Source organism: Drosophila yakuba, chromosome 2R (genome assembly GCF_016746365.2).
Source record: "Drosophila yakuba strain Tai18E2 chromosome 2R, Prin_Dyak_Tai18E2_2.1, whole genome shotgun sequence".
NCBI classification, from domain to species: domain Eukaryota; kingdom Metazoa; phylum Arthropoda; class Insecta; order Diptera; family Drosophilidae; genus Drosophila; species Drosophila yakuba.
This window is the reverse complement of record NC_052528.2, coordinates 17,160,290-17,263,110: the sequence shown is the minus strand read 5'-3', so window position 1 is coordinate 17,263,110 and position 102,821 is coordinate 17,160,290. Positions and strand designations below refer to the sequence as shown.

At 44.3% G+C, this 102,821-nt stretch overlaps 13 protein-coding genes, 1 long non-coding RNA gene and 1 other non-coding gene across 28 annotated transcripts; 7 read left to right on the top strand and 8 right to left on the bottom strand.

Annotated features, from left to right (window-relative positions):
- Positions 1 to 518: 518 nt before the first annotated feature.
- LOC6531033 lies at positions 519 to 39,264 on the top strand. Of its 2 annotated transcripts, none has more exons than XM_002091833.4 (9): positions 519 to 981; positions 1,184 to 1,464; positions 15,552 to 15,581; positions 29,048 to 30,024; positions 32,219 to 32,648; positions 32,956 to 33,171; positions 35,218 to 35,669; positions 36,043 to 36,236; positions 36,380 to 39,264. In XM_002091833.4, the coding sequence occupies exons 4-9, from the start codon at positions 29,720 to 29,722 to the stop codon at positions 36,601 to 36,603; spliced, it is 1,821 nt and encodes a 606-aa protein (XP_002091869.1). In that variant the 5' UTR covers positions 519 to 981; positions 1,184 to 1,464; positions 15,552 to 15,581; positions 29,048 to 29,719; the 3' UTR covers positions 36,604 to 39,264. The 2 variants fall into 2 exon arrangements, with proteins under 2 accessions (XP_002091869.1, XP_015051750.1); XM_015196264.3 differs by having other exon boundaries at positions 29,045 to 30,024.
- On the bottom strand, positions 10,752 to 13,291 carry LOC6531038 (sodium-dependent nutrient amino acid transporter 1). 2 transcript variants are annotated; one of them, XM_002091838.3, is made up of 7 exons: positions 12,709 to 13,277; positions 12,146 to 12,520; positions 11,798 to 11,987; positions 11,459 to 11,741; positions 11,209 to 11,385; positions 11,020 to 11,123; positions 10,752 to 10,968 (listed from the first exon to the last, which is right to left on the bottom strand). In XM_002091838.3, exons 1-7 carry the CDS (start codon positions 13,215 to 13,217, stop codon positions 10,891 to 10,893), a joined length of 1,716 nt encoding a protein of 571 aa, XP_002091874.2. In that variant the 5' UTR covers positions 13,218 to 13,277; the 3' UTR covers positions 10,752 to 10,890. The 2 variants fall into 2 exon arrangements, with proteins under 2 accessions (XP_002091874.2, XP_015052799.1); XM_015197313.2 differs by lacking the exons at positions 10,752 to 10,968; positions 11,020 to 11,123; positions 11,209 to 11,385 and having other exon boundaries at positions 11,528 to 11,701; positions 12,709 to 13,291.
- LOC6531037 (probable salivary secreted peptide) lies at positions 15,799 to 25,485 on the top strand. Its single transcript, XM_002091837.3, has 2 exons — positions 15,799 to 21,696; positions 21,753 to 25,485. The coding sequence occupies exons 1-2, from the start codon at positions 21,508 to 21,510 to the stop codon at positions 21,921 to 21,923; spliced, it is 360 nt and encodes a 119-aa protein (XP_002091873.2). The 5' UTR covers positions 15,799 to 21,507; the 3' UTR covers positions 21,924 to 25,485.
- LOC6531035 (elongation of very long chain fatty acids protein F) lies at positions 25,595 to 26,795 on the bottom strand. The gene is made up of 3 exons (XM_002091835.4): positions 26,639 to 26,795; positions 26,389 to 26,573; positions 25,595 to 26,326 (listed from the first exon to the last, which is right to left on the bottom strand). The coding sequence occupies exons 1-3, from the start codon at positions 26,667 to 26,669 to the stop codon at positions 25,751 to 25,753; spliced, it is 792 nt and encodes a 263-aa protein (XP_002091871.1). The 5' UTR covers positions 26,670 to 26,795; the 3' UTR covers positions 25,595 to 25,750.
- LOC6531034 (elongation of very long chain fatty acids protein F) lies at positions 26,884 to 28,166 on the bottom strand. 2 transcript variants are annotated; one of them, XM_002091834.3, is made up of 3 exons: positions 27,792 to 28,166; positions 27,533 to 27,717; positions 26,884 to 27,479 (listed from the first exon to the last, which is right to left on the bottom strand). In XM_002091834.3, the coding sequence occupies exons 1-3, from the start codon at positions 27,832 to 27,834 to the stop codon at positions 26,919 to 26,921; spliced, it is 789 nt and encodes a 262-aa protein (XP_002091870.1). In that variant the 5' UTR covers positions 27,835 to 28,166; the 3' UTR covers positions 26,884 to 26,918. The 2 variants fall into 2 exon arrangements, with proteins under 2 accessions (XP_002091870.1, XP_039228979.1); XM_039373045.2 differs by having other exon boundaries at positions 27,768 to 27,832.
- Positions 39,265 to 39,584: 320 nt separating the features above from the next.
- On the top strand, positions 39,585 to 41,662 carry LOC6531032 (probable cytochrome P450 12b2, mitochondrial). Of its 4 annotated transcripts, none has more exons than XM_039373042.1 (6): positions 39,585 to 39,808; positions 39,885 to 40,002; positions 40,060 to 40,306; positions 40,361 to 40,477; positions 40,530 to 40,956; positions 41,009 to 41,662. In XM_039373042.1, the coding sequence occupies exons 1-6, from the start codon at positions 39,710 to 39,712 to the stop codon at positions 41,603 to 41,605; spliced, it is 1,605 nt and encodes a 534-aa protein (XP_039228976.1). In that variant the 5' UTR covers positions 39,585 to 39,709; the 3' UTR covers positions 41,606 to 41,662. The 4 variants fall into 4 exon arrangements, with proteins under 4 accessions (XP_039228976.1, XP_002091868.2, XP_039228978.1 ...); XM_002091832.3 differs by having other exon boundaries at positions 39,586 to 39,808; positions 39,879 to 40,002; XM_039373044.2 differs by having other exon boundaries at positions 39,688 to 39,808; positions 40,049 to 40,306.
- On the bottom strand, positions 41,650 to 45,802 carry LOC6531030 (flocculation protein FLO11). 6 transcript variants are annotated; one of them, XM_015197310.2, is made up of 9 exons: positions 45,576 to 45,802; positions 44,057 to 44,292; positions 43,584 to 43,933; positions 43,273 to 43,518; positions 43,081 to 43,213; positions 42,625 to 42,726; positions 42,206 to 42,523; positions 42,026 to 42,100; positions 41,650 to 41,966 (listed from the first exon to the last, which is right to left on the bottom strand). In XM_015197310.2, the coding sequence occupies exons 2-9, from the start codon at positions 44,280 to 44,282 to the stop codon at positions 41,770 to 41,772; spliced, it is 1,647 nt and encodes a 548-aa protein (XP_015052796.1). In that variant the 5' UTR covers positions 44,283 to 44,292; positions 45,576 to 45,802; the 3' UTR covers positions 41,650 to 41,769. The 6 variants fall into 6 exon arrangements, with proteins under 6 accessions (XP_015052796.1, XP_015052794.1, XP_015052798.1 ...); XM_015197312.3 differs by having other exon boundaries at positions 41,764 to 41,966; positions 42,022 to 42,100; positions 45,576 to 45,801; XM_015197308.2 differs by lacking the exon at positions 42,206 to 42,523 and having other exon boundaries at positions 45,576 to 45,801.
- Positions 45,803 to 51,830: 6,028 nt separating this feature from the next.
- On the top strand, positions 51,831 to 60,101 carry LOC6531028 (multiple C2 and transmembrane domain-containing protein). 2 transcript variants are annotated; one of them, XM_039373040.2, is made up of 12 exons: positions 51,831 to 52,182; positions 53,046 to 53,713; positions 54,008 to 54,059; positions 54,220 to 54,362; positions 55,062 to 55,256; positions 56,295 to 56,446; positions 56,505 to 57,020; positions 57,087 to 57,446; positions 57,503 to 57,622; positions 57,673 to 57,873; positions 57,938 to 58,145; positions 58,205 to 60,101. In XM_039373040.2, the coding sequence occupies exons 1-12, from the start codon at positions 52,077 to 52,079 to the stop codon at positions 58,283 to 58,285; spliced, it is 2,802 nt and encodes a 933-aa protein (XP_039228974.1). In that variant the 5' UTR covers positions 51,831 to 52,076; the 3' UTR covers positions 58,286 to 60,101. The 2 variants fall into 2 exon arrangements, with proteins under 2 accessions (XP_039228974.1, XP_039228973.1); XM_039373039.2 differs by having other exon boundaries at positions 51,832 to 52,182; positions 53,951 to 54,059.
- Trnal-aag lies at positions 54,830 to 54,911 on the top strand. Its single transcript has one exon. It is a non-coding gene; the product is annotated as a tRNA-Leu (tRNA).
- Positions 60,102 to 60,609: 508 nt separating the features above from the next.
- Positions 60,610 to 61,932, bottom strand: LOC6531026 (probable 3-hydroxyisobutyrate dehydrogenase, mitochondrial). Its single transcript, XM_002091827.3, has 2 exons — positions 61,833 to 61,932; positions 60,610 to 61,773 (listed from the first exon to the last, which is right to left on the bottom strand). Exon 2 carries the CDS (start codon positions 61,769 to 61,771, stop codon positions 60,797 to 60,799), a length of 975 nt encoding a protein of 324 aa, XP_002091863.1. The 5' UTR covers positions 61,772 to 61,773; positions 61,833 to 61,932; the 3' UTR covers positions 60,610 to 60,796.
- Positions 61,933 to 68,529: 6,597 nt separating this feature from the next.
- On the top strand, positions 68,530 to 79,770 carry LOC6531025 (mucin-5AC). The gene is made up of 6 exons (XM_015196265.3): positions 68,530 to 68,904; positions 72,435 to 72,492; positions 74,597 to 77,982; positions 78,047 to 78,232; positions 78,290 to 78,576; positions 78,629 to 79,770. Exons 3-6 carry the CDS (start codon positions 74,608 to 74,610, stop codon positions 79,446 to 79,448), a joined length of 4,668 nt encoding a protein of 1,555 aa, XP_015051751.1. The 5' UTR covers positions 68,530 to 68,904; positions 72,435 to 72,492; positions 74,597 to 74,607; the 3' UTR covers positions 79,449 to 79,770.
- A 145-nt stretch (positions 79,771 to 79,915) lies between these two features.
- LOC6531024 (putative inorganic phosphate cotransporter) lies at positions 79,916 to 81,965 on the bottom strand. The gene is made up of 4 exons (XM_002091825.3): positions 81,780 to 81,965; positions 81,567 to 81,703; positions 80,371 to 81,468; positions 79,916 to 80,308 (listed from the first exon to the last, which is right to left on the bottom strand). The coding sequence occupies exons 1-4, from the start codon at positions 81,838 to 81,840 to the stop codon at positions 80,111 to 80,113; spliced, it is 1,494 nt and encodes a 497-aa protein (XP_002091861.1). The 5' UTR covers positions 81,841 to 81,965; the 3' UTR covers positions 79,916 to 80,110.
- A 354-nt stretch (positions 81,966 to 82,319) lies between these two features.
- Positions 82,320 to 87,967, bottom strand: LOC6531023 (putative inorganic phosphate cotransporter). The gene is made up of 4 exons (XM_002091824.3): positions 87,513 to 87,967; positions 84,444 to 84,634; positions 83,064 to 84,140; positions 82,320 to 83,003 (listed from the first exon to the last, which is right to left on the bottom strand). The coding sequence occupies exons 1-4, from the start codon at positions 87,559 to 87,561 to the stop codon at positions 82,827 to 82,829; spliced, it is 1,494 nt and encodes a 497-aa protein (XP_002091860.1). The 5' UTR covers positions 87,562 to 87,967; the 3' UTR covers positions 82,320 to 82,826.
- A 6,241-nt stretch (positions 87,968 to 94,208) lies between these two features.
- On the bottom strand, positions 94,209 to 100,886 carry LOC6531022 (putative inorganic phosphate cotransporter). Of its 2 annotated transcripts, none has more exons than XM_002091823.4 (4): positions 100,500 to 100,886; positions 95,925 to 96,061; positions 94,769 to 95,854; positions 94,209 to 94,679 (listed from the first exon to the last, which is right to left on the bottom strand). In XM_002091823.4, the coding sequence occupies exons 1-4, from the start codon at positions 100,585 to 100,587 to the stop codon at positions 94,515 to 94,517; spliced, it is 1,476 nt and encodes a 491-aa protein (XP_002091859.1). In that variant the 5' UTR covers positions 100,588 to 100,886; the 3' UTR covers positions 94,209 to 94,514. The 2 variants fall into 2 exon arrangements, with proteins under 2 accessions (XP_002091859.1, XP_015052792.1); XM_015197306.2 differs by lacking the exon at positions 100,500 to 100,886 and adding an exon at positions 97,262 to 97,411.
- Positions 100,887 to 101,004: 118 nt separating this feature from the next.
- Positions 101,005 to 101,482, top strand: LOC120321033. Its single transcript, XR_005560590.1, has 2 exons — positions 101,005 to 101,165; positions 101,222 to 101,482. It is a non-coding gene; the product is annotated as an uncharacterized LOC120321033 (long non-coding RNA).
- The last annotated feature ends 1,339 nt before the right edge of the window (positions 101,483 to 102,821 follow it).

Sequence of the window (102,821 nt, the reverse complement as noted above, 5' to 3'; positions counted from 1 at the left end):
TGTAAGAATGACAAAATGAAATTGCCAATAATATTGGTCTTCCAAATAAAACAGAGTTGTAAAGGTTTATATATTAAAAAATGTATTATATTATATTAAAATAGAGAGGTTCATAACATTATTAAAACATCATATAAAATGTTACTTATCCTATGTGATTTCACAACTGTTTTTATATTCCATATTATATTATTTGATGATGACAAAGCAAGTCATGTTATTTCTGCTCAGAAGGATATCTGCAAGTGCTGATAACTTAACGTTTCCTTCTCCCACCACCCACTTTTGACACCTGCCTGCTGGAGATTACTTTGCATGGAAATGAGAGTTGAACCTCCTCTCTCCCTCTTGCACTTACACGCTTAACGTGCAACGTGCGTATTATTTATGCGTAGACATTGTGGCGCCCAAAGAAAGGCAGAAAAAGAGGCAGAGAGAGAGAGAGAGAGCGGATGCTAATGAATGAGAGCTTCTTGGTGGGGGAGAGTGCTTTGAATAAAAACGCAAGAGTGGCGCTCGGATCCTTTAGAAGTGTGTGAAGCGTCGTGGAGAGCAGACGTGCGCTGCTGCCTCTGCGAAATCCTCGCTCTCGGGCAGCTGTATACAACCAACACATGGCCAACACACGGACACTCACACAAACACGAAATCAGACACGCACACCTGTACACCCAGCGCGCGCGCAAATCGCCGAAATTAAAGCAAAGCGAAACGGAAAATGCTTAAATGTCCACGTGAAACGTGAAACGGTGCACAAAATAATCGAATAACGAAAACAAATCGAATCTGTGAAATTAAAGTGGAGTTCTGGCCTTTTTTTGGAAAAAATCAATGCCGTTAATCGACGCACACGGATACACACATAAACGCACACGTGTGCTTCAAAAGCCAAAACACACCGATACACCAAAACACACACACACACACACGTGCATACACAAGGCCTAACAAAGTGAAAGTAACGAAATTAGCAGCACAATTGTGAGTGAAAGTAGAGGCCCCAAAAAAAAGAAGCAAAGCAGAGAAGGAACGGAAAGGAAAGGAGCAGATTAGAAGAAGTTGCCTTAAGAAGTGCATTTTGCAGCGTTAGTCGTTAAGTTCTGAAATCTCCTTCATTTCCATTCCTTGTCTTGCCCTTCTTCTTAATTAAACGAATGTGTGTGTGCTTTTAACTCGGTCATAGTTGCAACAACAGCAAAAACAAGAAGAAGTTTAGGGCTAAAATAAAAGTAGACAAAAACAAGCGGCAACAGCAGCCGCCAACGCAAAAACAACCTGAGCAAGATAAACACGCAAAACAAAGCGAACTGGGTCAGTGAGCGAAAAGGAGGCGAAGACGAGAGGAGGAGGAGACGGAGGACGAAGAGGAGGAGGAGAAGAAGGAGCGGCAAGGAGGTGCACGAAAAGCTCCAACAATGTTGCATCTGCTGCAGCCAAAGTGTAGCATACTTAATGGGGCAAAGGGTAAGTCACTCAACACACGAAAATTCCTGAATTCCGATATGCCACGCATATTTAACCTTGAAAACAGCTTTAACCCATAACGGGTTAGCATCACAAAAAGTACGGGGGGTTTCCAAACGTTCAAGGATATGCGCTGTGAGTCGAAAAGTAAATGTCGAAATGCCGAAAGGAGCAATAACAAAAGAACAGCGACTGTAGAAGCAACAGCAACAAGAAGTGGGAAATGGAATAACAGTAAAATAAAATATCCTTGTGAATCCAGCGCTTGCAGGCGTCATTCCCTACCCTTCTAAAACTCCCTAATGTTCATCCACACCAACGCAAAAGCATTTTCGTTTAGCAAAACAGAGAAAAATACCTCAATACCTTTTTGTATCCTTTTATAGTTTTCCATTACATCATTTGCAATGGTCCAAAAGGATTGAAAGATACACATACAAATCTGGTAAAAATTGTCATATTGAAATTTAAAACTTAGAAGAAACGAAATGCATTTTAAAAGGGTTTTGTGGTATAATAGATATGCAAAGTAAGGGAAAATTTTAGGTTCTTATATTTTAAAACAATATATATTTTAAATCTAAGAGTTTTTTTAACGTTAATTAATAATAATAGCAATTGGTAAATATCAAAATTAGTTGTATGACTAATTTTTCGCAGTGCACGCCCTGCGTCCAGAGTCCTTCTGCGTATATGTGTGTGTGTGCGCCTGATGTGGGTCATAAATGTTACTCCATTTTTATGGCCAACTTGCACACGACGATGGCGCTGAAGCAGAGCAGAGCAGAGCAAAGAGCAAAAAGCAAAATGAAAGAGCTGCCAGCATAAGCAAATGGCAAGGATATAGCAAGGATATGGCGGGAATAAACCAGAATAGAACAAAGTGAGCGAAAACGCAGGGAAGAGGGACATTTAATGGCCAGCAGCGGCGAGGGCAGCTTCAAATATTAAGCCAAACAAATACATATAAATATTCATTAGGGTTCCCATTCAGATTTCGCTCTTTTCGGTTCCGCAGTCTTTAGCAAATTTACCAAAAATTGGAATTAATGTTATTAGCCGGAATTACGCTTTCGGTGAGCAAAAATCTTCGGTTTGGCGACGTCTTTCGTTTTGGTTTTTCGGGTCGAAAGGACCAACTTTTGTTGGCATTCGCTGGCCAATAATGCAATTGCGTGTCCTTGTTGCTGTTGCAATGTTGCAACTTGCAACTGGAATTGCAATTGCATTTCTAGTTGCTTCTCCTCTTTTTCCTGCTGCTCCTACTCCTCGAGTGGCAATTAGCTGGGTGTCTCGGCGACATTTGCGTCGGTCGCCGGGGCTTATATAATGGCCGTCATGTCAGCCCGTCCTTACGACCCGCAACTGTTCCATTTGCGGTAGGCATCGCGTGACCTTGAGTGGGTGGCAGTGGGGGGTGGGGGCATAGTGGGCGGCATGCAAATCCATTGAAAGCGCACGGCTGCAGTTCAAGGCTATTTTTACGTTACGCAAGCAAACTGCAAGCACAGATACACACACGACTCTACAGATACACACCAACATCCAGGGCTGTCGGTGTGTGTGTGGGTTTTGCGTATCCTTGAGCGTCAGTTGGGCGCCGGGCATGTTGCATGCGTTGACATTTTCCCCTATTTTCCACACAACTACTAATGTCCTGTTTCCTTTCCATACCTACCAGTCATGCAATATATATGACCGCCTATAAAAGTGTTTCAAACGCTTCAACTGACTTTTGCATTCACTTGCAATCCTTTCGCTGCCTTTTCTTCTTTGCTTACTACTCTTTGTTTTGCCTAATTAGCCGAGCGAAAGTTATGCAATCACTGCTGAAACTGAACTTCGTGCAAAAATTAAGCACTTTTGCATATTAAAAAGGATTTTAAGAGTATTCAACCTTGGGGGGTTAAGCATGCATTATATTTGAAATGGTTAAAAGGGAAATGCTATTAAGCAAATGCCAATTTATTTTGATATATTATCAACTGTTACATATATATAGATAATCTTTATCACATCTAAATTAACATTAACAAAAATCAGGGATAGAAAGTTTCATTAATGAAAGTGTTGTATGTGAAATGTACCCCTTAATCCGCAAAGCTTAAGTTGAATTAAGTTAGTCACAGAAATGTGTTTGGTGCTTTTTTTGTAACAGTTTCGATTTCCGGCGATTGAAATATGTGTTAGGGGATCATAACCTACGAAACAGCCCTGATTTCACTCCACCAGATTTTCCCATGCCTTCGCCTCAATGTCATTGCATATTCGACAAGGTTTGTTTAATCGAAACGCAAACGACTCCAAGTCTATCTGTATAATAATATGTGGAATGGCTAATATGTGGCAGGAAAGTCGCTGGGGGCGTGGCATGTGGCATGTGGTATGTGGCATGTGTGCGTGCTAACCTCCGACTGTCACTGGCACTGAAATATGTATGACATGAGTGCAGGAACCAAGCTGTTACGCCGTATTACTTATAATCGCAATAGATCGCCATTGAAGTCGCGCCCACACAAACTAATCAGCTTAGCAAAATGGCAGAATGGCAGTGCCGGCCGCCTAGATATCACATCATTCCGACAGGCAGACAGACAGACAGACAGAGAGATCTGTCCAGTCATGGTTATCAACCTATATTTGTTGTATACTAGTACATAGTATACCCGCTCATTAGGAGCAGTCTGGAGTTGAAGCAGCACTTAACTATTGCACTTAACTCCACGAAGGCTAAAAGGGAACGGGTCCCGCGGGTGTGTTAATTTCATTAAAAAGTTGTGCATCGTAAAACTTGCTAATTGACGCCAACAGCAAACTAAACATAGACCGAAAAAAAGACCTTGTAACAAAAAATGTATTTAACGGGTGCAAGCAAACAAACTGGCTTGTTATTACTTGTTTGCCCTGCAGATATTTACCAAAATGATCGACTGTACGATGTAATATTACAAATACAGTCGCTTGGAATACTCGTAGAAGAATAAATAATGCACATAGTCGACCAAAATTACTTAACAAATAGAAGCATTTATCAGTACTTAATGGCAATGGCACGCAACTTTCATTTGCTGGGGGCGTTGTCAACAATATTGAGGACGGAGTTAAGGTCAGCAATTGGAGTTGAATATAATTTGCGACTTGTGACCTGTGGCCTGTGATTACCGCGGGTATAAATGCAAATCAACGGAACTGGGCAAACTGCACAAATGCCGCAATATAAACTTGGCCACAAAACAGAACGACGGAGGCAACTAAAAACAATTTGCCGTAATCAAAACGAAATCAGCAAAGCGCAAGCCGCAGCGTCGCAGCGGAAAGTGGAGCAGCTTTGGCCGGAAAAGCCTGGGAAAATTCCACGGGAAAATCGAGCCTTTGATGCCCTGCAAAGAAGGGATTTCGCTGAAACTAAGATGGCAATGCTAAATTGTCTTATAAGAAGGAAAACCGCAAGAATAGTAAACATTTCCCAAAAATATAAAAGTTTCTTATTTACATAGATGAATATATTTAGACGGTAAAACTTCTTATAGACATTTGGAATTTTAAAGAAAATATTGAAATCAAAAGAGTTTTCTATATTAATATTCAAGAAGCATCTGCAGATTTCTTCTCTTTTATGATAACTCTTGAAAGTCAAGATTTTGTGTATATTTGCAATAGGTTTCAAGGCCTCAGTCCACGCCACCAACACAACCTACTATCGTAATATTAAATTTGGAATATCTCCCAACCAGTTAGAGTAACCGTCCTGCAGAAATCATGAGAGCCTGGGTGGCGCCTTTTTTTCCGAGCCAAAAAACAACAGAGTCAACAGAAAGGCACGGTACTCGACTTCCGGCAGCGTCCATTCAGGTGCTCTGGTATTCCGGTTCTGGCCAAGAGGCAAAGTCCGGGGAATCGCCATTATATATTTGTTGTCACTTGAAAAATATTTGTGCTTTGCGCTTGATTTATGCTTTAGTCACGGTGCGGAGATGGCTGCAAAGTGGGCGGAATATGGGCGGAAAATGGAGAATGGATGGCGAATGGGTGGCAATGGGTGGCAAGGGACGGAGTGTACACGAGGTATTCAGTTGCAAATGGCAAACAATGTGGGAGCTGTGAGCGTGGAAATGGCGGATTGTCGGGAGTCAAACTGAAAACTGTGAAAACTGGACTCTTGCGGTCGGGATATGCAAATGTTGGACGGGCAAAAAGTTAATAGAATCGGCTGCCAGGACCACCACACAGAGCCATCCAATGCAGGTGTAGCTATCTGGCCATCTAGTCATCTAACTACCCAACTATATGTATTCCCCATTGACTCCAGCTCAGTTATAACCAGTTGGGATGTTTTAGGTTGGGGGAAAGAGGTGGGGAAAGTTGGGATGCTTTTCCTGTCCTGTTGTCACTGGCAGTTGAATGTTTGCATAACGCAACAAAGGCCAAAACAAAAGCTGCCACAAAAAGGGTTCAACATAAATATTTTCAACCGAAACGAGTCAAACACAAAACAAAAAAAAAACAAAAAATGTATATAAAGAAAATCGCATTGATGCCAAACACGCACGCACACACAAAAGGCAAGAAAAGGGAAAAGGTTTCGGTGCCGAATTAACAATTCAATTTAAACGGACGGGGGGGAAAACCGCTTGACATCTATTTTCCAGCTGCGGCGTGGAATGCGGCTATGGAGGTGGAAAGTGGAAAGTCAAAAAAGTGGGGACGTACTTTGACACAAAACTGATGCCCTGGGACGGGTTCAAAGGTTGACGCACACACTTGGCAATGACAATCGTTTGTTTTGCCGTCAATTGTTGCTGTCATTCTGTTTCGCCCTCCTTTCCCTTGGCTTTCCCTGCTGACTTTGGACTGCCACTTTAATAAAGGCTTAAAGTTGCTGCAAGGGCAAAGTAAAACATAAATAAATATATATGTAGAGATATAGAAATATATAGGTATATAGGTATACGAATGGATAGGGCTCAAAACTTTTGCCATTTGCCAGGCAAGAAACTTTACCGTCAATCGTTCTTGTTGTTGTTCTTATTGCTGTCGCAGGTGCTCCTTTCCCGCCCACAAGTAGCCCCCCGCCCATAGCCCGTAGCCTGCCACGCCCACATTGCGTGCAGCGAAACTCTTTGACATTGTCATAGTCTGTCCTTTTCAACGGCGGAGTTTCATGTCCTTGCCAAGCGTGTCCCGCCCCAAAGTCCCCACCCATCCTCTAGTTTCTTGGATGGGGAAAAGCTTTATTAAATTTTCGCTAGCTTATAATTCAAACTGTAAGCAGACAGTACAAATAAAAGGGAAATGCGGGGCGTGGCCAAAAAGAACTGTGCGCCTCTACGGGGGAGAGGGGGTTGTCTGTTGGCTAGCAGTCACCTTTGTCCTGGTTAATGCTCATTCCTTGGCGTCTTTGCCGTGCACACAGCGAGAATATCCTGCGAGAATAACTAACAATCCAAGTTAGAGTCTTTGGATTTTTTGTGATATATATATTACCATACATATATAAGAAGCATGCAAAAATAACATTTTTATGAGTTTTAATAAATTCCACAAATTTTTTTCGCTGATCTTAGACTTTAAACAGACATATCTAAATGCTTACAATTTTCTGCTCACGTTTCGCGGAAAATTCTTAAAAATATACATATGAGAAGAGAGGCTGCAAGATAAACAAATGAAATCCAAGAAATTTCCATAACTCAACAATTTGTGCTGCCTGCAAAATGTTCATCTTTAGTATTTCTTGGTAAACGGCAAACATTACCCAAAAATAGCCTGCATAAACTCAAATAATCTGTAATTTCTATTTTAATTATTGCTTTTTTATTTCTGTTCTATTTTTCTCACGGTGCCGAGTGCTTCTTGCGTTTTTAGCTGTCTGGCTTCCCTGTGGCGTAGACGTCACCATCATTTTGTTTGCGTATTTAGATTTTAATTTGCGATAGAAACTTCTTAATAGGATTTCACTGTCTCGCTGCTTTCACTTTTTGCCTGGCTTTTTCCCGGACTTGGCGTGGATTTCCTCCCAAATTTTCCGTGCTTTCGCCACACACACACACATGCTGACACATTAGTAGACATGGAAAATATTGTTTCGACATTCGCATTAGGTTGTCAGCTGAAAGCGTGAAGCGAACTCCTTTCCGACTGCTAATGAAACTCGAATTGGGCAACAAACATTTTTGCGCCCACTCGAGTGGACGGAGGAAAATGGGAAAACGAACTGTTAGGGAGTGGCATCGCTGCTCTCAGGGCTTTTAGTCGCCCTTCCTTGGGCTTTTCTTAATTGTTTGACTTGACTTTTCCCAACCCGCCTTTCCCTCTGTCTCATATTCTTCAGCTTTGCACCTTTCTTTCTTTTCGGTCCTCTTGTGGCCATCGCGGTTTTTCCTGCTGACATCGCTGCTGTTGCTGCCGTTTATTCGCCCAGGTTATCTTTCTCCCCCATCGACCGACCATCTCCCTCCCATCTCCCACTTCCCTTGGCTTTTCCACATTTTCCTCATCTGTTGGATGCGTGGGCAGCTGCTGAATTATGTAATAAGCGTAATTGGCTTTGGCTGACAGCAGCGAGAGGGGATGCGTTGCGGGGCCCAGATCATTTCGGTTTTAATTTATTGTGGCTTTGATAAGCGGCAAATGCTCGTGAATGACATAAATTGCCCAAGACAATGCCTCAAGATGAATCAGTAATTTCCAACGCGCCAGCAACGTTAAAATCAATTTATGCTATCATGACGACGGGGGGGAGCAAGTGAAAGTATCGATTCAATTCATTAGGTAATTGCCTTGACCCACGTGCTTACTCACATACAAGTGAGTATACATGTATTTGATGAGAGACCCTCGAAAAAATCGACTCGAAACGAAATCAATGAAAAAACCTAACCAACCGTTGCCAGTTGAGTTCCCTTTTTTACTCGAACCTGAATCCTTGTTGAGCACAATTAAATATCACTTTAGTGACAATGTCAAGGAGTGGGTTATGCCAGGGATATTCGGTTATCGAGAGGATTGGCCTGGGAAAGTGCACAAGTTGTGGCATACGGGCATACGGTACGTATACGTAACGTATACGACATGTTGGACGTAGCATAATGCCACAACAGATACTTGGGCCAAACACAGTAAACGTTTTAAATCATCGAACTAAACTGCTGTCGGGCTAAAATAAAGCATATACAAGTAGTCCAATAAATACGGTTAGTTGCCGCTGACAGCCAGACATGGTAGTTGGAGCGGATTTTCCGCCTCCATTCAACTCTCGGTTCATATTTATAATCCTGCTGCTCTCAGCTCCTGTGCAGGATGCAGACATCCTGACAGCAGACCAGCTGGCAGCTGCTTCCGAAACTCAAGTCTGCTCCGGATTCGGAGCATGAAAGTAGCTGAAAGGTACGACTCCATCTGTGGTGCATGATGATCATTATCCCAAAGATGCTGCTCCTGCTGATGAGCACTTTGCACTGGGCCACCACCACTCAAAGGTACTTTTGCATGTGCGGCTCGAGTCAGTCAAGCAGGAAAGAACTCTTGTCAGCTTTGTGTGCGTGCTTCACTCAGTGTTGTGCAGAACTTCTTATTCCTAGATCCTGAAATTCTTGAACCTAGTCTCTAGTTTTTGGTATATGTATAGGTTTGCCTAATAATAGATTGGGCAAAGCTGCTTTTGAATATACAGTCTGCTGACTAAGTGCTTCTTCTATGCATTTTCCGAGGTTTCCTTTCTTATATTATGCATTTGTACACAAGTTCTCGATTTGCTTTTGGCTATTTTTATCTAGATAGACATTTAGACGGCCCTGTTGCATGTTGTGCGCTGTTGTGCCAAAAGCGTAGTCTACTTTTCGGCCAACTGCGCTGACAGGGGCCAAGTCGGCTCTTCTGGCCATTACTAATAATGGGCGTGTGTGTGTGTGTGTGTGTGTGTGTGTGTGTGTGAGTGGGTCTCTTCCGCTTTCTTTGGCCCGCTTCGTCGCGGCGGCGTTGAAAGTATGTCAAGATTTACGCGCATCGTTAAAGCAATGAACAACGACAACAGCAACAGCGATGGCAGTCCTAAAAAGGAGGCACGAAAGAAATGAAGGAAAGTTGTTTGCCGCGTGGCACAGACGTGTGGAAAGTGTGTGTGTGGGTGGCGGTGTGGGTGGTTGTGCCACACGCAAGCACGCCTCTAACTGGAATCTCCCTGCTCTTCAGCGCTAACGACACGTCAGTCAAAGTCAACACACACTTTAATTTCATCTGCCGCTGCGGGGGGATGAGCCAAAAATTTAACACTGTCACTTTTTTTGCCGACAACCAAAAACGGGCACAGAGTACAACAAAAATGTTGTAGTAAATAAATGCGCCGTCATATGTGTGGAGCATTGCAGCGGACTGCCAAAAGTGAGGAGCTTGTATCCACTTCCTGAAATCCAAGCACCTTCCACTCCCACCCCCTCCGGCCAACCATGTTTTTGCCCTCTTGCATATTTACTTTTCAACTTTGTCACATGCCACAGACATTCTGATTTGCGACCTCGCATCTCGCTCCGCCCGCCAAATGAATGCGAATGTGTCGAACAGCAGCTAACCAAATGTTTTATTTACAGTGCCCTGCTGTGCTCTAGTCCACATTTTTTCATCTTTTTTCATCCTTTGCCAAGTCATCCCGCTTGTCTGCGCTGCAGCACTTTGTATCCTTTCAAAAGGATATTGCAAATTGTGGCCAATTTTATGGAAATCGCTGCGCGAGTGTTATTGTAAGCTATGGTGTCTGCAAGAAGAAGTTCAGCAAAAGCAGCTATTTATTCACATTTGATGGGGGATTGGCTATTTATGGGCAATTTTAATAATAATATTCTTATAGCAATCTTATTTGGATTCAAATAATACATACTTGCATAGGAAGTTGTTTTAAAACCAGTGCTATATTACCAGTAATATGTTATTTAGCATTTCTAATATGTATGCTAATTCTAATTGACAGATTGGTAATATTATTTTTTAGATTTTTCGAAGAGATCATTTTCATGTGCAAGAGTATTTTAAGAGTCGGCGTACAGAAAATCAGCATTGCTGCTTGTTTTCATTTAGTATTTGCGCATTTCCGCATTGCTGACATGACTGACATGCCAAGCGGACTAACACAAACACAAACACACAACTAAGAAACAGTGCAGCTGCCACGCCCAGTTGGAGCTCTGCCCTGGGGTAATTAAAAGTGCTTGCAGCAGCTCCTCCTCGACTTCCTCGACTTTCTCCTTTGGCCAACTCCTTCGGGCAGTTAAATTGTTCCGCCAGAATAAACCCGCTTTTGTTTTTCGACTCCACGAGCCTCATATATTTCACTTTACTCTACCCATTTTCATCTAGACCATATCAAATAATAATGCCCCCGACTACTGGACCCATTACGTATACGCAGTGTTCCGAGTGTACCGAGCTAATTTTCTATATGGTGGCATCCACATCCAGCTGCACGTTGGCCGGTCCCCAAGTGTCCGACGGCTTGCAAGCGGCACGTACTCTCTGAAAGACGGAAAATGGGTGGAAAGCCCGAGAAAAGTGGGAAAAACTTACCTGCCAGAAGCTCTGGCCGTTCTGGCCACGCTTTTTATAGATGGCATAGATGGCCCAGCCGGGTAGTTGAATCAGCCCCAAGGTGGCCAAAAAACAGCCAAAAACTGTTATTTGGGGGGCGAAAGAAGAAAACAACGGCCGTATATAACCCCTTCAATAAAGTTGAAGTACAGGATGGTGTGGACCTACCGTGAGCCAAGGTGGGATAGCCCACGCCTTTGTACTCCAGAGCGGACATGTCGAGGAGCATGTAGATGAGCACGGCGGTCATCAAGCCAGGAGTAATGAAACGCCAGCAGAGGCGCCAATACCAACCAGTTTCAATGCCCATCATAAACTTGATGTCCTCGCAAAAGCGATTAACTCCTAAAAACAGTAAGAAAAAAAAAGAAAAGGAATTTGAACAATGGCTTAACCCAAGATGGATATATAAGCTTACCGTAAATCCAAGCAACAGCCACCAATTCGCCAATGGCCAGGATCAAGGCGGTGAAGGACACACCATAGAAATCCACCAGATTCAGGATAAACTGACCGCCCGGCGTCATGTAAACGATGCTCACAGCAAAGCCCAAAACCGCCAGTCCGCTGGCCAGTTTCCAAATGGGAGCGGCCCGTAAGCCGAATTGATCCCGGATGACGCGCAGAATGCAGGATCCCATGCCCACGGTGCTGCCGATGCCTAGGACGAATAGCATGAGGAAGAAAAGGACCGCGAACATCTTTAGGTAGTTGTGCTTTAGGGCGCCCATGGCGCTGGCTCCTCTCGATACCTTACCTGTGGCACATACTCGAACTTGGCAATCGCCTCCGGATACGAGATGAATGCTAGTCCGGCGCCGCCCTTCACCACACTGCCAATATCCGTGTTGCCAGTCTCGCGCGCCAGATTACCCAGTATTCCAAAGGTGATGCAGCCAGCAATTATGGAGGAGCAGGAGTCCATGGTGGTGATTATCACAATGTCACTGCGGGTTGGAGGAGTGCTAATCTTATTGCTCGAATAAATCTCTTGGCTTAGCTTTAGATTTCGTAATGAAAGTGCTAAGGGAATATGCATTCCACGCATTCATTCTGTATCTCAGCTTATCTTCTATTATCTTAAGTTATTAATAAATATACTCACTTGTAAACATTGCGATTAAAGTTGTTGTAGCTGGCATAGGTGATCAGAGTGCCAAAACAGATGGCCAGGGAAAAGAAGACTTGTGTCACGGCCGCATACCAAACCAGTGGGTTCAGCAGCTCCCGCCACTGTGGCTTGAAGAAGTATATGATGCCATCGATGGCTCCTGGCAGGGTGACGGCTCTCAGGAGCAGGATGAGCAGCACCACATACGGAAATACGCCGAGGAAGTAGGCCGCCTTGCCACTGCTCTTAATGCCACGAATAAGGACGCCACCGATGACCAGCCAAGCCACCGCCAAACAGGCCACCAGTTGCCAGTTGGGCAGACCCAGTCCGTTGTCTATGTTGGGCAGCTCATGGAGGATTTCGCGTCTGAAAATGAAAGGAAAATATTTCAAAATATTTAGAATGCACATAATAACAACTAACTTAAGCTAGCTTTGAGTTAACTAATGATTTTACCAAGCAAATATGCAGCAAATAAGCAGGAGCTTAGCTTAATTAATCTAATAAAATGCTGTCAACAAGTACTTGAATTAATTAAAAGTGGAGGTACTTGCTCAAAGTACAGCTGTGCCGGTGACATTTTTCCACTGCTATTTTGAGCATTGCCATCGTGGCAATCGGTGCCCCAGCTCTCCCAGCAGCTACTCCATGGCAGATGGGAGCCAAAGGAGGCCAGCAGGAAACGCAGAGTCAAGGCCATGATGCTGGAGTAGTATGTGATGGAGGCGGCTGTGGCCAGAACCTGACCCACCGCCACGCCCTTGAGCAGGGGTGCCATATCGAAGGCCTTGACCACGCCGCGACCCGTAAACTGGCCGAGGGAAATCTCCAGATAGTAGACGGGCCGTCCAATTACCAGCAGGGCAATCAGGTACGGAATCACAAAGGTACCGCCGCCATTCTGGAAAGCAATGTAGGGAAAGCGCCAGATATTCCCCAATCCCACGGATAACGAAATGCAGGAGAAGAGAAACTCGAGTCCGTTTCCCCATTGCTCCGCGGGTTTTTCCACTGGTTTTTCCGCTGGTTTTTCCGACTTGGTGGAAATCTGTAGCTGCGCCATGCCGAGAACTGTGCACTTGGAGATACCACGTTTAACTAACCGCAATCGAGATACCTGACAAGTTGGATGCTCGGATTCAGTGTCAGAGCCGCGCAGAGCCACAAATTCTATGCGGTTGATTATCTAGTTTGGGGCAGTCTGGGGCTGTAATCTCGTCGGCGAAACACTCGCAAACGGAACGCATCGTGAAATGAGTCTTAATTGGCACTAATAAAAGGTGCTAAGTGGCATGCAGATGCCAGAGTCGGAATCCGAATCAAATTCAGAAACAGAGGCAATTTGTATACAGATCCATTAGAGAGATGTTCTTTGCTCTTCCAACTGGACGATGAGCAAGTTTGTAAGGGGGTAAGGCGTTGTCAACATGCTATAATACAATTCAAACGACGTAAATTGAGCCAAGTTGTGAAATTTGCAATACGGCAGCTGGCTTAGTTTATCTGGAAAGGCTGCCGAGATCTTTGATTATATTTAATTAAATAAAAGTCCGGATTTATGGCAGTTCACAAACAATATTAAACTCTTCCGCCTTTCCTTTCAAAAGTAATTTCTCGAGTAAAATATTATACTTGGTGCAGCCATCAAAAAGGAGCTATGAAATTTCTTCAAAAACATTTTCCACCGAGTTGGCAACTATTTGAAGTTCTATTTTACCAGTGGTATCTCTTCAGCACTCGTCTGTCTGACAGCTTTGGAAAGTTTTTAATAATTTTCAAGAGTTTTCTAATTAACATCCCTGCCAGCCAGCAACTGAACTTGGCAAAAAAGAAGGAGCCACCGAGCCAAGAAACTAAAGCGCACTACTTTGGCTGGCAAGGAAATGAAAGGGATGAGATGTGGGATGTGGCAGATAGTTGGCTAAATGCCACTGAGCCGCTTGAGTGTGCCATTACGGTGACAATTTTAAATGGGTTTTTAACAACTTTCGCAGATTTATGACAATTAAAAGCCTTTGATAATGCCGATTGCCGCTGGCTTTCGCTTCACTGCGTGGGCATTGCAATTTGCAATCTCCTCGTAATTGACTCTAATGCACACGAATGCCTTTCAAGCACAATTTGTTTGCATTCAATGGCGGAAAGTATTAAACTACTTGGATATACATTATTAACTACTTCAATAAAATACAACTATTTAAAACATTTTCTTAGCCTCTAGCTAAGTACATTCAATACATACGTGAAGTTGCATATAAAAAGCTAGCAAAATGGTAGTTTTGTGATATTTTAAGTGAACAGCTTACGCGTGAATGTGGTCAGCAATTAAATTTAGTACAATAAAATTAAATGCATTAAAAATATATTTTTTCGCATTAGAGTGCTTCGTTATTTAGTTGATTGTTATTCGAGTCGTCGCAGTTGTTTTTATGGTTTTCATACCGCAATTTATCGCACATAAATTGCCATTAGTTGGGTGGCAAGCGAATGGGATGTGTAATTTCTGGGTTGCTCTCCTGGTGTTGGGTTAATTAAAGTGCAGTGCATTAGCTTGTTGGGCGGAAAAGCGGGCAAAAGCGGAAAAACGAGCTGAAGGCAGTGTGCTAACTAACTTTAATTGCGGCTGTAAAATGTTGTTACTTGCGCACGCAGATTTTCAACGAGCAGCAACAATGGCAGCGAAATGAGGCAAATAAAATTGGGAGGAAAAACTTTTTCGATGGCACAAGCCAAAACACATGTGTGGAAACAGGGATGTAAGCATGTGTGTGTGTGTAAGTGTGTGGAAGGATCGATAGAAGGAGGGAAACTTGAAGCTCGTTTGCAGGCCCATTAACAAGAAAAAAAAAATGAAATGAGCGCTGCAATTAGTTTTCCCTTTCTTGTCTGGATGGAAACCCCGGCCATTCGGTTTCCGTTGGCGTTCTCTTGTTTCGGCTCTGCTGCTAACAAGTTTTCTTTTTAAATTGATTTCAACGGACTTTGTAACAAGTTCCGTTTCCGCCTCACCTGCCTATGTATTGGTAATTCAAGCCACACACATATGTGTTGTGTCCCGTTTAAGTTCGCAATTTTCCAACCAATCAACTTTTTGCTAAGCTTGTCAAATGTCACGTTTTTTGCTTGCTTCCCATTCGAACTCGACTATTTTCAGTTACAACTCGATTTGAGTTCATATTTAATTTTAAATGAATTGTTAATCAACTTGAATTGAATTAAAATGCTCGCAAAAAAAAAGAAAATTCTACCTTGAATCCCCTTAATTGGCCTGCCAATCGTAGGAATTGGAGCCCTGCGGTGATTGGACTGTAAATAAATTAGCCTCATTTATTATTGAATTGAAAATGCGTTAATATTAATTATAAATTACGTTTCATTTATTCCATTTTCGTTGCAGGTGCGTTGCCCAAGCGGAAATTAACTTTCGGTGAGTGGAGAAACTACACACATAAGTTGTTCCAGCGATGTGTTATGCTGGCTTATGAATCGAGTACGTGTTTCAGGGAAACTAACTGGCTTTTCTACAGTGTGTACGCAACCTCGTTTTATCAGCCCCATTACAGTGAGAAAAAAGGACATTTTTATATATTAATCCTACCTGGTGGAAACTACCTTTAAATTTATGTAGAAGTGTATGTAGCTTTTATTCATTTTTATTGGGTCCCTGATCTAGATATATATCACAACTATGGCATAACATATATTTTACTAAAAAATAAAATTTTAGAAAATATTCTTTAGAAAATCCTTTCAACATTTGCTCTAAATTTTTTGTAATATATAATAACAACCAGATATAGGAAACGAAACCATTTGAATCGTGATACATTGTATTCAAACTCCTTTTTACTTAGGGTTCCTGATGCCGAGCACCTCTTTTCCTAAGTGCCTAACTTGAATTTAAAGGGTTTTCGGGGCAGCAATCAGTGCTTGAGCTGCTTGTGCGGCTCCCCTTGTTATTTGTTTCGCTTAGCGCGTGCCTCAATTATGAGCAAGGTAACATCCACTTGAATGCATCGCGCTGTGGCAGTGGCAGTGGCTGTGGTGGTGCCACCAACGAAGCAGCAACAGTAACGGCATTGGCAACTTAGTTAGTTGCCCCGGCCAAATGTCAAGGGATAGGAGGTGGAAACTCTGCGCAGCACACGGATATCCAGGGATCGGTTGGGTGACTGGGTGAGCGGGTGAGCAGATGGCGGAGCAGGTGGTGGAAACTCCGGCCAAGTGTTTAACCCAGTTCGCAGTTCGCAGTTTGGCGCACAGCTCCTGCTGATCCAGGTTTTGTGGCCGCCTTTGTTGCCATTGTTGTCGATTGCCACTGCTTTTGCTTCGCTTCGGTTCGCTGCAACTCAGTTTAGTTTTGTTTCGTTGTTTGCCGCTTGTTTGCTGCTCTTGCACTTGCGGCACGTAATTGTTGCAGTGCTTGTTATTTTGCCATGGCTGCTGCAAAAGTTATTAAAATGAAAAAGCCAAAAGCGAATCGATTATGCCGGATGCAGCAGCACGGCAACCTTTCACAATTGCTCCAACTTTGCGCCACGCAAAAACTTTTATTTCGGCACAAAAAAAAAGCTAAAATCCAAAACGGAAAAAAACAAAAAAAAAAGAAAAATACCAATAGAAAAGAACGAGATGAAAAGGGAAGTAGAGGAGAAACTTTAAATTGACATCGAATGGCAAAACCGAAAGCTGCTGCGGCAATACCTAACAAAAGTGAAAAGTTGTCGAAAGTTTGGTTTACCGAAAATGATAAGCCGCCCTTTACCACACTCCATTTTCCTTTAGACGGAGTCACGCACGCTTTTCGATTAAGCGCAGAGCTGCTTGCAAAAGACACAAGTCCAAAGAAAATGGACCATGGGGCGTATGAGTAACGAGTGCTAGGAACAACACCGACCACGGGGCGTATGAGTAACAACTTCCGTTCCATCACTTTTTTTTCTTTTTTTTGGTATGCACGGCCAGCAATGTCTATGGCTTTGTGGGTAATGCGAGTTTAACAACTGAATTGTTGACTGACATTTAAATTTGCCAACACAATTTGCATTTCTTGCTCTCTTTCAACTCACCGCCTCTCTTTAGCCTGTCACTTTGGTCCTTTGCTCCTTTGGCTTTGTGTATGTGTGTGGAATTTATGCAAATAATAAGCATTTCCTTTCTGGTGTCTCCATTACTTGCTTGCCACGTCTAATTTCCACCAACTTTTTTTTTGTTTTGGGGCTCTGCTGCTCCATGTTCGTGTTTGAGTTGGCAAACAAATTTCAATTGCAAGTTTGGTGGGGAACATTTCTTTACGTTTTCTTTGACTTTGATGTAATTTAATGTGGCATTTGGCTTGCACTTTGGCTTTGGTATTTGGCCACATGTACCACTAGTATCACAGCACATAGCGAGAGCGCAATTAAATATGAAAAGTAATTTTCATTGTTAGCCAAGGAAAAACTGGCACAGCTCCGGGGCCACTGGAAATGCATTCGTTTTCGACTTATCTGCATTTCGCTGTTGACAGCCAAAGAAAATGGCATGGTAAAAGCACAAGAAAATGCAATTTGCATGCCAAAAAAATAATTTTATAGCAATCTCACAATCTGCTCTTGCTCTTTGGGGTTCAAAATGAAAATGGTGCATTCAAGAAAAACGTCTTTGGCAGCTAGTGAAACGTACTTAAATTCAACTTGACAGCCACCCAACTTTGCCCGCCCTCAACAAGTGTCGCTTTTTAGCCAAGCTCTCTTGGCCTGGCCAACACAGCGTAATTTTGCAGCGTAATTGGCAGTGAAAATCTCTTTTGGCTTGCCCACCCGGCGTATGCGCAATCTCATTGTCAATCGCTTGGATTGCGGCTGCCTGGCAGACTGGCAGCACATAGTGGCATTGCCTTATTAACAATTATTTGCCAGCATTATGCTGGCATTTGGCCAGAATGCGGAGGAGGAATGCCTGTTGTGGCGCTGACAGCCGACAACTGACACTTGAGGCGTCCGTTTTGCCATTTACCATATTTACGCTATAAACGTTATTTATTCGCCGCCCTCGCTGCCAAACGGAGCCAATTTGCTGGCGCTGTCAGTTAAGCCACTCAACTTTGATATTGTCAAAATGTAGCACGTTCAAAGTGTTAACCAGTTGAGGGGGGAGTTGGTTTCAACACCCCGACATCCCAATCCCCTGCAGCCTCGTCATCCGAACGGGTTATGGGAAGCGCCTTTTTGGCCAGATTTTGTCGGCTTTAGTTAAGAGCGCATTGCCACACAAAGTGGCTTTTTATCAAATGTCCTTAGTGCCCTTGCACACACACACAACGCACACTTGTTTGGCTTTAGTGGCATCTACGTGCGGAAGGGGCGTGGCCAGTACTGCTGATGGCGCTGGTGGTGGCACTTAGCCATCGGAGGGCCTAAAATAACAATGATTAAATGTAATTTCAGGAAGACCACCCTACTTTTTGGCCCCATCCCTCGGGCAGTCAGCTCTCAAGCCTAATTACAATTGGGTTTGTTTTATTCCTAAAGCTTTTGTGCGGCCACCGGGCGTTGGAGGACACAGTTTTAGGTGGCGAATGCCTGGGAGTTGGCCAATTTGGGAGGCTACTGTGTGCCATCCTGGAGCGTGAAAAGTGCCGCGAGAAGTTGGCCAACATGTTCGGCAACAGCTCGCAAAATGAAGTTGTTGTGGGAGTTTGTCCACTCGGCGCGTAGTTCGCCATGTTTGCCCTCTGTCTCAACTTGTCACGAACAACAGCGGCGCCAGGACCTCCTCCTGCAAAAAAGGATGCATTGAGAAAAATTGCACAGTAATTGCTTTTTCTATTTACTGTTAAGAGTCGCCTGCTGGTGTGCAAATACTAATTGTTTATCTTTTAAGTGAAACTTTGAGCAAAAGCTGTAATGTGAAAACTGTTATTTGTTACTAATGCTACTTATCATTTGTATTTTATACAGAAACCTTTAAGCAAATTATCTAAATTTAATAATCTAAACCTTAAAATGCTGTTTACTGCTGCTTAACTCATTTATAATTGGATTTGAAGATCATCTGCTGTACATTTCTTAAAAGTCATGCTGCCTCTGACATAAACATTATCGCAAATATCATGAATAAATTGTGATTAAGTTATTTATTTCTGTGTGCCGCTTCGTTCGTGTTGCATTTTGAACAGCAAGAGCAGCGACGCCACTTGATTCAATGCACAAACAAGGTTCGTCCTGCTGCTCCTGCTCCTGTTTCTGCCACTGATCCTGACCCCCCCTCGCACACCCCTCTCATGTCCGTCAAGCGTAATTACACGGCATGTCTGTTCCATTCAGGCAACATCCACCTCCCCCACCACCACACCCCGTGGGTCCACCCACTCCTGTTTGATGTGCGTGTTTTATTTCGAGTGCCATTTGTTTTAATTAAAATTATTTAAAGCGTTTTCAGCTTGAAGTGCGCCGGCATGGCGGCAAAATTTAAGTTTTTTGCCCTTGCCACAATTTGGTTAGCAAGGAACACACTGTATCACTGTACACCGAACCGAACTCTGTTGGTCGTTTGAGAAATGGCTGCTTTGAGAGTAATACGAGATAGGGTTATCCAATTTATCCAATTAGTTCGTGACCCTTGGGAAACATGCAATAATTGCCACGCCACAAAATGAATTTCACCGGCTGTATTGGGGTTACATCGCTATAAAGCAGAACATTCAAGTTCTTTTTAATGAAGGTGAACGAACTACTAGTCTTCTAATGAAAAGGTTGTGTATTTGAACGTAAAATATCAACTGAAACAAACTGCAATTATAGTAAGTATATTTAAAGTTAATGTAACATATTCTGCCATCAATATATTGCCTATAAGTAAAGTTATAACAAATATTACCAGGTAGCTACAGTGCGATATGTGCGTATGCAAAACATATTGTGTACTTTTTATCCGATTTCATGCTCAAATAGAAGACAGCATAATATTTATTGCCTTTCGTGTGTTTGTGAATGTTTTTGCATGTGAGAGGCCCTGCAGCTGAATTTTATTGTCCACCTAAATTTTGCTTTGCTGATTTGTTTGCCAACGAACGAATCGCTTTTTGTTTGTTTGCTTGTTTGCTTGCTTCTCTTTTTGCGGTAAACACATGCAGACTTACACCTTTTAGCCCACACCCACATAAAGATCCATACACACACAAACACACTCACAGACAATCTATGCACCAACACAGAGGCAGCATGAAACGCAGCTATAAGAGACACTTAACAACGGTTTCTCGGCCATTTTGTTTGTGTTACTGCCATTTTTTGTGCGTCTGTCTGTGTTTGTGTGAGCAAATGAGAAAAACCAACGTGGCAACCATAAAACACAAATACAAGCGCACACATAGAGACATTCTCATGTTTGCACAATAAAATTTCAACAATATACGCGACCGGGGCGCCTCTGTACTTGAGTAAATTGGATCTGTGCAGTGGCTCGTGTGCGCCGGGGGGCGCGGGGGGGAATGTTAAAATTAAATAAATATTTGCCTTAAAGAACGCCGCGGCGGCTTTACAAACCGAAACAAGACACCCACACAGAGCGGTATTTAAAGCAGCCGACCACAGAAACAGCAACAGCAAGAGAAAACCGGGTCGAAAACAAAAGTCTCGAGTCGCGGAAATCTTGGCAAAAGTATTTCCACTTGGTAAAGTACGAGACTGCGGACGGGAAGTGGAAAGTGGAGCATTTTCCCAGACCCAAAGGGTTCCGAGTCTAAAGTTTTAAATTTTAAGGCTTATAAGCCCTAAATTTATGCTGATTATTTAATTACCAAGTTACTGTAATAACAAAAAACCATATTTTTGTGGTCATAATTAAAGCAAATATTGGTCGAGTTCCGAATAGCTTTGGCCTAATGACTGGGATTATATGGCTTATATTAGTGAAATGAATATTTAATGACTATTCGCCACTCCACGCAACATTTTTCAGTGAATTATTACTTTTTTATTTGCTTTGTAATCCTGTAATCTCATATAAATATAACTTTTATGGTAAAATGTTTCTTAAAGTGTAACTGTTTCATTATTAAAGTGAGTAAGACCATATTTATTTGCAAATAAGTCTGTTTATGTTGATGGCTATTTTGTTTTCCGACTGCCAGTCTGTCTGTATATTTTATTCACCATTTTATTTTGTATACATAAAAGTAAATCAAAATGCTGAATAAAAGCAGCAAGTTTTTGTGTCACAATTAATCAACTTTATGTAGTTTATTGTTTGCCACAACTTTATTCAATATCCATTGTTTATTGTTTCTAGCAAGCAGCTGGGTGGAAATAATGCAGCTGTTTGCAGCTATAAAAGCGTCGTGCTAAGAAAAAGTTAAATTATTTTCAATAATGAAAATTTCGGCAATATTACTAGTAATCTCGCTAGCCGCCCTTTCTGAGGCAGCGGGGCGTGGCCGTAGTCACAGTATTACGTGGGGCGCCAGAAGCTACAGGGATATGCATTTGCGCAGGGAGATCATTACGGAGAAGTCCAAGTTCCTGCGCGTGGTCACCAGAGACTATGTGTTTGAACAAAAGGTGGGTTACTCACACTCGAAATGGGTTTTTCCCCCTCATAAGCTTGCTTCTCATAGAAACTGGCACGCACCATCACACAAATCGTGATCACGGATCAGGTTCGGGATGGAAATGGAGGCCATGCCTATCTCACCGAGGGTGGACCACAGACCACGTATGCCAAGATCCATCTGAAGAGTCAACGGAATCAGGGCTTCAGTTTCATCATCGACATCTACGGCATTTAATTATACATATGCCCCTTAATTTATGTCTCTCAGATACACATATGCAAATGCAGATAGTTTGTTGTTTATTTACATACTGAATATATATCCGCAAGCACACTCATTGCGTATTTATGTAAATGATCAAACAATTGACACACGACAAATGAACTGCAGCTAATTTGCAGTTGGCGGGTGAAAAGTATAGAGTTACTGACAGATTGGTTTAAGTACCTTAAAAATAGTTACCACTAGTGACTTTTATATGCCACATTATTGATCGTTAAATCCAGATACTAAGTGCAAGTTGTTGTTATTATTATCTATTTAAAGGATAGCCAAAGTCATTACCGGTTTCTCGTTGTTAGCTGCAACTTTGAAGGTTATAGGCCAAGTAGGCGATGAGTTGTTTGAAGGGCAATTCCGACCACTCGTAATTACCCAGCCATTTCGACTAACGAGGCAAGTGCAATTTTCGGTTGAGCAAATGGGGAAAGTATAACCAGCAAAAGCCTGTGAAGCCAGCCGCTTTTGCCATTTAGCAAATGTCAGGCACTTAGCCACCCAGCACCAGTACCAGCACCACCGCCTAAAAACCACCAGAAAGCCCTAAAAACCACCTTTCACCACCCGAAAACCAAAAACCCAAAACCCATAACCCAAAACATCGCCCGTCTTCGATGCGATGCCATCAGGCAGTGTGAAAGTCAAACAAATCCAATCAATGTTACGCAGATACATATACTCTTATTTCTATGGTCGTCCGTATGCCTGCATATATGCAAATTAGCTGGGGTTATAAAATGTAATGTATTGCCTGGGATCCCTTGGCGCTGCGAAATCAACCATCGATATACACATACATATATGTATGGGGGGGTGGTTACGTATGAGGGCATACCATCAATCGCAACGAATTAAAATTTTATTATGCCATATTCCCCAAACGAGTGGCGAGAAGGTCGGCGTTTGTATCGTTTATGGTTTTCGAATGTAAATGCTTTTTGTCTCCCAAGTCGCCAAATCGACTGGCAAATGTGGGGTTAACAGGTCCTGCACACTTGCCTCCAAAAGGTTGCAACGCGTTGCAGTTGTGGCATATTTGATTGACGCCACATTTTGCCTACGGGTAAACGTTTAGATGGTGAGAAGGCGAGAAGGATCTTACGCAGGTTACCTTCGGTAACCTCAAGCGCCAGTCAATGCCAGAAGCAAGGAGAAGTGGGCCAGGTGAGCTGCCATTCCTTGCCATTTCAGGCCAAAACAAAGAGCCATACATTATGCAGGTTGTTTGTTATCGTTCGATAAAGTGTAAATTATGGGAAAGCTGCCAGGCAGCCAGGTCAGTTCCCCTCGGTTTTGCCATACCTGGGATATATCCTGCAAATACCTATAGTATATACTCGTTGTTACGTATGTGTGCTACCCTTTGCTATATAATTTCAGATAACTTTAATGTGTGTCTTTTGTGCGTAGTGTGCTCAGTGGTCTTGACGCTTGCATTGTTAATCGCACAAATGCCATTTGCATACTCGTACTCGCATTTGAGTAATTTATGCTGAGCTCCGGAATGCCATTTAATTGCCCAGCCAGCTGTTTCGATGTTTTTGGTGCTCGGTGCTCGGTCACAGGCCATAGACTTCTAGACATAGGGAAACTGAAACTGAAACTGAGTGGAAACATCTCAAGGACTGTCAATCGCAACTGGAGGGTCTTATGTAGATTTCCGTTTGACTTTGGCCTGCCTTTTGCGCACACAAAGCCAAGTGTTGACCTCAGTTGCGCTGCTGTCATAGACATTTCCCCTACATTTCCTCGATGGCAACAATGGACGACATGCCACGTCTCCTCATCTCGTTCATTTCACAGCCAATTTTGTGCATTTTTTCACACTCCCCTCATTTTTTTGCTTATGTGTGCGTGTGTGTGTGTGTGCAGCTGCATCCTTGGCATTTTTTTTTTCGCACTCACGTCCCTGCTGCCGTTTTTTGGCCTTTTGTCCTGCGTGGCTGGAAAGTGTGAAAGGAGCTGGCGAACGGATTTCTGGTCTCGTTTCGCCAGGGACTTTTGTTTTTCAATTGCCATTTGCCATATTTGCGGCAATTGTTTTCGTTTTCTCTAGCAGTAAATACTATTGCCGGCGAGCGAATGTTCTATGTTTCTGTGCATGGCATGCACTGAGCAAAAAACTTTTCAATTTAACAGAATTAATTCAAAATAAAGGCTTTTGTAGATAAAGCAGTTGAAAGTATGTTTGATCTAAGATTATATAATATTCAATAAGGAATAAAAAATACCTTTGTTCCAAGATAAGGGAGTTTGATACTGATTCTGAAGGTACAGCTTTCTGCAGATAGAAAAATTCATTATTAATTTTAAGTGATACGACCGAAGTGCAACATTTTTCTCTCTCTGCACTCACAGTGAATTTCCGGCTTAGGTTTGACTAGTGCAACAGACTTTAGCTACGGTTATAGCGCCTCCGGTTTGTACTATCAGCTGGCAAGGAGCAGCACAAATGGGATAGAATGGAAGCTTGTTATGTGCAGTCGCTTGTTGGACTCACACACACACACTCAAACACACATACAATCACACACACTCACATACCTCACACACTCAAGCCAACGCACTTGTTAGTTTCCTACCATTTCTTATGCTTATCAAGCGAAGCTTTTCCAACGTGCTAACAAACGAGCAAAAACAGCAGGAAAAGCTGGAAAAGCAAAGACTATAGTAAGGGGCACCATTTGATTGCCCGGAGCTGTTTTTCCGGCGTACAGTTTTCACTACGTCGATGTTTAAGTGGCACGGCTTTGTCACAGTCACAGTCAAAGTCAAGACATTCTCAGTTTGATCAATTCTTTCAGCTCCACTGTCAGATATTCTTACTTACTTAAAGGATCGACCATTTAGTACTGTATTATATCACTGGACTTTTGGTGCTTTCTCGTCAGCTGTCCTAGAGACAATGCCATATGAGTAATTCGTTGTAAAATTACAATAATTATTCGATTACAACTACTCGTTCTCATTCATATGGATGGAGCTTAAAGCTGCGACTTGTTGAGCTCTTGATTGGAATTCTAGCATTACTTGTTTCGCAATTTCTCTTTCGTATATTGGTGTTCTCTTATTTTACAAAAAATTTTCCTTTCAATAGGAGCTTTTAAAATGGTTTTATAAGCCATTGACAATAAACAAACCTTGGGAAAATAACATAAATTAAGAATGCGATTACCAGCACAATATAATTTGTTATTTTGTCCATATAATCGTCTACACCGCTATCGAATATTATGAAACTTTGGTACATGCGGTTTTAATATTATGAAACTTTAGTACACGCGGTTTTTTTCCTATATTTATTCAGTACTTTTCCCCTTAAAATGTGAGTTCAATGCGAATTCACACACTAAGTCGGTTCTAAGTCCAAATAAACACACATGATATGACAGTGTTGTTTGTTATTTAAACTGATAACAGATCAAAGGTTTCTTTCTCCATCTCAAGTATTCATCATTACACTCGCGATCCAACGTGTAAAAATATTATTTAGTTCTCTCTACAGTTGAGATTTTCATAAGCATCCATTATAGCTCTGATTATTTTAAGTTCAATAGCCCAAAGTTTCTATCTACAATGTTACTATTTCCCCATAAACATAGCCCCATATTGAAATGCATAAATAGTTTGGATCAATACCATTTTATTGTTTCGTTTAGCTTAGATATACATATGTAGCTGCGGTCCGAAGTCACATTTGAGAAAGTAGAAGTCAGAGCGAGTGCTGAGTTAGATACGTGGACTAATTAATGTGCATTTACGTATATTCAAATGGCTTAGGCCTACGATTGCTTTGCGTCGATCTGGGCCTTCGGAGGTATCAGGTAGTTGTGTATATAGAATTTACCAAACATATAAATGAAGGCAACGCCTTGCACCATATTCACATAGAGAATGCCGCGGGGAACCCCACAATTCGGCGAGAAGAATCGCACATAGATGGCGTAGCTGAGCAGCAGGAAGAACTGGCAGAGCTGTGTCAGTGTGATGTACTTCTTCCACCAGATATTGGCCCTTACTCCGGGATATTCCGAGGACAGATAGTAGTAGATATACATGACCGTGTGCACCAAGGAGTTCAGCAATCCAACGGCATTGAAGTGGCCACCAGTTCCATAGTATCGCGTGAGTGCGTAACTCCCAAAGGACATGAACACGTGGTGATAGATGTGCAGAAAGGTGATCTGCTTATAGCTCTTTCGCAGCACAAAGAACACGGTATCCATTAGGTCGAGCACCTTGTTCAGCAAGTAGGCGGTATGCATCACGCGTTCAAGTTGCTTGCGTTCATGGCCAGCGGGAAAGCTCTCCATGCAGTGCAGATTGCAAATGCGCTCGATAAAGAGATAGTAGAATACCTGTAACAAAAAAAGGCGAATTCTTATTAATTGCAGAAAGAATGTGTTGACTTAAAACTTACCAATCCGAAGTGGAGGCCATTGTAGAGCACCTGGAATAGATTGTACACCCTCAAGACCGTTTTCAAGTCGTATGGCTTCCGGTTCCTCATGAAGATCTTGCCCAATTTGAGGACAAACAGTAGATAAGCCATCAAAATCAGTGTGATAGGCCATGGTGAACCAGCCAGCGGAATCGGATTGGGATCTGATGAGTTTTCAAAAGAGAATTATATATACTTTGTAGCAAAACCAGCAGATGGGCAAACTTACCCGCTTGAGGTAAGCGCAAGTATCGGAGCATTATTAAATGGGTTGATTGTTGTTTGAGGAACCGCTGGCGACTGTTTCAGCAGTCTGGAAACAATCCAGTTTGTTTTATCGAAATGAAGCCAAATCAAATGAGATAATGTATTATTCAGCTATTTGAACTGCGCTGTCTGTCCTACATTTCGGAATGAGAGACCCAGAATAAAACGCTCAATCCACTTAGTTACACTCAACCGAGACCGACTCAATTGCGTAAAGAAGAGTGCTACAATGTATTTGGTAATCACTGCTGTTTGCTCTTGGCTTTGACATAGGTTTGATAGTAAAAGTTCCCAAACATGACCATCATGGAAACGGAACCCCCCAGCTGAACGTACTGCAGGACCTTGGGCACACCGCAACCAGGACTCAGCCACAATGTCAGCAGAGATTGGGCGAAGAGGATCACAAACTGTAGGAACTGCAGCTTAGTGATATACTCTTTGCACCACATGGTGCTCTTCACGTTCGGATACCAAGCCGATGCAAAATAGTAGGAGTACATCACCACGTGGACGAATGAGTTTAGGTAACCCATCAGGTTATATTGTCCGCCGGGTCCGTAGAAATAGTAGGTGAGTGGCACACCCATAACCATGAATACATGATGGTACACATGGAGTACGGTGATTTGCTTGGCGCTCTTGCGCAGCACAAAGAATATGGTGTCGATCAGGTCAATTAGCTTGTTGATGAAGTAAACGTAGGTGAACATGCGATCGACACTTTTATCTGGATGATCCCAGGGCAGCATGTCCATGCAGCTGAAGTGGTAAAGCTTTTTTATGAAAAGATAGTAAGTGCCCTGCAATAACATAAATATATAAAATGGATTCTTTGTGGAAATGCAAGCGATACCATTATAAAAATTCCGAGGTTCATTAAAACCTGACAAAAGTTATAAATCAACATGGCATTCCGTATATTGTAGGGCTTGCGGGTTCTCATGAAATTGGGGCCCACTTTGAAAATCAGCAGCAGGTAAGCCACAACTATGCCAATCGCTGGCAGAGGTGTGCCCAACATGGGCAGACGCACGGGATCTGTGGGGATTATTATAGAGTATATTATAAAGTATATAGTAAAAGGGTACTTCAGATGCAATGAACAGGCTGACCTGCCGGCAGCTTCCGCAAATAATCCAATAGTGTGGAGTTCATGGTGACTCCGTGGAATGCAACTGAGGAGCGCGTTTGCCATTCGCCACTTTATATACCAATGCACTTGCAGTGCAGTCGCAATGTATTCCGACCCAAAACACAATGACACCAGATTATGTATGCTCCTGCACACACACAACTATATGCTCTAAGCTATTCCCGTAGTGCAATGCCCTGACCAAGAGTCGTCCAGATTTGAATTTCTAACAAAGTTGCCAATTCTCCCGCACGCATTGCACGCATCCACTTTGAGGTCAGGTGGTTAGCTTTCCGGGCATTTAGACATGCAAAATAAATTTATATATTCAAAATTAATGTGATTTTCACAGACTACTTACTAAAACTGTTTTCAATACATTGCATTTTTGGGTTTCATCTTCGAAAGAAACTAAGAAAATATATTAAAACAAGAGAGAACGCTATAGTCTCCGACTATCTGATACCCGTTACTCAGCTAGTGGAAGTGCGAAGGAGGGTCTTCAATACTGACAGTTTTTGGCGGTTTTGTGGGCGTTAGAGTGGGCGTGGCAAAAAGTTTTCTTGCAAGTCGATAGAAATTTACAAGACTGATACAAAAATGAAAAAATATCAAAACATTTTTCAAAAGTGTGGGCGTGGCAGCTTGGGCGGTTTGTGGGCGTTAGAGTGGGCGTGGCAAAAAGTTTTTTAACAAATCGATAGAAATTTACAAGACCAATAGAGAAATGAAAAAATATTTAAACATTTTTCAAAAGTGTGGGCTTGGCAGTTTTGTGCGGTTTGTGGGCGTTAGAGTGGGCGTGGCAGCATGATTCGATAAACTTGCGCTGCGTCTATGTCCCTGGAGTCTGTACGCTTAATCTCAACTTTCTAGCTTTTGTAGTTCCTGAGATCTCGACGTTCATACGGACAGACAGACGGACAAATCGACTCGGCTATTGATCCTGATCAAGAATATATATACTTTATATGGTCGGAAACGCTTCCTTCTGCCTGTTACATACTTTTCAACGAATCTAGTATACCCTTTTACTCTACGAGTAACGGGTATCAAAATATATTATAAATATTGCTAGAGCATTTGTAGTTTATGGCCAGCATATACATACATACATCATCATAAATATTATAGAAATAAAACTGTTGAAAACTTAATACATACGTTCAATATAACAATAATTTATAGCCTTGACTTGCCTAACCGATTCCTTTGTTTTGCCCCTCTTTTCAGTAGTTTAAAGCCATTTGCCAGACAATAGACGATGGCTTCGGGCAACATCAACAGCAGCAGCAGCCAAATCGGACGAGGCCATTATGGCTTTAATCCCAGGAAAGGAGCAACAACAGCCACATCAGCAGCAGCAGCAAATATAATTACAGAACAACAATAAGGTTAGGACCTGGTGCCACCAATGCTGATGATGTTCATGATGATGATGTTAGGAAACTTCCGTTTTGCTTGCCCGGTCGGAAATGAGGCTCAATATGTCGCTCAGTCACAGGTTAGCTTTCCAGCGCTGTGAGCAGTGACCTCGAACGCATAGAGCCGAAGGAATCCCAGCCCCTCGATTGCCTGGAATTTAATTAAAGTGCAAAAAAACACGAAACGAAACTCCTGCGATAAGGGTCGAAACAAAAGAGCAGTTTTCCCTGCCCCCCAAGGAGGTGGAGAAGGTGGAGGCGGCGTGGGTGTGTCGGTGGGTTGGCCCATAAATCTAACCGCCCACCAGCAACCCGGCAATCCAGCTATCCGGCAATCCGACCATCCGGCAGCAACCCATGTTGCACGTTGCTGCAATCGAGCTGGCCCACGTCCACTGGCCAATTAGCTGCTGCAACAGCCGAGAGCGGCTATCGTTTGGGCTCCATTGAACGCGTTCTCCAGCCGAGCGCAGCTGCCTCTCTGATGACTGCCGCCAAAAGACGTGCGAGCAGCAACAGCAGCAGCAGCGGCAGCAGTAATGGCAACGAGCAGCACTCCCAGCAGCAACATCTGCAGCTGCAGCAGCAGCAACAGCAGCAGACGCAGCCAAACGAGTACCAACAGTTGCTGCAGCATCCCCACCATAACTACCAGCAACACTACAGCGGCAACAGCAACAGCAGCAGCAACAGCAACAGTGGCAGCAACACGCAGCAATACCACCAGAGACAACAGCAACATCAGGCGACACTGCGCGATTGCTCCGTCAAATTGCCGCTGGATATCCTGTGAGTACGGCCAACAAATCATTTGGGGCTGGGGAGTTTTCGCTTTTGCACGTAGCCAGCCGATAAGAAGGCCAACAGTTGGAGCCGTAAAAAGGTCAAGCCCAATCTCCCCAAGCGACCCAACTGGGACCCAGTGGGAATTTGGTGCGGAGATAGCCGCACGTCTGGATGGTTTAATAAAATTTACATTTTAACAACGCGATTGAAAATTGCATTAACTTTAACGGCCCAACATTTGCTCGATTCGAATTTACCGCGCTGCTGCACAGCCAACCAAACCAGTCTCCACTTCAGTTCAAAATGAATCTGGGAATTATAAATATTTACCCGTGGAGCGGGGGGGTCAAAAGACAGAAGGACATCAGGCGGAGGACTAGAGACAGGGACAAATGAAGCGTTTCAAATGCTTAGCACTGCGAAATGGAAGCTATACCAGTTTTGTCAGGCTTAGAGTGCCTGAGCCCGTCTTTAAAGCTTTGCGTTCGCCGGGGATTTGGGCTTAAAGGCTGCGCCAGCCAACCTAGAAAGTGTGTGTGTGACAGCGACAGGACGAAAAGGAGCAGTAGCAGTAGTAGTCAGAGGGGGAGGGGGTAGGGGCACTCCTTGCTGGGTGGCGCTGCGTTTATGCAGATCGCAGTCAAGTGGCGGGCCGCCTTGTGGAGCGCGAAACGAGGCCAGTCGCAGCCGGGCTGCTACACTGGGAGAAATAAGTGGGAAGAAGTGGGTATGGGCTTCAATTCTTCAAATGCCTGCATTGCGCACAGCGCATATTGCCATGATCTCTGGTAAAGCTACTTGTTTATCCGTAGAAACATTATTTATTAGATATTTATATTTCTGAGCATTTTTATTATTTATATTTCTAAACATTATTTGTTATTTACATTTCTAAACATTATTTATTATTTCTATTTCTAAACCTTATTTATTATTTATATTTCTAAACATTATTTATTATTTACATTCCTAAACATTATTTATTATTTCTATTTCTAAACCTTATTTATTATTTATATTTCTAAACCTCATTTATTATTTCCATTTATAAACCTCATTTATTATTTACATTTCTAAACCTTATTTATTATTTATATTTCTAAACCTCATTTATTATTTCCATTTCTAAACCTCATTTATTATTTCTATTTCTAAACCTAATTTATTATTTATATTTCCAAAAAGTACTTTGCTATTCTCTGAGTGTTGTTACTGCAGCTGCGGGCTTAAAACGGGTTAAGAAAATGTAAAAAAAAACAACAGCTGGGAATATAAAAAGAACTTAAAGCGTGTCGACAACTGGCAGAAAAAGAAAGTGGTTAGGGGCATTGAGGGAATCGGGGATCCAGGGCGAAAATGTAGAAATAGGAAGGGCGGGGATGTAGAAATAGGAGGGGGGAGGGAATGTAGAGTGGCAGGAAGTCGGTCGGTGGGTCGGTCTTGCTCTGAGGTTGCTCCGTGCGCCACAAACGGCGCCGTCGAGTGAAGTGCCTCGACTCCTTGCGGGCCTGCAGCCCAGTGTGTCGTTACTTTTAACGAGGTGTCGCATGCGAAGTGGATGAGGCACTGCCAGCCTTTAGCGGGCAGCAGGGGTAGCTCCATAGGCAAAGCCACCAGTTGCCACACTTTTCCAGCCACGCCTCATGCCCCATGCCCTGCCACCACTACCACCATCACTTTGCTATGCCTTTTCCCCCCACACTCCGTATATGAAATTGCACTTAGCCGCAGACTGGCAGCAGCTCCTTCTGTCACCTGACCACCTGCTCACCCGTACACCGTGCACCATACACCATACACCATACACCGTGCAGCTGCGGCATGCTGCAAATGAAGTCATCCATTAGGCCACGTTACGTATACGCCTAGTGCGCTGCAATGTGGTGCTCATAATAATGCTGCCAGTGTTTCCCGTGTTTGTTGCGGTCTAAGCGGAAACGTTTATAATGGAATTCGCTTAAGCGCCGCCGGACGTGAGCGTTCAGGTGGCGGCTGCAAATGGAGTACTGCGTCCAGAGTGTCGTCTTGCTAATTTAGCTAAAGGCAGCCGGAAAACGGGAGTTAGCAGTGGGTTGCACAGAAAGTGCTGCGAAACCGCCAGCCCTAATTAGTCAGCAGAGTCCGGAAGGGGCAATCTAATTAGCTGAAACCAAAACCAAATCCTAATCGATGTCTTCTCCATCTCTTCCTTTAATAGATGGCTACCGAAATCGGCAATGCGGCCGGCGGGTCCTGATACTTCGCCCACGGACTGCATCCTGGTGGTGGGCGTGTCCCGTCCCAAATTGGCCGTCGTCTTCCTTACGGTTATGTTGATCTCACTGTTCCTCACCTTCCACGTGCTCTACGACAGTGCCGTGTACAACATCCAAGCGGCACAGGCTGTCCACGAACGGCATCGACTATCCATGGCCGCCTCCGCATCATCACTGGCATCCTCCTCCTCCTCATCATCGTTCAGTTCCGGCGGCACCTTGTTCTCCTCCTCCTCCGCCGGCGGTGGTGGCGCCTCCAATCATCTGCCCGTGTTCGTGAAGCCCGTGCCCAGCTCCAATCAGCTCAGCCATCCGATGGTCTTTCCCTCCAGCCGTGTGCACTTTCCCAAAACCAGTCGACGTTTGCCACAGGTAAGTGCTGAGTACATTTGATAAATTCTTAAATAGTTTGCCTACGATATAGCCAGGAATTGTTAATTAATGTACCCACTTCTATTGAGACTGAAAATAGAGTAATGAGGCCACAGTAATATGTTTTAAACTAGCACAAACCAGATCCACATACATACAAAGTTGACTTACATGCCTTTCGTGGTAACTATGTAGTTACCCCTGTATGTACATATGTGGCTAGTATGTGGTGGCAGTCAGTTTGGGACCCCGACTAATTGCTGCAATTTGCATGTTCGTGTTCTTTTGGCTTGACTTCCGCACCCAGGCACTCATCATCGGTGTGCGAAAGTGTGGAACACGGGCGCTTCTGGAGATGCTCTACCTGCATCCGCGTATCCAGAAGGCCGGCGGCGAGGTGCACTTCTTCGACCGGGACGAGAACTACCTGAAGGGTCTGGAGTGGTATCGCAAGAAGATGCCGCACTCATTCCGTGGCCAGATCACCATCGAGAAGAGTCCCAGCTACTTTGTGTCGCCAGAGGTGAGTAGTGTTTCTAGTTCAATTTGTATTTCGTTACGCTTTGATCTCTAATTGGCAATTAGGATTGCCTTTCTCTCGGCCAGGCCATAATTATTAATTAACTGTCTGCCAGTTTAGCACTACTACTACTTCTGCAGCTGGCTGGCCATCTATCAAATTAAACTGAAACGCTGGCCATGTCCCAGCCAATTTCCGTGTTCATGTCGGGAGCCGGAGCGGAAATGTTTGCAAATTCATTTGGCAAACGGCTACAGGTCTAACACCCCAACACTGAATCGCCTGGTTTGGGCCTGGTTTTATTATTGTTTCTTTTCCGGTCGCCTTGTATTTGTTGCCCAGCCCGCAGAGTGTCACAAAATTGGGTTTTTGGCCTGATGCAATTTCGCTGCGAGCCGGAAGTTGCATGTGCCGCACACGGGCCAAGGTGAATCAAGTGGGCCAAGTGGGTGAAGTGGGTGGTTCAAGTTGCCTAGCATCCACTATCCACCTGACACGGCAATATTTTATCCAGTTTCATTTCAATTTTAACTGCCTTGTCGCCGTCGCTCAACTGCAGCAGTTGATGCAGCATTTCAATTTGTCTGGCATTTTGATGCGGGCCTTGGATGTCGCAGCTCCTACCACTCCAGTGATTCACATAAATCTTCATTAATGTTGTTATTAATATTTATTGAGATGGAAGCGAGGAGTGGGGGGGAGCGGGGCCAACTAATGCCACCGAAAACGGAGCTCCCTGGGCGCAAAATGTCAAATTATCCTGTGGAGCAGCATAAATAATGCATTCAATTCTCGGGGGTGCACTTTGGCCTCAAAACTGAAACCCACGAAACTGCTCCCTGATATCCCTTCTGATATGTCAAATGCAGTTTGGCTGCATTAAAGATGCAGCGAAATGCATATACCCATGGGGCCAAATGCGAACTGCAAATGGTTCATCAACGTGAATAATTCTGAAACGCTTGAGTGCCCAGGCGACCAAGGCAAAAAAATAAAAGAAAATACAATATTGAGAAACAGAAAAAAGTTATGAACTTGTTGCACGGCCTGGTGGCTCTTATTGAAATTGATTAATTTTATTTACTCGGCTCGTTCCGCCCATTTGCGAAGCTATTTATACAACGTGGCAAATTCAAGGACCCCGCCGGAGTCGGCGACTATGGACTATGGACTCGTTCTGCCAACAATGTACGGCAATATTTTCCGGCTTAATTAAATTGTTCACAGCACACTTGCTGCGGAAGTGCAGCAGCAGGGGGCGAATGACGGGACTGGCAGGGGGCGTGGCTGCCACAAAAGGCTGCAAATTAAAGCCAACAAAAGGGGGGTAGGCGAGCAAGTTTCTCTGAAAATGTAGCAGCCCAGAGTTTGCAATTATTATCGATTGTGTTGGCAGGTACACGGCATAAATTCATTAATTGGAAGGAAGGCAGGCAGAAAGGCACAGCATCAGATGCATCAGCTTTACACACCTGTCCACCTTGAGAAAATATCGAATATAACTGCAGAAAAGCCTCATTATTATTCCCAGCATTTCATTTCTTTAAATATTAAAGCACATGCTGTTTATTTGGATTAAATATCGTTTTTCCGTTCAAGCTCGCAACTTAATTAAAGTCTTTTTCATGCGCTTTTTAGCGCATGGCATTTTCATTATTTTTGTGTTATTCCGCCAAATATGACGGGTTGTTTTTATATTTGCATAAAATAATACGGCAAAAACTATACGTTTTGGGTAAATAAGTTTTCTGCTTTTCATTAGTGCATTTTGAATTTTATAATATTTCATTTTGGCAAAATGCCTTAAACCAACGTTATTAACTCAAATTCGTTTGTATATTTAGCTCTACTGAAAATGCGTATATAAGCGTATATTTTATGCCAGCTTATCTTCTTTCATTTCATCGATCGCTATATGAAAGCTAACTTTCAGTTTCAGTGTGTTCCTCTGTTCTTCTGCATAGTGAACTTACAACATATTTTTTATTTTTAATAAGCCCTATTAAAAATGTTGCTTAAATATGCTTCCCGACTCTTCATATATTCCAGGTGCCGGAACGCGTCCGGGCCATGAATGCGAGCATCAAGCTGCTGCTGATTGTCCGGGAGCCGGTGACCAGGGCCATTTCGGACTACACGCAGCTGCGTAGCCATGCGGCCACTGCCATTCTGCCGTTGGCCGACAAGGATCCACCTACTCCAAGGGAGAGTTCGGGAGGTGGGGCAGGTGGTGCTGGAGGAGGTGGAGGAAGTGGGACCGCAGCTGCCAAGATGCCAACGCAATCACTGCTGTATGCCAAACTGCAGTCGGCCCGTGGCTATGACAATGCCCTGGTGGGTGGCAGTGGGGCGGGCGCCAAGGAGACCAAAGGCAGAACGGTATCTTCCTCGCTGGTCAGGAGACAGGCAGTGTCGGGCAGTGTTGGCGGCGGTGTCGTTGGAGCTGCGATGACCACGACTACAATGTCGCCAATGGCGAGCGCCGCTCAAATGGCAGCCAAGTAAGTGAACCGAACTGAGCCATTTCCTCGTGCTCCCCCTTCTCCCCCTTCCGCTGCTGCTGCTTGACATGCAAATGAAATGCAAACTGCAAATGAAAGTTGCCCAAAATGCGACTCTTGTCCTTGGCTCTGGCTCTGGCTGGTGAAACTTTCTTCTTGCGGCCTCACTTGTTGACAGAGGGTGTGTGGCAGGATGGGGAGGGAGGGTAGGGTAGCCAAAGGAGCCAAGGACTCTGTTTAACATGGTCGTCCAGCTGGAGTGGGAGTGAGGGGAGTGGGGAGCTGCTCATTTGCAGCTGCTGGCAATTCAATTTGCCATCGTTGTCGAAAGGAAGACTTAAATCCCCTCGCCTGCCTTTCAACCCGTTCGCAGGTCCTTTGAGGAGCTGGCCATATTTCCCAATGGCACCGTTAACGAGGCTTATCGACCGCTCAGCATCTCCATGTACCATGTCCACCTCCATCGCTGGCTGGAGGTCTTTCCGCGGGAGCAGCTACTGGTGGTCAATGGGGATCGCCTCATCGAGGATCCGGTTTCTCAGCTGAAACGCATCGAGGCCTTCTTGGGTGAGTAACTTTCGAAGTCCGCTCTGTGATTGCAGCTATGTTTGTTGCACAACTGTAACTGATAATTTTAAATGCTTTTAAAACTTGCTTGTTATATTCTATTATTATTATTTATTTACACAACATTTATTTATTAATTTCAGGCATTGAGCATCGGGTGAATAGCGAGCACTTCTACTTCAACGAGACCAAGGGCTTCTACTGTCTGCGCTACGACAACGGGGATCGCTGTCTCCGGGAGACGAAGGGCAGGAAGCATCCGCACGTGGATCCCGTGGTGGTCTCCAGATTGCGCAAGTTTTTCGCCGAGTACAATCAGCGATTCTACGAGCTGGTGGGCGAGGATCTCGGCTGGCCGGAGGAGTAAGCTGTGTGTGTGGCAAATTGGCTGGCCAAAGGATAGCTCTTCGCTGGCCTGGCCGCCAATAAATCTGCAGTTGGTCAAACGTTTGGGTCACAGTGCAGCCAATTTAATTACAAGGAAAAGCGGTCGATGGAAAAAAAAGCGAGCAAAGTTATCCAGGACTTTCATTTGCCCTTTTCCGTTGCATACTTTTGCGGGAGGCGGAGCGCAGTATTTCTGCCTGGCCGAGTCGAGCTACTCTGACAGTTCAATTATGTGCGCGTATTGAAAAATTGCATTCCTATTTTCCCGGGCCAGCCCAGCCACCCACTTGCCAACCCCATCCCCTTCCCCGTCCCGATCCCAATCACAATCACCATCACCACATGCAAATTTGCCTTTGCAGCAGCAAAGAACCAGCGAAGGAACAAGGATCCGCATAAAAAAATATATACTAAAATAAACTGCACGCATTTTGCTGTGCAGCAGGCCATGAAAATGTGTGTGCATGAATGGGGCATACATGTCGTATATACATATATACAATATACATATAGTACGAGTATATGTGTAGCGAAATGAAAAGCAATATCTACATGATGTTCGAACTTCGAAGGTTACACGTTTTCTACGTCTGTTTGTGTTCTACATATTCATTCTCTCTCTTCGTGCGTGCATATGTGTGCGTGTGTGTGTGTGAGTGAATAAGAGTGAATAGGAGTGAACAGTTCGAGAGGATAAAAATTAATTAAGCAACTAAATGTGATTTTATAGCATGTAAGCATAGGACAAATTGAAAATGATTGCAATGGGTGCTTGTGGATATACATATATGCAGTTGAAGGATGCAGGAGAGGGGGAGAGAGGGATATGGATATGGAAATAAGGAGTGAAGTGGCAATTCAAAATGTATTTAGACTAACAGTCGGCTGAATTAAATGTGTGCGTACAGAAACATGAGCAAAACTAAACATATCACATTTATCATAGCATAGCAGAGTAAATAGTATATAGTATAATATAGTTTACTTTATACACAACATACATATCAGGGGTACTCGAGGTCCTCAAGCAACTTGAATACTGAATATGATTGAACTAATGCAATTGGTGCGTATGTTACATATCAAAAGCTAAACCAACCATGAAATCGAAACATATCAGCTGCAAACGTCGGCAAATATACAAAAGAAATAAATATACAAGCCTATATATATATATGAATAAATATATACATATATATTATATACAAAAACGTACCGTAGGCAGTAAGTCGAGCATCAAATTTGTTGTAAATGACTTTGATTTTGACCTAGTTTGTAGTGAGCGATGTGTCACGGAATCGTCATAGACAAACTTCTAGTTGAATATAGCCGTATTCTAGGTTAATATCGCACTGCCTAAACCAAAGAATAGTTATGTCTGTTTAGATAATTATACTGCACCCACTTAGTGTTAGGTTTATCAAAGATAGTTTTTTAATGCATTTTTAAGCCAGATTATTTTGTATTCCTAACGAGAGAAATCCATATCAATTACGGCAACTCTACCTATAGATACACATAATAAATATATATATACATATATATACACACACTTATCAGCTGTTTGGCTAACGTTTAAACATTTCATATGCATATCAAACTCAATGTGAAAAACTTAACCTAGGCTAATACTTTCCGTGACGATCCATTTCCATCCAATTTCGGTTTACAACAACTTTAACACACATAATGGAGATATGTATGTGTACGTATTAATACCTATTAGGTTTGAGTACCAGTTCATAGGGATCTTCAGCACAGAGCTCGACTAGCGCTTAATCAATACTAAACAGAAAATAGACTATGGAATGTATAAACTTTGTTTTTACAGTGCATCTCCTCATATACATCCAATGCTGATCTCCTAGCGACAATGGAACCACGAAACAAATGAAACAAACCAAGCAATATAAATTCAAAGCAAGACTGAAGGTCCTCCGCAGAATATTTTATTCTCCTACTTATTTTTTTTTCTTGTGTCAGTCACTGAGTTGTATTGAATTGTGTAAACCAAGCGAAAGCAAATATAGTAGCAAAGACAACGAACATTTCTAATTTGTTTATATTTTTATACAGATGCGTAAAGTACATTAACCGAAATCCAGGAAAGAAAACCCAAAATGGAACCAATTTCCGTTTTAAAATATATATTATAGTAATGCGAAATTATATATTAATATACTCAAACTCAAAGAGCAATTTGTAGTCACATTTTGTCCTCTAACTTGAACTAAGCCAATTGCATACGAAATACATATCAAAAGTTTAACTCAACTCTAGATCCTCCATTGATATTGATATAATTGATATTATTGATGTATTGTCTACTTAAATTGAACGTGCAAAACTCAACAACTATAATGTACCTTAAAAATCAACTCTCTATTTCTTTAACTTTAACTTAAACTCTAACGATAACTAAACTCTTACAACTTATTCAAACTTTCAATGTACATACATATAAAAAAATATTCCAAAATTGAAAAAAAAACAAACACACACACAAAAATAAACCAACTAATAACGAAACTAAATCGTATAGAAATTCAACAAATTGTAAGAAAACCAACAAGAATCAACATTTTATGCTATGGAAAATTTTACGCATGCAATAAATAAATGTAATTCGAAAAACGGAAAATCTGCTGATAGATTTTGCTTTTATTTCAGGGGAACTCGATTTATACATTTTACACACATGTATTTTGCTTTGCGTAGAAAGCTTCTACAGGTTTTGGATACAAACGTGTGTAAGCTTAAAGTAAAATACATAGATTTTACATAAATGCTTGGGCATAGATTATGAAGTCAACTTTGATATATTCTATTTAATTTATTTTTCTGTAAACTTAAACCTTTTCTTTGCAGTGTTGGGAAAAGCTTAAATTCTGTTTTCTAATTTCTAGAGAAAAAGCTTAAACGGCGCAATAGATTTTCTCTAGTTTTAGTTTCAGTTGGCAAATTCTCGCCACCGGTTGCAGGTCAAGTACATTTTTATTCCGGCTGTTTTATAATTACAAGCTTTTATATAGTATATAAATAATATATATCCGTTTAAAACCAGTCACAGCTTAAAAACACTAAGAATGTGGAAACATTCTAACAAATTGTTCAACCCAAACGTTCCTTGCAGTCAGCTGTGGATTGATAGGAAACTATCTGTTGGTGGAACTCTCGGTCAGCAGGTAATAACTTGAGCAAGAGCTTTTGATGAGCACAAATTTGTTTACAAACAATGACTATAACTTTCGGCAGACCCAGTTGGAACTTGCGGACACTTCGACGCCACGCATAGATGCGAAATGGCAACAGGCCAGGCCGTATGGAGAAATACCTGGTCCAAGCGCCTTGAGAATGTTATCCTTTTTTATGCCAGGCGGTAAGCTATTCGGTTAAACATTATACATCCAGTAAATGTTACACAGTAATCCCATAGGAGCGCTTCGCAATACAAACTTGATTCAGATGAACCGGCGCATGAGGGAGATGTACGGGGATATATACTGCATTCCCGGAATGATGGGAAAACCAAACGTAGTCTTCACTTACAATCCCGAGGACTTCGAGATGACCTACCGCAACGAGGGCGTTTGGCCCATTCGCATCGGTCTGGAGAGCTTGAACTACTATCGCAAGACTCACAGACCTGATGTCTTTAAAGGTGTTGGTGGTTTGGTATCTGAGTAAGCTAGTATCTGCTTTATAAGAGAGTGTATTTTAAAAAGATTTATTTCTAGTCAGGGTCAGGACTGGGCTGATATTCGCAACAAGGTTAATCCCGTTCTTATGAAAGTTCAGAACGTGCGGCAAAATCTACCGCAACTTGACCAGATATCTAAGGAGTTTATAGACAAGTAGGAGTTACCCATATCAAAAGCATTTAAAACCAGTTGACTCTTTTTTTAGATTGGAAACTCAGAGGAATCCAGAGACCCACACTCTGAGTACTGACTTTCACAATCAGCTGAAGATGTGGGCCTTCGAGTCCATTAGCTTTGTGGCACTGAACACCCGCATGGGTTTACTTAGTGATAATCCAGATCCCAATGCCGATCTTCTGGCTAAACATATGGGTGACTTTTTTAACTATAGCTTCCAGTATGATGTGCAGCCCTCCATTTGGCCTTTTTATAAAACCGCTGGCTTTCAAAAGTTTCTTAAAACTTACGACGATATTACCGAGATTACCTCGAATTACATAGAGACGGCAATGAAGCGCTTTGGTAACGATGAGGACCGTAAGACAAAATGCGTTTTGGAGCAGTTGCTGGCACTCAACAAGAAGGTGGCTGTGACAATGGTTATGGACATGCTAATGGCCGGAATTGATACGGTATGAGATATGACATAGACGGCAGGATTTACAACTAAATGCTTTCTTTTAGACATCATCAGCATGCCTGACGATCCTCTATCACTTGGCTCGCAATCCATCCAAGCAGGAGAAACTTCGTCGGGAGCTTCTCCGCATAATGCCCTCGCCCAAGGACTCCTTGACAGATCTGAATACCAAGAACATGCCTTATCTGAGAGCCTGCATCAAGGAGGGTCTGCGTATCACCTCCATTACGCCGGGAAACTTTCGCATAACACCTAAGGATCTAGTGCTTTCGGGCTATCAGGTGCCACGTGGCACTGGTGTCCTGATGGGTGTCCTGGAGCTGTCCAACAGCGATGACTACTTTGCCCAGAGCTCCGAGTTCCTACCGGAACGTTGGCTCAAGTCCGACTTGGCACCGGATATCCAGGCTTGTCCAGCAGCCCGAACCCGTAACCCCTTCGTATACCTGCCATTTGGCTTTGGACCTCGCACCTGTATTGGCAAAAGGATTGCGGAGCTGGAGATCGAAACGCTGCTGGCGCGACTTTTGCGCCGCTACAAGGTCAGCTGGATGCCTGAAACTGCGATGGAATATGAGAGCACCATTATCCTGTCACCCTGTGGTGATATTCGCTTCAAATTCGAGCCAGTCGGTCGGTGATTCAATGTGATATGTTTATCCTAAGCTCAAGTACAGACTACCGGTTAAGTTCAGAGATTTACTCGCAGTATTCACTAACAATATGGGAATGTAAAAAAAATAGAAGAACGGCTAACTGGCTAGGAGGAAAATCGAACGATATGACAAGGATATCCCTCCAAGGACTAGCGCCGATTGCGTCCACGATAGCGTTGGTGGGGATGATTGCGTTGACGCTGCTGTTGATTTTGCTGCTGATTCTGATTATGGACTTCCTTGGGAATTTGCGGTTGAGTTTTCTCGGTCTCAGGTGTTTGGGACACCGAGGAGTTTGCCTCTTCAGTGGGTTGATCTCTCACCTCCGTCGTGGGCGTGGAGTGGGCTAAGGAACACAGTGCTATTAGACAGCTAACAAATGGGTAATGCTCTTTAATTACTTGCCCAGGACGGATTGAATGCTGGCCCGCTTGTGGAGCGCCTGGTTTCCTAGGCTAGTATTGAAGCAAGTGGGTGAACCTAAATGGGGAAAGAGACTTTTCTTTATAACATAATACAAATACTTAAAAACATTAAGTGCACCAGTTAGCACATAAGGAACTTGGATAGTTGATGAACACACACCGATAGGGCTATAGAATATATCTTCGGAGGAGGTGGCAGGAGTTAGGGTGTCAACAGTGGGATAGTTGGATAGATGTGAATCAATTATCGTGGCGGCAACCTCGAGTATCTGTGCAGTCTGGGTATCTGGCTGGGCTTCATCGGCCCGGTAGACAGTGATCCCGGTTTGACTACTGCCACTGGTGCTGCAACTATCCTCGGCATCGTCATCGGTTGAGGGTTGTTGGGTGTGGGATGGAGGTTCGGATGGGATTTCGGATTCGTATTCAGGTTCGGGCTGAGAATTAGGCTCTGGTTGGGGATCAGGATCAGTGGTGGCTGTTGTGTTTGAACACATGCACGGAGTAACAGAAACAGAGACAAAATACTAACGTTAAAATGTTAATTGGGCGACGTGGTGCGATTCACGCGTGAGTTACCTGCAGCGGCGGTATTGTTGTACAGTCGGGTGCTCATCACGGCGGCGCTCATGTGTCCTGGCGAAGATTTCCACTCCTCATCCGGCTGGGGGGCAGCAGTGGCTATCGTTATCATTCGGATGGGAACGGGGGAGAAACAGAGAGAGATTCGAGGTCAGGGCAACGGGAAGGAAATGAAACGAGAGGGGAGGGCCAAACTCACAAGAGGCTTGGTGGCTAATTTCGAATTTGTTCGTTTTGGGGCCTGCAAATGAATGGATGATCTACGGAAATGACTGAGTCGAGTTCTCGAGGAGACGAGTTTTGGTGTATTGTTGCAACGGTATTGTATTGTATTTCATGACAACGTTTCAAGTTCAGTTTTCATCAACGCTTAATTCGATAATCGATACTTGGAGTTAACCTAGACTTAGGGGGCTACGCACAAGAGTCTTAATAATGTTCAATGTCCATTACCAACTTCCGCCTGCTCCTTGTCGTTGTTGCCATTGCTGGTTGTCGTTACGTTCAGTTTTCCCTTATCATTTTCCTTCTCCTCGGCCTTGTGCACTCCGTTTTCCACCACCGCTCCAGCTGATTTCTGCTTTGCCTACGGGGTAAATCAGGGGGTAAATGAGGTACTAAGTTATGTGCTTAAGTGTCTCGCACCTGGCTGACAACCTCCTCCACATCGCCGCTGCTTATTCCTTCGCTGGAGCCGGATTCGGAATCGCTACCCCCGCTGCTGCTACTGCTGCTGCTCTCTTCCTCCTCCTCGTTGGGCACAAAGTCGGAGTCATCCTCGGAGTTCTCGTTGGCATACTTGGCCAGCATCTGGTCGATGGTCAGGTTGGCATCGGCATCGGCATTGCAGTCCTCCTCCCGAGGACGCTTGGCCACCGAATTGCTTAGTCCCTGCATCAGCAATTTAGAGATATATTTCTTAATTATACGAAATCTAATCCAATGCTAATCCTCACCTGCTCCGAATGGCGGACAAACACCCGGCGACTGCTGCTATCCTGCTGAACTCCTGGACGGCACATGGCTCGGGAGAACCACTGATTGAGCTTCTGAGTCAGACCCTTGCCACTGCCATAGGACACCTCCTGCTGGCGCCGCCTCATCACCTTAAGGCCATGAACTCGAATGGCCCGCAGCTTGCGGCGTCTGGTCTGTATGAAGTAGACCATGTCCGTGGGTGATATCGGACCATTGCCGATCATCAGGGCTCCAACCGACAACCAAATGCGTGTGAGCCGCAGCAGGACGATGAGCATCAGGAATGCAGCCCAGGGCAAGGGGCGTTCCAAGGGAACGGCAGACTTTTCTATATTCAAGAGGAATGCAAATAAAGATTCATACTTAATATATTTATAGGAATAATGATCTCATATTATTCGAGTTAGTTTTTTATATTTATTTTAGGACATAGTATTTGATATGTGCTCACCTTGCGGAAGACTCCACTTGGCAGTATCCTCGATCATGGCCAGGGCTTTATCGGCCCTTTCGATCACGAATTGGCCAATTTGCGTGCTGGCAAATCTCTCGGCCTGCTCGCGAACCCGGTCGTAGAAGCTGCGTGACTTGTGGAGTTCGATGACTTCTTCCTCGTCGATATGGTCTCGTTGGTTTTGATCTTTGGCTGCCGCCACCGTCTTCGTTTCTTGTGGCATCTTGCTGATTCTAAATATTATTGGGTTTTAGTTTAAATAGAGTTACTTATATACAACTGAAGCTAGCTGCTAGGACCCTTTGATATGCAATATTTCTGTTGCTATATCTGCCTAATCTGTGATACAAATCATAATACAACAGGTTCAAGTATTAATGTTGCACTGTATATGCACATTTTAGTACACATTGTGGTTCTATTGAGCCATCTTGTTTATAATTCGACTTAATAGCGATTTAATTCTCGGCAATTACTAGAGCTGCCATAAATTTGGGATTGCCGCGTGATTAGGAGCTGAACAAGCGGATAGTACGGTAATACCTTATTAATAAACCTGACGATGCGAGGTCGTCTGCCGGAGGAGGAACCGAAAGTGGATCGCTTATCGGAGCGGATCGGAACTTCGCACTTGTTTGAGTTTCGGATGGAGGATTGCTTTTGTTTTTTGTTGCTGCCGTCTGGCAAAACTTATAGTCGCTATATGTATGTTAATACTATGTATAGCTAATGCCTTCCGCCGACAATGACTAACGGCAAAAATTAAGAAGACCTAGCTGCAGAATCAGCAACAACAATCAAAACAAATTAAGTATTTTATAATTAGACGATCCGAACTTTGTACGATTGTGACCGGCGGAATAGTTTCAATCGTTGATTACGGGAGATCTCCGTCTCGGTGATCGGAGATCACAATAATCGTTGTGTGGGTGAGGTTACTAGTTAGGTTATTGGTAATTTCAAATAATACCTATCGCACTTGTGAGCACATAAATTACTTTTCAAATTGATAGCATCGCATTCCCATTCTTGGCGCGATGAAAGAAATCTGGCGTACTATATAATATAAAGTTACACAAGCATAACACACAATTATTTGATATTTATAGCGCTTATTGCATCGCCCAGAAAATACGCGAACGCTCAATAAAATAACAAAAATAATAAAATTATCACAAAAATTTGTTCTCGGGATCAAAGTGTATCTACTTCCCTCTCCCATAAAATGCAAAATTAAAAACATTCGGCCACACATGCCGCACTGGAATGAATCGAAGCGAAATCCTGTTGGCCAGTGTAACGAGATGATGGAAGTGCAGAAGTCCGCTCTTCGGCGAGTGAGGAAGGCGGTGTGAAAGGGAAGAGTAGGAGGGGGAGCAGAGCAGGGGAAGCGAAAGTATAAAGTGCAAGGCACTGGAAATCGAGCCGATAACGGTAGTTTCGTTTTCCTGCCATAATGGCGATCGCGAATCAGCGGAGAGGCCGCACCAGCCGACTATGCAGCATTCCCACTTACCGGTCTCTTGGATTTCCTCTCTTTCTCACCGCTACCTTGTGCAATTCTATGAGCACAAACCTAATCGAAACTCTCGTACCTGCCGATAGTTTGCTAAAAAAAAAATGCCGTTACCAAACGGTTTTTGGATATATTAAAACACTTTGGCAGAACTTTCTACCAAATCCGCCTAAAAATCCTGGAGCAACGATCTACCGGCTGCACAACTCCCGACTGACTGATCAGTGGCTTTCGATTCGCGACTTCTCGAACCGCAATCGTCTTAAGCCGGGCATTCGGCTTTCATTCGGTTTTTATTCGGCTCAAAGACGAGCACTCAAGTCAACTGTCAAAAGCGTTATCTCTCTCTTTTCGCCTCTCTTATTCTTACCATCTCGCAGGGTATTGTTTATAGGAAGTCCGAGTGACGATGGTTATCTGCTATTGCAGATCTACACTGCATATCTACCAATCATCACTATGATCACTGTATTCATCACTATCACTACGATTACATCTTTAATACTAGCTGTTATTTTGCTGACTTCAGGATTTTCCAATCTTTAAAATTATTGGTTTTAAAAGTCGCATTTTTATTTCCGCTTAGTTCATAGAATATTAATTTTACAAGCTTTAAAAGTGCTGAAAAGTAATTTCTGCCCATTTTACTTTTGTAGTTTGATTTGTAAATTTGTTACAGTTTGCCCACTCGCATCTATATATTAATCATCATGTTAATCATTCTTATTTAATTGCTTGTAAAATCTGCAGCATATGCTTATTGCGAGTTTAAATCAAATGAATTTGCCATGAATAAGGGATCAGCAAATTAAAGCTTCCCCTTTAAAGTCGTCAGTCGCCAATGACAATCGTGTTTACCTGGCTTGTTTATCCCGTTTGAAGGACCCTTCGTCCTTTCGGCACTTTTGAGCAGCCACTCGACCGAATTGCACTCAATTTCGCTTTTCGCTCGACGGCAAAAGCTCTCGCGCCGCCCAGCAAGCGCGGAAAAGCTCTCAACGAGCGTTCAGTTGCGCGAAAATTCTCCACGGCAGCGGACGGCACTGCGGAGCGCTTCTCCGTCCCGCTCACTCGTAACGCGCGTTTCTGTGTAAAATCAAAGGGACTTCCCGCTCCCTCCCCTCTCTGTTCGCCAAGTGAATTTCTGGAAGGACTCCGTTCATGCTCCTCTTTATGCGCCCGCTGAAAAAAACCCATTCATCTCGCGTGTGTGCCCCGCAAATAGCAAAGGGATATAGAAGCAGGAAAATGTTAACCGTGTGCAGTGTGTTGTGAAAAATTATTTAGCCAACTGCAAATGCAAAACGCTAAGGCACAGCGCTAGTGAATGGGAAAATAGGAAAATCACGAGGAGTACCAACCAGCAGCCAGCAAGGAAACTCGGAAAAGCGCGCAGGCAGGAGGATGTAGTCGCGGAATTCGCATGCACTTGTCTTGGTGACCTCACTCACACACACACACACAGCAACATAGTGAACTGTGGTGGTGTGTCAGGATGTGTAAGTGTTTTTGGCGAAATAAAAATGTTTTGGCTGCCACGATTGCCATTGATAAGCCACCAAATACAACTGCCTGGCTGACTAGAACCTTTCTTTTCCACCTGTGACAGCTTGCGTCGTTTGTGTGTGTGTGTTTTATATTTTGTTTGGTATTTTTAAGCAGCTCGCCCACCTCACGTAATCCGTTATCCCTTATCCTTTGGGCCTCCGCCCAACTCCCTTTGATGCTCTTGATGCTGGCGTGTGGTATATGGCCACGAGTAAATGGCCAAGCTCAACTGAGCTGCTGCCACTTGAGCAAAAGCCAACGCCGCACAATTTGGACAGCTATTTTTATGCGGGTTGAGTGCGGCTTTGGCTAAATTAGTTTGCGCATAAATTTTGCCACAGCAATGGGGTGCTTGAGTTGTTTGTGATGACAAACACACAAATGGAGCATTTAGATTCGTTTACAAACTCACACATAACTCATGGTCTACTAACCTATATAAGCAATATCTTCATTGTGACCGCGTATGTGGCATAACACTTGTGCAAATGTAAGAATGTCTTAATAGCTTAAGCTCTTTTATTTAATTATGACACATGGAAATAAAATATTAACAAAATGTAAGCTTAAAAACTTGATAAGTTTGTTACATATTAGTTTAGATTTTTCTGAGACCCCTTTGCAGTGTAGAACTTTTGGAACCGCCCTCGCTCCGATTTTGGCGCCATGTCAGCAAGGGGTTAGGACCGATAACCTCTGAAACGCACAGGTTCCGCGGCCATTTTCCTCACCCCTCCTCACTTTCAGCTGCTGTTTCGTCATGGCAGTTATGGCGTCTTTGCATGCCGCTGCGCTTCCGGTCCAAACACACACTAACACACACTGACACTAACACACTCACACGCCACTGAACGCTCACACACACTGAGACACACAGAGACACGCAAGTACATCGATGGCAGTTGGCATGGCTAAATGAAAATAAGTGGCCAACACACTGGGCGCTTCTGTTCGGTTCTGTTCAGTTCAGTTTCTATATATGTGCTATATAGTCTGTCTAGATGTCGCGTGCTATTTGCCCGATACAGTTTTTAATTATCGCATGGCGCTCATTTCTCAGCTCTTCTCTTCTTCACTTTGCAATTAATTTGTTCCTGTTTATGTGACCATCTGACAAATCAACAGCCAAGAGCGGCAAAACGAAGAAAACTGTCGCCACTGGTGGCCTCGAGGTGTCTGCCCTTTTCAGCCCTAAGATTTCCCCATTTCATCCCCCCATTTTCATCACCCGCTGTTTAGCAGCCAATGTATTTGTTGATTGAAATTGCAGCCACCATCTGCAAATTGGCAAATGTAAAATTGGACATAGCCATTCGAGCAGAAACGCGTAAATTGATTGTCGCAATTGGCTCAAACGCAGCTGGGAATGAAGTCAGGATGGAGTTTCAAAAGTGGCGCCCTTGGCAAGATTTTGTCACATATCTGGGGGGAAAGTGAGGCAGTGGAAAATAAGTTTTCCCGCAGTGACAAGTTCTTTGGCTGCATTTCGCATTTTCTCATACAGAGAAACAAATAAATTATATACTTATGCTGTCACATTATTACTCATATATAAATAGAAGAGTATATGTGCACTTTGCAACTGTAAAGCAGCACTCTTTTGGGAAATTTCGCTTAGTTAAATTTAGAAAGTTAGTTTATTACTGTTTCTCTCTGGATTTTTTCCTTCTGGCTGTTTAGTTTGCCGACGAGTTGTAATTACGTGGCTCCGAAATGGCTGGCCCACAAAGGTAACCCAGTTAATTAAAACGAAAGCTTCGGGCCAGAGCATATTGTGGCTCCCTAACTGCCGCACATATCCTGGCAGTATCCTCCCTAAGGGCAGGCTTTGGAGACTCTTATGGGGCATCAGTGTAAGCCAGGCCATCATCGCAAAGGCTAGCATAATCCCGCTTAATATCGTCATTATCCTGGCAGTTAATTAAGCAACGGTCCATCGGAGATGTTCTGCATTTATGAGCTGCCAAACGAGCTGTCCATCAGCTGGGCTCACGCTGCGTATACGCAATTTACATATAGAATTGAACCACGGATGTTAGTCCCCGTCCGCCTCTGTGGTTCGCCACTTGCTTTACATTTTTAAGGAGTTCCCGATTCAAATAAGGACACAATTCGCATAAATAATCCATGCATAATTCAGTTCTTGGGCTGAAACGCAAAAAAAAAGAAAAAAAACAAATAACTAAACTGCCGGTTGTGGTGGTGACCAAGAAAATATTGTATGCATGGTAAAAAGAAATTCCATGAATAATTCAGAGTCGCAAACAAATTGAGGAAAATCATTTATCCCAGAGCAATGCAGCGTCGGAAAATGCAAAAAGTTGAAGAATTTCCCATCGAAACTCGAGTAACTCGAGGCAGATGTTTGATTTGTTTTGTTTGGCTTTCTGACAGCCCAGAATGTGCTAATTATGAATATCGGATCCATCTGGCACGGATGAAAGACTCTCGTTTGTCTGGCGCGAAATATATTTATATATATGTATATATATAAAATACATATATAACTATAAGATGCCCATAAAGCTATTCATTCATTTTTATCTGGACGCCCACCTGGGTGCCCAAAAGTAACGCCCTGGCAAACGATATGCGATTAAACCAGTAGGCCTGTGATAAGTCTAGTTTCGGTTCGTTGCGTGCTGAGTAAACATGATAATCAGAACCACAACAAAGCCGCACAGTGGGGTACAGTGTTGCAAAGCTAACGGCGACGGCAAGCGGCAAAGTTGCAAACAGCGGGACACCCAGACAGCTACATGTCTCCCAGTTTCGCATGTGTGGCATGGCAGTGACGTCATTTCTAACTAAACAGGGCCAATAAGCCAAAGGGCAGAAAAAGACTTGAGAACAACAATGCAGAAAGGAACTGTGAAAAAACTTTGCCTACACACGCAAAAAATTCTTATAATTGGTGAAATTAAATTGGGTCTAAGTGTAAAAAACTTTAATAAAGAGAAAAGTGTAAGGAAAAATTGGTAACAATTGATGGCATTTAAAATGCTATCTTAAGTTATAAATATTATATAAATATAGCACGTAAATTTACTTTTAACAGTGCAGTCGAACGGAAATAGAATCGCTAAAATGTCAGCAAAAGTCAACAGGTGAGCAAGTCGAAAGAATGGCACAGTGAAAGCGCCAAGGGGGCCAGTGCTATTAGTGCCATATGACACTTGCTGACCCATGTCTAAATAATTGATGACCGACCTTGAACGAGCTCGATTTATTGACTAAAGTTGTGATAGAAAAAGTCCGTGCACGATGTCGAAATCCATAATTGATGTCTGATGTTTCCTTTATACTGCGCGATTACGCTGGCAAATTTCCGATACGCTAACCTGCATGATATGGCCGAAAAAAACAAACAAAAACATTAATGACGCTGCGTTTACGAACCTGCTGCGATGAAAAGGATATACCTATATATATATGAACGCACAATTTCATTATTTTGGGGCCGTAAAAAGGGCGGTAAAACATTCGGTTTTTATGCTTATCGAAAGCACGTGCTTTCAAGCTAACGAAACGGCACTCAGCATTGTTAATGGTATTAAATGAGGCCCGGCCACATGGCGTATGTGCGATAATTTGAATGAAGTTTCGCTTTGGCTCAAGGTTTATGGCCACAAAAGTTTGGCTGACTTGCGACCAAAAAGTTAGCTAATTGCAGAACGCAGTCAAGATTCAAATGAATTTATTTTTTTTTTGGTAGCAAGCGACGAGAATATTTCAGAGCCCAAAAGTGTGCAACACTTTTGGGGGCCAAACACTGCTGTCCAAACTAAAGGGCCCACCACTCGTAAACCTTATATTTATGTGCCAAGCAGTACCAAAGCAAAAAAAGTATGTTGAACGTATGTGTTGTGTGAGGAAAACTAATGACAGGCACATAAGCCGGAAAGTGCTCCTCCGGGAAAAGTTGCCCACAAATATTTGGAATTAAAGGGCCGAGCAGGAAACCACACCTGTATGTGGGCGTTGGGAAATCTGCCTTGCACTTGCATTAAATTAATTGAAAGTACATGGGAACATTCCAATTTCGGTTGCACAAGACTTAGACAAATTGCTACTGCAGCCAGCAGCAATGTCCTTGCCACGGTTTTGGCCCCCAAAGAATTGTTGCCCTCTCACTCGCACTTGGCTTCCATTTCATTCATTAAAATAAAATAAGCAGTGTAAAATGTCCGAGAAAATACCGAAAATTTAAAGCTTTTCTTTACACGGGGTGCGTAAAGCTTTGTCGTTTATCCCACACCAATGGGCTTACACACACATTTGCATTCGGTGACGCCATCGTTGGATGCTTTTCCAATTTTCGCGGCACCGAAGAGAAAAAGAGAAAAATATAGCCAGCTGCAGCATCGCAAGGCATTAATAATGCAAAAGGGAAAGCCGGGCGGCCACCCGCAAAATCGCCCAAGAGCACCCACAACCACCAAGCCAGCAAACCACCCACTACTCAACCACCCTCTAACCACCCACTCAACCACCCACCCATCCACTCACTTACATTCAACCCAATGCCACACACCCACACACACACATAAGCTGGCATAAACTGTAACTGTATGTGCGCCTTCGTTAACAATAACAAATGCCAAAGGAGAGCAAAAGTTACTGTTGGGGATGGAGAATGGGGTGGTGGGTGAATGGGTGATGGAACCATAGCGCCAGACAGCGAATCCGAATCCGAAGCAGTCTTCTAGGGGCACTGCCAGCGTGCAGTTCGCCCAGCTGCGCGTTGGAAAATCGCGAGAAAATCATACAGTCGCCACACAGTTCTGCAAAATCTGATACAATCACTAAGCGTTTGTGTCGTGCTGATATATCTGACACTGATAAATAAATGAAATAACACGTAGCTTGAAAGTGCAGCTAAAAGCAACCAAAAAGTGCCGTAATCAATTATTAATTTCAATTTAGCTCGTGCTCGCGAGTATTGGTCATGTCATGCAACCGCTGCATCTCGGCAACTCCTTCAAGTCCTCGAAGAACGCGGCGAGGCCACAAGCCTCTGTGTTGTGCCACAGAATTAATAAAATATTCCCAGTCCCAGGTAGATTGTGGGACACTGGGTAGTGTATACTCGTATAGCATATGTAGCAAGATGAACATATAACGAGCTTCGTACATAATGCATATAGCTTGATTGAATCCAGCTGTCACTTTTCTGCGGCGAACCACTGATAAATGCGTGTGGAAACTGCGAAACGGCAGCAAAATATGCAATGATTTATCATGAAGTCAAGCGACTTGGCACTTTGGACTAAAGTCTCCTTTTTTAAATGCAGTGTTCATTATTTTCCATGTTCATTTGTCGTCCTAGTTGACAGTCACGTAAATCAATGTGTCAGCAGTTAACACTCGGTAAATTAAGTTTTTATTTTAGTAGGTTCTTAATTAAATAATATTCAAAATATACTCAAATTGCATTTTTCTAGAGACCCATCAAAGTGTTTACGGTGCGGTGCAGTTTATGGGAAAAGTATTCATAGTATAAAAGTTTAAATTCCAAATGACTGCAATTTATGTAAACACAAATGTCATACTTTTCGTGCTGTAAAACTGTTATAGTACGTATATGAAATTTAAGTTCTTTAAGTGGTGCCTTATTTTAAACTTTATGATGACCACATCAACGAATGGAAAGAATCATTCCATTTTCCTATTGCTCTGTGTAATTTTTATAATTAAGACAATCGCAAAAGAGCAGTGATGTCAGAGCCAATTGAATCGCCTGAAAACACTCAATTTTCCGCGAATAATATGTATGAGAGGGTATATACGTATGAGTGTTGATTTTAGTAGTAAATACATGATTTATCAATCGGTCGCTGGAATTTTGTTAAATCGATTGTGGGAGTTGCGTGCCAGGTGAAATAACACTTACCCGTTCTGCCTTCTCCCGCTCGCTTTCAGCACGCATCCACTACGTTGACCAGGTGGAGCAGGAGGAGTTGGATCACCAGCAGCACCAGCAGCTCCAGCAGCAGCCTGGGAGCAGCTCCACCATCAGCGGATCCACACCGCCGCTCCGGCTTTCGCCACATGGTTCGCCCAAGTTGCAGCAATCGCAGCGCCTGGGCAAGCATCTCAGCAAATCCGCCTCGGAGTTGAATGGTCACGATTGCCATCTCAGTGAATCACCGCACATATCACCGAAGAGGGCCAAGAGCGCTGTGGCCCAGCAGTTGGCCGGTGTTGGTTCAGGGGGCGTGGCCAGCGGCGTGGGCGTGCTGCAGAAGACGCACGGATTCTTCAACAATCTTCGCCATCGCTGGAGTCGCGCAAAGAGCAAAGATCGTCTGGGTCGCAAGTCACCCAGTGATTTTCTCGAAGAAAGCACCGACTATGCGGCGGATTATAGTTCCGAGAGTAGCTCCGTGACGCAGAGTCCTCGGCATCGCAGCACCACCATTGGTGGCTCGCCATTGGCCCGGGAATTCCGTGCCACGGCCAAGATGGCGCAGGTTATCCAGCGTTTTGGGGGCTCCATGGAGGGCAGGATCGATGAGCATCCGGAGAACGGTTCGGCCGGCTGCAGTCCACCGGAATTGACCACCCAACAGCAACTGGAGGCCCTGCAGGTTGGTGGTATCATCCGGCATCTCTTTCTTTGCTTCACTCCTTTTAACAATTGGTTTTCACTTTACTTTATCGCCTTTTTGTTTAAGCAATGGCACTAACTGAAATTTCCTTGAATTTGTTTAAAATTTTCAATTTTCGATTATCGCTTTTGCCAACAACGACTTGCTGTGCTGCACAACTCTAACTAACTGATTAATGCAAAATGAAAAACCGCCACTGAAAACGCAATCGATCAGGCCAACGAACTGCGTCGCAAGCGCGAAGCCCAATTACGTCAATTCGTCTTCTTTCAGCTGCGCGTGCATCTTAAATCCGGCAGCGACCTGGTGGCCATGGACAAGAATGGTGAGCACATCCCAGCACCCAAATCCTTGCCCCCGTCCCCCGTCCACATCCGATTAGTATTATCCTGGCCTGCCCACTCCTTTGTGCTTAATTAAGCGCTGGTCACAAAGCACTGGCACTGCAGCGAGAAATTTTCTTTTGTCTTTCGTCCCTGCCGCAGGACTGAGTGATCCTTATGTCAAGTTCAAGGTCGGCGGCCGCCTCCTCCACAAGTCGCGCACCATTCACCGGGACCTAAATCCCGTGTGGGACGAGGTCTTCATCGTGCCCATCGAGGACCCCTTCCAGCCGATTATCGTCAAGGTGAGTCGGGTCCCTGGGAAAGTTCGGGGTGACCTGTCAGGCACTTCAGCAAAGTTGTGCATTGTTGTGCTACACAAAGAGAAATTCTGGCACAGAAGTGTAAGCAGTTGTTGTGGATAAACAACTGTACAAGAAAGTAGAGTAACTAGTAATGATTTAAAAATATACTGTTCATACTTCTAGCCATAGTTTCATTATATCGGTAGAAAATTAAAGTTAAGAAACAAAATGGTTTAAGTTGAATGACTCATTTCCTTGTAGAATTCATTCTTCAAATGTATAATGCTTAGTTGAACTTTGGCCTCTACTAACAGTGTTCAAAACATAATTAAAAGTCACTGTCTAACTTTTGAGAAGATATGAAATGAAATGGTTGTTCTCATAGTTCTTGGTGCACTGGCACAAATAGTTTGGCCCAGATAAGAATAGCAAAATGAGATAAGAATTCGGTCGCGGGCCGCCAGAACGGTAGCGTGGCCGAGCGGTCTAAGGCGCTGGTTTAAGGCACCAGTCTCCTCGGAGGCGTGGGTTCGAATCCCACCGCTGCCAGTTGGAAACTTTTTTTATTACACAAATCCATTTTTGTAGTTTTTAAAGTGTCTGAACCACAATCTGCTATCGAATTCCCAACAGCACACATCATCTCATCTAATCAAAATGAATTTCCGTTTTGTCCCAATCGATACGCTTGCCAATCAGGTTTTCGACTACGATTGGGGACTGCAGGACGACTTTATGGGCTCGGCCAAGCTGGACTTAACCCAATTGGAATTGGGCAAGGCCGAGGACATCCACCTGCAGCTGTGCGATTCCAGCGGAAATGGCGGAAGTGGCCTGGGCGAGATACTCATCAATTTGACGCTCTGGCCGCGCAGTCAGGAGGACAAGGAAATGGTGAGTGGCAACTCATAAATCCAACTACAACATATTGTTCGGCAGCGCTAATGGTTGGGGTTCTCTGGGAAAGACGGAAGCAGCTCGTCTGGGGCCATCAATCAGCCCTTCACCCGGCGCTTTTCCACAGTGAGCTAAGCGATTGTCTCGCTACCTTTTGTCTGGCACCCTTAATTGCCTCTCAACTATGTAGTCTCGACCCACAACCCACATTTTATTTATAAGCGGCAGCTTACCTAGTAACTTTATTTATGGCTCAGCGGAATCCGTTTGACATGGCTTCTGGTTTTATTTTCGGATAGACACACACGAAGCTTTAACTTTGATCCAGTGGCCGCAACTAAACCGAACTAAAGCCGCGCAATTGAGCGGTTTTCCCACTATGGCAACTCATCATGACTAGCTTTCATGAGGCGAGAGCCACGATCGCAGTGGCTCAACAAATAAAAGCTTGAGCTGCCATTGGTATTGCATGTTATCTTTCAACGAGGGCGCTCCAAAACAAATAAATGACAAAGGGGGCTCTGTATGTTGCCGTTTTAAAAAGAGGAAATATGAGAAAGTCGATGTTTGAATACCCTATGGTCAAGAAATTGAAAAATCTACATGAAATATGGATCCAAAAAAAGATAATGCTTACTGCAGCGATAAGTTAGAAGCAGTTCATTGCATTAAATGTTATAACTATAAGTACTCGTAGATATAATATGATATAAGAGAAGCTAACACGAAGAATAAGTATGTTTCCAATAGCCTAGATCAACCTAACTAAGTAATTGATTTAATCATATATAATATTTAAACTTATATTTTCGCTACTCTAATTACTCCAAAAATCATCCAAATGAGTAATGCTGATTCGTATCATTCATTAAATGCTATTTGTGATGTGATACCTATTATCTATTAAACATGTGTAAAGCTGACTCATAAACCTGCATATCTAAGAGCACTCTGTCTAGTCCGGCATACCTCATTAAATTGCACTTAGTGTATGTACGAGAGGTAGCCGAGTCTTATTTTCCGGATGTCTTGCAGCACTTTCAGCGCAACTCGAAACTGGCCGAGTCATCGAAGCGATTGAAGTCACAGATCTGGAGCTCAGTGGTCACCATACTGCTGGTTAAGGCCAAGGATTTGCCCTTAGCTGAAGATGGCAGCAAGCTGAATGATACTCACTTCAAATTCAGGTACTACTCACTTCAATACCAGTTAAATCAAAAGATAATCTTTTACTTTTGAATTCAGATTGGGCAATGAGAAGTACAAGAGCAAGTCTTCCTGGACGGAGCGCTGGCTGGAGCAGTTCGATCTGCACCTGTTCGATGAAGATCAAAACCTGGAGATCGCACTTTGGAACCGGAATACCCTCTATGGCAAGGCCATTATTGACCTCAGCGTTTTTCAACGCGAAAACACGCATGGCATTTGGAAACCGCTTGAAGATTGCCCCGGTGAAGTCCACCTCATGCTCACCATTAGTGGAACCACTGCCTTGGAGACGATCAGCGATCTGAAGGCCTTCAAGGAGGATCCTCGGGAGGCGCAATTGCTAAGGGATAGATACAAGTTTCTCAGATGCCTACAAAATCTCCGCGATGTGGGTCACCTGACTGTAAAGGTGTTTGGAGCCACTGGATTGGCTGCGGCGGATATTGGTGGAAAATCCGATCCCTTTTGTGTACTGGAACTGGGCAACGCTCGACTGCAGACACAAACTGAGTACAAAACACTCACTCCTAATTGGAATAAGATATTTACTTTGTAAGTAATGCTAAGCTTCTGTCAATCTTATATCTTGCTAACCAAATGATTAAATCCGCATTGCAGCAACGTGAAAGACATCACACAGGTCTTGGAGATCACCGTCTTCGATGAGGATCGCGACCATCGCGTAGAGTTCCTGGGCAAACTAGTCATTCCCCTCCTCCGAATCAAGAGTGGCGTCAAGCGATGGTATACGCTGAAGGACAAGAACCTCTGTGTGCGGGCCAAAGGAAACTCACCGCAAATCCAGCTGGAACTGACTGTAGTCTGGAGCGAGATCCGCGCTGTTTGTCGAGCTCTGCAGCCCAAGGAGGAAAAACTCATCCAGCAGGAAGCCAAGTTCAAGAGACAGCTCTTCCTGCGCAACGTCAACAGACTCAAGGAGATAATCATGGATATCCTAGATGCAGCGCGCTATGTGCAGTGAGTATAGTGCTCAAATCACAATTTCTTTTAAATTCAAAGTCTGTTTCCTAAAGGAGCTGCTTCGAGTGGGAATCGCCAGTGCGATCCAGCATAGCTTTTGTCTTATGGATAGTAGCCTGTGTATACGGCGATCTGGATACAGTACCCCTCGTCCTACTGCTCATCATACTAAAGTACGTAGTTAAGTTAGAGATTATCCTAATACTAATCAATTTCCGTTTAGAAACTGGCTGTTTCGCCTCATAACGGGCACCACAGATGCAGCTGCTCACTACGACTATGAGTACGATGAAGATGATGATGACGACAAGGAGAAGGAGGAAAAGAAGTCCATCAAGGAGCGATTGCAGGCCATTCAAGAAGTCTCCCAAACCGTGCAAAATACCATCGGCTACTTGGCTTCTTTAGGCGAGAGCACCATTAAGTGAGATTGATTATTTCTGAGATGTCTTACAGTCTCTATATGTATACTCTATATGAATTCCTAGTACATTCAACTTTTCCGTCCCCGAACTGACTTGGCTGGCTGTGGTTTTACTATGGGGCGCCATTCTGGTCCTGCATTTTGTGCCACTCCGCTGGCTGCTGCTCTTCTGGGGACTGATGAAGTTCTCCAGACGTCTGCTAAGACCCAACACCATTCCCAACAACGAGCTATTGGACTTCCTTTCACGAGTGCCAGATAACGAGGAGATTGTAAGTGGTCATTGCGATAAACTAGCTACTAGTACTATAAATAATATTGTTTATTACAGAACCAATATCGCGAGCTGCCACCATCGGCACCCACCGATCAGACGCGCAACAATCCAAAGAAGAAGCTGAAAGGTTCATAGTCCATAACCAGCGCTGATGCGGCAATGGCGTCCGTTTCGCCGCTGCAGTCCAGCGCACTGGGAGGAGCAGCAGGAGGAAGCGGAAGCGGATATGGATCCGTATCCGGCGGAAGGCAGCAGCAGCTGATGCAGCGCTTCCGGGCCAACACCAGCCAGTTGAAGCACAAGTTTGGCCAGGCCAAGAGCCTCAGTCTGAGCCATAGCGAATTCAATTAGACACCAAAGTTAGTTAGCTAGTTAAGAATCGAAGTCAACCTGTTCCACCCATAGATGGCAACAACACGCAATTCACCTAAAACTCAATTATGCAGCACCAAAATGCTTTACTTATTTTAATATAATTATATACATATACACATACACAAAAAAAGAATATTAATGTAAATGTGCGCAAAACTCAAACTATTTACAAAGCGATTATGTACATACACAAGGATAGCGAATCTATTACTAGGAATCTATTGAAACATTGCATGTACCTAAGGTAACCTCTCTCAAAGATCTATTCGAATATTTACCAAAACTCAAATTGCTAACTACCAGATTCCTTTCGCGCGGATCCAAATGCGATTAATTATTTATTGTGTATTTCAATTTGTGATATTTTCAAAGAATTTTGCAACTAGGCTTACTACTTAATGTGACTTAACCCACGGAAGCTCAGTACCGCACCGAAGTTTCCCCCCAAAACTCCATTTACAATTTCGATTGCACTCGACTCGTTTAAGGACGCTTTTTCATTATATACCATTTACTGTATATGTATACCTAATCCTAAGCCTTATCCTTACCAAATTTATTGTAATTATTTCACTCGGAAAGATTGTTCAAAACATTTTCTAAAACTTATATTTATTAACTTTGTCTAGGATAATCAGCTCTTAAAAGGCCCCGGCCCAGCCATACAAAAAAAATATATATAAATTAATTGCTATGTAACCCACTCCGATTGATCGATTTGATACATTTTAGATAGTTGAACTATTTTATACCCCACAAAAAAGAGCAGCAACAAAGTTTTTATATACATACATACCAACTCAATTAATTAATTAGCACCTAAGTTAAGTTTGTTATTTTTAAATACATCTATATATATGATTGTAAAAATAATAAAACAAAAAGTATTTTTCGGATTTCGCTCAAATTATGTTGCTTTGCAAAATCTGCATTGACCACTGTTCGGAGTGATACTAAAACTGTAACTGTCCGGATCAGTTTGTACGGGTTTTCCGGGTTGTCCGTTTGGTCCCCGATTATAAAGCTAAAAGGTTGGAATTAAGCATGCAGATTCTAGAGAAGTATAAGAAGCACAAGCGTATTTCAAAACGTTGCCACGCCCACTCATAACGCCCAAAAACCGCCCAGATACTGCCACTAAATCGCTTTCGTATCTGTTTGTTTTGCTCGGTTATCTGTTTACTTGACACTTGGGCTTTGCTGTGCTGAAAATTAGTTATGTGCAGATAAAAGCTGGCATGTGTGTGTCGAACTAGCCACTTAAATGAACACTTCTCTACGATATGGCTTATCAGCAGTTCCGCTACTTATCTCTATGAATTATACAAAAAATCCGCATTTTTTTGGTAAACAATTATTCATATAAACACATATAAAAAACTGTGAATATTTAAAATTAGCCCAAAATTGGCTCTAATGCAATAATTTAATTTCTCTGTTCTCATTAGAGAAATTACGCTGTTCATGCCCTGAGAAATGAAGAAAGTTAAGATCTTGTGGGCCAACAAACCTATAGTAAATAATTTACACCTACTAAAGTCACAAATATAAGCAAAAAAAAAAGTAATTAGCAAAACCTAATTAATATTTTATTTTCAACGAAAGAGTTGGTATATGTACATAGATCGATGTCTACCGAAAAAGTGGTTTCAAGAAAATCTGTGAGTGAGTGAGCTGTTTATGGCAACGGAGAGCTTCTCAAACTGTAAGCTTTAATGCTAGGCACGTAAAATTACTTGCGAAATATTCCGCCAGTGCTTCTCAATCGGTGAGCTTTTGATAACCACGCCATAATTTCCATTCGTTTACTTCAATGTTGTTTGTTTTGCTCGGCTCGATTCTCTGTTTACCTGGCAAGCTTTATGAATTAAAAACGATCTCCATGTGGAATCTAATGCCACGAGTGCTGGGTTGCTGGAGATAAGCCCTAATCGGGAATTGGATTTGCAGGGGACTCAAAAGTGGCCATAAAACAAAGCAGCCCAGATGAATTTTGTAGGTGCTTATCAGCACTCGGAGTTCCATTCGTCAGACGATTCCCAGACCGAATCAGACCAGCCCACGATTACGCAACAGCATGGAACTTTTTCACTCAATACGATACGTCTTTAATTTACGTATAATTTGCATAGAACAGACATAGTCAACAGGCACAATAGAAATGGAAAATTAGGATACTTAGTGCTATATTTTTAAATGCAGGACTGGTTTGGATGTGGAGGTGACGTGGTTCTTGGCCACCACTCACTACCTGTAGTCTGTGTGGTTAACCTAAAGGCCGAACTTCTCCTTCTTCATCAGGTCGTACACCACGGAGAAGTCCTTGTTGCCCAGTCCCTTCTCGCACAGCGACTGGTAGACCTTGTGGGCCAGCGAACCCAGCGGGATGGGTGAGTTAGAGGTGTTGGCCACACCGGAGGCCAGACCCAAATCCTTGGTGATCAGGGCCGTGGAAAAGCCGCCGGCGTACTCTCGGTTGGCTGGGGCAGTGGGGCAGACGCCGGGCACCGGGTTGTAGATCTCCGAGGCCCAGCAGCGACCGGTGGAGGAGTTGATGATCTCGGCAAAGACATTGGCATCGAGACCCTGACGCACCGCCAGATTCATGGCCTCCGAAACGCCGATCATCGAGATGGCCAGCATCATGTTGTTGCACAGCTTGGCGGCCTGGCCCATGCCATAGACGCCGCAGTGGGTGATCTTCTTGCCCATGCACTCCAGCACGGCCTTGACGGCATTGTACTCCGCCTCGGTGCCGCCCACCATGAAGGTGAGGGTGGCCTGCTCGGCGCCGGGCACACCGCCGGAAACGGGGGCATCAATGAAACGGGCACCCTTGGCGCTGATCTTCTTCTGCAGGGACTTGACCAAATCCGGCGAGATCGTGGACGAGTCAATGAAGATGGTGTCCTTGTTGACGCCATCGGCCGTCATCTCATCGTAGGAGGCATCCACAATGGCGTTGTTCGGCAGCATGGTGATCACAAAGTCGGAGTTCTTGGCCAGCTCCGATGTCTTGGCGTAGACGGTGGCTCCCTTGGCGGCCAGACCCTCGCAGGCGGGCTTGGAGATATCGAACACATGCAGCTTGTGGCCGGCCTTGATCAGGTTGCTGGCCATGTTGGCGCCCATGTTGCCCAGACCCACGAAGCCGATGTTCTTGGCTCCGCCCTGGGTGGACATGGCCCTCACGAGGGTCTGACTCCAGGCATTCAGCATAGCGGGGGACATCACACGGAGCGACATGGCTGCAAAAAGTTCCATGGTGTCACAGTGTTATGTAATCAAGCCACTAGATCTCACCCACCTGTTGTTGGTCTAAGAAATCTAAGGGGGAACAAGTTCTACGTGATCGGACCGCTGCCAGAAGCACACTGCTCCCCGCCGTTGGATGGCCGCCTATTTTCAGCTCATTCCAGCGATTTCTCGAGGGTTGTCGGCTACACTAAATAAGCTAATTGTTTGCTTAAATATAGTAAAACAAACTTTAAGCAAATTTTTGTATTTATTTATTAATATTTATTTAGAAAAGTTACATTTTTAAACAATTAGTAGCTGTAACAGAGTAAAACTACAATTGATCTTAAATAAAAATTCTTAAAAATCAGTTAAATTTTTCATATAACTTAAAAGTATTTTTAAATATAAATTTATATCATATAGTTCAAATATATTTCATTAAAAAATTAGCAGTTTTATGTCTTCTTTTAGAGTAGCGACAACTCTGCTGGATCAAAACAAGTTCTATATAAGTACATATGTAGCTTCTAGCTCTCTACCATATGGTTAGCACATTATATATTGTATTGTATATAGAGTTCCAGTGACGCCGGCCAAAGCTTTTAGCTCTGCTCTTTCCAATGCTTTTATTTGATTTATTTTTTAAGTGAGCGACACGTGCCGCTGTTTTGCTTATCAGTGTGAGCAAAACTTTCGATTTTATTTACTTTCATTGACCTTCGGCGCTTCTGGGGGCTTGTGTGCATGATGGATGATGGAGGGGGGTATAGAAATTTTTGTGGGTGTGTCGGCTCGACGTTGAGTGCCCAGACCAGTGGCTTCAAAACTGTAAGCTTTTACGCAGTTGTCGCAGTGTCAATTAAATGGATTCAAAATACTTCTATAACCACTGATCTTCATTTAACTTTAATAAGTAAATAATATTTGTTCCCTTCGCAGCTTGAACTCTGTTCATTCAACGCCTCTTTCTTCAATTGAATGAATGAATGAATGGCAACTTGCGAGTCGCTTCAATTGCGTGAAATATCGTGCATAACTAAATTCACACGAGCAATTTCCAAACTGATGTTTTAGTTTACACTCACTTCAAGGTACTGTGGTACCTTGATCCACCATCACTTTATAGCCTAATAACTGAAAAGACCTTAGACCTTGAAAGGCCTAACTACATGGTTAGGGCCCTTAAACTGCATTGTTACATTTATGGCCGTTGTAAAATTAGTTAAAACATATTAAATTTATTAGTGTTTGTTCATAAATTTGCTTGTCCACATTGTTAGGGTATCTGAGCATCGTTATAGTACTGCCAACTTTTTATTTAGTTTTTCTTTTTGCACCTTTCTTGCGCTAGAGCTTTGCCAATACTCGTACTTGATCCCACAATAAACAATTTGATGTTTCGCGATTTTGTTTTCCTGTGCTATTTATATCACTGCTTTTCGAATCTCAATTGGCGCAGATACTTTTTTTTTCGCCCAAATTGTACAATGGTCATAAGGTTTCGATGCTGTTGCTAAAGTTGTTCTTTTTTTTTTTTTTTTGTTAATGTTGCTGCTCGCATAAAAATCGGCATGCATGAAATTGCAACTGCTCGAGCTGCGTTTCGCAAAATCTCGTCCAATTTACGGCCCGCCTGTCGTGGCTTCGATCTTACGCAATCCCACGGACCTCGATGTCGGCGAATGAGTTATGCTTATCAAAAGAAAACAGCTGAAGTACACAAGAAAAACTAAAATATATTGGGTTTGTTTCTGACATATCCATTTCAAAATTAAAGGGATATTTAAAATATAAACTGATGTACTCATAAACATTGCATTGAATAGATCCCTTAAGTCCAAACTTAATACCTAAATGCATTCATATGTACTACTTTTTATATTTTTATATTTCCCCATTCTACATGTACATCTACAATGTACATCCAACATTAAATATTTGACAAATTTACAACAATTGAAGCATTATTTCTTATAAATTTCAATCTTGTAAAGAAAAAACTTTATTTGAATAAGAGAGCTAATAAATAGCCATATCGCCATATATTATATGTATGTATAAGTGTATATTTGATACAATCGATCTCTATGCGCACCGCTGCTGATGATTTGTTGGTGATTTATCTGTGTCAGCGGGTCTGCAGCATCCGCCAACGTGCGACGATCGCCTAAGTGCATTTCAATTTGGGGAGTGGAGCGGATCGAGTTCGAGATCGCGACAATGGCGCAAAAATCACATCGAATGGGGGACATCGGTTGCCCAGCAGCGCTCGCTTACATAATCGCTTGTCAATTGTCAAAATACCGGGCAAGACCCTTATCTAACGCCATAAAGTGCAATTCAGCGAATGATTAACACAACAACAGGCGAGAGCGCGTCTCTTTGAAACAATTTACAATTTACAACCCAAAAGTAAAGTGTAAAAAAAATGTTAAATTAAAAAGCCAAAGGCGCCAAAGAAGCCACACAAGCGAAGTGAAGCATTAAAGCGCAAAACTACGAGTTTTCAAGTGGACCATTTGGGGCTTGGCTTTGGAAAATGTACATGTTCATGGCATTTGTACACACTCTTATGCGTACATCGTACATCAAGTATACGCAGCGGTGTGCCGAGCTCATTAGGCAGACATTATAACATTTCTCCGCTGCGGTCGCACTTACTGTTTGCCGCTACTAATTTCCATGTCAAACACAGACAGCGAAATTTCACTCATCGTCAACCGCGCACCCACAAATCACTAATCACTGAAACTCAAAACACAGAAAACATAAAACAGCGTGCACTTGAAGGCGGCTGAAATAATTCACATTGCGATTGAATTTTGTGCGCTTGCAAACAATGCATTATAAGCAATCAGTACAGTGCGTTTCAAGAGCTTAGGATTATTATTATAGGAAATAATAGATTTAACTATCCAATATGAATGATTTCTAGGGGTATTAATATCCCATGAACTTCAGTTTTTTTAGTTATTTATTTCAGTAGTATGTTTTCTTACTTACGCATTTCCTTTATATTTGCGAATTGGACTGAATCTGGTTTCTTGACCCGCCCTGAACTCGCTGCACGCAATTTGATGAATGCGACAGGTCGCCACAATCTGCATGCCACCGCGTAGATCCGTGACTCACAGAGGAGCACATTACCATGTAATTTGCCAGCCAGCGGTTGTGACATCGTGAGCGACTACTGACATTTTATTTTCAGGCGGTTTCGGGGCAGCCTGTCTTCGATTTCATTTCCGGCCAGCAGCACGTAATTGAAATTACATTAAGCCAGAAATTTTTGGCAGTGAAATTGCGTTCGATAATCACTTTCATGGGATTTAATTGTTTCCCTGTGCTAGACTCTGCTTTGCTGCCTGCTGGACTTTCGCTCTGCTCTCGAATCGAATGTATGTACGTTCGGACCTACATTAACATGCCAACTGAAGAGACCACTCCAAAACGATATGAAAATGAAAAACTAACTCACACACACACGCCCAATGCGGAAAATTGAAATGCAGTTGGAGTCACTGCAGCGAGTTTGGGAAAAGGAAAGTGAAATTATCATCCCCCCGCCACAGCCACAGTCACCATCCAAATCAACTCAACTCAATTCGATTCAATTCATTTTCGATTTCATTCGGACTGAGTTTTGAATCGTTTCTAAGGTTCGCGCTTTTTAATACGCCGCATGCATAATTATTATGTGTTCGCATACGTATGTATGTATCTGCTCACTTAGTCCCCAAATTGCCGACACCCTGGCCCACCAGCCTATAGTTTAGTGAAATTGAAAATCATTTTTGAAAGTGGTCAAATTATTCGCTGCCCGACAAAACAACACAAAACAACACACATTCCATGCGACCGTTTAGAGCGAATGTCTTTTTCTGTCTGTCGTAATTTTTCATCGCGATGCTGTTTGTGCTTGGGTTATATTTTCCATCTTTTTCTGTTTTCAGTGCTGTTTTTTTTCTGTTTTTGGTCACCGTATTACAAAATTTTAATTGCAGCTGGCAGAGTGAACCAAAAAAAAAAAAACTCAGTTGATGAAAGTGAAATGCGGAGAATGAATGCTCTTCGAATTGCCTGGCAGTTTATGAACGCTGCAATGTATAAAATAAATTTATTATACTCAATAAAAAAAGGTAATTAATTTTTCATAGACAAGTGCAATACTTGTAAATGTACATTACCAATTAAAAGAGGTTTTGAATAGACACTCTAAAAACTAGGAAATCTAATTTACAACTCGTACATAATTAGCTGATTAAAACCCCATTGTTTGGAGCAATCGCCCGCTGTTTTCACCCACTGATACACTTCCCCCACCTGATTTTTATCCCCGAATCTCGACCAGCGGCGACATCAACATAAAAACCAACATCAACCAACAGCTCGAGCGGCAGATAAATGTTTGGCTAACCCAAATCCACACACAAGGAAGGAAACTAGCGAAGCCTCTCGCCACGAGAGGCTCTCCGCTGGCAATCCAGTTTACCAGATTTCGACCACATTTTGACCAGCGCTTTGCAGCGGGAGCAGGAAGCGTTTTATGGCCAAAAGCACCAAATAGCCAGCATTTTGGGCATCACCCGAGGGGCAGAGCAGCGGCAAAAAGTTGTCTCACTTTCGTGAGCCTAAATGCATTCGGCACTCGATGCGTCGACGCATCGACAACGCAGCTCTCTCCTTTCGATTGCATAACTGATATTTATGTCTTCTTGTCAGCGTTGCATCAGCAACAGCATCAGCATCAGTTGCGAATCACAATCTGCTGGTTATCTGCACCTGCAGCTGGCCCAAAAGATTCTACGGCTAATTGGGCTGAATTATGCCAGCAAAAACTTGGCCAATTAAGCTGATCTATTTTATGTCGGACTGTGGGAACTATTCGTGTCGAATTTTATGCAAATCTCGTTACTCTTTTCCGCATACGTCGCGGAAAATGCGCAAAGAGCTTGGGAAAAGCCATTCATAAGCAGGGCCCTGAAGGTCGCGATCTGTTACCTTTGCCATTTGGCAGCGCCTCACCTTGGGCGTGTGAGCCATTTCAATGAGACACCTGTGAAAAGGTCAACGCTAATTGCACCCCCTACCCCACCAATGGTAACCAATTGAATGCGATTGAATTTGATTCTCTATCGATGAGGCAGGTGAAAGTGCTTTGTTCTAGAAACAGAGTTGCAAAGGCAACTAAATAACATTCAGCGGAAGTTCAAGACGCGAGTCGCGGTTGAATGATCTCCGATCTTCGAACGCCAAAAGATCCCGTCACATAACTCAGGCCGCGAGGTGGAAACCTTCCTCGTACGTCATCAGTCCGCACATAACTCACGCCCACCTGGGACCTGGCAGGTGAGACAGACGTACAGACGGACAGACAGGTGGGCAGGCGTTATGACAAGTTGACTGATTGGATTTGCGGCGACGAAGTTGCTGCTCCTGTCAATGCACTCATCGCCCGTCGCCCGATTGCTGCTGGAAAATTGAAATGGAAATTGAAATTGAAAAAAATGCGATTGAAAAGCGTCCGAACATCGCGTTTGGGTTACCCAATGCATAATGGATAATGGCGGACGCTGAACGATATGCTAATTAGCTCGATTTCCACGATCCATAAACGTCTCACTTAGACAATTGTTTGCTTGGCGGAAATTGTGCGGCTGCCGGCATGAGAATATTTTAATTGCCCCAAAAGAAGTTGAAAAAAATACCCCGTTTTTAAGGCCAATTCTAGCAGACCAAAGAAATATTTGGCAACATGCTTCGCACAAAAACGTGTAATGGTAGCACATTAAAGACAAATATTGGCAAAAATAACACAACATTGCTTGACTTATATTTATTTGATATGGTGCTTAAATCACTTAATAAAACATTTCGACCACAGTTTCGCATTTTTGTTATTAAAGGTTTTATGAAGTTTGTAACCAATTTGTAACAAAAGAAATGCGGCAAAGGTCGGCGAAGAAAAAATCGGTTTCTACGCCTTTTAATTGGTAAATGTCAATCGGTTTATGGGTTTCCTAACAAACCAACCGAAAATACGAGGAAACGCGTACGAGAGTGAAAAAAAAAACCAAAACAAACAATTCAATTAAACTCATAATGGAATTTGTGTAACTACAAAACGACCTTGGCTGCAGAGCAAAGCCTAAAAAGCCAATTAAAAGCTAGATGCACGGCTCGCATGAATACCACATGGCACTGAGTCAGAATTATGGAATTGTTGTTGTTATGTCTGGCCATAAAGCTGCAGATATATACGAGTATATATCAGCGAGGGGTGTAGCACGATTCATGAGACCCCCACACAGTCGGATCGATTTTCCCAGCAAAATGTGGCAAAAACTTGTCGCCAGCAAGAGATTGCAAAACTGGAACAGCATCGCCGCAACTAACGCTAAAACACGTTAGCGTTAGCATTTATGGCCAACTCGATTTGCATTTAGTGCATTCTTGTGGACACACCCCCGCCCCCCCTAGCCAATCTCTATCCCCATCCCCGTTTTGTTAATTTCAATTAACCACAACAAATCATTGGAGGATCTTTTCAGCTAGGAGCCATACCTCTCTGTCGGTTTGACCAAGTCTTTTGTTGGCCCAAAAGCTGTAAAAGCCGCTTTAGTTGCGCCGTTAACTGCGTTGACTGCGACTGCGCTGCCCACTGAACTGCTAACTCCGCTGCCAGCGTCGACTGCGACGGAGGCGGTTGGCTGAAAAACCACGAGCGAACCACTCTTACTTACTTTGGCCCGCGACGCTTTTCATTTCTTCAGTCTGTTAACGGCACGCCAACGATGCAGACGCGGCTAAAAACCAGCTCCGGCTAACTGTTAACGCAAGATAGTGATAACTTGATTTGTAAGTGTAACACTCATACGCATCGCGTATACGCACAGTGGTACCAGCAACATTTGATTTTGTATCTCATGCTGAAAGTGCGTGAGCGTCCTGCCGTTTCAAGTGGATAACGTCTAAGTGAAGCTTAAGAAAAAACCTAAAAAATAAATAATATAAAAAATAAAAGTAAAACGCTTGAATTGCTGCTAATTTGTTAAGTTAGGATCTTAATTAAATTAAGCCGAGTGAAAGAGAAACATCAGCCGTCGTTTAGGAAGAAGAAGAAGAGGCAACTGAGGAGAGTGGTAAGTGGGGTTTTTATTTGTTATTTATTTATTTATTTCTTTTTTCTGCCAAAAAAGGCGAATAGAAATTTCAGCTCTTCACTCAACTAACCACACACACTCAAACGCATTTGGCTGTCTTGGCAATTTTGCTGTTTATTTTTTCATGCTCTAATTATTTGGAAATTTCATTTTGTTTTTGCCCACCGACACTCGTTAACTGGCATGCAATTTGTTTGCCCAAAGACTTATGGTCCATCCATCTAACCAAACAGCCGTCCATCCACTAGAGAGTCAAGTTGAGTCAAGCTTTATGGGCAGACTTCCTCGTTAAAAGATAAGGTGGCCACTGGCCAGACCCCTGACCAAAAGAAAAGAAACTGGTCCATCAGTATTCTGTGGGTTCGTTTGGGTTTTCCATCTACATCTTTAAGTCGATCTTCAACTCCAACTCCATTGCCATGGCCACTTCATTAACCCAATTTTCACCTGGAGAAATTTCATGTTTCGTACAAGAAAAATCTTGTTTATCGAGCCAATTTACATACAGAGCTCTCTTCCGAGGGCCAGTCATTTCTTTTCCCTAATCTCCGATGTGCCATCTGATCTTTAACGGAACTAATGTGTGCACTTATTCGTTTGTTTGTCATTTTAACATGAGGGCAAACAGCGGAGGGAAAAACATAAATTACGCCGTAGCGTCTTTTTCGTTTTATATATCTTTATTTATATTTATGCCAACATTGTTGTTTTAGTTTTTTATGTGCGAGCAGACAGCGTTTTCGAAATTAAATACTTTCTAATTACAATAAACGCAGGCGATGGCCGCCGGCCGGCCATTGCCAATTGCCTGTCCCACGTCCAGCAAAGTCCACATCGTAGCCTTTGGCAGCGGACTGAAATCACGTAGCCGCCGCATCGGCCAATGCCAGCCGATATAAAAGAGGGATATAAAAGAGGCAGCGGCGGGGAGAGCGGGGAGTTGCTAAACAAAACCCGCGAAAGTGTCAAGAAAATATAATACTACTCAGATTCACTTTTTCTTTATTGTCATGTCTTAATGTGGCGCCTGATGTGTGTTTATTTGCCACTGGCCTCCTCCACCGCCAATTCACATTCCTACCCCTCACCCCCTTTCGCCAACCGATGAAAGTGAAACGTGCGAATGACTTCGCGTAGCTGCAGAAGCTTCCATCACTCAGCCACACAGCACGTGCCCAGCGATCCTAGCCGTGTGGTCTACGTCTTTCACGGCTTTCAATTACTCAACCGCATAATGTTCAATTTGTCAAGCGTTGAGCCCGGATTACGACTTTCGCAGCGGGCCAAACAAAAGACTTAAGACACAAACTTGCTTCATTAGTTCGCTTTGTTCGACGGAATGCGTTGCAGAACCTAATGCGCGCCCGTTTTGGTGTTGATTACTCATGAATTAAGAAATCTATTTGCTTTTATTACTACTTGTTCAAAATTAAAATTAAATTATGCCAATGACTTAAGCCATTCAATACAGAAAATTTCAATTTCAAAGATTAATATCGATTATGCCCAGCGGTCTTTCAAAACCACAATTATCTCGCACTAGTGACACGCACTGAATTCTAAATGTGAGTAATTGCCATGCATTCAGCAATATCAGATTCAAAGTGCATTTACGGCGAGCAAGAAACAAAATCAATTCAAATGCCTTCCAGGCCGGGCATTTATAGCTGCTAGTTCGCTGAATCCAAATCGTGATTTGCAGTTGCATGTACGGCCTCCGAAAGACCCTCGTAATCCTCCTTCGGCACCCCTGGAATACCCACACAGTTGATTAGTCAGCACCCGGCTGGCTGGTAAGGCAAGCCAACAACCAACCATTTGGGGCTTTTTGCTCCGTTTTGTCTCTGTGTTTTCCTTCTAGACCGACAAGTTGAAGTGTCTTGGCCTACTGAATTTTTTCTCACACTCCGTGTCTTGGTCACGGATGTGGATTGATTGCTAATGTTCATCTGGGTATATATCTATCTGCGGCAGGCAGGCGGTTTATGTGGATACCCTCGCCAAGTTGCCGTGTTGCACAAGTCTGGTTTTGGTCTGGGCCAGAATGAGCCCCACACTCGAGACGTGGCCAACAAGTACGAGTACTTGTGGCTATACGTTTTCCGAGCCACTCTTGCTTTCTTCAGCTGCTCCAGTTGGCCGCTGCTTTGTTTTGTCAGCTCTTGCTTTATGGTTTTTCATATATATAGAGTAGTAGTAGCTACCTTAAGTACTGCTCTGTTGCAATTGTCACATTGTTTTGGGACACACTTATCTGCGGCTCAGTGGCGACAGCGACTGTGGCAATAGTTTTGTAATTAGCTTGGCCCAATTGCGCAATTCGATTTGATGCGATGTGCCAGGTGATAAGTGATATTTAAGGGCCTAATTTCGCTTGTATCCGGCTATCCGGTTTTTATTACGTGTTGCGCAAGCACGACACCCCCGCATACCAAATAAATGTCGAGGAGAAATGGAGAAATACTTTCGCTTTCAAATGCTCGAGCATAAATTCTTGGGATTACGCAAGCTAAATGCTTGCGGCATGTTTTGGTTTGCTGAGCAGGTGCCGCCAATAGCAAACCAAAACCAAATCCAAAAAGCCACCTCCACCAGCTAAACAGCCACTTACCTCATTTGGAAAGCAGCAGCGAAATGAAAGTTTTTGTTTTTTCATTTTTCTGCGTTGCGTGAAATTTACATTTCGTTTAATAATTTCAAACATTTCTTCGGGGTCGCTGTGGCATAAAATTTGAGGAATTAGTCGAACAAGAAATCGCTGTTTTTCCGTCTGTTTTCCTTCTGGTATCGAGCTGCTCTTTCCGGCAGGCCTGGCTAGCAACGCCCCCTGCTGAATGGCAGCCATCAGACAGAAAAGTGCATTTCATTGTCGCTTTCGTTTTGGATTTGTATTTCGCTGCATTTTCTGTTTTCTGTTTGGCGACGAGTTCATTGGCTCTGCATAATTTATGCGTTCGCAAGCCCAGCAGCAAAAACAATATATGCATAGAGTATACATAGTGGCCATCAATCCCGGAGTTATCGTTAGCCAGTCACGCTAATTGGCCATAACTGTAACTGAAAGATCGGGGATTTCGGCACTCGAGCGATACAATCAGTCAATATTTAATGTGCGACTTGTGCAAGTTTCTGGCGGACAGTTGGCACAGTTTCAAGTGGATTGCCAATAGTGAGTCACTTGGGTCACGCACATTCTTGCTTTTCCGCGCTCTAGTAAACCAGCTGCAGATCCGCAGGCGTTTCCAAAAACCAAAAAAAAATAGAAGAAAAATACCCCTAAAGTAGGTGTGTTTTTTTGCGTTTTATGTTTGGCCAACTAAGCGTGGCCCGCACTGCAGCCTCCAGATGCAATTAAAGCCAGATAGCTCTAGAAACCGAGATACAAACGTATCTGCAGGTGGCATTGCCACACCGAAAATAACACATCTTGTAATCCGCAGTGTTTGCATCCCTTTTAATTACACGCCCGCCTGCCAACTAATGATATATTGTTTCGTTTTGCTTTGCAGTCACCTCGCCGATCTTTGGGCCAAGTTAGTTAGCTGTCGACTGCTGCCGCTGTTTATGGTAAGTTTACAATGGAGTCGCAGTGACCTTGTCGCCTCCTCCCCCGCGGATTAGATAGGTGTCGTGTAGTGTGGTGTGGTGTGGTGTGGTGTGTCAGGGTGTGGACACTGGTAATCCAATTAAATCACACCCAAATGATCAGCAAAGCGATGAAACAATGTCAATGCCAGGAGGCATACCATAATCCCTTCATGTACTACGAATCAGATTTAAGCGGCTTAACTCTTTGCTTGTTTACATCCGGCTCAGTGGTTTTTAGACAGTTACCAACAACCACAGCCACGCCCCCGTCAGCGAGGAAAGTCCGCTTCGATTCGTACATGGATGTGTGTGCTCCGAAATGAAAGGGAAATTTTAAATTTCATGTTACTTGGGGCCCAGACATTTCGCCTTTTCCGAGGGCATTGTCACATTTCACTTTCGATGATCGCCGTAGATTTCAAGTGCAGTCCGCCTCTTTGGAGAAAAAAAAAGAAGGAAAGAAAAAAAACTAAAAAACCCACTGAGGTGTGACGTTGTTTGCTTTGTTGAACCTTTTGATAACTGGTTTTCTTTGGTCGGCGGCGGTACGAAATATTGACCGCAAGTGAGTCTAATTTTTATTATTTTCCTGCCATCCCACTCCCGCTGGCTAGATGGCTAGCTGGCTGTACCCATTTAATAGCTGGCCGCCGAATGAACTTTCTTCTTTCACTGTGCCACCTGTAGACAGTGCTCTCCCGTTTTGCTGCACCGCTGCAAGTTCCGTTTTTTTCGTAGCTGTTACGATATATTTCGCGTTATTTTTACTGGTTTTTTTTCTCGCTCGATTTTTGCGGACTTTTGCTTTCGTTTAACCCATTTAATGCGGCATCCGTTCGTTGGGGGGCATACGAGTATGTGCGATTAATTCAGTGGAAAAGTGAAAACGAAAGTGCTGGACGCTCGCAGATCTGCAGTTGTGCGCTCACTTGGCCACTGGTCAGTGGTCAGTGGTCAGTTATCAGGTTTGGTCAGTTGCCAGACTCACTTTCGTTTTCATATTCATATGGCGAATCTTCTGGCCGTCTTGGACTCAAATAAAAAAATCAAAGAAACTACTTAATGATTACGCCGACTGATGACGCAATTAGCATCCCAGCCGTATGCAAAACCGTTTTGCAATGAGGAAATCTGTCGCCGATCATTGATCGCGATTCATGGATCATGGCTACTCAATGGCGCATTACCAAAGCCAAGCGAAAAGCCAAAAGCCACAGCGAACTGCCATTTCGCCTTAAGTATTGCAATTTCTCGCATTGGCCAAATGAAAACAAGCGCACAATTATGGCCACTTGGCTGCCGGAGCAGTTATGGCCACAGTCCGCTCCTCGACCAGTTGCACCAACAGTTACACTTGCCACACCACCAGCAAACCAATCCACTACAATCCACTGCAATCCAAATGCCGTACCAAGACCAAGACCCCAGCAATTATCTCTTGATTTACAACCCGGCCAGCCAGCGAAACTGGGAGAAGCCTTTCACTCGATCCCCTCCAGTCACCTGCGATCGTGAAAAATGCAAATCGCCCAGAATCGAGCTTGCAATTCAACTGCATCCAACGGCCAGCGACCTTGGGCTTGTGGGTGTGGCAATCGAACGAATAATGGGAAAAGATCTCATTAGGCATTCAAAGAACTTGGCAAATTTGCATTTGGATTCGTATAATTACAAGGGACAATTAGTTACCGGTTCTGAGTGTTCCGGTTTCGAGCTCTTGGCATTATAGTTTTTTTTTGGCATTTTCGGTTTTAAAACCACAATTTGTGACCTTTTAATAGGCCTAAAAAAAAGCAATCTGCAATTCATTAATCTCTTCAGTTTGCATTGCGAAACTCACATAATTGTCGGTTGAGTTGACCAAAGTTTTTATCGGAATTTTCATCGAAACTAACTTTGATTCAGGTAAACAGCAGGTTATCTCTGGTCTGTTTCTGGAATTGGAATAGTTCATTTATCTTAAGTTTGTGATAGGTAATCTGTGTAAACTAAACAATATTTTAACTAGGTTGCATTAAATTCAGTTCATAATAAAACCAGAATTTTGTATCATCAACTCCATATTCTTTTTGATTATTTTCAGGCACTTAAGCTATGAAGCGAGGCATGCAACTCACCGCCGCCTGGCTGTGCTTATTGGCCACGGCTAGTCTGGCTCAAAACCAAGAGTCCTCCTCCAAATGGTCGCGTCAACTGGAGAATGTGGCCACATCCGATACGGACTCCCTGGACTGGGTGCCCTTGGCCCAGCCGCTGGATGGCAGCAAGGATCGCACGGGCAATGGACGTGTGCTGACCTACTCGCAGACCTTTCCGCCCAGCGCACGATTCGGTGATCTGACCAAGCCGGGCTCCCAGTTCGACTATCCCTTCCAGTTCCAGCGCTATCCCAATGGAGCGGGCCAGGCTCTGCCGCTACGACAGGCGCCACCACCACCGCCCGCTACGCTAAAGGCCTCTGGAGTTGGTGGTCAGGAGCCGACCTCGCAGTCCTTCTTCAAGTTCGAGATGCCCTTCCACAGCAACAGTGAGGGACAGGCTCAGGCACCACCCACTCTTCAGACGGGCTACCAGATTCAGCACACCTTCGGAGCAGGAGCGCCAGGATTCCCAAGTCCCTCGCAGCTCTTCAGTCCTCCCTCGCTCTTCGGACAACAGCAGAGCCAACCTTTTGGCTCCGAATTCCACTCGCTGGGCTCGCAAAAGCCCTTGGCCCAGGCTCTAAACAAGCCACTCCATCAGCAAAACTACATCCAGGACATTCTTCCTCCGAAAACCCTGGGAAAACCCTTACCCACTCAAGCTTCACTGCAGAGTGTGACCCCACAAGTGTTTCCCGTGGATCCCGAACCGGATACGCTCTTCGGATCGAACAAGGCTGCTCCGTCGTCGGCGCCAACTTCCTCCCGAGATCAGGATGTCCAGTTGCTCTATGTGCCCTACGATACCCTGTACAACCAGCAGCGTCAGCAAGCGGGTTCCGGATCGAACTCCAACTTCGAGGTGAACAAGTTCAATGTGAATCCTGGTCTGCCCGCCGTGAATCCCTATCAGATCAACCAGTTCTACACCCAGGATCCCAGTGTGGGCAGTGATTTCTTTAGCTCCGGGACGACCACAAGACCCAGCACCACCACCAGCCTGCCGCAAAGCATCTTCCAAAACTATAGACAGCCACAGCCTCAGCTGCAATCGCAGACGCAGACGCAATTCACCACAGCGAAGCCCAAGCCGAAGGCCCATCAGCCTCCATTGGCCATGTTTCTGTTGCGATCCAGCTCTCGTCCCTCCCAATCGGATGTGGTTGCTGCACTGCGAAGTGCGCACAGCATCTCCGTAATCGATTCCCCCACCAAGCAGACACCGGAAATCTTTGTGGGCCCAGCTGGCATGCCCATTCCCGATGGCTATGTGAAGTTCGATCTGCCCTATCTGTCGCAGCTCACCTCCAGTCGCGATTTGAGTGATGTCTCCTTCTTTGTGGCGCCCTTGAGTTACCGCACACCCAACGGTTTCAATAAGATCCTGCTTCCTGAACCCCATGTGGGTTCTATTGTGATTAACCGGGCGAAGGATATCGCTGCCAGCCAGCAAATATCACCTGCTCCGCGTCCTCAACGTCCGTATGCCAGCGTTAGCAGTACCCGCAATCCATTCGAGACTACCACTCAATCGCAGAGCCAGGCTCAAGGCCAAGTTCCGGAGCGGGGCAACAAGTTCAGCTACTATTATGTGCAAGATGGCATCCAGGAGGTAAGCTCGCCCAAGGCTCCCGTCAAGCAGGAGAGGCACAAGAAGAAGCGACCCCAGAATGTCCAGGTGCAGCAGCAGCAGTCCCTCTACCGTCCCTCGCCAACCAAAGCCCAAAGTCAGGATCCCTTCGATTCGCTCAACCAAATTGGAGGCGATGACTTCTTCAAGACGCTGGGCAGCAAGCCAACCACCAGTTCCACTTCCAGCACTTCCACGACCACCACCACATCCACCACTTCGACGACGGCTGCTCCGCAATCTCTGTTCACCTACAGTACGCGACCACAGATCGAGTTCCCCGGCTCCAGTGGCCAATTGTATCCACAGTATGTTCAGCAACCGGTCCAAGAGCCGCTCCCACGTCTAACCACCCGTCCTCCAACTTCGTCCACGGCTGAGGAGGAGCACCGCATGAAACAGTACTTCCGGCAACAGGATGCCTTCCGCCAACGTCCTCACACCACAAATCCTCCCTTCGAATACACTCCCAGCACTGCAGACTATGAGGCTCCCTTGCCCACGACCACCACAACCCAGAGGATCAAGACTAAGCACAGGGTGAACCAATACACACCCGCTGCCGTTCCTGTGACCACATCCGATGTGGGCTATAACAGCGTGATCCAGCAGGGGCCACTTAACCATCGCCCTAGCTATAGTCAAGCTCAGAACGAGATTCTGGAGAACAGCAATGTTGAGTACGAACCCAATCCCTACCATGTGCCCTCGGAGCTGCCGCCTTTGACTCCGGATATTCCCGGACTGGTTAACAACCTGCAGGAGAAGGACAAGCTGCAGCCACCAATTCCGACCACTCCTTTGGCCGAACCGGAACCGGAAACGCGACCCACCAGGAGACCTGTGCTGCGCACTCGTAAGCCAGCGGTGACCAAGGTTACCTCCTCTGTTTCCTATTCGGAATCCGAGTCCAGTGGCAAACAGCCCACTCACCGCATCAGGAGGCCATACAGCAGCCGTGGAACCACCGCCCCAGATGGCTCCACCGGCAGCGGAGATGCTGGCGAGGAATCAGCAGTGACCCCCACTCGTCGTCCTACCAGTGCCCGGAACCCACTCATCCGCAATCCCAACCGCATCCGCTACAGGCCCACAACGGAGGAGCGGCAAACTCTGAAGACCAAGAGCAGGAAAGGTTCAAAGAACGGCAAGCCACAGGAAGATCAGGACATTGACTACCAGCGGGATGTGCTCAAGCAGAACTATCCGGTATTCAAGGCCTCATCCAGAAGACCCACCAGTCCCACTGCCATTCCCAGCTCCTACGATGTACAGGCCACCACCGAAGGACCCGCATCGGAATCCCAGCAAGTGTACACGGTGACCCCGAGCAACAGCATCGATGGTGGCAACGAGCAGAGCGTCTTCCCCGCCAATCTCTTGGAACCCATGCAGATTGCTCAGCACTACCAAGAGTTCTCCAAGGACAACTACGGACCGGGCTATTTCCCCAACCAGGAGGATCTTAATCCAACAGAGGCCATCGTGCGCAACGAGGTGAGCCCGATCTACACCACTCTGGCCACCACAACTCCATCAACCACAACGACGACCACGACCACTACAACCACTGAGGCTCCATTGACCACCACAACACGCCGATCGCCGTTCGTCAGGAGAAACTATCCCCGTCTGCGTACAACCACAACCACAGAGACACCAGTCACCTCCACCACGCCCTCTGAGGAGAGGCCATCGGTAAGATCTTATATTTCCACATTCTACTTATACATACATCTAATAAGTGTAATACTTTCTTCAGATCCGTTCCCGTCTGCCACCACGTCGAGTGGTTAAGGTGCGTCAGCGACAGCGTCGCCCTGCTCATCCTGCATCCTCGTCGACAGTGGCGCCCGAAGAGGAATCTGAACCCGTCACCCAGAAGAGCCATCTCCGCAAGCTGAGTCGCTACAACAACCAGGAGACGAGGGAAAAGGAGGCCACAGTGGTATGCGAATTTATTTTTAAATATTAAAACTCCTTTTAACATAAGTTGCCCAATAAGGCACCCATTACCCATCGTCGTCGTTACAAGCAACCCTTCCAACTGGAAGGCCAGGAATCCCAGTGGTCGCCATCCTCGGAAACAGCCAACAGCAACAGCAACTCAAACTCGAACAGCTTCAAGCCACTGAGTCCCAAATACAAAACGGAAACCCATAACTTCGAGAGTGAGCCGGAGATTGTGACCGCAGGACCCACCAATCAGCCAGAGACCTTCGATGTCAACGTGGCTGCTGATCTTGGTGGATCAGCGATACAGCGCACCACCATCATGGCACCCAATCTTAAGTAAGAAATGTGGTTTCATAAAACGAACAATATACTAAATACATTTGTTTAGGCCAGAGAAATCCTTTGCCGAGCTCCTGGAGGAAGTGATGGGCAAGGCACCCGAGGAATCGACCACTGAAACCACCAGCACCACTTTTAGTCGCCTAAACAGACGTGGCAAGTGGCAGAAGAAGAACCGCTTAACTGGCTCGGATAACTCCGAGAACTTCGAGACGGCCGAGTCCCAGAATCTGGGACCTCAGCTCTACAATGCTCTCCAAGCAGCCAGCGAAAAGGTGGAACTACCCAAGACCACCACTCCATTAACGCCCATCACCGAGCTCCAGACAGAGTCTTCGGTTGCGACTACCACAGTGGCATCCCCCACAACGCCCGAGGAGTACGAGGTGACCACTGCCCAGGACATTGAGGAGGCCACCATTACCTCCACTCTTCCTTTGAGCGAGGAGAGTGCCACGCGTCGCATGGACACGGCAGCGGATGTGGACGACCTAGAGGTGCAGCCAAGCATCTTCTCCGAGGTGAAGAAGCAGCTGCACGATCTGTTTGCCATAGAGGAAAGTGAAGGAGAAGCAGTTACCGCCGCCCTAGCGGCCGTGGGCAAGCGCCGCCAGGAGTACACAAGCATCCGGCGAACCAGTCCAGCCACTCCGCCGGAAACAACGACTCTAGCGCCAACGGATGAAGCCACCACCACCACGGAAGCCACCGTGGCGGAGAGCAAAAAGGACAGCTTCCACAAGGATCTAATGGAGCATGTGGTGTACGCCACGTCTACGTCGACCAAAGTCACTTCCGAAACGGAGATCTGCTACCGCGGACGTTGCATCCGTTCCGAGGATCTGCCCGCCAACCACAAGCTGCAGTGAGCCCACTCCTCCGGCAGCGGAAAGTGAAAAGATTCATCATGTACATAGGGGCAGAGGGGATACGGATGGGGTTCGGGGGTCCAGGACGATGGAGGAGCGCTCCTCCAGCTGCACTGGCCCGAAATACAAAACCGTATCCGCTGTAATTACCTAGCTTTAACTAAAAATATGTTAGGAATAAGCAGTTTAAAAGAATAATGAAATATCGAAGAGTAATACATTTTTTTAAAACAGAATTTTGAATAAGTTAACAATAACCACGAATGAAATTTTCTTTTAAGAAACTTTCTCTGCATTAAAAATCCCTTTTGAAAATCCAAAATATTTCCATTTAGAACAGTTAGTTTGTAGACTTTAGAGTTAGCATTATGTCAGGATACCACATAGCCAGCATATAAGTCTACCATATGTACATCATTGTGTACCAACAATGCAAATACAAATACCAATAAAAACGAAACGAAAAATCAAAATTAATGATTTAATGCTTTATACGTAAAGTGTATATATATTCCGTATATATGTAGACATAAATATGTATTGTGTGTATAACTAGTAATACGATACTAATTGCGATCTATCAATTGCAAGGAATGCTTTGCCTTCAAGGTACAAATGTTTTACATTACAACCAATCTTTAGGCCACGTTTTGTGTTACATTTTAAGCGTCCAGGAGCGGACCTCGAGTCTCAGTACCTTCATCGCGTTCTCCTCCTCCTCCAGGCGTTGGAGTTCTCGTTGTAGGGCGACTGTTCCACGGTTGAACCCTTGTGCGTCCAAATAGCATAAACAGCAGATTCCCAACAAAGTAAACAAAAGCGGTGAAAAAGAATACTATTCGCCACTGCGCCGGATTTGTCTGCAAAGGATAACGACAACCATTTAAAAAACTATTTAAGATTAAAAGTAACATTTCACTACCTCATCCCAGACAATTAGCCCTACAATCAGCGGTGCCAGTATGCTCATAAAATTGGCCGCACAATTTGTAATGCCCATCAGTGTACCCGCATAGTTCGGTGACAAATCGATGTGGTTTACATGGAAGCCCAGATAAGTGGCCGAGTTGGTACCCACCGCAACGGTGAGTAAACCAATGGCCAGCCGGACATTGGCCTCACCCTCTGTGATGTATCCCAGTCCTATTAGTGCCAGCATGGGAAGCCACATTCCCAGCGTATTGAAGAACTTCCTGGAGAATCCCAAGGGTATTACCGTGCCCCTTTGTTTCAGTGCATCTGACAGCCAGATGAAGACACAGGTAAGCAGGATCATGGCGAAGTAGGGTAGCGCTGAAAGCGGTCCATTATGCTTGATGTCCATGCCAAGTACGTTCTTCATAAAGGATGGAATCTCCGTTAGCAAAGTCCAGAAGCCCCAGTTGCTGGCACAATGCGCCAGAACGAGCACTAGGAATGGTACGGAGGTGAAGATGCTCCACCATGGAGTCGGCGGACGTGGCTGTTCCTCGCGGCCTGCATCCGAGGGTCTCCTCGTCTGTCCAGAGGATTCAATGAACCTTCGCTCATTTGGCGTTATCGTTGGATGTTGCGCCGGCGTACTGGAACATAACGAAAGCCACACGAATGACCAAACGATACCAACGCATCCGGGTATGTAAAAGGTGCTGGGCCAGCCCAGTGAGGATGAGGCGATGTACCCGCTGACTGACAGCATTACGACGGTTCCAAACTGGGAGCCCGAGTAGGTGTAGCCCACCAGACGTCCACGCTCTTCTGCCGGCGCCCACTTCGATAAGAACGTATGTGTCGAGGGGAAAATGACGCCTTGGCAGAGTCCTTGGACCGCACGGAGCACCACTACCAGTTTCCAGCCACCGCTTACGGCGCAAAAGGGTGTTAGCAGTGCCAAACAGGAACAGATGAGCACGCCGTAGAAGAGCATGTACTTGGCGCCATAAATGGCGGACAAGTAGCCTCCAGGAATTTGGGTGACCACGTAGCCCCAGAAGAAGCTGCTAAGTAGGTACGATTTTGTACTCTCGTTCCAGTCGAATTCCTGCGCAATTACAAGTTGATTTAAATAATAAAATGGTCCTCATTAAATAATGCACGCAAGAATAATTGTTGACTCATTCAGCTTATCTGCATACATACAGGAAAATCCGGATTGCTGGCATTGCGATCGGTCATGGCCACAATGGCCACAGAGAGATTCACACGAAGGGAATAGGCCACGGCCAGTCCGAAGAACACCAGGACGCACTGCAGATGACGCACTCCGAACCGAGGACCTGCAAAAAGTGCGCGAAAGTAAGGAAATTTATGTGGATGCGGAAACAAAGGCCAGAAGGTCATGTCATCACTCACCAGTGTTCCCGATCTGCTGGTAGCCATTGTGATTACAGCATGGCAGGCATCCCAGCACCATGTTGCAGGTGCCGTGTCTTCCACGTAGCCAACTCAGGTGATGTGTTGGATTCTTGCGAGGGGCGGCTTGGAATGGATGGAACTAGCGTCTAAACATAACACAGCTGATAACATAGACAAGCGCCAGCTGCTGCCCACAATGGTAGTGGTGTAACTATCGACACTATCGCTCCAACAAGTGCAACGAAAGTTCAGGGTGGACGTCAAACAATATTATTAATTCATATTACTATATAATTTGTAAATCTCAATGCTTTGTTTCTTTTTCATAAAAATAACAACAAAGAAATTAGATCTAAATACAAATTCTTGCTTTTCACCAAAACTTTAGCTTAGCGGAAAATCCGCGACTAGTGAAAACATCTTATAATTCAACGCCACTATTCGATAGTTCATTAGAGTTGATAGTGCGCTTCAATCGATAGCAAACAGGTGGCTGTCTATCAAATTCAAAACCCAGTTCAAATAAAACACAAATGATTTCGTTACATTTTGACTGTTTCACAGCTGCGAATTGAGCTGTTTTATTCATGGCTAGTGTTGTCTTCATCATTCTTTTTTGCCTTTTTTAGTTTACTTTTTCATCACAAGTTTGGTTTTCGTTAATGCCTAACTTAACACTAAAACATAACAATTACTAGAGTTGATGCTGCAGCTCGTCGCGGGCTTTGTCCCTATTTACACTGAACGTTTTCTTAAGTTGCACGTTTAATTGGTTTGTTTGATAGTTTGTTTATCTTTCTTCTTATTTTGTTTTTTTTTTTGTTTTTTGGGATTATGTACATTATGGAAATACTGCAAACAATAATAATTTACGCTGCCTTAGGACTAAGCAATTACCGTATAATATCGCTAATGGAAGCACGCGATCGTCACTAAAGTTAACTTTCAGCTTGTCTGGTGTCTAACTAACTAACTACGCCTACGAATCTAAGAAACAACAGCCCGGATGATTCTGGATGCGGTATGGACATGCCTTCGCAGGCTCTATTTGACCTGGCCATTGGGCGCCAGTGGCGTGCCCTGCTCCGCATCCTCCTTATTGTCGCGTGGAGAGTCCCACCATTGCACCTCCGTGCGTCCAAATATGACGAAGAGAAGATTGCCCAAGAAGTAGAAGGCGGCAGCCAACAGGAACACCAATCGCCACTCAGTTACGCTTGTCTAAGGATAAAAAAGCAAGTTAATTGGGTTTCACTTTCATATCATGGCCATCTAACTCACCTCATCGACGACAATCTGTCCCACGATCACTGGTGCGATTCCACTCATCACGTTCGCTGCACAATTCGTAATGCCCATCAGCGTTCCGGCGTAATTCGGGGACAGATCGATGTGGTTCACCTGGAAGCCCAGATAGGTGGCTCCACTGATGCCCACCGTCAAGGTGAGCAGCGTTACCGCCAGTGCAGCATTATCAGCCGGCACATAACCCAAAGCGATCAGCGAGAGCATCGGGATCCAATGGCCAATGCTGTTAAAGATCTTGCGGTTGAAGGACAGCGACATGCCCTCCTTCTTCTGGAGCACCTTGGATAGCCAGACGAAGAAGAAGCTCAGGAGCAGCATGACCATGTAGGGAAGGGAGGAGAGCAGCGCACCCTGCTTGATGTCCACGTGGTAGATCTTCTTCATGTACGTGGGGATCTGCATGAGCAGGAGCCAGTAGCCGAACATGTGGGTGCAGTGCACCACCAGGAGGGACAGGAAGGGCAGGGAACTAAAGATGGCCTTCCAGGGCGTGGGCGCCAGTTTCTCGGCTGATTGCATCTTGCCATCGCTACGCGAATCCGTAATGTACTTCAGTTCGCCGGCCGAAATCAGACGGTGTTCCTCCGGAGTGCTGGCCGAGAACAGGTACCAGAAAACCATCCAAATGAAGCCGCATGCTCCGCCCAAATAGAAGATACTCGGCCATCCCAAGACGGAGTCGGCGATGAAGCCACTAGTGGCCAGCATCACCACCGTTCCAAACTGGGCGCCCGAGTAGCAGAGTGTTCCCAGCATTCCTCGCTCCTCCGCCGGCGACCACTTGGCCAACAGCGCATGCGTGGCCGGATGCACTGCACCCTGGGCCAGGCCCATCACGAATCGCATCACAGCAAGGGCCACCCATCCGAATTGCAGGGACATCGGCGAGAGCATCGTGATCATGGCGGCTATACCCAATCCGTACATCAGCATGGTCTTGGCTCCATAGCGCTGGGCGATATAGCCACCGGGCACCTGGGTTACGATGTAGCCAAAGAAGAAGCTGGCCTGCAGGCTGCCTTTCTCCTTCTGGGTAAAGTTGTAGTAGCGCTGTAAAGGATAAGCATACTTGAGATAGGGTTCGGGCAAGGCAATTACCTCTAAGATCCTCCAAAACATAGGAAACTTATGGTTCAGTGTCAACTCAAAGCTCAAACGGCAAACCTCGGAAACCACATAATATGTACAATATGTGGCATTCGGAAATGGTTTTGTGTAATACTTATGATAATGATAATACAAGTATAATGAGTATCAACTCGGAATTTACGAAATACACGTGAATACAAAGTTTCAGATCGTTTGGAGCATTTGAGATCATTAAATCAGTTGTTCAGGAGTTCCCCCACTTACCTCCGAATTAAAGAAGTCAAAGCCGGGCTCGCTGGACGGCGCATTGGGATCGGTGGTGTTCTGAGCCAGGGCGGTGCTGTTGTCCGTCATGGCCACCAGGGCCACACTGAGGTTCACCCGCCAGGCGTAGCTCATCGCGAGGCAGAAGAAGCACAGGATGCACTGCACATGCCTCACCCCAATGAATTTCTCTGCAATGGTAGAGAGATCGGTTGAGTTGGTTATGCCATGAGGTCTACGAAGTGGGGAGTATTGGTAACGGGTGATTGGAAGGAGGGGGAACATGCTTCACATGTGGCGCTTTTGCGCCGTCTCGGTCTCTCGCGGCCCCTTATCAACATTAACGCGCGGAGCTCTCTGTTTCTCCGCTTCTCTCAATCGCAAGCTCTCTTTCTCTGCGGTGTTGGCCGCTTCGTAAGCCCCAAACTGGTAGCCATGTAAGTATGTGGGGCGCGTTTATTTATAAAACACTTTGACTATGTCAAAATCTTGTTCACGCACGCACTTGCCAGCGGGCCAGAAAGAGATGGGTGGCAGCCGCACATATACAGAGACACCCACTCGACCAAAAACTTGGCTACAAACACACTGAGAATCGAGCATTGGACTTTGAGAGACGTCCTCTTTTGCTATTGTTGTGTAAAATGCAACGAGACGGTGCTGTACTATACCACCTCTAAAGTATAGAGTATAGAGTATGAGGTACTACATGTGGTCTACACACACACACTACACTACCTGTTCTCGGGGCAACCGGCGGATGGCGGATTGGTCGGGCGATCCTCACGTGACGATCCGATCCCTCCGCCCGCGGCATGCCATCATACATTGTACACACATACATATGTAACTCTTTGGGTTTTGGTCGCTGCCTTACGCGGATTTGTTTTCGTGCATTTGGCTATTTTTAAACCCGACTTTGGTCCGACTCTGGCCATAAATGGCTTAGTCTTTATAAATAGGAGTGGGCTGGCAGCCGGTGGGCGGTGGTCGGTGGTCGGTGGCAGGGTGGTGCACATTGCAACACCGCCTCACCACTGGCAACCTTGCAACGCGGCCTTACACGGCTCTGGGGTCTATTGAACCCCGGAGCTCGAGTTTGATTGCTAACCATTAATTACAGCTACAGTCGAAAGTCTGTAAGTCTCTGCAGTTCGAACATCCAAAATCTGATATTTCAGTCATGTTTATAAACTACCAGGGGAATTGATAAACTATAATACTCACAATTTTTTAATTTAAACAAATTTCAAAAACTTAAGTTTTGATAAAAACTTTGATAAAAAAAACCCAAGTGCCTTACTAAGACTTGTTGATAGCATAACTTGAGCAACTTAACTTCCATAAATATTTCTCCATGAATAAGACCTTAAATAGTGATTCCAGCTATACGAGTTTTACTGTGTTTCCAGTAATTTCACATTTGAATTGCTGTCCGAAAACCAAACTGACGTCCGAACTTTGAGCTCTCTCTTCCACTTCCACTGCCACTTCCATTTCCTCTTGTTGAGTGGCGCTCCCTCTATCTCTCTCTGACGCTCGTCCACCATCTCTCTCCCCCGCAAGTGTGCCGTCTCTTTCGCCGCGATTTTATCGTGCCGTATGCGATGACTCGTGGTCGTGTGAGAACGCTTTATCTGACACGTTTTTAAATTTATTTGCGCAATGTCTTCCCCTTAGGCGTAATGCCCCGTCAAATTTATGGCCAAGATATATAGAGCTTTTTTTTTTGTCTCGCGACGAAGAGGCCCAGAAAAGAATCAGACAACGATCACAATAACGATTGCAAACTAATTTTCTGCGGAATATACATACGTATGTATGTACATATGCCGAGCCAAATCAATCAGCATTTATGAGCCGCCATAAAGGCAAGAGCACCAGCACCAGCTTGGAGTGTTTATTGGCTGCCATTTATAGTATATTCGCGTATATTTTGATTGATTGCCGGTCGGCTGCGCTCCCCAGTGGGTACAGTCACCGCCTGGGGTCGGGACAATCGAAGGACACACAGCACTAAGTGAGTCAAGTGTGCCGTATTGATAACCGATAGCACGGGGCCCCGATAAAACTGGAACGCCGTCGAGTTTTCCAGGCGCGGCGGGCGGCAGAAGGCATCCGAGCGGTGGGTGATAAGATAATCACCGCTTACAGCGTCGCTTTTCCCGCTGTAGCACCACCCAAACCACCCATCCACCCACCCAACCATTATGTTTACCGTTAGACCCTGCCAATGGCCAAGTAGCAGAGACAGGCACATGCATTTGGAACGTGTAAGTGTACAGATGGCGACGGACTAGTTAACAGCCGCGAATTTGTCTTTGGCTTTACTGCGGCTTATCAGCTGACCGACCAAGCAAACTGCCAGTTGCCCATCCCGATGTCACCCTCCCCCGCATGCCCGGCACATGTGTGGTGGGAGGGGGAGGTGGGGGATCTATTTAAAATTCTTAATTTCATTGGCGCAGCAGATATACGGTAGCAGATCATCAGCGCTCTATTCTCGTTTTTCTTCGTTTTTGTTTATTTTTATCACCCGAAAGTGCTAAAATGTGATTTTATTTTGTTTGTCAGCGTAACTAAGCATCAAAAGGAACAACAACGCACGTAAATAAATTGAGGAAAAAATTTAATTGTATCTCGGAGGATGCATTTCTGTGCAGTGGAGGTCGTCTATATGTCTGTATAGACTGCACAATTATTTCTGATATTACTGATATATCTGAATTGCTGAAGCAACGCTTTCAGTTCAGCAGTTCCACAGGCTGGATTCAAACAAAAAACGGGAGAAAAAAACTGATTCTAGTGATTCTAGAAATGGAGCGAGCTGCCGGTTCAGATAGAGATACAGATCGAGATGGAATATGGGAGTGCTGTTAGAGAACCAATTAAGCGATTTCCGGCAACACGAGCTCGGATCAAGTCGAACGATCGCGACGCTTACATAAGACACGTGCTTGGAACAGTTGTTATATGATGCATGTGGCTTGGAGGCTTGGAGAGATCGGAGATCGTGGATTGGAGGTGTGCTTAGTAGATCTTCGGTGGGGGCGTGTGTGTAGTACTCACCGTTGGCGTATTTACCACCCGTTTTCACCATGGTCAATGCAGTTGTCATGTGTGCGGCGCGGGTTGAGTTTATATATATGATATATAATCTGTTAGATCTTATTTGGTTTTTTTTTGGTTCTGCTTTCGAAACGTTAACGTTCGCGTTTGGTTTAGTTTGGTTTGGGTCACTGGAATTTTTCGGTTTCTCACGCAGCGTTTTCCGGTTCCGTCATGAAGTTGCCGCACATGTGTGTGCGCGCACGATTTTCTTTGCGCGTGTTTTCCCTATTAGTTTGAAAAGCAAAAAGCGAAATGCGAAATGCGAACAGCGAACAGCGAAACGATTACGGATCCAGCGATTCTAACCGTAGGACTTTTCAAAACTCTGGCTATACTATTTGCTATTTGGTTCAGCGACGACGAGCGGGTTTTGAACGTTCTGGCGAACGACTGCGACTGCTTGAGTAGCTGGCGGTGGTCGATTCTTTTATAAATATGATCGAACTCGGACCAGCCGCTCTCACCAACACACTCGCAAATCGCCGGAGAGAGCGTGTGGTGTATGGTGTATCTGTATCGCGTGAGTTCCAATTCCGCTATCAGTCAAACCGAACACGCTGGCACTCACAGATACTCCGCGTTCGCATGTATGTGTGTGTGTATATGTTTCGATGTGGATTTCTCTCTGGGTGAACCGGCGAACGAACGGGAGTAAGTAAACAACACCAAGACCAGCACATGGTTATCAGTACGGGCCAAGTGGTTACCGTCACCCGCTCCGCTCCGCGCTCCGCGGACCTCAGTCCTCGGATTTCTGGGTATTATGCCTGCAGCGCGCTGTAACATTAGTCACACAGATCGTTTGCTCAGCTTCTCTCTGCACGCAAACGCACACCCGTTCTCTTTCTGCTGAAAGAGAGAGTGCGGCCTTTGGTCGCCAGATCTGGTATCTTCCAGATACAAATTCCGTCTGTCCAGTGGCATGAATGGACGACTGCATCCTGCGGAATCCTAGGTAAACAACATGACATGAGCCAGCCGAAGATAATGTGCCACGAAAACCTCAGGCGAGGTCATCGCATTCCCCTGATAAGAACCAAGTAGCCTCAGTCATCCTAGTGGCATGCCATTTCATCTTTTGAGCACTCTCTCTGTGGTTAATGACATAACCCAGCCTCGAGACGATCCATAACAATGCGCTGGCTGATCGATGAACACCCTCGTCATATGCACACAGACCCTTTGATTGATGCCATTTTGATTTCAAGTCGACACGAAATTCCCCGCGACTTCGCCCAGTTTAATTACTTCTCTTGTTTTTATGGCACTCTAGTTTATTGTTCTCATTGCTCTTGCCCGCGCACACGTCTTATCAAAATATAATTGCTGAAAATGAAATGTTTTAAACAAATTATTTATGCTTATCAGCGCCCGACACTTCAGACTTTGATTTTCGACTAAGTAAATGCGAGCCGACCACCGGCGATCCCCATTCCACAGCCCACTTCTACCCACTTCTGTCCACTTCTGCCCACATTTCCCCCAGGAAACGCTCTGCAAATTCATTCTGATTCTGACAATCGCCGCAGGGATGGGGGCCTGGCGGAGGGGCAGGTGCAGGAGTCAGGGGCCAATGACGACAGCCGCTGGCTGATAAGGCCCCCACTCCCAATCCCGTTCTTACACACAAAGAAAAAAGCATTTGTACACATTTTCCTGCTTAAAAGTATATATTTTTGGGAATTTTAGGGAGCAAATGAAAGATTAACGAAATGAATCGAACTAAATCTAAAGAAATGAAAACGTCTTTCCTTTGAATAGGTAGTGCTTGAGCTCACAGGATATCTGAAATAAAGAGTATTCATTTATTTTAAAATTTAAATTTTATCCTGCATAGCATTATTTAATTACTTCAAATAAAATATATGTATATATATTAATTAAGTTATAACAGCTGATTATAAAGAGACAAATGCTGCTATTCGTAGAGGGCTTCATTTTCCGCAGCCAAACTGTTGCCTTAATGATTGAGTTTCTTGAACAAACAAACAGCGAAAACAATAACAGTGCCAGACCTTTGCTCATATGATATATTTATTTGTTTTCCGTGCATTCCGCTGATGGCAAATCAATTTGGCACATGGCACACACGTTTCAAGGCACGTTCATTTGTCCAGTGCCCGGATTGCGAATCTCGAGACATTTGCACGTTATCGGTTTCCGATTTCGTTGGCCATTTCGATTAGCCAAGCCCCCGTAGCCCAATCCATAACCTGGCTATCAGGACCGGATCTGCGGCCAAAGAATTAATTGGCCATCGCCTCTAATGGGACGTTTTTAGTAAGTGATTTGGGCGAAATACGGATTTATGGCTGGCTAAATTTAGTGAATATGCGGATCCATCCGCTGATGGCAATCTAATCAAGTGACACGCCCACTCGAAAAGGCGGCGGCACTGATGGATGCGAGTGTTACAGCAGAGTACAGCTTATCGCCTCACGAATGGTAAACAGTCAGTCAGTCCGCTTGACGTCAACTAATCATCGGCGAGGGGAAATGGGGGGCTGGGGGGTCAGATGCAGGCACTTTGAAAGCACTATACCATATGGCATATGGCACCCCCGCATGTGAGCCCTGTTCTGGACTAATTAATATGCAGCCTTCTTTTCTTACATCTTCTTATTTAAATTTACATATATCGCTTAGTTGGAAAATTATTTACGCCGCATTACGTATACGCCAGGTGTAACCAAACAAAAACTCTCTAAACGGGCTAATTGCGAGCGGATGGTGTTGCGTATCCATCAGTATGGATGCTTCTACCTTCTGACTTCTGGCTCCTGGAGTTTTTTTCCAGTGCTAATCACGATGTCCCCGGGACACTTGGACATTGTTTGAGGCGATGGCGCCGACAGCATTTTAATGCTCTTCGCAAATGTTGTTCTATGGAAATTACCTTTGTTGGCACCCTTTGCGGCGGGTATATTTCATAATAGGGTGCACTTGACCCTGAGAGCTGAAAGTATTTTGTTAAAAGCGGCGTATGATTAAAGCATTAGTTTAGCTCTACTTCCCTGTAACTAAATATGCCAATTTTATAAAAAAAAAGGATCACGTAAGTTACATAACGAAATGAATGAAAGTGTATTGACACACCTCACATTCTGTAGCAATTGAAGCTCTCGTAAAAGCAATCACGGTTACCCAACATCTTTAAATAGCTGAAACAGAAACTTTTCCGCTCCTAAAGATAGCGGTAATTAAGATTGATCAATATCAGTTGGCCGTTGGGCGGGCCATAAATTCGAATAAATTGAAAAGAGTATCTGATCGTCGTTTGTTTTTGGCCAGGCTGCGTGGGTTTTGCATGCAAACAAGTCGAAATAAATTGATCACAATATTGGAATTTATATTTTTGGGTGGCATCTAAATGTTTGGGCAAATGGCTCATTACAGCGAGGCATCAAATCGATGGGCGATTGTGTGAATTCCTATAGCATATTTGAGTTACCGACTGTCGGCGAGGTAATTGAATTGTGTCCAATCAGCGGCAATTGTCCATTGTCCACTGCCACCCGCCAATTTCAATTAGCGTGGGTTCTCCACTGGAAACTTTTATCGTCGATATGTACATATAAATGGGTATTGATCCGCCAGGTGGGTGGGGCACCATCGGGGGCGTGGCTCTCTATTAGCACCCTGTCATCGGAGGCCGCGGAAAAATGTCTGTGGGTCAGCCAATTGGCAAACACTCAAAGACGCGTATTTGCGGAAAAAATTTCATCAAAATTTTTATTCAACTTAATTGCGGTCGCTTGGACATATAAATAGATCATTTAGGAGCGGTTATTTCCGCCGGAGGTGGACCAAAAAAAAACAAGAACCAATTGCCTTGAGTCACTCGACAAATCTCTCGTGGCCGCAGTGCGACTGCAGAATCTGGTTTCCAGATTCTAGATTCCAGAATCTTATCGCACGGAAGATTTCGTGGAGTCATAAAGAAAGGCGTATATCACATTCTATTGTGCAAGCGCACAAGTGTTATCATTTGCAGGCGACCCTAACAGTAGCGCTGATTTATTACCAGCGGCGTGACATCACGGACTACTAAAACTACTAAAACTACATAGTCACTATCTAGTCACATTTGGCTAGATGGCTAAAGCCCAGATCCAAAGATCACGCGAAAAGTGCCCAAGATGACTGGGCAAATGTGAATAGGATCGAAAATTAGTTAAAAGCGCCATCGACTTGGCTGTGAAATGGAAATTAACAATTCATTATCGCCGCACTGGCAGCTGAATACTCGCTTGAATATAAATACGAATATACGAATATAATTTGTTGCAAAAAAACAACAAGAACAACAACAAACAACGCTTATTTGCGTTAACAGTGCAAAAATGATTAAGCGATAACCTTAAAGACAGAGAGAGAGAGAGGGGGAGGGAGAGAGAGAGTGGGTGAAAGAGAGGGGGACAAAGAATGTGATCGCGAGAGAGAGAATGGGGCGCCGCACTGTGCTAATTGTTTTTGCCATTTTGCAGGCCCCAATCCGATTCGCACCAACACATGCACACGCACACACACAGCCATAGGTACGAAAGCACCAAAGAGAGGGCGACTCTCTCGGCCGATCTTTGATCACGTTTCCCGCACACGACGAAGGCACCCGATTCCAACGCTTGGAGCCTCGTTCACGTGATAACCATGTGCTGTCTCTCTCTCCCGCTGCCGCTCCCTCTCTCGCTCTCCTTGTATATTTTTATGTAGAAAACGAGTCGCGAAATGAGTTGTGCACTTTTGCGATGGGGCCAGCATGTTCGTGGGGGGGAAGGGGTTGGCAAGATCGGGGGAAGTTGAAGACCGATGGGTGTGCTATCCATGATTTCACCACTGGGGAGCGCCGCTGAGAGAGACACGCGAGAAACTGCCGATTCATAGTGTGTCGGCAGACTATCACGCATTGCTCATTCTGGTCGAGATTTGCACACTTTATTTTGGGCCTCGAACGAATGGATCCCCTCCACCTCCCGCAATCCAACCAACCAGTTTATGATGATGGCCAAAAACCGAGGCCAGAAACCCAATCGAGCCCCTGCACCGGGGAAACTGAAAATCTCACTTCCTTGAGATCTTTTAATAATGCCATCTTTACAAATGATTTCAGTCACATGTGAGAGATTTCCTATCTTTTCAGTTTATGTAGCTCCTAATTGTTAAGCTTTTCTTATATATGGTAGTATTATATTTTTTACAGTGTACATTACTTGGTCGATAGGACAATCGGCATGGTAGAATTGTACGGTTTTATTGCGACCTGATAAGATCTCCTCAGATTTCATAAAAATAACCCTCTTTAAATGGGCATTTAATGGATTCCCTTATCGTGTGATAGCTTAAGAACTCAAGATTCCTGCACATGTGGTTGGAAAATGAGAATTGCTGAAGCCCCCAGAACTCGGAACTTACCCAGCACGAGATCCGATTCGAAATGATAGTTTTACTGGGAATCAAATTTAAATTAGGTTGACTCAAATACTCGCTCACTGCCGTCACACAACTAAAAATACATGTGTGAATATATACTTTTAAGTAAATATATACATAAGTCGCCTCATATACGTAACACTGCCTTTGTTCATATCGCGTGCTTGAAAAAGGAAAAAAAAGCATTTATTCAAATTCCGCTTATCAACAAGTTCGCTCCGCCACTGAAATGTTCCCCCAATCCCCCCAACCCAACCCAAGTCGCCTTGCTCCCCACTTTCCAGTCGCCCGCCGAGTTCAAAGCTATAAAATGTGCACGGCACTCAAATATGCGAGATACGCTCGAAATGGGGATTAAATGATTGCAAAATTGATTTGCCAGCTTGACTTAGTTTTGTGATTCAACTTTATCTGCCGGCGGAGCCTAGAGTAAAGTATTTAACTCAAATCTGCGATTTCTAGTCTGCCATCTTTGCTGCGTCAGCAAAACGTTGGAATGTTCACGTTGTACTCAGCACGTGTTTCTTGGATTGAAAGAACATGGAATCCCATATCCAATACGTCAGGTTTACGTTCCAAAAGATGTAGACATTGGTTGTGGTTGATCACCTAGCAACTTATACTTACATAAGCTAATTCTACATGTAATCTACATGTGTATGTAGCTTACACTCTACAAGACTTCTATACGGCAAACTCTATTTTTAAAGCATACTTTTTGGGGCGATTGGTACGCCAAATACAAAGTTTCATTGATTGCTCTTTCATTCATAAAATCTTCAAGCAATTACTAGCTATACTAGAGAAAACTATTTTTAAAATATTAAAATTAAATTAGAAATGTACTAGATTAAGAAATACTTATACTCTTTAAGTTCTTAAATCTTATATTTAGCGGCGGCTGTAAGTATTTTAAATGACACCCAAGTGTTACAGCTTTATTTTAGTAAAGGAAACTATTAAATTCGCACAAATAGATCTTACAATTACGAACTAAGATTTTTGAGTGGATATTTAGAAATGATCTAGAATATCATAGTTCAAAAAGGATCAGTAAATGTATAACTAGTTCGCTGCTTGAACTTCTAAGATTATGATTCTTAATTTGAGCACTGAACACAAAATAAACCAACCACATATATTATATTTATCTGACCTTCAGAACCGAACACTTCCCACCCACATTAAAGCCCCACCACATGTGGGAATCAAACATCTCTGCGGTTTTCTTTTCACATGTTGCTCATGCTCTTTTTATTGTTTTTTTTTCTTCTTTAATTTTTGTTTTTTTCTTTTTTTGCATGGGTAATCCTATCACATAGCATTAACAAACTAAACTTAAGACGAGTGGAATGCAAATACGAAATAGTCACAGTTAACAAATACACTTTACAAATATACACGGCCAATGCGAGAATGCATTGCACCCGGCTGCAATTAGGGTGGATAGTTTTGGATTTTATAGGAGAGCGGAACCAACTGACTAGTAGTTTCGATACCCATTTAACTAAGTCCCCGTCATCCGTTCATCTAGTGCTGCGACTCCACCTGGGGCGTGGAGTTGCGACGAGGCTTCGCCGGAGGATCGTTCCAGGGCTGAACATTCGCCTTGCCGAAGATCACGAACAGAGTATTGCCCACCAGGTAGAAGGCGGCCGCAATGAAGAACACAATGCGCCACTGCTCGGGATCGTGCTGGAAAAAAGATCGAGAGTTTGGGGTTAGTCAAGGAATTCGATAACATAAATATCCTGACATTGATTACACATCGATGGTAGACTCACCTCATTTGTGACAATGAATCCGACGATCAGCGGGGCAATGATGCTCATGATGTTGGCCACACCGTTGGTGATGCCCATGAGGATGCCAGCGAAGTTGGGCGACAGATCGATGTGGTTCATGTTGTAGCCCAGGTAGGTGGCTCCGTTCATGCCCACGGTGAAGCAGAGAAGGACCACAGCCACCTCGGACTGATCTGGGTTCACGTAGGCCAAGCCAATCAAGGTGACCATGGGAATCCACAGACCAATGGAGTTGAAGAGCTTCCTGCTCGTAACTCTTGAAATGCAGTTTCGGTTGTTCAACTGGGCGGATATCGATGAGAATACAAAGGACATGGCGAACATGCAGACGTAGGGCAGCGCGGAGAGGAGAGCATTCGACTTGATGTCCTTGCCAAGGATGTTCTTCATGTAGCTGGGGATCTCGGTGAGAAGGGTCCAGAAACCCCAGTTGTGCACCGAGTGGGCGACGATCAGTACGAGGAAGGCGGGTGAGGTAAAGAAGCTCAGCCAGGGCGTGGGCAACAGCTCCTTTGGCAGCTCCTGGTCATTGGACACCTCGTCGGCCTGCGACATCTCGATCAGCTTCTTCTCCTCAGCCGAGATGCTCTTGCACTCTTGTGGCGATCCTGCGCCAAAGAAAAAGTACACCACCGCCCACACGCATCCAATTCCTCCAGAGATATAGAAGATGCTGGGCCAGCCGATGGGCGATGCTGCAATTACTCCACTGGTGGCCAGCATGATGATCGTTCCGAACTGGTTACCCGAGTAGGCACAGGTGCCCAACGTCGCCCTCTCCTTGGGCGGTGCCCATTGGGAGAGGATCGTGTGGGTGGAGGGAAAGACCACTCCTTGGCACAGACCCTCCACCACACGCAAAGCGCAGACCAGCTGCCAGCCTCCGATCCTTGCGCAAATGGGCGTCAGGATGTTCAGGACTGAGCAGACGGCCAGTCCCGACAGGAGCATCACCTTGCCGCCATATTTCCTGGCCAATTGACCCGCCGGCACCTGGGTGATCACATAGCCCCAGAAGAAACTACTCAGCAGCAGGGATTTTGTCTGCTCCGACCAATCGTACTCCTGCAGGAAAGATGATCGAAAAGTAATTAGTATTTGCTTAGCCTCAATAGAGATTTACGTATATACTTACGGGAAAATCGGGATTCACGGACGCGGCATCGGTCATGGCCACCACAGCCACGGAGAGGTTTACTCGGAGGGCATAGGCCACCGTGAGGGCGAAGAAGAGCAGGAAGATCTGGAAGTGGCGGATGCCCAAGCCGGAGTCTAAAAAGCAATCAGAAAGCAATCGTATCGATTAGGTTAGGTTGGGTAATCTGACACCCATATTGATCTTCAGCCCAGTCAATGGGCAATCACCCCCATCGATTAGCACAGCTAATCAGTCGCATTATCAGCGGCATTATCATAGACACATGCACACCTATATGTACCTAAGTATATGTTATGACTGCGGGGATGTGTCTGTAGGTCACCTGTAGGTCACCTGTGGCCAAGACACGGACACGGGACACGAACTTTCCTTCTACGTTCCGAGATCCTACCCCCAGGTGAATGGATTTATGACCGACAGTTTGTTTGCTCTAGTAATTGTTCTTCCATTTGAGGCGTAATTTAAGCATAAATTTATCATCCCTTATCAGCCAGACAAGCGCTGTAGACACAATTATTTGCCTTTCTATTTGCATTCGGGGGGCGGCTTCTGTTTCTGGTTTCTGGTTTCTGGTTTCTGGATTACGAAAAAAATTCCATTCATAGATATGGCGCCAAATTGTCGGCCACACTTCAGAGGCTATGTCTGCGCCCCTGAACCACCCAACCACCCAGCCACCTCCCACTTTCCACCCCTTTCACCCCACAGTACTTAGATATGAAACTATATCTGCATGTAGTGGGGCTAATGTTCGATGTTTGTTTAATCTCGCGTTGGCTGACAGAGATTAACAAGCTGTGAGTGGGCCATTAGAAGAGCCAGTTACAACCGCTTTACAGCGGGCTATTTAAAAATCCCGAATTAATCCCCATTTGCACTTCTATGAGTTCTAACTGAATTCGGGGGCTCGTCTTTTATGGATATTCTCTTATCAACGCTGATAAGAGCTCCTACGCAATTTCTCGCCAGTTGAAAGAGAGCTATTCATAGTAAATCTATCTTTTTCGAGCTGGTGGAAAGAAGCTGTGGTAATGTTGGGATACTTTTGTGGTCGATTGAATAAATTTGTAATTAGTCGTAAAAATATATTACATCTAATGATACATATATTTAGAAATTCATCAAGCAATGCAAGCTATGCACATTTATTTTTATAAATGCACAATCTATTATTATATTAATTCAAAGATTACACTTCACTCTTTAATTTGCACACCTAACTATACGACTATCTATATTTAAGCCAAGCTATTTTCTTAACAAAGCTTTCTTTCCTTTAAGCTCTTTGGATAACACCCTGAACCAGGACCCACCTTCATCCTCAAAGCGACGATTCTTCACAGTGGTAACCATACTTGGATGTGCACTAAGCCAATTAACTAGTTAACTCTGAATGAATATAGTGTGTGGGATTTGAGGCAAAGGCACTACCGTTCGGCTTGGAGCCTGTTCACTAACTGATGGCTTCTTGGCGGAGCATCAGCAGGTGCTTTACGCAAATAGTCAGATCATCTAACCAGCATCGCCTGGTAATCTTGTGGCTATATGGGTAAGCCTATCTGTATATGGCATAGCTATAGCTCGGGGCTACAGCTGTATCTGTATCAGTATCTGTATCTGGAACTGTGACGTTAGCTGTCGCTCTGATTTGTTGACAGTGTAAAAGCGCGTGGCAGTTGCTTGTTCCTGCCAGTTGCACCCCACCACCTAACCACCCCAAAAACACCAACCCATTTTCGACCCCTGGGGGTGTGCTTATCTCCAGCTTTTGATGTAACTAGTTGAGGCATTGAGGCATTATGCTGATCACAAGGCGAGCGCATGCTACGATCCTATCATAGATCCTAAATTATCTGCGATTTATTGCCTACATACGGTTTTCAAATTGTTAACCGATAGCTTTGAACTTGAAAGTTGGTTGTCGGTTGGCAATTGGATCGTATTCCATATAGCAAAGCTTTGCATTCAGTGCCAAAGCTCAAGCGCCAAAAGCCAACTTGCTAAAGCTGCAATGTTATTGTTTACTACGGTGGAGAGTGCCTACAACGAACTAGAACTAAACTTTAAAGCTCTCGCTAACCACAAGTCACGCAATTAGAGCTGTAATTATCAAGCAAACGGAATTATGCATTTTAATTGCGTTCCATTTCCCACATTGATGTTCAGTCCGTCACTCAATGAATCGATTTCAGTTTGGCCACTGGACACGCTTCTGGGGTAATCATCACACAGCTTTGGGCTCTCAGTGTCACTATCATATGGGGCTGATAAGGAGACGACGAATGTGACAGGTGGAAACTCCGCTCCGAAGACGTTAAGACCAACGACTTTCAAATGTCCAGGCACTTCACTTCCACATTGACCAGATAGTGAGCGCCACTCGATGACATTCCAGATAGGGTTTCCATTCGATGATAGCCCGGTGTCGTTGGTGTTCGGGGGATAATGGCCGTCAAGTGGCAAGATGTCACAACTTGCCCCAGACAAGGCCCACTCACTTGGCCACCTTGTGCCGCCGGCCGGATGGACAGTTGGATGGTTGGATGAATGGATGGATGGACGGCTGATAAGTCTGCTTTTTGGCCGAGTTTATATCTGGTACAAACTGGCGGAGCGGGTTTCTCCAAACCGATAGAACCACCCACAACGCAGGGGCTTACATTGGACACAACTAATTTGTATTGGAAAATATGGTTTTTGAATGCGTGTATATTGGATTTGTATATGTGTGTCAAGTGACTGAATTCTAATAGTACACAGAACTGGAAAAAGTGGTAATTGGTTGTAAAACAACAGCAGAAAAAGCAATGCTGAACATTAACTCCCTTCATAAGTAAATAAATATAGATGCATCTGCTTAAAATGGGTTGTTTTAGTGCACACAATTTCTCGCTGTGCATTTTGTGGCCTATCAGCAGCATAGCCTTCCGTTCTACCCGTGATTTGTGACCCGACTTGCGGTGTCAGCCTCGTCTCGATGTGAGGTTTTTGCGTTATTTAGCGGGCGCCATGGCGCCTGCCTTGCCAATTTGAATATTTAGTGAAATTATTTAAATATACAATTACAAGTAATCCAAACTTGGCTGCTCATTTTGAGCGTACATGTGTAATTTATGCTCTGACGGAAGAGTTCCCCGCATTTTGTCATTTTCATTTTCATTTTGTCAAGTGCTAATGAATTTGCATGCAGGCCACTTGGCGCCCGATAATTGCACGCAGCTCTAAATAAAGATATTCGATTTATTAGCGATAAATGTGCATATTTAATTAGCCACATGCCTTATCCCTAAAGGCTTGGCTCCCCGCCTTTCATCAAGATATCCAACTAGCCATATACACTTCCCCCTCGACTGCCGTGTGGTTGTTGTTGTTTCGTTTGGTTAAGTCAAAGCAGGAACATAATAGGAAATATGCGAGATTTATGTTTTCGCCATATACGCGGCCGACTCTAATTGTTCAAAGAATCGTATCTCTCAATCTCAATCTCAATCTGAATCTGAATGTGAATCTGAATCGGAGTCTGAATCCGTAGCTGATGTTTGCTGTTGTTTAGTAGCAGTATTTGTGCACTAGTTGCTCATTAGTCGCCGGCACTAAACTGGATTCGCCTCAGACAGCCTGTCGAGTATTGGTGCATTCTTTGTGATCTGTTGTGTTTGCTTACCTGCGATTTTCGTATTCCACATACGCCCCGTTGTCCCGTACACCCAAACAAAGTGAAATTATCCGGTTTGCTGGGTGGTTTTCGTGCCCTGGGTCGCGATTTGCATACGAACTTTGATGATTTATATTTACGAAACCGCTTCCTGTCTGTCCGATTTATCAGATTTTTCGTTCTGCGGACAGGCCCCTCTCTCATCCTATCTAAACTAATTCAGATTTAATGACCAGCCTCTGTTTTGGCCATAATAATAATGAAGTCGAACTCGAACTCGAACTCGATATAGTAGTGACTAACACCCATCAAGCAAAACACATTTTGGCACCAAGAAAATACTTGATGCAGTCAGTACGCAAAAAGTGAAATAAAGTGAATAACAGCAACAAATAATTAACCGTCACTGCCACTTAAGATTTAATCACATTTTGTCAAATTAGCAAACTGGCCGCACTTCAAAATTAATTGTTCATCGTAATCGAACAGCAAACTTCAGGTTTGGAAAACTTTCGGCAAAACGTTGATCCTATCGTTTTGGCTTTTATCACTGAAAAAATACTCAAAGGTCGCCTTCTTTAGGGCTGACTTTTATATAACTTTTCATGATGCAACCGATCGTTAAATCACTTCCGAACTAAAGTTCTCAGTTGAATGGTCACTGGCTTTTATGGCTTGTAAAATAAATTAGAGTATAAGCCATATAATTTCTAGAAAGTAAAACGTGTTTGTTGTGAATCTTTTCGCACACCTCCCATGTCGTAAGGCACTTGTTAAATTGGTTTCAATCAACCTATTTAATGTGTACAACTTTGAAATTACAGCCACCTTAAGTAACTTTCATCGCCACCTACCACCTACCAGTAATTACAATTATCTAACATAGTTCCACTTACGTTTGCCCACGGCCTCATCCTCTTTTGTGGAGTTTTTGGCCTCCATGTCCATGGTTCCATTGCTGCCACCGCAACACAAGAGCTTCATGATGACTGGCTTTCGGCTTTTGACTTTTGACTATTGGTTATTACTCTCTCAAATGAATTACTTTCTAAACGAGTGTTGGCAGTGGTTGGTATTCGTTGGATTGTTCTATCACTTTTACGCCTGGGGGCCGCTCTTAATGCGGCGTGGTAATTAAATATTTGCCAGCGGTCGAAGCAAATGTCACCATATTCACAACCGATGCAATCGCTTTCGTTACTGCCCGATTTCGATGGGCTCGGATCGTTACAATTTGATGTTAACTATGTGCTATAGTCAGTGTACTAAAGTACCGCTCTCGACGACGCTGCGCTTTCAGACCGACTGAACAATGAGTCGGCGCGCGGACTCCATTTATACGCTGCTCGATCGATCGCCACTCAAACACACGCTCCGTGCTCGCACGCTCCAAAATACGTCACCGGAGATTTGAGCCAGCCAGCTAGCCAACCAGCTAGTTAGCAAGCCAGCCAGCTAGCCAGTAGGCACTCCATGGAAAGCACTCTCCAAGTGAAAAATCCGGCGGACAGAGAAATTCACCAGAAGCAGACCACTTGCCCGCTTCGTGGACAGCGTGTGGGGTGGGCGTTGTGGTCGAGATATCCGTGAAATCGAATCTTATCGAACTCATCTTTAGATTACCCGGACTTGTCAGGGACTCCGTGTGCCAGTGTATGTAGAACACAGCGCGTCGAGTGGCCGGACCTCGCACCCAATCAAAGGCAGGCTCATTTGATGATCTTGACATAATGATATATTCTTTGGTATCAATCCCGAGGGCGATGCCAATGGCATGCACCGCCACAGCAGCGAAATGGGCCAGTGGAAAATTTACAGCCGGCAGACTGGGGGTCTTCAGCTATTCGAGTGAATGAAACACAGATAACTTTTTGGTAAACACAGATTGAGTTATTGGGCGTCAAGGGAAACCCCGATGAACAAAAAAAAAAAAATACAAAATAAAAGCCGAAAACAAAAATACGAACAAAAAGAGCACAGAGTGGCGTAGCTTGAAAACTGGTTAAGCGATCACTTGCCGTACTCGTGGATGCCACGGAACTTCAGGCTTAACGATCTATCAAACTATCTGGGGGTATTCGGAAATTCCTGGCAGAGATTGGAGATTGGACTAGAGTGCAGTGCAATGCTCTTGACATTAGGGCACTTTCACTTTTATCCGCGCAAAATGGGGGGGCCCAATTAGAAATGTTCTCGGCTGTCGTCGCACAGTGCAGGTGCTGATTGAAATTCTTAGTTATGCATAGTTCATGCCTGGCTGCTCCACTGGAATTCGTTTCGGATCTCATCTACCTCTCTCTATAAAGCGATTCACATTGTTGTGTTTTTTTTTTAAGACAATAACTGCCATTTCTTGCAACTTAGTATCTTTACCACGCCGCGTACGTACACAGATATCTCATTGTATCGCCGACTTTGTCCGGATTCGCACACATCACATTGCCAAATTTACGGCCCCGCAAATGAAAGTTCGATCTAATGGTGCGTCAGCAGAGCAAACAAGTGCTTTAGATAGCTCATTGGAGCGTTGGAGCGTTGGAGCGATGTATCTGCCAGATATTTGGACACATGCCCGTCTCGTGTCCCCTGGAAATGAAAACAAACTGATTATCTTCAGTCGCTAAACAACGGAGGCATCGAATCAAGTGGACGCGTGCTCCAGAATAGGTGTGCTAAACGATCTTAAGTCCGCTCAGATGATTTCAGATATCGTGTCCAATCTGAAATTGGTACCGCCTCAGTACCAGGCGGGGGGTTGGAACTGCGGATCTCCTCCTAATACACTTGTCATGATGCCGCTGTTTGGGTTTCTCATTTCATCTCATCTCATCAAACGAGTTACGAGCATCTGAGAGCGAAGGTAGTTTGGGCTCTTGCTGATGGTCGGGTCACGAATCGATTGGTTAGGTTTCGTTTAACATTTTTAGTGGGTATATTAGTGGGTATAATACCCTACTCACTCTACAGGAAGTTCACTATCAAGGGCGCTATGTGTAGCGCCATAGTAGTAAGTCGCATCATATATAATACAAATCTCTTTTGGAAACCATTGATTGTGTCAGTTGAACGCTGATGTATAATATTTTATGCTAACACTGCGCTTTAAATTTTAAAATTTAAATCAATGCAGATTTTGCTTTGATTTATATGTTTAAGATTATAACACAGCGCAAGTTCTATGAAGTAAGAGAAATTGAAGTAAGAGAAACTGAATAATA

What these genes read in the sequence shown, in the direction of transcription:
- LOC6531038 (XM_002091838.3), bottom strand. Translation starts at nt 13,217, where the DNA reads ATGGCGCAGCTACAGATTTCCACCAAGTCGGAAAAACCAGCGGAAAAA. An exon ending in CCGGCACAGCTGTACTTTGA is followed by an intron (nt 12,521 to 12,708) that starts GCAAGTACCTCC and finishes TTTCATTTTCAG; the next exon opens with ACGCGAAATCCTCCATGAGC. An exon ending in AGTTCGAGTATGTGCCACAG is followed by an intron (nt 11,742 to 11,797) that starts GTAAGGTATCGA and finishes AACTACCTAAAG; the next exon opens with ATGTTCGCGGTCCTTTTCTT.
- LOC6531037 (XM_002091837.3), top strand. Translation starts at nt 21,508, where the DNA reads ATGAAAATTTCGGCAATATTACTAGTAATCTCGCTAGCCGCCCTTTCT. An exon ending in ACTATGTGTTTGAACAAAAG is followed by an intron (nt 21,697 to 21,752) that starts GTGGGTTACTCA and finishes TGCTTCTCATAG; the next exon opens with AAACTGGCACGCACCATCAC.
- LOC6531035 (XM_002091835.4), bottom strand. Translation starts at nt 26,669, where the DNA reads ATGCTCCGATACTTGCGCTTACCTCAAGCGG. An exon ending in CTTGCGCTTACCTCAAGCGG is followed by an intron (nt 26,574 to 26,638) that starts GTAAGTTTGCCC and finishes AAAACTCATCAG; the next exon opens with ATCCCAATCCGATTCCGCTG. An exon ending in ATGGCCTCCACTTCGGATTG is followed by an intron (nt 26,327 to 26,388) that starts GTAAGTTTTAAG and finishes TTTTTGTTACAG; the next exon opens with GTATTCTACTATCTCTTTAT.
- LOC6531034 (XM_002091834.3), bottom strand. Translation starts at nt 27,834, where the DNA reads ATGAACTCCACACTATTGGATTATTTGCGGAAGCTGCCGGCAG. An exon ending in TTTGCGGAAGCTGCCGGCAG is followed by an intron (nt 27,718 to 27,791) that starts GTCAGCCTGTTC and finishes TAATCCCCACAG; the next exon opens with ATCCCGTGCGTCTGCCCATG. An exon ending in ACCTCGGAATTTTTATAATG is followed by an intron (nt 27,480 to 27,532) that starts GTATCGCTTGCA and finishes ATGTTATTGCAG; the next exon opens with GGCACTTACTATCTTTTCAT.
- LOC6531033 (XM_002091833.4), top strand. Translation starts at nt 29,720, where the DNA reads ATGACTGCCGCCAAAAGACGTGCGAGCAGCAACAGCAGCAGCAGCGGC. An exon ending in GCTACTTTGTGTCGCCAGAG is followed by an intron (nt 33,172 to 35,217) that starts GTGAGTAGTGTT and finishes CATATATTCCAG; the next exon opens with GTGCCGGAACGCGTCCGGGC. An exon ending in GCCGCTCAAATGGCAGCCAA is followed by an intron (nt 35,670 to 36,042) that starts GTAAGTGAACCG and finishes ACCCGTTCGCAG; the next exon opens with GTCCTTTGAGGAGCTGGCCA.
- LOC6531032 (XM_002091832.3), top strand. Translation starts at nt 39,710, where the DNA reads ATGTGGAAACATTCTAACAAATTGTTCAACCCAAACGTTCCTTGCAGT. An exon ending in GTGGAACTCTCGGTCAGCAG is followed by an intron (nt 39,809 to 39,878) that starts GTAATAACTTGA and finishes AACTTTCGGCAG; the next exon opens with ACCCAGTTGGAACTTGCGGA. An exon ending in GTTGGTGGTTTGGTATCTGA is followed by an intron (nt 40,307 to 40,360) that starts GTAAGCTAGTAT and finishes ATTTATTTCTAG; the next exon opens with TCAGGGTCAGGACTGGGCTG.
- LOC6531030 (XM_015197310.2), bottom strand. Translation starts at nt 44,282, where the DNA reads ATGCCACAAGAAACGAAGACGGTGGCGGCAGCCAAAGATCAAAACCAA. An exon ending in CAAGGAGCAGGCGGAAGTTG is followed by an intron (nt 42,727 to 43,080) that starts GTAATGGACATT and finishes TGATAACGATAG; the next exon opens with CCACTGCTGCCCCCCAGCCG. An exon ending in CAGCATTCAATCCGTCCTGG is followed by an intron (nt 41,967 to 42,025) that starts GCAAGTAATTAA and finishes TGTGTTCCTTAG; the next exon opens with CCCACTCCACGCCCACGACG.
- LOC6531028 (XM_039373039.2), top strand. Translation starts at nt 52,077, where the DNA reads ATGCAACCGCTGCATCTCGGCAACTCCTTCAAGTCCTCGAAGAACGCG. An exon ending in GATGCAGCGCGCTATGTGCA is followed by an intron (nt 57,447 to 57,502) that starts GTGAGTATAGTG and finishes TGTTTCCTAAAG; the next exon opens with GAGCTGCTTCGAGTGGGAAT. An exon ending in CTACTGCTCATCATACTAAA is followed by an intron (nt 57,623 to 57,672) that starts GTACGTAGTTAA and finishes ATTTCCGTTTAG; the next exon opens with AAACTGGCTGTTTCGCCTCA.
- LOC6531026 (XM_002091827.3), bottom strand. Translation starts at nt 61,771, where the DNA reads ATGTCGCTCCGTGTGATGTCCCCCGCTATGCTGAATGCCTGGAGTCAG.
- LOC6531025 (XM_015196265.3), top strand. Translation starts at nt 74,608, where the DNA reads ATGAAGCGAGGCATGCAACTCACCGCCGCCTGGCTGTGCTTATTGGCC. An exon ending in CCTCTGAGGAGAGGCCATCG is followed by an intron (nt 77,983 to 78,046) that starts GTAAGATCTTAT and finishes TACTTTCTTCAG; the next exon opens with ATCCGTTCCCGTCTGCCACC. An exon ending in GGGAAAAGGAGGCCACAGTG is followed by an intron (nt 78,233 to 78,289) that starts GTATGCGAATTT and finishes TTGCCCAATAAG; the next exon opens with GCACCCATTACCCATCGTCG.
- LOC6531024 (XM_002091825.3), bottom strand. Translation starts at nt 81,840, where the DNA reads ATGGTGCTGGGATGCCTGCCATGCTGTAATCACAATGGCTACCAGCAG. An exon ending in CCAGCAATCCGGATTTTCCT is followed by an intron (nt 81,469 to 81,566) that starts GTATGTATGCAG and finishes GTAATTGCGCAG; the next exon opens with GAATTCGACTGGAACGAGAG. An exon ending in GGCTAATTGTCTGGGATGAG is followed by an intron (nt 80,309 to 80,370) that starts GTAGTGAAATGT and finishes TATCCTTTGCAG; the next exon opens with ACAAATCCGGCGCAGTGGCG.
- LOC6531023 (XM_002091824.3), bottom strand. Translation starts at nt 87,561, where the DNA reads ATGACAACTGCATTGACCATGGTGAAAACGGGTGGTAAATACGCCAAC. An exon ending in GGGTGGTAAATACGCCAACG is followed by an intron (nt 84,635 to 87,512) that starts GTGAGTACTACA and finishes CTACCATTGCAG; the next exon opens with AGAAATTCATTGGGGTGAGG. An exon ending in GACAGATTGTCGTCGATGAG is followed by an intron (nt 83,004 to 83,063) that starts GTGAGTTAGATG and finishes TTTTATCCTTAG; the next exon opens with ACAAGCGTAACTGAGTGGCG.
- LOC6531022 (XM_002091823.4), bottom strand. Translation starts at nt 100,587, where the DNA reads ATGAAGCTCTTGTGTTGCGGTGGCAGCAATGGAACCATGGACATGGAG. An exon ending in CCGTGAATCCCGATTTTCCC is followed by an intron (nt 95,855 to 95,924) that starts GTAAGTATATAC and finishes TCTTTCCTGCAG; the next exon opens with GAGTACGATTGGTCGGAGCA. An exon ending in GATTCATTGTCACAAATGAG is followed by an intron (nt 94,680 to 94,768) that starts GTGAGTCTACCA and finishes TCTTTTTTCCAG; the next exon opens with CACGATCCCGAGCAGTGGCG.